The sequence below is a fragment of the Apus apus genome, chromosome 10 (assembly GCF_020740795.1).
Source record: "Apus apus isolate bApuApu2 chromosome 10, bApuApu2.pri.cur, whole genome shotgun sequence".
Lineage (NCBI taxonomy): Eukaryota > Metazoa > Chordata > Aves > Apodiformes > Apodidae > Apus > Apus apus.
In genome coordinates, this window is record NC_067291.1 from 13,090,147 (window position 1) to 13,234,325 (window position 144,179).

The following is a 144,179-nucleotide window of genomic DNA, read 5'->3' on the forward strand; positions in this document are numbered from 1 at the left end:
ATGACCTTCAATTTGAAGGCCCAGGGTGCAAAGTGGCCACAGCTGCCCCAGCAGAGGTGGAACACTCAGGAGGAGCCCAGAACACCTGGGTGCTTCCCAGTTATTTTGGGGCAGCCTGTACATTGCAGTATTGATTTGCCCTTCATTTTCCCTTCGGCACAGGGCACCTTGGCAGGGGTGGGGATCAGGAGTGCTGGTGGCTCCGAGCTTGCTGCCCCCAGCTACTTGCCTCTGTTCTCCCCAGCACCCACTCGAATGAAACCCACTGCCTTCTCCTGGAGGTGAAAAGAAAGTGGCCTTGGACGTTAAAAAAAGTTTCTCTCCTTTTTTAACATCTCCTGCCTTTTTGGCCTCCATCCATGCAGCAGGCAGCAGATGTCTCCAAGCTCTGTCCTGAGAGAGGTTTTGGACTTTCTCCAGCTCACTTCTGAAACCTGCTCTCAGAGCTTTATCTGAGCTGCTTTCCAAAATATCTTTCTGAGAACCAGGGAATTCTCCAGATATCCCCAGGCTTTGTCCTCTGTGGTGTCACAGGGAGTACCTTACCACCTCCCACCAATCCTCAGCATGGTGCAGGGCTGGTTGGCCAGACACTGGGATTTGTGGCCCTGGGATGGAAGGTGTGGCCACAGCAGATGCAAAGCCACCCTGCTCCCTCAGAGCTGGGTCTGCAGGCAGCAGCCTTGCTCTGGGCTGGGAGCCAGCTAAGGGGGATTTGTGACTATCCTGCTTTATCAGGGGGGTCGGACTAGAGGATCTCCAGACGTGTCTTCCAACTCCAGTGATTCTGTGATGATTCTGTGGCTCTGTGATGGTTTGCCACCATCCTGCCAAGGCTTGGATTGTAGCAGGGCTCTCAGCACCACACACCCTCTTGCTGATCCAAGCAAGGAGCCCAATTTCCACTTGTCAGCAGCAATTGCAGTGTCAGGTTGACATTTTGGAGAAGGAATTCCTTGCCCATGTACAGGACTCACCTTTGCCTTGTACAAAGCTAGGGAAGAGCACAATGGATTTACCAGTTTCCAAGAAGTGTTCTTGCACCCAGAAGCATCTACACCGTGGTCCTTCCCAGCTGAAAAATGTCTTGCATCAAGGTCAAATGCCATGACCAACAACACACTGCCCTGACATCAGCTCTTGTCTCTCTGTGGGATCACCCCTCTCCTCAGACACTGCATTGCAACACATTAGATATAGCAAGGTGCAACGTGGGCGTTGCTTCTGTGGAGAAATACATCTACTGGAGAAATGCTTTCTGTGTCCTCCTGCTGCTGTCAGGAGTAAAGCCAAAGTCTGCTCAGAGGAACTGCACGAGCTATTTCTAAATCCAAGAGGGAAGATGTCAACTTGTGGTTGTCCTCTGAGGTCAAAAGAGAGCACAAAGCATCCTATAAATTGACAACCAAGTCAGAGTTCATTCAATAAACATCTGCTTATTAGTTCAACTCCAAGTTTTCACAAGACCCTGCAGGGGAAATAGCTTTTCCTTGATAAACAACGATGCACCACTGCTTTCCTGGCCAGGTCATCCCTCATGGCACTAGTGGAATGTCTTAGGCTAAAACTTTAAATTGGTTTGGTGATGATCCCTAATGTATCATTCTTTAAAGGGACTGTTATTATTGCACACTGGAAGAGAGCCTGTTTCAGTGAACGTGCCCTGTGATTTATCTGCACTGCCACATTTTTTTTCATTAATCTCCATTTCAAAATTGTTTTTCTCTCCTGCGTGGTCAAAGGTTCACATTCCTGATGAGCACTGAGTGCTTCCCAGGATGGCATCAAATACCCACAGGTCCCAGCCCAGTAAAGCCACCCTGCAGACCCTGGGAGAGTCAACAAGGCAGGCAGGGAAAAGCAGCACCCCACGCTCATCCTGCTGTCACTGCACGAAACCAGCAGCCTCATCAGGCTCTTCACTTTGAGGACCGAGCAAATATTTAACAAGTTCCCCCTGCATAGTACCAGAGTTCATTATCTGGTCTCCTGAGCTCCTCCAGTCAGTAATATCCTCTAATTGATGTGATTTGGCACTTGGCCATAGAGTTAAATTGATTTGTAGGCCAGCGGGAGATGGCAGATGCCCTTTACACTTGAGAAAAGTGGCATGTGGCTTTGTTTACTGCCTGCTGCAAGGGGATGCCGTGGCAAGAGATGCCTTCCAGGAGCACAGGAAGGGGGTCTGCCTCCTCAGCATCCTCCTACTGCAGCCCCTGTTCCGTGACAAGGTGTGACTGCCACTGGCAAGCAGCTGGGGGTCACTCCAGCCGTGAAGCTTCCTTTCCCTCCCTGCCCCCAGGGGAGCTGGTGCACAGGGTGAGAGAAATGAGGAGTTCTTCTCCAAAACCAGGGCAAGATGCATGAGGTATCTCCATGCTCATCTTTGAGGGGTGCTCCAACACAGTCTCCCAGCTCAGGGCTGGGACATGGAGAGTTGGTTCTGCTGGTGCAAAGGCAGGAACCCTCCTGGTCCCGGGGCCAGGGGAGGGCAGCAGCTGCAGCTGCTGGGGTTTGACTCCACTTACTCAGTGTGAGGGTTGGCCTCCAAAGCCTGCACAGATTTTGTTTCTACAATGCAACAGTTTAGTGCTGAGCCTTGCTCATCATTGATTTTTTTTCATACTGTACAATTTCTGTTTTCGCTATTTTGAAAGGTTATGACTTTGCTTAGGACTATCTTGGTTCACTTTCCTGCAGCTTTACTTTATATTGATTACCAAATTTGCAAATTTCTTTGTTACAAATTAGTGTAGGGCATAGCTGTGTAACTCTGGTTTACTTGGGATGGTTTACAAGTTTTTAGCATTCATATGCAACCTGCCTTTGGGATTTTACCTCTAGCACAAGAACACTGGAAAAAAAGAAGCTAGCATTCAATCTCTGCTGTTACCATCAACATAGTACTCAGAATACTTTTTACTTGAAAGTCTCTTTTTATAGTTATGAAAAAACAATTAATATAGTAGAAGAGTTAAGAATCTCACTTTCCATTTCAATCATCCTGAGAATTTTTAGCTAGGACTTCAATCCTTTCCTTATCGAACCAGAGAGACACACTCATCATGAAGATATTTATTGATAATTAAAAATAATAAGATTCCAATCACTCATATAAAAATATTAAATCTTAATAGAGCAGCACAGCTGGTAGAGACATGGAGAGAGATCCTCCTCCTGGGGTGTCACCTTAGTCCAGTAATCATGGATTCGACAGGGCTGGAAGGATTTTTCCCGAGCACTGGCCAAATCCCACACGGAAGCCGTTGCCCTGACAGTACCCTAGGGCCAGAAAACAGCAGACAGTTTGTTCTGTGAAGGCAGCAGGATTCTACCAGGAATCAAAGTGAATAAAGGTATAAAAAGAACAAAACTAAGCGGAAACATTTCAGAAATGTGGGGTAAAAAAACCCAAACAAACCAAACCTGGAAGAGTCTGAGCAGCCCAGGAATATGAAAAAAAAGAGAAAGAAAAAGGAAGAAGAAAAAAGGAAAAGGGGAAAAAAGAAACACAAAATGTTAAACACAGCAATATGCAAGTTCAGTGAATGGATCAAAGAGCAAACAAGATGTGGAATATTTCTGTTTTCAAAACCAACCTGCAGCATCATCACTCTATCTTGCTGCCTGGTCCAGCCTTGCAATTAATCAAATAAATATGGATTCTCTTCCTGCAGCACTAGGACAGCTCTTGGGACATAAGGATGCTTATAACCAGAAAGAAGATCACTAAACCCCCACAAACAGCAGGACCTGCCCTTGCAGAATCTGTTTCACTCATTCAAATAATCTATTTCCATGAGAAACTGAACATCTGACTGAAAATATTCATTTATCCTCCATTATATAAACAGACATTGAAGGTCTTCTGACTGCTGGTGAAGTAACCAGTCTGTGACAACATCTCCAGCTACAGGATGATTCAATCTCTCACAGCTCCTGCATGAGGGGAGAGATGACATTAGGATGGAGATGCCGCAGCGCCTCTCACTGCCATGGGCCAGCTGAGCTGCTCCAGAAACAGCATTCCTTAGCAAAGCTGCAGGTGAAGGAGAGCAGGGGACACAGCCAGGGGCTTCTAGCCCATCTGGGAAGACTATTCTGGGAAGAAACAGCTGAAGAGACCTACTGTAGCTCTCCACTAACACCAGCTGATCAAAGGAAAGACACGAGTGGCATATGCTTTATTTCATGGACTGTTTTCATCATTAGAGATGGATTTTCTGAAAATAATGGAATACATCATCTTCCCTGCATGTGATAAAAAAAACAGCTACCTTTGGGAAGCCAAGAGGAAGCTGAACAGAGCAGACCTTAATCCTAATTCCCACCCTTAGCATGGATGAGTGGAAACCTCCTTCTGGAAGAGGAGGATGGGTGGGCGCAGGCTGCAGGGCAGCCAAAGTTATTGCAGCATGAGGCCAGCCCCTGCCAGCTCTATCCCATGGTGCAGCTCTCACAGCCAGCCTGGAAGGAGGTTTTTCCAAGGACAGCAGTGTCTGTAAATGCTTGTGTAACAGCCTGCCCACAGACACCATCCCACCATCTGCCAGGTAATCCTCATTCGTAAGCAATACTTGAGTAAGACACTCGCTTTAAGGCTCAGGTCCATTTCCATTAGGCTTCACTGCCAGCTTTCCTTTGAGCACTGGCTTATTATTTCAGTCCAGTTTAGTTATCCCTGCTGTCAACTACAATTTAGAGCAGTACCGAGGAGCAGCACATTTAACAAAGCAAGCTGTGTGCTGCCAGCAGCAACGGCCTGAGCTGAGTGCCAAGGAGCTACAGAGAGGTTTGTGCAGCTGGCTGCAGCACACCAGCAGCAAACCCTCCCTCCCAAGGCTCCCTCCCTGAGACACACCTCTTGGGAAAAATATATTTCTCTCATTTTATGTGCTCGGGCTCTGAAATAGCTCCCACATGGGGAGTGAGAACAAAAAGTTGAAACTGGAGAGTAGAAATCATGGGTCAGGCACTTGGCAAGAGCTAACGGCACTGCCTTGGGAGAGGATGCAGTAGCACTGGCTCTGCCTCAAAGGTGCCCTAAGGCACTGGCTCTGCTATCCATTACTAAACAGGAGCAAATCCCAAACTGTCCTAGCAGACAACTCCAGCAGCACCTGGCTCTGCTATCCATCACTAAACAGGAGCAAATCCCAAGCTGTCCCAGCAGCCAGCCCCAGCAGCACCTGGCTCTCATGAATGGTGCAATGCCCTGATCACTACAACCACAAACTGTTCCTGGTGTAAAATATCACAGCAGACAGATGAACATGAGACTGCCCCACTAGGGCAAAAGGGCCTTCATCCAGGTTAACAACAGTGCCATCATGCCATTTTTGAAGTATTTTTATATCTTTATAGGATTTAAAAGCCTACATATTGAAATGATTTAAAGTATTTATTCAAAGGCAGTTTGTTCTAGGCATGAAGAACAATCTGGGTCATGGTCTGGTACCATTTGTCCCTCAGCTGGCCACCCTGTGCCTGCAGCTCCCACACTGCAAGGTGCTCATTGCCATTAAGGATGTCAGCACCTAACTCCAAAGGCACATTCATCATGCCTAACTGTACCCTAATTTAGGGCTTCTGCCATAGGTGCTGGAGAGACGTCTGCACGTCTGGAGGCCAATTTGACACTCTGAATTGCTGGAGGAGTGGACTTCTGCACTGAGCAAACAGGGAGCCTGTGGAGAGCAGAGTTAGGGACTCCTCAGTTTCATCATCCACAGCTCTCTCCGTTACATCTCAATCTCCAGTTGTGTCAGCACCTTTCTCTGCAACACTGGCAGCACCTCACAGAAACACGAGTTTCACAGCTCTTGCGTAGGCAGCCAGACGGGAGACACTGGGGCTCTGGCTGGAGCACTGCTAAAACTGCTTGTAGAGCTATCACAGAGAGAATGGAATACATCATGTCTTCATTTTTTATTTTTATCACAGGGAAGTTCTTGGGTTTTGTTAAAAAGCTTTCTGAAAAGCCCTGGTTTGATTAAGTGGGCACAGATCTGTGAACACACACTAGCATCACACCTTCATGTCCTTCAGGTTGCTGCACAGACATTCGTCACATGATCTCTGCCCTGAATCAGAATTGTGTTTTCTCTCATTGCTTGAGCTGTTTTGTTCTCTGTGCAGACAATCCCTGATCACATCAGCATGATAGAGCTGCTCAGAGCCAGGTGTGGCACTGGCGGGGGCTCATCTGCTGATGCACCACATCCCACAAGATGTTCTCTAAAAATTCAGTAGTGGACATAGCAAAGACATACTCAGGCTTGAATCAAAAGTTTTGCAGGGCTGTTTTGTCAAATACTTGCCACCTCAAAGTCATTAAAAGGATTAAAATATGAGAGGAAAGAAAAAAAAATTGATTTTTTTGCACTAGTCTTCAGATTCAAAAGAAGTAGGAGTGGGATTTGGATCACTAACCACCATGGCAGATTTTAATTCATAAAATCCTTAGTTTCTCCAGATGAAAATTAAAACCACGGCCCAGCAGGGAGAAAGCTCTCAAGCACAGTCTTTTTCAGAGCAGAGCTGGTCAGCTGTTCTAGCAGGCTTCGTGCTGTTTCCCACATACTTGCTTTGTAACACACTTCATTGAATATGCATCCCTCACAAATGACACACTAACTTTTTCCAGCATTTGCCAAGCACTGCTGCATATGCAAACTTGGACTGTGGTGGCATTAACACATCAACAACTTTTAGTCCCAGGATATTTTTGCCCGTAAAGGCAGAGGCCCCACCATCCCCTTAGCCCTCAAGCACAGGCTTAACAAGGTCATTAACAACTTAGCAAAGCAAATAATCTAATCCAGAAATTTTTATCCCCCTGCTTTTGTCTTCTGACAGGTAGGACACACAACTGTGCTTGGGGGCAAGTATGCAGAGAACAGCCCATCTTCCCACCAGGTACTTTCACTACTGGGATCAATCACTGGAAACGTGTCCTTGCTGCAGAGCAAGAGCAATTGTTCAGCCATTACCTGTCAAAATTATTTCATCTCCATCCTGTAGGAATTTACGAGACTGCCCACTGCCAAGAGGGATTTCTTTTGTTCCATTCCAGGACAGCTCCAGCATGGAGCCAAAGCTCTCCGGCTCCTGCAGCAAGAGTTCATAAACAAGTAAACAACTTTTTAGTATCTGACCTGCTGTTAAGCTGCTTGCTGCTGGAAGTAGAGACAGAAGTACACTATCTCTCTAGAGCAGAGTTTTGCTGCTGATTTAATTCATTGGCTTGTTGTCCTGCCCTTGCATTTTAATTGCTTGCTCACTAAGAGCAGTCAGTCTTACAACCATTATCTGGTGTGTTTGGCATGGTGCTAAACCCTGTAAAAGCAGCTTGGGTGTGCTACAGAAAGAATGGAAAAAAGTTGAGGGCATTTCCACAGATCCAGTGCTTTTATGTAGTCACGTTTCAGAGTTTTATTTACATTGTGTTCTTCACAAGAGCAAAGCTGGCAAAGGTTTGTAAATCTTCAATGTCAACCTGCAGTACAATAGTTTGGGGAAAACAAAAAGAGCTTAAAAATGCTCAAAATAGAAGTATATATATCCCAACTTGGAAACATCTTATCCTGAAGCTGTCTTTCAGAACAGGATTTATATCTGATGCTTCAGGAACTGCCAGTACCTCACCCGTCTATTGCAACAGCTACACATGTGGGAGTACAAGCAGAATAAGAGCTGGTGAAGTCAGCTCCAAACATGTACAATTAGAGAAACTAGAAGTTATACCCCCGCACCTTTTACATTCCACTCAGAAATTTAAAAACTGTCTTTCATAGAGTATAAATAGTATAAGAGGCTTGTGAAAAAAAACTGATTTGCATCCGTAGTAAAATAGTTCTTAGGGAAAGAACACAGGAGAGATTAAAAACCAAAAAACATTAACAACGAAACCCCCTCCACTTCTCAGTGTAATTTTGGGGCTACCAAAGCATTAGCCCTAAGTGCCTCAAAAAGAACTGCAGATATTTTCATGGCTGCTCAAATCACACAGGACTTAGACCCAAAGCCCTGCTCATTCTGCTTGGCATTGCTGAGCAGTTCTTTGGCAGTATCGTTATTTAAAGACTCACGGGTCCACTGATGGTGCCAGAGGCCAGGAGATCTCCAGGTCTGAGGTTGCACCCATTGATGGAATGATGAGCCAGCTGCTGTTTCATGGTCCAGTACATGTGCTGGAGGAAGGAGGAAGAAGAGGCTAAAGAAGTGAAGGATAAACCTCTCTGGCATGCCATTGGTCTACACAGAACCTGTTACATTCTCAGGATGCTGCTGGCAAGACTGTCACTACAGCAAAATTTCTTATTTAATCGAGAACCTTCAGCAGCCTAAAAGCAACCTACACAGTTGCTTAGTGCTGCATTCTCAGGAGTTCCTGTGACCTGGCTGGTTGCTTTCTGAATGATGACCAGGAGCTGTTCTGTGCATATAAAACACATACTTTAACATGTAATTTAGTCATATAAAATTACTTGTCTTTCAGCTGGGTGTCATTTCTAATCTTTCCTCTTCCTCTCTAGGGCCAGCACTGCTGACTCAGGATCCATTATTAAGTCCTGCATTTTAATCAATTTGAAGAAAAATCTCCTTGTTACTGATTTGCTGACCACTGATTTACTGATTGAGGTAATTACTATGCAAAGAACAAAATGTGAATTGAAAATTGATTGAGAAATCCTGCAGCTGGTACATATACTTCCTGGCTTCAATCAGCCTGTGGGGACAGAGCCACTGTGCTACCCACAGAGTGGCTGGGGCAGACCTGGAGGGATGTTGCAGAAATGAGTCTGTAGCTAAATTCCCAGCTGCAGCCCCAAATCTGTGTTGCACTTCTGGCCAGGGAGAGGCAATTCCCTCTGCCTGCCAGTCCTCTGCTGTCCCTGCCAAATGAGCACACAACTTACAGTGCTCTGAGCATCCAAAGCTGAGCAGCAGAAAGATCTGCCCCCTTCTTTAGGGCCTCCAGGCGTTTCCATCTTAGTAGGGCTGAACTATCACCACTCTGTCTTCTTCTCCCTCTGTCCCCTGCACACACACACACCCACCCCAGGTCTGATCTTGAGCTAATGCAAAAGCCAGGGTTTAAAACTGCCTAAGGCTGGAGCTGGTGACATCAGCAAGATTTCAAACATAAAAGATACGGGAATCTTACCTTGAAATTGGATCTGCATATAGTAGCTGGCGTGCTCATTCCTTCTCCTGCAGAAAGTAAAAAATAAGAAACAGGGAAACAGTTTGTTTCTGTTAAATGAGTGATGTTGGAGTCTTTTGATTTTACAGAAGGATGGAGACTTCCTTTATCATTGCAATCCCTAGCAGGAGACAAGTACTGACATCCTCTACTCTGATATAAAGGCCAGCATTTCATAGAAAACAGATGTGTGGATGGCACTGGGGTAGTGTCAAGGTGCCCATTTCCTAAAGGAGCAACACTTGGATCTACCAGTCAGCAGGACGATGAGCTGGGGTCTGAGCTGGGTTACCATCTGAATATCACATATATCTGCTCTTCCCATGCCCTGCTTATGCCTGCCCATGCAGGCAGACTCCCCAGGGACCCTCCTTGTTGTAAGATGATCATCTGAGAGATATTCCTTCCTTGACATGCTCCTCATATGGGAAACATGAAGAGTTTTGCCTCTTTCTTTAACAGAGATCATATGGACAAAAATGGAAAAGGAGAGCCACAGAGCCTAGAGCAAGATGTCTGAAATATGTGGTGGTTCCGCATCCCTTAATTGACAATTTCAGCTTTATAACCCACTCAAAATCACTGCACCTTTAATAGCAACGAAGAGCTTGATGTCGAAAGTGTAGGGTTCTTTATCTTGAAGGTAGGGAAGTGGCTTGGGCTCCTAAAAGCATATAAAAAGCACCACAGTCTAAACAAACAGAGAGGAAAAATTCCAGGAGCCATCCCAGTGACTTTTTGTTTAACCAGGCTATGCCACACAACCCATTTACTCCAATCTTGCTATTATTTAGATTATTGCTTTGCTTGCTCTCATGCACACACTTTTAAAGGTCTTTCTGAACAGATGTGATATCCCTTTGTTAGGTTATTTTTCCTGCACGTGGGCTCCAAAAGCCCCCTCCATCGCTATGCTGTGGATGTTAAGCCAAACCAGCTACAGTGCTAGCAACACCTTTGCTCTGTGCTTGCACAAAGAAGCTGGTGAATTGTCTTCAAGACTCTTTATTATCTTTTTGCATTTTCACTAAACCTCTACATAACACAGACAACTGGAAATGCTTGAACACAGTGTTTTGGCTTGAGACCACTGTCTCCACCACTTGCTGGATGCTAAGTGCTACCAAATTCTACCGAGAAGCTCTCTGATCAGTTTATTTTCCAGTCATTTTGAAGGAGATGGTGTTCCTGCCCTGCTCAAGCAGACACGGTTACAGCTCAGGTCACCATGTGCCAGCACCAGTGACATCAGTGAGAATTTGAACTCAGAGAGCCCAAGTTGTCTTCACAGGTTTGGAAGCAGGACCACACTTGTAAATTCCATGAAGGAAGTGTTTGGCACTGGTATAGCTCAATGATTTCTGGGGTGGGCCCTGCCAGTTCTACCAAGATTTTTCTAGCACTGCTTTCCCTCTTTTTCAACCTCTTCTCTTGCTAACCTGGACAGGGTTTGGCAACACGAATGGCATGAGAGCTTCCATGGTAACAACCCAAGGAGAGATGGTTGTGCCAAAGCTCTTGCTCAGGAATGGACCCAGAGGAACGTATTCCCATTTCTGGATGTCACGGGCTAGGAGGAGAAAATTCAAAGTGATGTTAAAAATGTTCCAGGAGTTGCACAGCCATCATGCCTGTGAAAGAGTAACATGGATTGGAAATGTTATCACCACCCTTTTCTAGACATTGTTTCCAAATCCTGATTTAAATCCATCCCTTTCAGACCCCCAAACCAATTTTCTTAGACCAACTAGATTAGGAAAAAAAGTCAGCAATAATTAAAACAAGTCAGGCCATCCCCATATAACTAGTGTTTTTATCCCCAGTTCAGTTAATGCTTTTACAACCAGCTAGTGGTCTGTGCCAGTCATAGGGCTGATTTCAACTAGTTAACTATGCTTTTTTTTTTCTGCTTAAATCTATGCAGAAAGTGAGAGGTTTGTGATTGCCCAATCTCTTTCCTCCTTCTGACAGAGGAATCAATCCTCTGTTGAAACCACCATCATTAGGGCTGCTCCATCCCTGCCTGGAAGGGACTGGACTGACCTCAGCTCTTTCAGAAGTAAATAAATCTTCATTAAGCAGCAATTTCTGCCTCTACTGATTGATCAAAGGCAGATTGAGATACAGCCTGAGAAATGCAGACAGCAGTTCATTTTCATCCCTTTCAAACGGATCCAGTGGTTTCAGTGATCACTATTCTACTATTGAAATGCATGATTTGTCCCTCTCTAAGGTTTCCAGGGACACTGGAACCCGCTCTCCAGGCAGGTTCCCGCAGCACCGATTACCGCTCCAGTCATTCATAAGGACCATCCCAAAAATGTGCTCCTGGGCTCTGCTGACAGGAATTGGCTCCCCATACTTGTTTCCAGGACCTACAAAGAATGCCTGAAATAGAAAAGCAAAATATTGGTTAAGGAATTATTATCTTTTTTTTTGCTAAAATTCTTTCCTGCATAGAGGTTTATGGGCATGAGCAACAGGAGCTGGGCAGGATGGGATTCTGCATCATTTCCCATACACAGTTAGACAAAACCCATGGCCTACTCCCACTTTCTTCCTCCCCATGAAGCTGGCAGGCTTGAAATACTTAAGAGCTCTGTGTTGCTAAGAGACAATCATTAAACAAGTGCATGACAGTGTCAAAACACAGGAACAAAAATGGTCACTCCTCATCACAATCCAGATGCAGAACAGGTTTGCCTATCACTGAAGTGACTCTGTTTGCTTCAGGCAGTGAACAGGGAAGAGTTTAAAGTCATCCCAGGGGATGCTGAGCCCGTGGTGACAGAGGGGAAGAAGAGAGAGGTGGAGAAATGAGCCCACTAATTAAAATGGGTCATGAACTGGGTGCCTGCACTTGCTTCCTTAGGAAATATACAGCCTGAGCACATAGCAGAGAAATCTACAGGGAATCTCAGTTGTGTCTTCAAAAGCCTTCATCAGTCTAAATCCACTGTTGCAGCAGTGTTTTACTGCTGGCAGTAAAACTCAGGCTGCAAAGCAGAGGTATGGCAGCACTTCATGTACTCTATTTTATGGGACTGCTTCCTACTTTATAACATTGATCTGCAAAGCATACAGCATTAAAGACTTTTCATTCGTTTTTAGCACTATTTCCCTTAATATTGGACTTCTTCCACTTTTTTTTTTTTTTTAAAAAAGGGGAAAATATGGGGAATAAATAATATTAAAATGCTACAAATCACATACATCATAATGAACACTATAAAACTCTCCCTTCTGGATGGCACTAATCCATGGGAACATGCATCTTCCGAGGATGTTTTGATACAACATCCACAGCACAGGTTTCCATCCAGAAGGATGAGGAATTGGAATTGCACCCCAAGAACTCATGGCTTCCTCCTCTCTAGACTCAAGACACTGACAGTTTGTGCTTCCAGAATCCCCAACATCCATTAAAAGATCCTGGCTGCAGTGCAGAGGTAGCTGCTACCCAGACAATAGGCTGTGGTGTCTGATAAAAAAGATGTCTGAGTGACTCCAGACTGAGCTGCATGGGTGCTCAGATAACACACCTTGCAACTTGTCAGCAGGGAAGGTTTCCTCCACAGAAAACTTTGTTGCCTGCTTCAGAGACTGCTCAGAGGGAAACACAGGAACAGACTTTATGAGACATCCCTTTTAGAAGTTACTCATACCTTTTATTCGCCAGTTCTATTTTAATGTCTTTCAAGTGGTGGGGGAAAAAAGCCCCATCTTACCATTTCTAACTCGATATCCAGACGCTTACAAGCACCAAACACTGGAGGTTTATCTGTGGGAAGAAGGAGGAGTATTTTATAACAGGGAGGCAGTTAGGGCAACAAAAGTAACAGCAGAAAAAACAGAACAGCTGATGCTGTCTGGCCTGCAAACAGAAGTTTGGACTTAACTCAGGGCTTTCTCTTGCTCTCACCCTAAAATGGGCTTTAGACAAGGCTTCCCAGGTCCTTCCTTTTGCAGGAAAAATAAAAAGAAGCCACATTAAAAGCCTACAATAGACTCACCATTATCAGGTTTCATTTGCCCCACAGGTCTCCTTATGGGCGTTCCAGACACCACAACGGACGATGCCCGGCCGTGATATCCAACAGGTAAGTGCAGCCTTGTGAAAGAGCATCACATGGTTAGCTGTGTAGCCATCACCATCCAGAGCAGACTTTTGTGGTGGTGGAAGCACCAGAGGGGTGTGAGGTATGAGGAGAAAGCTCTGCATAGATTGGCATGGACATTTGCACCTTAATGATGTGAGAGAGCTGTAATCCAAAGCCATGTAGCTCTCTTACTGCACTCCTGTGCCACTGCTCCACTTAATTCCTTGGAGCCTAAGCCCTGCATTCTTTTCACTCAGCAAAAAACAACTCTTAAGTAAATCTGTCTTTGAACCAGAGGGCTGCATTGTAATTGGTGCGGCTGCTGCAAAAAAAATGCAGGGCAGGCTCAGCAACGACTGGGGAAATGTGGTTTTCAGTTCTGTTATCGAACTCCTGACAGTACAGATTCTCATCTGCCATGATCTGAAATCAATATTTTCCTGAAAGACTACTCAGATCTTTAAAAATTACATATATGTACAGCTAAGCATGCACAATAATGCTGTGCCAGGGGAAAACCTCAACCACCCACCAGTTAGGCATCAAAGCGTTCTCCTTCCCCCTGAACATGATCCCAACGTTTGTGGCGTGTTGGCGTGAGGAATAGAAGTCAGTGTAATCTCCTGTGTGGGAAAAAAAACAACACAAAATAGGGATAAATGGTGTGAAAGTGCCTCATGTGCTGATGCTAGAGCACGTAGTATACTGCTGGCAATGGAAAGAGCAAAAGAGGAGGCAGCAAGAGCACTAAGCAGAGGTGTGTAGTAACATTTAACTTTATTAGCGCGGGGATGTAATGAATAGTGGAAGGATGGTGATCAGCCTATAAACCACGCATACAAAACTGGCCTTTTTGTTATTATTTTTTAAGCCTCCGGTAGAAAAGAGGGGAAGAAGAGCCCAAGGACAGAAAGCAGCAGTCAGGCTTCCCGGGGCAAGCCAGGTCCCACTGCTCGTTCTGCCTTGCCGGTGGTACCAGGCTGATGCTCAGGACATCTGCTGCCCTCTGCTGCCATCCATGGAAACAGCTCCCTCCGCCCAGGTGAATGGGAGATCAGAGGGGTTTGGGGAAAAAACCTCCACTTCGGAGGGGGCATTTACAAGACCTTAAGTTGTTTTGCAAGCTCAATAACTTATCCTTCAGCCTCAGCAGAGGATACAGCCAGTGCTTACTCTAGGGATGGGCATAAATCATGCACAGGACAGAGCTGAAGGTAAGTGTAGTGGAAACCTAAATCACTTGTAGCTGTGAGACACAACCAACATACCCACAGCACTCACGAGTGCTATGAGCCATCAGTTTTTTGACATATTGAACCTGAAAGTATTTGCAGGGAGGTGTCACATTTATGGGAACTCATGACAGTCCCTCAGGGCTGAGCTAAATTTTGTCCTGAACCAGGGCTATGTCCCATGGGAGCCCAAAGCCCAGAGGAAGCAGGACTTGGCCAGGAAATAGACATGTTCACATCCCTGCTCCAGTGAAGGTCACACCTGTTGAGTGATTTTGGTCAATGTCTGTATATCTATATGGATACACTAACTCCAAAGCAGTCCATGGACTCATGGGAGAGGAGGTAAGGTTTGGGGTGCAGAGTAATAGCCTGGCAGCAGAGACTCATGCTTATTTGCAAAGCTATGCTGGAGTATCTGCATTGGAAAACTTTGAAATATCTGATTAATTTTCTAATGGCAAATGGGGGAAATGTTGGAAATTGAACAAGTTTTACTTCCCCGGCTCTAGTCACAAAGGTCTTTGGTGATGCCAATCTGATGACAGGAGTTTCAATACACCAGACAAACCTGATTTATTTGAAAATTGCATCCAGGAATTTTCTGGCTGCAATTGAGCTTCCCCAGGCTTTTATTTATGTGCCACAGACAGCACCTACTGTTCATTACATACAATTATCTACTTCTGGCTCCTGCAAAACCCACTCCCTGTTGCAGCTAAGATCTATTTGTCTGGGAAAGCTGGAAATACAGCAATTTGTCTGGGTGGGAGCACAGGGCAGAGACTCACCAATGTGGGCTGGCAAGTGCATCGTCGCAGAAGCCTGAGGTACAAATGCTCTGAAATGAAAAATGACAACTTCATCTCTCAGAAACCTTGCAACTCTCACCCTTAAGTAGTTCATAAGCATGTAAGGGGATGACTGTCTCCTGGATCTTTCCTGAATTTATTTTACAAAGCCTTGCAGCAAAAAACCTTGCAGGAAAACTAAGGGAACTGTGCAGGCTGCTGTTACTTAGCCCAAGAGCGGGAAAGAGGGCATGTTGGGCATGAGCTGCCTGGTTTCCCAAGGGCCACAGAGAGAGGCCTGATGCCCATGGACACAGCTGGGCACGTCACTCTTGCCTCTGCTAAATGGAAAGGATTATTTTATGGGATGTAGTTCTTGAGGTGTCTGAGCCAAACTGCTGCATCTGCTCAGGGAAGATCCCAGTGTCATGTGGTGGTTCAACCTCTCCCCTGCACCGTTGTGCCTAAATCAGCCTGGTAAGACAGGAAGGAACAGCTCCTGCTTGCTGCCAGGGCAGGTCATTGTAGCATTTAAAGCATCACTCTGAATAAACAAGGCTTGTGATTCATGGATACAATTATTAATGTCTATCACTTAATTATTAATGCCTCCCACTCCCACGCCAGTGTCCTGCCCCATATCTGAAGCCGATTTATCACAACAGGGTTGGTTTTAGCTGTGTGAGCAGAGGCATGCAGGGGACAGGGGGATGTACCTGTGTGTCCCTGTGCCAGGGCTGGCAGCCCCAGCAGCTGCTCACTGTGACACCTGGAAAGCTGTGACCAGCTTCATCCTGCACAGCCCAGCACTCCATGTCCAGCTTGCTTTGCATCCAGGGACAGTGTCTGTCCTGCTGTGGCCTTGCAGTGCTGTGGGGCCATCCCAGGCATGTGGTGGACATGTGGCAGAGCAGGGTCCCAGCCTGGCTGCAGGTCCCACTGAAACAGCCCCTCTGAGCAACCTGATCTAGTGGAAGGTGTCCCTGCCAATACAGGGGGCTAGGATCTACATGATCTTTAAGGTCCCTTCCAACCCACACCATTCTGTGATTCTGTGATTAATCAGAGACACAATTAAGAGAAGAAACTCCAGTTAATGCCTGTGTGGATGAAAGGTGGCCACATCCAGACCTCTTGCTCCCTCACCTCCTCCGCAGCTCCACGTTGTCCCTCAGGGTGGGCTCCCCAGCTGACAGCAGCTTCTGGAGAAAAGCTCTTGCCTCCATCCACGCCGCCCGGCCCAGCCCCATGAAGGCGTTTAGGGTAGGCTGGCACATGACAGACAGGCAGAAAAAGAGACCACGTTTTGCTTCCCCTTCACATCCATGGAATACGTCCTGCACTTTCATTCCAGGTTTAAATGCCCACAGACAGGAGTTGTGATAGCTACCCAGATGGCCTGTTCTCTCTGTTCTTACTTGCCTGCACTCCTACCCTCCCACCACAAGACTTCTGAAGCAGGACCTGCTGCACGTTTGCCAGTCCTAACACACTACTCCAGGCCTTAGAGGCTTTCCTATCTCATCTACCTGTAACCAGATGTCATTTGCATTTGCCCTCAACATAGCCCCCATCATCAAAATCCCATCCGATTCCTTGCCTTGAAGGCACAAGCAGGAATGAAGTAATGTTTAGGCTTTGTGTTAGACCCCGTATTGCCAAAGTCTGATGAAACTTCCAGCAAAAATGTCCTTTGGACCCCCAATGCCACTGCTCTCCTTGCTATTGCAGGTGTGATGAATTTTGCCCATAAGCAGAGCCTGCCTCATGACATGTATCCAGTTCACGTTCATTATCTCACCCCAAAATTCTAAAAATTCTTATGGATATTGCTAAAATGTGTATGGAAATTAGAACAACAGACTCAATGATAAATACCTGGTCAAAGACATGCTGATGTTTGGCAAGAGCTGGTCCATTGAACAGATGTTTAATGACACTGAGATCCAAAATCTGGTCTCCAATTGCTACCCCGAGCCTGTGCCGAGGCTGCAAAGCAGCAAGAGGAGGGGGAGAAGAGAAGAAGAGTTCATGCTTATCCCAAAAAATCCTCCAAAGAGGGCATGGGGAGGACAGTGACCACAGTGAGTTTAATCGACCAGGGATAAGGAACTGATACCACAGCAATTTGCCATTAAGAGCTAGTCAATGAGGCTGGGTGCTGAAAAATGTTAAGACCTAGAGGAAAAGCATCACTGCAGACTCCCCACAGACTCCGAGAGGTGGGAGAGAGCCTACCCCTCATCCCTGTCATTTGGAGGAAGGATAGGACAACAAGTAGTGGGGTTTTTTCTCCTGCTCCCTTCCCCCTAGAAGTATTTGCCCACTTCCCATTCAGGACAATTTAAGAATAAGCTCATGTATCTGCAATACCCTGTGAAGTAGGAGAACGCCGTTCCTCCTTTTACAGGCAGAGAACTGAAGCATAAACGTGCTACAGGCAGGATTGATTTCAACCTGCCTAACCATGTCACTGGAGGGAGAAACAGGCACTTCCGCACCACAGTTCCTCCCCAGGAGATGAGGGGTGCTCTGGACTCCACTGACAATACCAGGAACACAACCAGGAACATGTTATTTCTGTATCAGGTTGAATGAGGCTGCCCTATGGAACCCACCCTCACACCAGGCAAGGAGCCCACGACCTCCACACAAACCCCAGCCTGGATCCTTGCTACAGGCCCAGCTACCCGCAGGCATGGGAAACCGTGGCTGTATTTGCTGAACAGATGGATCCTGAGGCACAAAGACCCTGTTCATCCACCACAGCTCTCGCAGGGCCGGCACCAAGCGCGTGCGGAGCCGGCGGGGACGGTGCGGGAACAGCACGGACAGTCCCACTGCAGCTCTGCCACAGCTGTACGGGGGGTTAGAAAAATGCTGTTCCTTTCAAAGACAAACTTCAATTCTTCGTGTCTTTAGGCAAATAAAAACAAACTAGTTACAGTCCTTATGAAAACCAGCTGACCAAAGGGAATAAGCATCTATGAAAATCCACAGTATTAAAACTATTTTTCAACCTTTAATTTCCAAACAAGATTCCAAATGTGGTAAGTATTTATTCAGCAAACATTCCTGCAGAAAAAACTAAAGGTCACATCAGGTTAATTTGTAACTGAGATAGTCAGGAATGACACCAACTGCTTGAGCTTGAAATCATTAAAACATTGGGCTACTTTTAGAACATTATTTTCCTACATAGTTTCCATGAATCCTTGCCTGTCTTTTCATAGGGTTTGAGAGATGTTTTCTTCAGAGAACAGTTACTAGAGAAGGTGGAAAAATAATCCAGACTCGCTAGATAACACACACATCCAGGAAGAGATTAAATGAACCATTTCAGTTTTATCTTTGGAAAACACCAGATCAGAAAACACAATCTTCTGGTTTCAATTTTTTTTTTTTTTTTTTTTTTTTCCCAACCTGCATGGATAAGCCAAGACAGCAGAAACCAGGAGATAATCATGAAGTCTCTGTGAGCAATGATAAAAAAAAATCCTCAACTTTTCCCTTTTAAGATGCAGCTCTTGGCTCCTTTCTCTTTCTCCAGGAGGCCACACCTATGGGGCTCCATCTCACCAGGCACCCAGAGGTGCGAGGCTCAGCCTAGCTGGGCTTACTTCTCATTAAATAGGAATTGGGAGCTACCCCTTTGGAAGAAGGGCCAAACAGTGAGGTTTTTTTCCTGTGATCATAAATTAAAAGGTGCAAATCTGGCTCAACCTGTAGCATTTGGGCACAGCTTTAAATGCAACACACGTTTACATATCTAATGCATGCTGAATAAAACACAATGGGCCAGCTGCAGATAGAACTGCAAGACACATTGTGGGTCCTGGTTTAACACTTTCCAGCCAGCCCTGCCATCTCACCAAGAGTGGGCACCTGGCAGCGCAGATGACACTCCCTTGCAAATACAGCCTTTTCCCTTACATCAGTTCACTACAGGATTAACTGTAGATGACTTCATGTGGCTTCTTAATGGTGACAGTGTGATTGCACTCAGTCACAAATGGGGGACTGAGCTAAAGAAATATCAGTGCAAACTGTGCTATGTCTGTTTAGAGAGGGGAAGGATCAAACACAGATCGAATGACTTCACAAAAACAGCCAAAACCACACAAAAATGACTCTGTACTGGCCGAAGTAGTTCTTGTAAGCATGAACAGTTTTAATTTCTTTTGTGCAATTTTAAGAAAGCTGTCATCACAATAACCACAGTTAGAAAAAAAGATAACGTGGCAGATACAGCTCTGGTGTCAAACCAGGAGGCCTGGGTAAGTGTCTCAGGCTGGGAAGTTTTCCTATATCCCAGGTTGCTGGATATTTCTGCTCTTATTCATAGCCTCTGAGCAACTACAACGCCCCAAGGACAAAGTTTGTTGTTACTCACCTCCTCCTTAGTGGAGAACACCCCATAGGGGAGATTTTGGAGAGGAAAATCCGAGTCCTTGTCTACCTGGATGAATGACATGCTGAATGCTGAGCAGTGCCTGCTTGAGATCCTTCGCCTCCCAGGCTGCTACACACCCTCCTGGGAGGAAGATCCTCTCCAGATGTTGTAACCCAGAGCACAGAAGCAACAAATCCCACCCTCTGTCCTCAGCCCCAAACCAATCACTGCTTCTTCTGCATCCCACCCCTCTGCCAGCAGTTAATTAGTGCCAGAGGTTTGCGTGACTCAGCAGCTCTTAACTGTTCCCAGCAAGGTAGGGACTGGGGGAGAAACAGGCTCTTCCTGCCCAATAAACATGAAACTGGGCCCTTCTTTTAACAGATACATCACTGTGGTGGATCTGAGAAGACAGTTTGAAGATCAGAGGTAACTCGGCTCCTGCGCTTTGCAGGGGTCACTTACCTGCCAGAGCAATGGTGACATGATCATGCCCACACTGAGAAGATCTTCCACCAGGAGCTCAACAACCCTTGGGAAGCTGCACAGCTCACACCTGAACCTGCACTTGGGTGTGCTTTTCAGTTTTGTAATGTGCATGACTGAGTCCTTCAATTTTCTCTGTAGTCCCAGCAGCTTAAAACAGAGGAACCAACCACAAAAGGAACCAACCACAAAAGGCAGGGAGACTGTTTTTTCTGCTCCCAGCCCCAGCTTTCCCTTACCTGTAGGAGAAAATTGACCCATATTCAGGAAAAGTAGAAAGCAATGAGGGAATATCCTTGAAATTAGAACAGCAAAGTCCATCCCTTTTAAATAAAAGGTATTAGATGATGTGACAGCAAAGCACAGCTTTCCTGCTAAGCTTTTTCCTTTTGGCAGAGAAGACTCACTGGAAGAAATTTAGCAAGCTGGAGAGCCAGATATTCAGTGTTAGATGACACACCACTGCTGACAACAGCCCATCTGTGACAGCTCTTCACTAGCAGAGACCCCAGCTCACACGGTGCTATTTGAAAGGGGTTATTTAAATAATGCAACACCCAGCACAAATTTCTGTAGAATTCCTGTACCTAAGGTACAACTCCATTATACTGATTGTTGGAAGTATTTTTATTGGAGTTCAGTGGTTTGACACCAGGGTTATAGGATTTGGGAAAACATCCTGGTTTGCGTCATGACTGTGAAGAACTTGCTTATTAAAAAAAATCCTGAAAACATGTTTCAAATACACACTGCGCATCTTGAGACAAACAGATTTATTCCAGTGTTTTGTACTGCTGTGAATGTGCTGGTATTAAAATGTTCATCTGCTCATCTCAAACAGATAACACAAAACAAATCTTCACTGGTTATCCAGATCCACCACCATGATAACACAGAGCAAAGGCCAAAGCAAACAAAGATGATACACAATTCTTAAGTGTCAGGGAAAGATGGACTTCCAGTCTAAATGCAAGCTTATAGATCAGGACCATATACTCTTTCAATACTCTGATAAATATGCACAAGCCAAAGGAAGTTTATTAGCTCTCTGAGAGCGGCACATGTGGATGCAGAACTGCCCAATGCTGACCTGCCTGGATATCAGGACTGCAGAGCATTGGGAGGCAGTTTCCTCTTGCCAGAGTCACGTTTCCTACCATATAATCGAGGGCCAGAAAAGTTGGTAAAGGGAGTATGTGAATTCCAAAGGCAGTTGCTGTTCTTGCACCTCTTCTTTCAGTCTCTCAGACACCAGAAGATACAAACCAGATTGGTTCCCCCGCCATTGTGAAATCTACAATTTCTGCTTGGCCCAGAAGCATCACTGTCAGATGAAAGGCAGATTGGAGGGGAGGGCATACGGGGGAGAGAAACAACCACTTTTAGGAAAAGGAAGACCAAATACAAGGAAGAGGGAAGAGTCAAACAGGGAAGGATGAAAGTGAAGTAGCAAAGAGGAAAGCAAACGGAGAACTACCCACAAGAGAGAAGACACTGCTTCTCTTTCATGCTCTGTGCTGCACAAGAGGAAGTTTAGCAAATGCTCTGAGGAAATACAGTATCTTTGACTCATAAAAAGGCAGACCATTACCAAAACTTGCTGGAAAGTGTTATTTATTCCCTTTTTTTACTATAAGAGCTCTGTGCTTCACAGATTGTGGTTAAGCCATTTTTGCAAGCACAAGATACTTCATTTATTATTGGGTCTTGCAGATTACTTTCATAGCTTTCTGAAAGCTCCTTCTGCTGTGGTACTGCTTACATGCTAAATGTAGTTAGTGCTTTATCTTCTAATTGCCAGCCAGAGCTTTTAAAGAGCATTCAGAATTTTAAAGGATGTAGCCAGCTTTGATTAAAAATGTAACGTCTTAAATAAAGCCTCAAAATCTCATTTCTTTCACAAATGCTTGAAAGCAGCAGCAAGTCACCAAGTGAAACTTCAACTGCAGATCAGCACCATCTGGAGAAGAATTAGTTCTACTTCAGGGTTCTGTTAAGTCTGGTGATAAGCAGCACTAGCTAAAGTTACCATGGTACTACATAAACCATTCAGCCCTTAAGTTACATGAGGGTGGCTGATTCCTTGAGGCAGAGATTCTGATCTAACAAGACAGGTAATCTTAACTAAAAGTTTCTGAGCACTCTTACAAGACAATGAAAGCATAATTCCTCCTACCCCAACTGGGGATCACCAACAAGCTGACAGATCCACTAAGGAGCATGTGGAGGGCAGGTGCAGCAGTGCTCAACATTGAATTTTATGGATTTCAAACCACAGCAGTAAAGACATCTCCCTGGAGAAACTGTCTCAAGAACCGTCCTCCCACCTAACTTCAAAGAAGTCTGTGCAGTGCTGTCAGACCACAATCCTCCCAGCTGTACTTCTCAGCAGCAGAATCACACACATGGATCCACAGCTGTTCTGGCTGTAGTCTGCCCCAAATGACCCCAACTCCTGCACAGGAAGCACAGATAACTGCCTGTGCAGATCAACACACAAGGTAGAAGACTTCTGGAAACTGTAATCTGACAGTTACAGGTGAAAAGGTAAAAAACCAGCCCAAAACAACAATCAGAAGTTACCTGGCATTGGGTTATAGACAATCTCTGTGGATAAATACACTGTAACTAAAGGAATCACCAACAGAAGTTCTTCATTAAAATAAAGCAAGAGAAATCCAAATTACAGATGCCAGAGACAGGGAATCTGATTTTTTTTTTTAATTTTATTTAATCAAAGTTAAGACGTGGATAAACATAAATACAGCATGGGTACTTCAGATCATTCTTCATATTTGTGTACAGACTGATGGATGTAATCCCAATGAAACCTGCAGTCAATGAAGTGCATACAGCCTTCCCCCCACACACACACAAAAACAAAACCCAATTAAAAACAAAACAAAAACAAAAAACAACAAACCAAACCACGCAGACAATCTCAGCACACACTCTCATTACAAATGATTCATACATAAATAGGTAGAGGGTGCAAACAAGCTAATATGCAAACACGTATAACCTCTCGTTAATGGGAAAAAAAACAGAAGCAGCCATAATGATTAAAATACATTCAGTTACTGATAACTAGTTGTGCCATACAAGGCATTATCAAAAAAAAAAAAGGAAATTGTGCTGCAGAGAAAAGCTATATACAACAAGAAAATAAACTGCAAAGTTAACGCATGCATGTTTTATCCTGGAAAAGCACAGCCCTCCAATATTTTCTCCACATTTGTTATAAAAGCCCTCTGCACTCAACTAAAATGAAAATGATCTTAAAGGATAATACTTGTAAAGTTTACTTAAGTCTTCAGCCACAGAAAACTGCAATGAAAATAAATGTTCAGTCATTTTCAAAACAAAAAAACAAAAACAAAATCTATTCATCTGATGACATGCATGATTAAAAGGTCTAGGCAAGATACACTGCTCTACATTCCTGATGACTAAGGAAAAAAGCTCAAGTCAATTTCATTTGCAGATGGTCAGAGGATTTTGTATTCCAGCAGAAGCAGCAGTTCAGATCTTCTGGATCTTTTCCCCAACAACTACAGGATTCTCTTTTCTGATTTTCTCAGCAGCATCAGCTTTGTAATTGTAAGAGCAACTGTGTACATCTGAATAACGGTGCATACCACAGTAAACATTTCCACACCGACACTCAAACCCTGTGGACAGAAATATTAGCTTAGACATTTCAACATTCTTAATTATACCAGTCTGTTTTAAATCCTGAATGTGTTCACTCACTAGCAATAAATCTCAGTCACCAGTGTCAATCAGTCAAAGAGCCTCTGCTGCAGAAAGCATAAGAATCACAAATCATCATTTTTAAGCGATTACAGAAAGGTTTGACATGGCCATTCCTTCCTGCCACATGACACACTAGCACAGAACACCTTCCTAGAGACCTCCTGCTCTTTTTCTTTATGAATCTTCACCCCACAGAACTCAAGTTTTCTTAGGGCCTTTCACTGAACCACTGCAAAGCTGGTTAGTGAACAGCAGCAAACTATCATCCAATTCCTCAGCTAAGCAGACTTCCAAAGGGAAGTATGTGGAATTAGGAATTTCACTTAAAGACAGGAAGCTGAAAAACAAAATAATACATCAGTGACGAAACCTGGTAAGAGCCAAGCTGAAAGCACCTTTAGCCAAGTCTGATTTTGAACCAACAAGATGACCAGGCCTTTTTTCCCCTTAAGAGAACCTCTGAAAGGTCCAAAGCCTAAACCAGTCTCTCTAAGAAAAGTAAAATCAGAATTTCTTACCAGTAAGTCCAACCTTCTTCCTGCACATGAAACAACGATTCTTTTTCTGTTTTGGTTTGTCAAGTGACTTGTCTTGTTCTTCAGGTGTAGGCTCTGCATTCTCTGACACTGAAGCTAACATTAAAAAAAAAAATAATAAGAACAATGGGGGGAACAAAAGCCTGTTTCTCTCCCCTTCCTCTGTTTAAGTCATACAATAATCTAAAGTGCTCATTGTAAATTTAGGTTCTGGAGTTAGCCCTTCTTCTGCAGTTTCCATGTCTGCAGTGTAATGGACTCTCAACAGTGGTACTGGAATGACTTTCGAGAATTCACTGAATGCTCAAAGTTCACAGTACAAAAAATCCCACAGAAACAGCATAATTAAAAATTAGGTTTAAGAGTAACATTCAGTGCTGTCAGATTTGGGAAGAAAACCTAACACCATGTGTTCCCACAAGGGTTACTAGTCTGGTTCCTAAAGTCTGCTTGTAAGAAGCAATGTATTTTTTAGGATTAGTTGAGTAGAATACTACCTTTCAAATACTGAATCAACACTATTTTTGCTGAATGCTGCAGTATTGAGGCCACACAAAACACAGCATTTCAGAACAATCTCTACCACTGTGACACTGCTGCTCTTGTACACCTGGAAAAAGCCTAAGCAGAGGCTAGTGACCACCTGGGGTGAGACACCATTAGCTAGATACAGACTTACAGAGAAGTATGTTATGCTGAAACCCAGAAGGAAGCAGGCAAACACTTCATTTTAAATACACTTTTGCTAAGACAGCTTCCAACCTATTTTAACATTCTTCCACATCTGCAAGAGACAGGTTACCAGTTGTCTGGGAGAATGTAAACAAGTAATGGTAGTATTCGCCTGACCCTGGTAAAAATAGAAATTGGCTGGTTTTCCTCTAGTATTTGCACATTCCTTACATTACAAACAGAAATAGAAACCAGAAAACCCAACTTCACTTCGAGGAAGGCTAAGAGGCAATCTCTGCCTACCAGTCATTGCTAGATCACAGTAGGACAAGTCTCCAGTGACAAAGGTACAGGGAGGATAGGAGCATTTGCAGAAAAGACAAAGAACAAAATCAGGCTCCAGCTGGGAGGACTGTCAATGGAAGCAGAGCTAGAACCAACGTTGTAAAGAAGGGAATAAAACAGCAAGCTCAGACATTTTTCAGGGAAAAATCTGCAGGCACCTCTGTGCAGCTGGGCTCTTGTTAGGCTGAGCCTGTCAGATGCAGTTCTGTGCTAGTTCTAGGCCAGCCAACTGCTACTGTGCATGACAATTCCAGAGGGGCTTTTTCCTGTGCTGCTATTCTGATTTTTTTTTTTTTAAGAGTAAAGGGCACTTTCCACTTCTGCAATGTATCAAAACATGTTACTCTGTTCCAAGCAACATCAATGGGTAGCACTATATCCAACTACCAGCAAAAGGTATTGCCCAAGTGGACAGTATATTCCAAAGGTTAATCTAGCAAAGATACTGTAACACGTGGTTTAATAAATCCTTTAAAAATCACCATCTATGTTACAAGCAGAGCTCTTCTTTGTGCTTAAATCTATAAAAATTGATAGGTTGCCAAAAAAAAAGTTCAACAGCTTTAAATGGCTGTTAAAGGGCACATTTCTGAGTGGACAGATTTGCTAGATAAGAAAAATACTTTGAAAGCAGTAAGGATTAAAAGATGCAAGGTAAGTATCAGAAGTGGTAAGACTCACTCAAATGAACTCTTGCAGTGTTATAGGAAACAGATATTGCAGTGTTTATTAATTAGGCAAGCTTCATGCCATGAATTAGCAGTGAGCAGCTAACATTCTTAAGTTTGCATTTCCTGTTATAGCAAAATCCAGTTACCTCAGTAGAAGTTTCACTGATAGCTTCTGTAACTATGTGCTAAATCTACAAAAAAACCTGGCACTGTTCCCTGCATAACAAGGCTCTCTAATACATACATACTTACATTTTCTTTGTGCGTATGGTGCTCACATTAAAAAGGATTAAAATATTTAAGGACTGCTGCTCACTGTAGAATTGAGCGGGAAGATGCTGCTGCTGCCACAAGTCACTTCTTATCTACTGTAGTAACCATAAATTTTACATCTCAATTAGCTTGTGCATAGAAGCCAGAGATTTGACTCAAAATCCTCAATGATGATCATGAATATCCCAACTGCTAAGCCACGTTTAGATGGCCAAGTGCCAGTGTGAGGTGCCCCATCTATAAGGTGGCTGTGATGAATGCAATAGAGAAAAGCCAGGTAAAGGCAATACCACCCAGTTTGGAGCTCACAGGAAACACGTTGCAGCCACTCCCAGCTTCTGTACTTTGTCTGGATTCCATGATGCTGCTGCCTGCTGTGTTTGAACCACTTCCCTCCCTTTGCCCCAGCCCCAGCTCTCCCTTTAGCTGGAGAACAGAAGCACTGGCAGCACCAGAACCAGCTGCCAACTAAAAGGAATGAAGCATGAATGCATTTTTCTGGAGCTGGTAAGTTGTGTTGCCTGCTAGATGTTCCCTGTTTTACAGAGCATGCTCTTAGCTTATGAAAACAAGCAGAGCCTGAATTTTCTCCTAAAGGCAGAAGCTTTTGCTACTGCTTTGCTTGTGCCAACCCCGCTTGAACTTCAGTGTACTCTGACTGAAAACCAGCCATGAGCTAAAAGCACACAGAGCTCTGTGCAACTGCTGCAAGACTCCCAACACCTCATCTGCTCTCTCCTCTCTCCCTGCTCTGGATCTTTTATGTTTATCACCCCTGCATTACCAGATACAGATTTTCAAATAAAAAGGTTCCTCATTCCCACATGAAGAGTATTAGCAGCTACACTTACCTCTTAAGTGCACCTGACCAGACTTAGAAAGAAGAACACCCACTCCTCCAGAAGAATGAAATACAAAGTTAATCCTAAGAAGAAGATCACTACTTCCTCATATTTTAACAGAAAGCTGAAGCAATCAGCTAAAATACAGTTCCAGTGTTAGGAAGAGGCAAATTAAATAAAATAAACCCACACTTATCTACAAAATTTAGTTTTAAATCTCTCATTAAAGTTCTCTCTCCCTGAAGCATTCATCCAGTAATAGGATATCCTGCATTATTTTCTACACTTGTATCATAATTATACTCTCGACCTCTGAGCCGCTGATACCATCACAAAACACTGAAGTATCCATCAATTCCTTTCCAATTATGTCTACTGAGTTAACCCTGCCCTGATAAGGTCCCCTGGAGTTGATGCCATTAGTTCAACAGCATTCATACTAGGTCCAGGCTATCTCCATGTAAAATTCTGTTGCAATTTAATTATTTTAATAGCAATTTTTAAAAACTTAGTCTGCAATGGCTACATTTTAAATTCTTTTACCTCACCAAAAAAATCATAGATGAGCACAAAAAACATGTGACTTCATTGAAAAGAACAGCTATGCACCTTTTATCTAGATAGCTAATCTTAAGTATTTTGATTTTTCAAAATACTAACCACACCATATTACATGATAGATTGCATTTTGCCATGCTAATATATGGAGCTCTCCATTTTAGCAATGGGGTTGAAAATCAGAGCAGCTGTTTTCGTGCTCTGAAATTTTCAGTCTCAAAGAGGCTAAAAGCTCACCCATGAATGACTTATACTTTTAGCCCTATGTACTCGAGTTTTAAGAACTCCAGAACGTATGTGGCAGCGTGCTCCTGATTTCACAAGTTTAATTTACCTTTAAAAACCTCCCTGAAATATGAAGCATGAATCCTAAACCTGGATGGTTTTAAACTCAGAGAAGTGCAGCACCTCTTTACTGCTTGCAGGACTGCTGGGAGGCAGCCCTGTTAATCCCCTGGCTGACAAATAAGCAACCCTGACAGGGCTGCAATATTGACCAAAAGGTACAACAGCCCATGAGGCAATCTAAAGTGAGCTGGAGAAATGCTCAGAGAAAAAGCTGCTACAAAAGCTGGATTGTACCTTAATGCATTTCATTTTAGGTCATCCTCAATGATATGCTCATGATATTTAAGAACATTAAATTACATTTATTGGTCATTATCTAGTGTCTGGGTTTTTTTGCAGTGTTCAGTACCTATTAGCATTGTTACTCAATCACTAAAAGCAAACCCTAGATTTAACTTATTCTACAGTTTTCCTCTATTTCTTTTCTCTCTATTCCTCTTTTGCAATGCATAAAACCAATGAAGACAAACAAACCTGGACTGCTCTTTGGGATTTTTACTCCTTTGTGGTTTAGCTTGTCTGCAAACAGCAAGGACTATGTGCACACAGCTCAAGTCCCATTTAGCTGTCTGCTTTAAAAAATAATCATAGTAATCTAAGAAAGCTTAACTATTCACCTAATCTTTCATTCATTGTTATTGTAGCCTAGTAAATCTTGTTAAGGAGCAAGTTAAGGGGACTTCAGCTACATACAACTACAATAGACTAACTTATTATACAAGGAGCATGAGGCAATTTGCTCCAGAACAGACATTCCAATGAAGCAAGATTTTTATCAGTATAAGTACTGAACAAGTTATCAAAGCAGACATCATTTCTTCTTTTCCTCCCCTACATCAACAGAAGTAGCATTACAAGCTCTTCAGTCTGGGACCAACTCCCACAGTTCTGAGACTTTTCTTTTTTAAATGCTAAAAAGCTAGACAATACTAAAGAACGTTGATTCACACGTTTCTATTACATTCTTGTCAGTAGCCTAAAGCTCAAATTCTGAAATGATATGGGGGGAAAACAAACACTTTAAGATGCACAATAGCTACAACTCAATGAACTCCACTTGACAGCCGTTATAAGCTGCTTTATCTACAAACTTACACTTTGAAAGCAGAAGAATTTAAAACTGGAAACACTAAATTTCCTACAAGTTTTAGTTAAGGGTTAGCACAGAAGCAACTCTTCAGAAAATGAGGTTGACTCTGCCACAGTGAGTTATAAATAGGGATTGTAATTTAGAACTGCAATTACACAGTGGTGGTGTTCTTAGTTTAGAAATCACTATGGTACAAAGAAAAGGACACAGCCGAGTCTTCTAAACACCTAATATAGGTTGATCCTTGAAACACATTCTGTAAATGCAAATATGCTCCCAAAAATCAAAGCTTCTAGTTGAGAAACCTATCTTATCTTCTCATAGAATTTTCTGTAGAGGTGGAGAATGAGAAGTAGCATAAGTTTATCCAAATAGGTAAGGAGACATTCCTCTGAAACTTGCTGAGAAAGTCTTTTCACAGGCCCAAGCCAACCCACAGTAGAAACATCAAAGATGATTTTAAAATAAAGCACTTCCTCCACTCACTCCCCAACCCCCTGGCCTCCCAAAGAAAAAAGACAGTAGATGCTGCAAACCAGGAGTTTTAATGTACAGCTAAGCCAGGCAAGTAAGACACGGCATAAACAGCCTCTTTCAGGCACTGTATGGAAGATAAAGAATCATGAGACTAACAGGAAGAAAAAAGAACAACAGGGTAGTAGGAAGATCAGCTTATAGAGGTTGCCTTTATATTCCTTGATGTGCCACATCCATATCAGCATAGATCTACAGTGCCTGACTGAGGTGTTCTACTTCTGAGGTTCCCAGGAAGGGAAGCTGTAACCTGCACAGGAGCTGGGTTACAGCTGGCATGCAGCACATCCCAGGCTCCCCATACTGGTGAACATGGATGTAGAACCATTTGTTTAATATTCAAAGATATATCAACTAAAAGTCTATCTTCCAAACCTCCCTCTGCTGTGCAAATATATGGAACTTAGGAAGCATAAGCCTTTTTCACCAATTGCTCTTCTCCTGAGCCTGGGTGAGGAGAGACATCATTGATTGTTAAGTGCATGCCTGGTGTGCACTGTCCAAACTGAGGTAAGAAGAGCTCTCAGCTCCATAAAACAAACTAAATAGCAGGTATTAAAACATATGTCTAGAATACAACTTTGTAAGAGTAAACAAGTTTCTAACAATTGTCATCTCAAAGGCTAATCCAAAACAGCAGTAGCATTAAAACCTTTTTTCTGAGTCTTACAGCTACCATTTGTGTGACCAAGAAGGTGGCTTTGCTCAGTGCAGCAGCTGAATAAGGACTCTTCTGTTCCACCCTCAGGTTTAGAAATGTATTTGAAAAGCACAACTTTTGACACCAGAGGTACAATAAAAGAACTTATATTTACCATCTTTAAGTAGAATTACATGTCACATCTGTGGAAAACCCTAACTCCTATGTTTAGATGAGTCTACAGAAACATAATTCTACCCACTAAAGCCTTAGCTGTGTCAGCAGAAGGCAGACTACTTACTGACTTACCTTAAAACACCTTTTATAATGTCTATGGATGACAAGTCTGAACAAGGCTGGTACACTATCTGGCATTTTTCTATTTTCCTAAGAAATACTATTAAAAACTTTAGTTTTAAGCTCTGCAAGCCTGCACATAAAAAGGAAAAAAATATTGGAGAAAAAACCTGTATATTGTACCAGCAATATGGATTTTAGTCCAATAGAGTAAAAAAATCACCCACTCAGACATTTTCCTTCAAGCAACTAGAATTTGTGGTTTGGTAATTTTATTTCTGATAAACTGTATTTCAGTGAATCAAAATATTCTACCACTACAGTTTATAAGTGTTTCATGTTCATACACAATACTAACACTGTTCTTATAGTAGCTACATTGTAACACTCTGTCACAAATATGCTTATAAAATGCTGTGATATTTGCTGCAAATGGCTACTCTGAGAAGTAACATATTCAAAACTCTATTTAGATGTAATAGCTGTGGCATAAAGACAGAACTGCAGATTGATTTATGATGTGCATTGCTAACCCAAATTAACCCACTTACTACAGTAGATACTGAAATTACTAGTTAAACATACATGTTTTCAGTTTAAGACTTGCTTTTTGAGAGGAAAGTTTATCCGTATTTTCTCTTCTGATTTCACAGAATATTTGGGTTTGAGATAAGCATTCTCTTGAACAGAAGCATATTAAGTACAAAGTTTCTAAAATATTATTCACAAGTTCTGCCTCTGAAAACTAGGCACCAACCTTGCAAATCTTCTGTCTCAGGTACTGTTTTGTCCACAGCTGAACTATCCGGTTGGGATGATGCTACAGATTCTGTTAAAAGTGACTGACTTGACACAGGGCTGGGAGGGCAAACAAAAAAGTTATTATTTTTGAGGCATGTCCATGTTGCACTGAGCATTCCTGAAAAAAATACATTAGGGTACATCTTGATCAAAGAGAATACCAAAACTTCTCCCTCTGGAGTTGTTTCTGTAACCATTTAAAAACAACACGGTGCCTAAGAACACAATCTAAATTGATGAAAAAGAAACTTTTTTTTGTACTCATACTGAATGCAATAAACCAGTTCATCTATAAAAAGAGAAAGAAATATTTTGGGGTAGTTTGGCACACCATCCTTCCACACAGAAGCAACAATGCAACATTCAATATGCAAGGACTTTTATAGCATAAGTCACCAAGATAATTGTAGAGGAGCTACTTTTTGGCTTTCTAGTGATTAGGAACAAGAAAATTGCAGCATGTCAATGTTTCCAGTAACAAGGCATTTGCAGCTGTACACAGAACTCCCTAGATTTTCACAGCGTAAAGTGGTGCTGGCCAAACTTACCCTGTCAACTGTACTGCTAAAATCACAAATTAATACCCTGGTAGTTATGGGAGAGAGATCTGGTACCATCAGTCACTTGCAGCCAAAGTGCTCATCTAGCAGCTCTACTGTGGAGCAAGATAGAGCTGAAGACCCAAGTGAGAGGTAGCATTTGCCCAATTTGTTTCTCTCTTTCCACTTAGGGATTCACTCTGAATGCAAGAAACTGGATTATCCAGCAGCCAGTGAACTAGGAAAGCCCTACCAGTAGTCCCTGACACCACCAGGACATTGGAACTGCAATGTGAATTGCCAGAAACTGCATGTAGGTCTTCTAAGTTAGCTTCTGCAGTACAACACACTAACATCTTCCACTCAAAAATTCGCAATGCACTGCAGTTGTTGTTGGTTGTGTCATTCTAAACTGAAATGCAGCCACTAAACAAACAAATGTTTAGCTTCTACAAATGGAGAGCACTTAGTAAGTCTGAGTGATTTACAAGAGGACATTATGTCTCCTTGAATAATCCAGTTGGAAATTATTTGTTTAATAAGACATCAGTTCCATAGCACAACCTGTACTAAGACTCATATCTTTCCCCTGCTCTAGTATGCTCCACTTTTCACAAAGCAACTGTTTTGTTAACACATTATCATACATTTATTTACAAGTGCTCTAGTCATCAGCTTTCTGCCACTGAACAAAATCCTCAAATTTCTGAGATGGAAAGAGTTCTCCTTTCGTAAACATACAACCAGTCCCACATTTTGTGGGGTCAGAAGACTAGCCAGACAAATCTCTGTAGAGGAGCATGAACCTGGCAATGCTCCTACTTGAGGCTAAATTCTAAAGATGAATTTGCATTTGAATGCCAGATGTAGCTAACAGACCAGCTACTGTTTACTGTGAGATCCCGTGCTTTACAGTTAGTTAAATCTTACTTATTCCTAACCCAGGCATTTAATGATGTAGCAACAGTACACTTCATTTCATCATCCTGATACAGACTTTAAGGTAAAAACACAGAATAGCAGACAGAAACAGTTTACCTTGGCTGCATAGATGAAGTCAATGTAGAATCTAAAGTTGACTGGGTTTCCTGGGCACTGCCTTCTGTGCACTGAACCGGTAAGGACTCAGTTATACTACTGACAGAAGCTGCTGGAAGGAAGGCACTAATGTAAAATGCGTTACACTACTTCCCAGGATTATCAAAGTTATACAATTCTTTTTCAACCCTCACGACATCACCCAGGAAAGTAACTGAATCTCAGCCCATATCACAACGAAACAATTTTACAAAAAGTAATTACATTTGGCCCCATTTCGATCACGTTCCAGCCCCAGGCTTCCAGAAGTTAGAGAACACTGAAGTTTGAAGCTGGAGTTTTAAAATTATTACTATTTTCTGCTAATTAAAGTATTTACAAACAGCTTTCTCAGCATAAATGGCAACATTCTGAAATTTTAAGCTCAGGTTTTGTTAGAAAACCCCAAGATGGACCTGTGAAATTGTACTCTAGGATCCTAATTACAACTTTGGATCAACTTTGAAGTTGTAAAACCTAGATAGCCAGATTTCAATGGAAGCTATTGCTTCATTTTTAGAAGTCAAGTTACTATTAAAGTCAAGGAGGGAAGTCCGCAAGAGTATGCCATGAGATTCCTTGTTGTTAGAATCCAGCCTCAAAGCTCCAGGGAAGCACTCCCTAATCCTCTCTTCCCTTGGCAGAACCTGCTGAAGATGCAAACATCAGGGTGAACAGAGCAGAAAAAAAGCTCCTCCACAGCACGATTACATTATGAGTATTCTCATCCAAGTGCATCCCACAAGGTAAGATATTTGAATAAAATGGTTTGCACTGATGCTCCTATACTTTCAGTATTTGGACATGATCAGGAGAAGTTGCTGTCTACAATATTGTTTTTAGTTGTGCAAACAGAAGTGTGTTAGTGTTACTTACCAGGAGGGCTAATTCTACCATTACTGTTCTGCCTTTGAAGATGTTCTTTGTAGCACACTGAACACATGCCATTTGTACGAGGATTCCCATAAAATCCGCAACCAGTGGAACAAAGCATAGGCACTTGGCTACGGTTGGTTTCTTGAGCCATTTTCGCTTCTTCTATAAACCTGAAATTGATACATACAACACACTATTTAGAAGCCTGAGAATTTTACAGTTGACATTTGAAAATCTGGAGTTTCCTACAGCTCAGCAAAGAGGTATTTTTAAAAAGATGCTTTGCAGGAAACTCAGTGACCTTTCCTAAAGAAAGGATTTATCCATGAAGCCTGTTCAGTAACACAAACACAGCCACACGTATGCTTCGTGTGACCCACACATACAGAGCCATTTTATGGTCACTAACAGAGAAGAGTAGTTTTAGGAAATACTGGAAGTATTACTGCTTCTAGCTGTAAGTTAAGGGGAGGCAGGAGAGGGGGACACCTACACTTAACTGCTCTTGAAATTTGAACACCTGCTGCTGTGAATGAGAACTGTAAAAGGCAAGCATGGTAACATGTCTACTTACTGCATCATAACTAACAACAGTCACCCAAATTTGCAAGTTACTACTGACCAGCGGGTTATTAGTGAAAGACAACACAACTACTTACCACAAAACCTGTATTATGATTTTTCACACGGCAAAAAGAAAATTGCCCTCTCAGTTAAAAGGACTACCTCCAATATACCAGTTGTGGGAAAATATACTAAAAGTGAGAAATAAGAAGATCAATATCCAGGCAACTCATGTAACATCCTTAGATTCAGTTTTCATAAGCGCTGTACCATTTGTGTTTCTGTCCCTGGCTTGCCAAGATTTACAAATCATCTTAAAACAAGAAAATTACAGCCAATGACCATTTTCAATGATGTTCTGAGTCTCTCAATAATTCTCAAATGGTCACTTGTAAATCAGTTACTGTTACCAAGAAAATTAATTTTTCATTTTTTGCCATCCTCCATAAATACTTTTTTGGCTTTTTTGTGTCAGTTTGTTTGAAAGAAAGAAAAAAGTTTCTCATTAAGAAATTAAGTATATTAAGGTACCAATTATTTGATTTTAGATTAAAAATTAGGCTAGTTTTAACTGTTGCAAGTCAAATCAAAGATAAACAATATTACTGAAAAAAAATAAAATCAATCTTTCACATAATATCAACATCTATTTCAAAAGCAGATAAAATAAAATCTAGAGGGGAAGGAGTTGCAAGATATTTGAATACTTCACCAGCTGCCAAGTCATAAAACTAGATTAAACCACAGTAAGAAGTGCACCAGGGTACAAAAATTTCCTTTTATGTAAAATGCATTTGAACCCAATACAAACAAATTTCTTATTATTTTGTTTTTGACAAATATGTTCATTGCCTCTTACACCCACACCCACTGCATTTTGTTTTTATTTCCCCAAAGCATACAAAATTGATACCTCAAAAGTGAAACTTTTAGTTGCAAAGCTAACAGCTACCAAACAACTGTCAAGTCTTCTGTTCACAGGAATAAGCTACCCTACTCCAAGGATGAGAAAGTGTTCAAGATACAAGACAAGGAAGACACACAGGAAGATGAAATCATTATCTCTGTTAGCATCTTACTCAGCTTCAACCTGCAACTAAGCTTATTTCAGCTGTTTGACTGTACTCCCCCACCCCAATACAGAAGCATTTGCTTTCTACATACAAAGCCCCCATTGACCTCAGACGACAGCTAAATTTGATTTTGCTGAAGTACTGTACTTGTAGCTGAAAGAGCACTTTCATCCCTGCCTTTCTCCAGACAGCCCTTTAGAATGGAGCTGCAAGCAGGGCGTGTGGGAATTCAGTTCTTAGGCTGGGCCCAACTTTCAGTGAAGCCATTCCAGGGGAGTGCAAATGAGCACAAGTTTTGTGCTTTGGTAACTCAGACCAATTTAAAGATGAAATGTTACGCAAGTCACTCTTGGCACAGAATGTTTACAATTGAAACACTAATTAAAAAACCACTCCAGACATAGTATTTCAAGGGCTAAGAGATTCAATTTCACAAAACAAATACTAATCTTTTTGATTTTAGACAACAGGACATTAAAAAAACTCTACCACATTAACTTTCAAAGTTTGCTGTGATTACCCTCCTGTTCAATAGTTGGCTTCAAGCAGCACACAGGAACTCAGCAGTAGCACCAGTTACTGCTAATTTTCTTAATCCCCAATACAACCAGGTGCTAATGCAATCACAGCATAACAATTTCTAACATAGATGTAAAAAAAAAAAGTATGCTTCAATTCAATAAACAAGTTGTGAAAGGTGCACAAAGATGCCCAGAAGATAAACAAGAAAAGCTGGACTGAGTTCCAGCTAAGCCAGTTTCAGAGCTCATTAACCAGTGGATCCTGCCACCAGCCAAAGCACAAGCCACTGGCATGAGGTTCCAGAACACTCAAATCTCCAAGGGGAAGTGCCAGGGATTCTTCTGAAGAGTTTTATTAAAAGCCACAGGAAGTGGAAGATCCCTCATTGGTTGCTAATATTCAGGGAACAAAATGGAGAAGAGATAGGATCAAACTGATGCAATGTTATGAAGTAAAATGAGAAAGAAGTTGAACCAATTAAAGAGCTTGCTGCAATCAGAAGGGGCAATTGCATACACTACCCCCCAATTAGTGTCCTAAGCCACCAAAAAGAAACCCACCAGGAAAAAAAAGGGCCATCACCACCATAGAAAGTTTTTTGACAGTTCAGTGAGCTCAATCAGGTCACACGGGTGGGGGGGGAAGAAAGAAAAATGCACCACACAGAGAGGAAAAACTCTGGAACTGCTGCGAGGGATGACATGTGACCAGGAGGGACAACACACATAGGACCACCTCTTTCAGCAGCCTGTAAGCTCCCAGATGAGATGGCTGAACTGATCTATCTGAACCCTGAAGCCAGAGAATGTAAAACCAGTATAATCAGCTTCCACTCCCCAGCTTCTCACTCCTCCCCATGCTCTTCCCTCCCTCTCAGTGCTTATGTGCACAGAAATCAATCAAGGAAGAGATCAAACCTGGAAAACCAACTGCTTATTCTTTTGCCAACTAGTTTTAGCACAGATTGGTTTCCAAGACTGTGTTTGCCACGTGTGCTGTTTGGGCATGAGAGAGGGTCGTGCTGAAGACATGTGTGGAACCACTTGTTTCAGGAGCACAGCAAGCATAAGGCAATAGGAGAACTGTTAGCCAAAAACAGGCATTGAAAATGTAAGAGAGCAGAGATCCAAGTATGATGGTTCCTGCCACTGCACTTCAGACATGCCTCTCCTGTACACATCTACCAGTGCAGGAGGACAAAGGCCAAGATGACACAGCACTGTGCCTCAGGGATTTTTCTTCCTCACCACTGCATGGTAGGAATCAAACATCCACAAGCAGAGCAGCCTGACTGTCCCCATCTCAGCAAGCATGAACAGCAAGAGATTACTGAACAGATGTTTTAAGGGGAAGGAAGACCTCCCCTCACCCTAGTTCTTGGCTCAGCTTCAGATTTTGTTTCAAAACTGTGCATAGTTCCTTGTGTAGGAAGACCCATAGTATTGCTGAGCCTGACCACCACATAAGTCAGTAAAGGAGGGCTGTCCCTGGAACTGCACCCTTGGAAATGCTGCAAGAGGGGTGAGCTGCTCCTGTACCCCAACCCTGCTGAGCAGCCCCAGCCCTCCAAGTCAGATCAGCTCATCCATCTGATGGAAAAAACAAGAATATTGGATTGGAGAGCTTGCTGATCTGACAGAAGATCAGCCCTAGAGAGCTGACATACAGTGCAAAGGAAGTGACAAAGCTAAAAATAGGATCACCCTCTTCAGGGGCAGCTAGCCCTTGATGAGCACCAAGCCTACTGTAAAATACATCCTCAGTGCCTCTATCCATAATTTCAAAACCGGTCTCCCAGCTTTGCTCCAATACAAAACCTGAAACTTCATAGCTGAAGTGTCAACAAGGTCTTGGGATCAATATGGATACATGTATGTCCTGCTCAGTTTAAGGTGTCAAAAAACAAACGTGAAGCTTGTAAAGCTGCTGGAAATACCTCTGGGCTCTGCCTGTTCCCCCGAGCTGTGCTTGCACATTCATAGGGTCATCCTGTTACTCTGAATACAGAATTGGTCCATTTTAAAAGACAAACAACCAAACTCTTTACAATATTTTAAGCATGTTCCCTGCTTTGCTTTACAGTTGAGTTGTATAACCAGTTGCACGAGCACTAATGAGAAGGAAGTGCACTAGAGGGAAGGGCAAGAGCCTTATACAACCCCTCAGCGCAGCCCCAGAACACCCACTGTGTTGAAGATTAAGGAATAAATGGCCTCTTTTTGTATTAGCTAAAAATTGCTAAGCTTAAGATAAAATTACCTCTGATAATTTTTCTTCTCAAAAATATTTACTGCCACAAGAAACATCAGAGCACACAGCTTTGCAGGCTAAGTCCTTTTCTACCCCTTCCCTGTTACTCCTGCCATACACAAATTCATGCATCCATAAGATGTGCCAACTGCTGCTGCTGCTACAGGTCCTACCATTCATTCACCCCTCATTAGTGCACGTCCTCAGAGTACACCATTCTCTGTACCAAGCAAAAACCACAATAAATCATATTAAGGACATTCCTGATTATAAAATGTATAGAACTGAAGCTGCAGAAACACTAAAGTAGGGTAAGTCTTTGGGATACCAGGTTCTCTGGGAAAAGAGCTGCCTCTTTCAATACTCCACAAATCAAGTAACAAAATACTTGTGTATGTTGCACACTTCCCCACAGAGGCACTATGATACTGGTCTTTCTTCCTACTTTTTTTTCCTTTTAATTAAAATGTTTACAGGCTACTAGTTCCAAAAAACTGATACCCTAGCTTTATAGGCTTCAAATGTTAATCAGTAAGATCAGAGAGAGCAGCATTTAGCAGGATTAAACACACAAGGTTTAGAAATAATCTCTTTTCCCCCTCCCCCTCTCAACAAGACAAAAAAAAAATTCCACACAGAGGACAGCCTTCCCTTCATCTGTCTTCCCCAAAGAAAATGGTCTCTTGAATTCTAGTTGTCCCCTACTTGAAGCTGTGACAGGAAAAGTGAGCAGATCTTCACATTTGCTACTCCAGCTCAAGTACAGTCTCATGTTTGGCAAACACGCCTAAAAATCCTGACTGCTATGGGAAGGATCCCTCCCAAATGCTAACGCTGAAGCAGAAGAGACCACCCAAACAGCATTCTGCTTCAGCTGCAATACCAAACCAGTCTGAACCATACCTCGAAAATGCTTCTCAAAAAACAAAGCAGAACACTTAGTGTAAGCTACTCTCTTCACTGTCAAAGATGAATGCATTGAGAGATTTCAGCTGACAATCACCTCGAAGGATAAATCCCATTTTTAACAAGTGATTAAAAAACTCCCCTCTTTTATCATAATCACCTTTACAAGGAAGTAGTTCAGCACTGACTAAAGTAGCACCAGTACTAATGGCCATTTTCCCTTTGTGCTAATTAAGCAAGGAAGAAACTGCAAAAATAATGATTTCTGCTGCTTAAACATAAAAAACTTCATCCCAGGCACAAATAAAAGCCAGGTATGAAGTTGTGCAGACAAAAATGCATTCCATTTTAGAGCACGTAGTGGTATAGATGTGATACCACCTCTATCACCATTTGAAAAGGCATGTTGGTACAAAAAAACAACAAATAGGAAATTAATTCCTCTACAGGCTTATGAAAGCAAATGGCAAATAAAGGCCTAAGAGCAGAGCTCTGTTAAATCTTGCTGTAGACCTTACCAAAGCACAATTTGCAGAGACACAGCTGCTCAGGTGAAGCAGGACACTACTAGGGGTATAAAGCACTAGATTCACAAATTAATAGCAACTTACAGAACAGTCTTGTTTTCTTTTTACTCTGTTGTTCTCTCCCAAAAGGCCCCAATTTACATTCACTGAGCAGTCATTTGTAGCTGCTTTAAGGCATTACCATGTCCCAGCAACTTGCTATGGAGCCAAAAAGAACTGGCAGATTTGAATAGGGGCCTCAGTCATTACAGTTCAGCCCAGTTTGCTGGTTGCAGTCAGACATGTCATTTCATCCACAGCTCACCCTGGCTAAAACACTACAGCTGGTTCAGATTTGCCAGCATAGCTACATGTGTAGTTACACTCTGACCCAGTTTCATCAGAATGCTTTGAGTTAAAAAAAGTGAATATGGTTAAGGACAACTATGCAAGCAGATCTGTAAGGGCAGTGACCTCTTTGTTCTTGTAGCAGCAGAACACACAGCTGCTGCATTTTTCAAAACACAGGAGTTATCCAACTTCCTCAGCACCAAGAGAATCCATGCATTTTAAAGCTTTCAATTCATTCCAGTAGGCCTCCAGTTTTCTTCCTGCTCACAACTGAACAGTTTTAAGTTGCAATTTGAACTACTGAAGCAGAACTTACAAAATTACTTAATATCAAAACCAAAGTGTTTGAACTAGCGACCAGAGACTTAAATATGTTCTCTCAACTCACTTGACAAGTTACCAATATCTAATTGTGTTCCAGTTTATTCCTGTTGGAACAGCTTTTTATTTTTGTTTCATGCATAGGCTTATTTTAGGCTAAAATCAAGCACTTTTATTAGACACTCTCAGCAGAAACTTTACAAAAACATGGAAAGAGTTACTGAAGTCTTTTTCTTCACTTCTAGTCAGCAAGTTCAAATCCTTCAGTACAAGACTTCATATATAAGAAAAATCTGGACCCTCAAGAAAGCTACATTCCCTGTACAGCATAAATCCCAGATTTGAGATAGAAGACAGACTGTGGAGAGTCATGTTGAGGGGAAAAAAGAGCCACAAATATGAGAGAAAGTTCAGAAAAGAGAATGTTCAGGTCTTAGGAAGAAGGAACATCAGCAACTTTCATAATTAATCTGAGCCAGAATATCATACTACCAATGTTACATCATTATACAAGCCAGGAACACTTGGTATAGACAAAGCCTCCAGTGTATATTGCAAACTACAGCTGTCTGCTCTTGTACTCAAGGTTAGAAGGGAACAAGAGAACATTTCACTATAACCTCTTCACTCTTACTAGGCAAGAACAAAGACACACAGATTGTATGCTGGTATCAAGAAGATCACTAATAATAAGGATTCAGCTTTCTATGCTTGTCTGCATACACTATTAATAGATGTCACTTTGAAAGCATAATTACTATTTGTGGCCATGCTCAACCTTTGCAAAGCACGAATGACTAGAACCAAAGATTAACTGCTGTAAAACAGACTATCTTAGAAACTCTCATTAACTCATGTAAATGCATCAAAGTACTTGCAGTGACCACTTCAAGTCTACAAACAAAATCAAGAAGTATAAGCAACTTATTTAATTTCCAGACATTCTAGTACAGTGACCATACCAAATAAAGGGTTAATTCCATGAAGTTCACTAGCAGGAGTAATCACTTTTTGTTTACATGGGATTTCAAAGAGGCAAAGTACAGACAAAAAGAGTTTCATGAAAGTGTTGGAATTCCAGAAAGCTGCCACACAGAGCTACCAGCTTTCACTATCTGATGGTGGGGCTTTTGGGGGAATGACCACTATTTTATGCTGAAGCATCTAGTAACTGCTGTGGGATCCAAGATACTTAGTGCAGCACTCTTCATAAAGCCTTGAAGAATTTTCCTCCTATTTATCATGTATTTCAATTTGAGCCTAAAAAAGTAGCAAACCACAACTCAAGATATCAAGGATTATCACTGTTGGTACATTGAAGCATGTATATTTGGGACCCTTAGTTGTTCAAGACTAACACTGCAACACCACTAGAATTAGGGCCTTGCATATGACAGCATCCAAACTTTGTGAAATTCAAAGAAACACCATTTTTCCTCTTAGAAAACTTAACAGCCTCTTATTTACTTCTTATTCCCCAATAGGGCAATACACTTGTGAGCAACCCCAGTTAATCCTGGAAACTCCAGTCCAGAGAAGTGTGGAGATACCTTCCAGAAATAGCACCATTAGCTTCTGTCTCTTCAGTGATGACTATCAGAAAATCTAAGCTGACAAAGCCTCCTTTTTGGAGAGGTCAACCTGAATGCAACTGAAAAAAACCCCACCAAACCAAAACCCAAACACACCACAGAAGTCACTTCTCCTGTTCAAAAGGAGAACCAGCAAATAACCACTGGAGCTGGATATGCTTGTTTACAGCAAGACAAAACAGGGACCTTCAATAAACACTGAAAGCACTGAGAGCAACACAGTAACTATAGCTGTTCTGTACAAAGTAGAGACAATTTCTGAGAGAATTACAGACCAACAAAAGTGAGCATGAGAAAACAGCATACCACATGTTTTGGGAAGCTGTTTTTGTACTGGTATCTCTGGGAGAATCATTGTGAGAGAAGTCCAAGAAGCATACCTGAGGAATGCAGAGAAGACAGTGGCCAGCCACTCCACTGTCCATGCTGTCCTACCCAAAGCATTGCATGTCCATACACAAGCCACAGGGGAGACCAAAGCATTTTTCTCCCAAAATGTAAGGCTGTACTTACTCTTGTTAGGCTACTCAGATCACCCAAGATTTAAGGCTAGAGACAGACAGGCTAAGCAGGTCCATTTTTGGAAGATGGCTGTCTCCATGACAAGAACGTCAGACAAACCTTACATAAAGTTACATTAGGAGTTGTAGGTTCCATCACAAATAACTGAGCATGCTTTTAGGTAGGGTTTGCTCTGGCATCTCTGCTCTAGAGGAGTAGGAATTCAGGAGCTACACCCATTAGAAAAAAATCAAACCATCTCAGTAATCTCTTGTCAGCCAGCAGTCTGCTGTGTCAGCTCTCACAAACCACAGTTTTCATCAAGTGTGGGTGAACCGGTGTCAGGCTGCACTAGTTGCGGACACTGTGAGAGGAGTCCTTTTCTTTCCCCTAGAATTTGTTCTCTCTCATAGCCGTATTTTGTCATTAAGGTGCCTAAACCAAAGACTGCAGGAATCCTCAAGCTGCTCTCCCTATTTCTACAAAGCCCTACAAATGTAGAGTTTACTTGAAATCTGTCAAATTACAAAAATGCCTTATTTTAAAATGCTCTATAGAAGAGAAGAAAGCTACTCTGAAACAGATAGAACAAGATTCTGCTTTCTTTGGCATCATGTACTGAAGCTGACCATCTCAGAAATCAAAGGTTTTGTAAAACTAGAATCAGGAGATTCTAAAGTTCTCTACATTCCTTTAAGATACCAGACCAAAGTTCAAGGGACGCAAGAGGGCGAAAGATAAACCATATTTGATGCTGTAATTTAAAAACAGGTTTGGCTTTACAAACTGATGAAAAATAATATGTAAGAAGGATTCAAACACTTAAAAGATTACCCACATAATTACTGAAAGAACAGATACAGATTCAGTAATCACTTCTTTTCAGCTTCAGTGAATAATCTTCTCTCAATACAGCCTAAGTTTCACTTATTTTAAGCATATCAAACCCAGAAGAGATAAAAGCCGCTCTAACACGAGTTCCCAAAATAGACAGCTTCTTGTTAACAAAACACCTGTTGCTGAGAACTGACAGTAAGCACAAAACACATTATAATTTGTTTTTGTAAACAGCACTATGTAGAATTTTAATTAGCTTATAATGCTACAGTTCTACACGGGTCTAATGTTAAGGGAGGTGCTGCTCTAATATCAGGGTTCCTAGCTGTTAATAAATAAAACCATCATCATCATCATTTCTGGTAGGGCATCTTGAATTCAACTTAACTTCCAAGAACACTGTGATTATCATACATGATGTGTTGCTCTATTTAAAATTATGCACTATGTCTAATTTAAGTGTTCAAAATTATACAATACCCTTACTGTGGTTTGATGGGGAACTCAACCTAAAGCTAAAGCCTGACCAAACAAGGGTATTTAAGGACAAGTTCTCAGCAGAAGAGGTATGATGTTCCCTGTGGCAAAGCTACATTCCTCATCTTTTGCAGTGTACTTAAATTTAGCCAAGGGACTCAAAGGTGCTACTTTGTTTTAACCCTAATGCTATTCTAGGGATTTTGGTTGTTGGGTTTTTTTGCTCCTTAATTATTATTTCAATCACTGGGGAAGCTACATGATCCCAAACAAGTTACTGCATGTCATAATACTAAAAGCTATCACCCTGCACAAAGCATAGGAAAATACACAGCTGATCAGCAGCCACCATGCTGGGTAACTGATATTTATCCATCACTTTAATAAATTGTCAAGTTTCACTGAAGATACAAATATAGCAACTGGTCTCAATATGTTTTGTATCTTTCCTTAGTCTCCTCTCAGCTGTCACCTTATACTGCCTGAAACGCCACAACATGTACACATCCAAGTGCAACCGATACACATTTTCATGCAACCAGCGCAGTTGTTTCATGACACAGGTAACTTCAAGCTTTAGGTACTTCTGCAAGTGTTGCTGGGCCAGAAATTGATTTACCTTTAAGACTTCATTCTTCAAAAATTGGGGTTGGTTCCTCATCTATGGCACAGCTCCACAGCTTTGTGCCAGAAGAGTCAAGGTCAGTGTGCTGCAAGCAGGTGAAACTAGCTAGCTAGTATCAGAACTCAATTCTAAAGCCACACTCACAGTATAAGCCAAGGAAAAAATACACGGATCACCAGGAGGTCAGAGTTAAAATCAAGTAAGAGTTGTCTTGTGTCAGCTTTAACAATCCAAGATAGTGTCAGATTCACAGGAAAGGGGCTAAGGAATGATCAGGAATTTGCCATGTGAGACACTCTCTTTTCTGAAGGTTTCCAAAACTACACCACATGCTCAGATGGAGAGGTCATTACACTGTTTAGGAAAAGCCTAAAAATGATTGGAAGAAACTTGATCGAGGACAACTGGCATTTTTCCCGCTGCCATCACGGCACATAAAATAGGGTTGTTTTTTTATACTTCTCTCCTAAGCTCATAGAGAACAGACTGCATGTATTTCATTTTTTCTCAACTGACAAGAAAGCAGAGCTGACAGCTTTCGAGTAGAAGCCTGCATTGCAAACATTGTGCTTCAATGTGCAATCAAAGATGCCTACTAATACACCAGGTATAAACCTCTAAACTGCCTTTCTGATGATCAAGTTTGATATTCATTCTGTTTTCAGACAAGAAGCAGCTATGTGAGCATGCACTTCTAGTACAATGTCTCCCCCACTTACTGTCCAGAACACTTAGATCAGCAAGTTAAGAGCACAATAGCCTAAAAATAGCATGGCTGGATGCCACTGTCTCCTCATTTATTACGATGGTACCTTTGTACAGAGTTCTTTCTACAATTCTACATAGAAAAATAAAGCCAAAAATGGCTTTAAGGGAGGAACTTGGATCCAAAAGGGCAAAGTTGTTAAGTAGTGCCATGGGATTCCCTCCTTTTCCTCAAGCCACAAAATGAAATTTACATTTTTAGAAACATTTTGAACCATAACTGACTTATCTTTTTACCCTCTTGCAATAGTGATTGTATTCTGCCAGAGAACAGATCAACACGTGACAGAGCAACAACAGCACTTTCTAGAGAAAGAAAAATTCACGACATGAAGAAGTAGGCAAACATTGAAAACACAAGCCAGATCTCTCTCTTCAATCATTTTCCTTGGCATACTAGAGCCTGTATCACACTTTAGCATGGATGAAGAGGGAACAAAATCTGCTCACAAGATAGTGGAACCTCAGCTGCCAGCAAGGTGTGGTTTTCTATCATGATGTTTATTCCCTTCCATACACAAACACCTGCCAATGGAGCTTCTATCAGTAAACAATGGAAAAAGGGCACAATATATTCCCTTTTGTTATGAAATAAGGTCAGAAACAAGAGGGCAATCAGCAAGACCAGTGTCCTTCAGCTTGGCCTCAAGATGCATTCATAGGCACAGCAACTTCAGCTAACTGGCCTAATTTCACAAGTACCATGGTCTTGCTTTGGCTTGAAAAAAACAAAATCCCCATGCCCTAACACTGTCTCCCAGAAAAAACTCTTCTGTCCTACACTTCTTTCCTGAAGACAAAAAAAAAATTCCAGAGTACTGTTGAAGAATATCTGCATCTCTAATTTTAACCCATAACCCTGAGTTTCAAGAGAAGACATTCCCATTTTAAAAAGTAACTTGACACTGCTTAAGTAAACCCAGCAACATTGCAACGAGCATTTTACACTTCATGTGCCACCTTGTGTAAGTTTCCCAGATAGAGCTATCAGGCCACACAAAGAAGTTTCAATAAATGGTTCATCTCAGGCCTTGACAGTCTGAGAAATTAAAGCGTCAGAGCTGCAGCAAGGACAGAGGTATTCCTCAACAGGGCAGACTGATATTTCAAGGATTCTGATTGTGCAGTGGGCAATCTGAGGTAGAAGATAGGAAGCTAAGTAGGCAGCAACTAATCAGGGATTTATTTAAATGCAGAATGACTAGGTATAAACTTAAGACCATGGGTCAGTAACATTATGACTTTGCAGAATAATAGGCTAAATCCTGCCATAAGAAAGACCCCAGGTAGCAATCAGAAGTTTCAAAGATACCAAGTTAGTTAGAAGCAAATGCAAGAAGGTGACACAATCAACTAAGTGACTAAAGTGTGAAATTACTTCGTTGTTGTTTACAAAAAAAATGTTTACAGCCAGTCTATTACTCCACTGCTACACACAGACTTTTAAATCACAATCAAAGTGCTAAGTCAAGTTTGACTAGACTTATGAGGAAGGCAAAAAACCCCCTTGTACGACTGCCAGGCCCATGCACAACAAATCAAATACTCCTTGATCTCAGCCTCAGCCCCTGCACAGTTTGTCACACTCAGCTGACAATTTGTTTGTTATGCAACTAATAATACACTTACCTTGACCTATTGTTACTAATGCCACCTTCCTCCTCTCCCAGGATACTTTAAACAAACCCCATGAAAATACACTGATATTCAAAACAATCCTATTGAGCAATTCTGAAGTCTCTTCCCTACAAAGCATTCCAGCCAAGTCCTTCCAGATTACTAACTTGCAAAAAAAAAAAGTGGTAATCAAATGTTTTTGATACAATAAAAACCTAAAATATTTACTTTTCTAGTTACTGTTCACTTGGACAAGAACATGTGTTTGATAACTAATTCTAATTAATACCTACAAAATCGCTTTACTCTTGGACTTAACACCAATACCCAACAGCATGTCATACTAGCATGATATCTGGATAACATAATCCTAAGATCATAAGAAGTCTGGTGACGTTCACTTAGAAAACTCTCCTGTATTTGCAACAAAAGCTACCTTGTAAGCTTCTTACCTGATTCTGAAGGGCTAGGAGGAAGAACAATCTCCAAATGTTTAAATTTATCACTCAAAAGAGCACCACTTCTTTTGCCCCTACCTTGACAATGGTGCAGATTCCAAGGCAAGGTGCTTCTGTCACACAGAAAACATTCTGCCAGCTGGTAACGCTCTATTGCATTAAGGCCTCAATTTGATATATGATTTTAGAAAAGTATCTGAAATTCTTTGTAGATAATCACATCCTTCTCTGTAGTCTCTTATGTCCCCTGCCACCCCATCTTCAAAAATAGCATGATCAACAACTTGTTAAGTGTTTCCTTCTGACAATCTAACTCAAACATGGCCTCTTGTGTGAAAAGGCATTAGTATGTCTAACTTAGGTACAGAAATTGTATGTTTTGCCTGCAGAATCAGTGGTTCTCTCTCGGTTCTCACCTCCAAGTGTAATTTAAAACCTTAAGTGGAAAATATCTGCCTTCCCCATGCAATATTCTGCTTTCATCAGCCCAATTACATTCAATGGCACACACACAAGAACTGTCTAGCCTCCTGCCTTGTTCAAGCTAAGGGTGAAAACTTCAGTCTGTGTTTCAAAAAAACATATCTAATGGAAAACGTTTAAGCAAGCCAAAAGCACCTCACTTGTTCTCAAAACTACTGCTATTAAGCTCCCCCTCTAATTTGATTAAATTTGTACGTTTCCCTAGTCCTTTCACAAAAATAAAAATACATTAGCATCAAAAATCACATGCCACACCAGTGTGGTGTTGTCTTCAACCCTGGACTCGTTAAACTGTTCAGGTGGTTGCCAGGGCCTGCCAAGGCAGCCACACTGTTTATAGTTTAGTTCTCCAGATACAGGATTCTGCACTTCAGACTGACAAATACCATATCCTGAAGGTTAGAGTCCTGTGATACAAATACATCCTAACAGGACAGAATGGCTGAGCAGGGGTGGTCTTCAGTGTGGAGACAGTTTCAGCTTCTGCAAGATTACTGAACCATTATGTGAAAGGAAAAGCTGTGCATTTAGTAAAACTGCTGCTTAAGATGGAGTTATTTTTAGGAAATACTCCAACATGAGTGTTCATCTGTCTAAGTAATACTCAAAAGATTGTCTTCTAAACAGAGCAGAAGATGAATCAAGTTAGGATTTAACTCAGTTTCTCTCTTAATGGATAATAGCCAAAAAAGTTACTTCTCAAAAGAAAAAATCCTCAGTTTCTGTCAACAACTGGAGAAAGAGCAAGAAAACAACTTCATTGAGGAGAAATTATTTTTGCACTGTCAAAGCTTTGTTTTTGCTAATCTCTATTTAGTTCAAAAGCCCTATAAACACAGTTGGAAGAAGGGATCTGTTAAAAATATATCACCCCACCCCTTCAATTAAGGGCTGAGAAGCTTATGACACATCTGAGACACCCAACAAGAACAGAGAAGAAGGACTTAATGTTCCTGATTTTTCTAAAGATGAAGAAAAAAAAAAGGCAGGTTTAAAATTCTTAAACTTTTCATGCCTCTGTTAAATGGATTTTAAAGCAAGGACAAATCCAAGCTATTTTTATTCCTTTGTAGGTCATGTGTAATTAACTGCTTATTTTCACAAAACCTTATTACAGTGTAAACATCACTGGCCAAATCATCTGCCCCACCCAGAGTGAGCTCCACACCACAGGAGGCCAACTATCTCCAGGAGGAGCCCTTGTATCTGCACCAGAGGGCTGTCCCTCCAGTACCAACCTTCCCTGCACCAGAACCACAGCCATGATCAACAGCTCCAGAATTCCCCTTCACCACATCTGTCCTAGAAACTGCAAGCAAACTAGTTAACAGGCCTAACCCCAGGTCTACAACTATGGGCAGATGTTCCTTCTTAGATATAGGTGAAACTCTCCAAGATGACACTGTTCCTCCCCCTCATTCTCTTCTGCCTTGGGCACACAGCAATTAGCAGAAATTATCACTAAACCACTTGGGAAATAGGGGAAGGCAGGGGAGGGGAAAGAGCCAGTTGGGTTGGCTCGAGCCACTAATTTAAAACAATTTAAGCTGCCTAGTTGACTTTGCCTTCAGTGCTCACACCACCCACTCTGCTGTGTCTAGCAGAGGGCACTCAACAAGCAGGGATCTGGAGCTCACGTCACTGCAGGATGGACGTCTGCCCTCCCCAGGGCAGCCAGCGTGTTTTACAGAGATCATCCCATCCCAGGATGCAGCCTTCTCTAAATAGTATTAAACACAACCAGAGCACAGGGTTAGCATCCCAGCACGTGGTGGGCCACTCGTTTCACAACACTAGGAAGTGCCACCAGTAGCTGGTGAATTGTAGAGCACAGATCCCCTTTGCCTCAAACAGTGGAGATAAAATTCAGTCCTGCATTTTGTACACAATTTTACAATCACTTTAGGAGTCTCTTATTCACAGAGATATATATTCCATCCTGGCACAAGAAGCAAGACACATAAACCCCACAGCACACACACAACACATTCACAGTGTTTAAGGTCTGCAGATGGAGCATGTGCAGGAAAAGGTTTTATGAACAAGAAGTGCTGGAACAACCAATGGTTGTGTGGGGACCACACGGGTCCTGCCAGCGACGGCTTTGTATGCAGGCAAGAAACATTTGCTGTAGCCTGAATACAGAAGTTGTACAGCTGTGCCAGCAAAGTGGTGTGTTTATCCTTAAGGGCAGATTTGCTTTCTGCAAACAGCCTGCATTAGAATACATACATGTGGCAAGAGAGTTGAGCATCTCACTTCTGTGCAGGATAAATCAGGAAATTTGTCCCAGAAAATTAACTCTTTTCTAACTAAGCTGGGGGCCAGAGGGGACCTGAGAAGAACAGCTACTCAGACATCAAGCACCAAGTTGCCTCATGTTTTCAGCTTTTTTCCTATTCTAAGCAAAGCCAATTTTTGGCTAAACATAGTATTTAACACCACACAATACTTTAGTTTGCTACCTTGTACTTAAGCAAGTCTGATACACATACTCATAATACAACTTTATAGAAATTATAGCAAACTATACTATTATTCTTGCTCTCACCTCAGACATCTGATCTAGCCACTCAGTCTAGGCCCAGCATCACTTGTAAATCAAGAAACTTAAAATCCAGGCATTTACACACTTACATATCCCAGTCTTGGATATCTCCTCCAATACCCAAGATCTGGCCCACCTCTCAGTGAGGAAACCATATTTAGTCACAGCTCATTCTACAGTAGTATTTCCATGGTTTAAATACAAACTAGAATGTTAAAAACATTGCTATAAAAGATAAAAAACAGATAGCAAGGGTGAAGTAGTAATTCAGACCTACAAGCCACTGAAGCATGGCAAGATGCCAGCATGTCAAGACACTCAGACATACATAAAAATAATCCATACCCAGCATTTTGGGAGAAAACAAAACTCAATGGAAAACTGAAAGAATGAGGTATACTTTAATCATCATACTTGCTAACATTCAGTAAAGGTCTAAACAATTGCTTTCCACTAGCACTTTGAAAATTTTCCTGTTTTCACATCCATTCTTCTATCATCTTGACTAATCATACAACCCCCAAACTCCTTAGACTCAACAAGTATTAAGACCATGAGTATTTCTTCCCAATTCCCAGCAGCAGCTGTACACAGACAAGTATTTTTTTAAAAAAACAGGAGGCATTCAGGGAAGAAAATACATTCACCATTCTGAAAGCATTATTCTGAATGTGACCTCACTAAGACACTTCTCAAAGACACAAAGAATGACAATTAAAAGAAAGTCTCCATCCTCATTAGAAACCCCCCCCACCCCGCTTCCTGACTCGCCACTTCCTGCTCTCCTCCCTCTCACCCTATCCCATGCCACCCACGGCAAATCGTACTTTTCCTGTTCCTGAAGACCTCTCAGATGCAGAAAGTGTCACTAAAAATACCACTTAAGATAAATCTGGTACAGAAACTGAAAATAATCCCCCCTCAGAGAAAACACCTGCTATCTTCAGGCAATACAGGATTCAAAAGAGCTGCTGACCAATTCTGAAGGCAGAAATCTGGCCCCATTTATGGTTTTTCTTTTGGTTCCAAGGTAGTAGCTGCAACACAGGGCAATAACACTTAATTTTCCTGCCTGTGTTTATAGTCAGAGCTCTCACAGACCCAGATAACTCTGCAATACTGATTTTTAAAAAGAGAAAAATTGCAGTGCTTTACATAATTTTTTACATATCTTTGTTCCACAGGCTAAAGACTTGCGAGACATTCATCTCAACAAGAACAAATACACAGACAACAGCACAGCAGTCTTCAGTGATGCAACAAAAGACAATTTAAGACAAATGACTTCGAGCAAATGCTATCACTGAATAATCCCACAGCAGCTGTCATAATTAGTTAGCCCAAATCTCATCAGAATCAGAGAAGTTAAGAGTTAAAATCGAGCTCCCTTCCTGTAACATTGTGTAACTCCAAAGCAGCAGCAGCATTATCCTCGTTATTTTAGAATTAACATTTCTCCGCAAGATACGGTGGAACGACTCAATCCTTCCACGCAAAACCACCCCGGTGCAAGCCAACAGATGACAAAAGAAACTCGGTCAAGTTTGAGCCTCTCAACACCTTATTTCCTGTCTAAAGAGCCCTTTTGTTCTGCTTCCCTGCATAAATGTTAATATCCTGCCATCATTAGAAAACGAAACAAGGAAAAAAAAAAAAAGCCCCACGCACATGAACTTCACTGCCCCGGAGGGCGAAATAACGCCACACGACGCGATTAGAACCGGAAAATTCCTACCAACAGAATCTTCCCAATTTTCTGTTTGCTTCACCCCAGATTAACTTCACTTGGAGCTGTACTTCGGCGCAACCCAGCCTGGACGCGCAGCCCCGCCTCCTGCGCTCCTATTGGTCGCGCCGAGGAAGCCCCGCCCCTCCAGCCAGGCTCCGCTCCCCGATTGGCTGAGCGGCGGATCCATTATTTAAAGAACTTTTCCTTGCTAGCAGGTTAGGCTGGGCGGGTTAGAGCACCCCGAGCGAGCTGGCTCTTAAAGGGACAGGACCCCGCTCCCGGCACTGACAAACTACCACCTTCGGCGACGCGTGGCCCCGAGCCAGCTCCAGCGAGTGCCCCTGCGAGCGGCTGCGGCCGGCCAGGCCCCTCGGAGGCCCCGCCGAGCCTCTCGCCAGCCCCGGTCCCCGCGGGGCAGCCGCCCCTGCCCCGCACGCCGCTCCCAGGCCGGGTGGGTTGAGGGTGGAGGGGAGGGGAGAGCTCGGGGCGGGCTGGAAACGCTGCTTCTCCCGCTGCGATGGCACGACTGCCGCTTGCTCTACGTATGGGACAAAACGAGGCGTGGGTTTGGAGCCCCTCCACTCTTAAAGAGTGCCTGGAGTTGCCCTGGGAGGCCGGACACACGCTACAAGTTAGTAACCCCGGCTAAAAATACCTGGGGTTGCCAGCGCCAGAGAGTCCTCTCCCCGTGCAAAGCGTGAGTCAGCAGAAGAGGAGCTCCGCAGGAAGTGACTGGCTCCATCTCACAAGGTACCATGGTTTCTGCCAGAAACTTTTCGTGCTTATTCAGGCTTCCCTTGACTGCACACATCTGCAAGATCCGGTTCACGTTCTGACCACCGATCGCCTTTCTCACGGCGCAGCTCCCCCTCAACCCTGGACACAACCTCCTGTCCTTTTAAAGTGTTTCTTTTTCCTCAGCGTCAATACTGATGCGGTTTCCCTACCCATCTATCAAGGGACAAACCCGGAACGTGGAAGGAGAGTAAAAACAAAACAAGGCTTAATAAGTATTTCACAAGCGCAGCGATGACACCTCGTTTGAGACAAACCTTGCCCCATTCCAAACAAGCAACACGGGGAAGAGCCAGAGCACGGTCAGTGCCCCCTCCTGCACCCAGGAAGTATCATCAGAGTTACACAAGATTTATCTGGTTAGCAAGGCTGCCTTATGCAAAACATTTTCACGGGTTTAATGTAAAACAACTAAAAGTATTAAGCTAGAGGAAGATACAGCACTTGTCAGTCTAAGCACGTTTTGGGTTGGTTTTGTACCGTGCAGGGGCAGAGAGGAAAAAAATCCCTTGTTTCTGGTTCTTCCCACCTTCCCTCCAGCCCCGGCTGGAGCTGCCTGCCTTCCCTTTCTGCACCTACTGCCTATGCCACAGCACAGGTGACTCTTACCTTTCTTAATGCAGATTAATCAAGTACAAGGTTTAGCACAGTGCTTTACTGCAAATACCACCCAACATCAGGAAAATATTTACACTCAAGTACTCCCTTGAGCTGATACAGACACCAAAAAGATCATTAAAAACACCTTCAGGAAGGACCTTTAATTCCTCTAAAACAGTCAAACTTTGTGTTACCTTCATTTTAGAGCAGCCTATCACAACACAGACACCATTTGGGACTGAAAAGCAGCAATTTGTAGAGTTGCAGGTTAGTATGTATAAAATATTACAAGAATGCAATTAACAAAATTCAAGCAACTTCTACTACAGAACCTAAAACACAAGCAGAAAGAACCAGATCCAAGCCCTTGCACCTGAATTCAGTTCCCTGCAAGAGTCAGTCCTGCTGGAAGTTAATTAAGCCCCCTGAGAATAACTGTGAGGCCACACTTAAATGACACTTTTTTGACCAAATATTATCTAAGCAGTCAAATACAGAACATAGTGCATGCAAATAAAACACACCAGTAAAGCATCCTCTAAGTATCTCAGGAATCTTGGAAAGCTTCAGTTTAAAGCACATTAATTTTAGGCCTATAAAAACAAGAGCAGAAGTCACAAATCTTATCAACCAAACTGCCTAGTGCTAGAAGAGGACGTAACAACCCCAAAGTCGGTGCTATTTTTTGGGTGAGGGGGAAAAAAAAAAAAGGAAACACATTACCCTAAAACTCTTCAGCTCTGTACACTGCCATAGAAGTCTAGCCACCTTGCAACTGCAGTGGTGATGAAAAATAATTTTTATCATCAAACACCCCACACATCAGCTTATGCTTCTCACACAGGCAACTAGCAGCTCCTTATCACTACCAGGAAGAAGTTTCATCCCTTTTTCTCACCACCTTTCCCCTCCCAGTTACACAGTCTGGCCCACTCCCTTAGCCCAGCTCTGGTGCTCATCAGAGTCTTCCACCTGCCTCTGAGTCACTGATCCAGCAGAAGTTTGGCCAGCTTCTGATAAGCAAGAGCATGGCTTATCCAAAGGGCAATAGCAAAGCAAATTCTCCTCCATTCAGCACTGTGACCTCCTAGATTTGCTTACCTCATCTCATAAAAAAACCCTCACAAAAAAAGCCCATAGAACACAAAACCATCTTGTTAAGAAGGTCCCAAGAATAATTTGCTATCCTTGCAGAAGTAAATGATTCCCCCATAAATTTGTGAAGTAGAGTATTTAAACTAGGTTAACAGCTGACCCTACCTCACTGAACAAAAAAATCACAGGTAAACACACCTGTATCTAGATGTTGGGAACTCAGACATGAAAAAAATTGATATTCAAGTTATTATCCCATGCTGAAGGAGACCTAATAAAACTAAACATTAAAAAGCCTCATTTATAAGTTAAATTTTTGCATCTAAGCCCCATATTTCTCCTGTAAGCACACACTTCAGAGAAAAGGCAGAGGCACCACTTTGAGGTCCAGGCTCCAGTAGTGCTTTTGCTACTCATACAGTAACTGTAGCAATGCAAGAAAAACAAAACAGCAGATTGCAGTCCAAGTACATTAAACAGGGAAGCTTTGACAGCAGTGTAAAAAACATCCAGCTTGCTGCCACTGAACTTTGCACTGAGGACGGTAACAAGAGAAAGCACCTGACTCTCATTTGACTATTGTAATCATGGAACAGCTAAAAGGCCATTTGTTCTGTAATCTTACACATACAGAAGACAGCAAGTTTGGAGAACTTGACAGCTCAAGAGATCAAGAACAGAGCCTTTCATCTTTAAGTCACCAGTTCAAACAGAGACCAGAATAGTAGCGATCAAACACTACATGTGATGGCTGGTCAAGGATTAGATGAAGAGATGGTTACTCCCTGGCCAGTTCCTAACAGGTCAGTGTGAATCCCAAGAATTTTCTTCACAATTTTGCACCTGTTTTTCAGTCTTGAATACATTATACCTCCTGGATTCTGTACATGTTAATAAGTAGCAAAGCAACCGAACTCCTGCATACACATACTGAACTTGCACTGTAGAAAAGGACCTTACCCTCTGGTTGTCAATTACATCAGAACTACAGCACGTACTCAATTTTTTATTTATACTTTTTAAGCAATTATAGCTGTGTCTTAGCTTTCTTTATTATTAGGTACAGCTTTAAAAGTAACATTTAGCTTCCCATTCCTTTCTCACCCTCAGATGCTGCAAGTCTGTTTATAAACAACAGTTCTCACAACCTTGCTGAACAAGGTATTTTTGCAAACATCAATTTTAAAAGTACATCAGTACAGGAAATTCATAACTTTGGCATTTGAGAAATATTTGAAACATTAGTAATCATTTTTTATCAAACCTAAACACCACAAACTTCACAAGGATCAGGTCTACACAAGGACAGGGTGAAATAAACTCCCTGTGTGCTCAAAAAAACAGTCCTTCTCATATTCTTATACATTCTTCAATACATTCATGTGCAGTCTCCAGGAAGTAAATTAGCAATAGCTCCTTTCCAACCTGACTTTAGTTTTAAAAGTCTGCAAAAGTACCTGGAATTTCCAGGCAGGATAGGCAGGATGAAAACAAGTTCAGAGTGTATGTTGACTGAAGGTCCTGAAGCACAGGTTCATTGTCCTGCGATGAACACCACTACCAAAAACAATCTTCTACACAACCCCAGCAATACATAGTTATATAGTTCTTAGTAGCATATTACTTCCTGAGAATGAAGTTGCTGTTCAAAAGCCAAGGTGCTAGAAACTTCAGTGTCCTTAGGAGTAACTAAGGAGGCCCTTGCACACAAAGAATTCAACTCGCTATTCCAGGAGCCTAGAGAGAACAACATACCAGACCGGTGAGATTTCAGTAATCTTGAGGAACACTGAGATTTCTTTTGCTGCTTTCAATCCAAGATGTATTGGAATCAAATCTGGAAACAACAAAAAGGGGCATGCAGTAAATACTGGGTCTTGATTGGAGAGGACTGGTTAGTTGTCTGCAGTACAGATGCACCAGACACACATATTCCCCTGAAATTTTAATAGCTCTCTCAAAGCTTAGCTATGCTAAGAATGTTTTCAAGTTAAATTACAACTGCTTCCTTCTACATAGGAAATAAGGAATTAAGAGACTTGCCTTTCCCCCCCATCCCTCTTATCTCCTAGCTATAAAGCAGCACATACGTAACAGGTCTCAGTAACTCTCAGCAGCTGCCATGTTGGTTTGGGGGGGGTTGTTGTTTGGTATTTTTGTTGGTTGGTTATTGTTTTTTTTTTTTAAACCAGGACACAGAATTTTATTTTCTACAGCTATGCCACTGAGAACTCCAGTGATAGATGGCCATATCACATGCTTCAGCCAGAGTCCTTGAGGAAGGATCCAAATATTTTAAAAGACTTTTCCTTGACATCAGACATCTCTTGGGTGAAAAAAAAAGGTGTACTAGCTTCCATTTAATTCAGCATGCTCCAAGTACATCTATATGTAATCTATAATACTCTTTGTAGCTTAAATCAAGTAACTTGACTATAAGTCATGGCCCATTCAGTACTTAACTAAAAAATAATTTTAAAAAGCTGCATAGCTATTAGCTGCCAAGAAAATGGAGACAGAAGTTTGTACACTTACAATTTTCTCTGAAATCAGACTGATTAATATAGCTGTTAGGAAAGGACACACTTTCACAGAAAGAGGGATTACCTTTATCTGTAACCATAGCAACTTTTCAGTAGTTTGTGTTAATGCTACTTTCCTGACAACTTGCCACTATCTCTTTCAAGCTATTTGTATAAGGTTTTGAATGTGCCATCTGAGACCATAAAGTAGCAAGTTGAAATCTATACTTACATCACACTGTTAAGTGTATTATGTAACACAAAGTTGTTAATTTTTGCCATCAATTCATAATTAGTCGAGCAGTAAATTAATTTGAATTTGTTATTATTTTGATATGATTCATAGTTTTGTAAGACAAGAAATATTTTAAGAGGTATCCTATGAAAAACATGCAGGATATAGTTCCTTCACTACTGAAGAATTTCCTCTCCTATACCTGGAAAGTGGTAAACCCAAGGAATTATGCCACTGATTTGTCACTGACTTTGATATTCAGTATCATAACAAAAATCCTCCCAACACACAGTTATTTTGGCCTGGCCAAACACGTGACAGACCAGAAAAGAGCCAGTTCCCTTTTTCTAGGGTAGGTGATAATTAAATTAATATAAAGAACAGGTGCAGATACCTCAGCACTAGATAAATGAATCAGGCAGAATTTAAAGAGCAAAGGTTTAAAAGTTAAAGGAGAGGCAGGAAAGAAACTAACGAAGAAATTGACAAAATTGCTTTCTCAGTTGTTGAGTTACCATCAACAATTCAGAAGAGGATTTGCACTGAGTGAAAAGAAACATTTAAGATTACATCAAACCACTAAAATAATTTGCTTGGAAGAAGTAGGAGGAAGAGAACAGATTATTCTGTGTTGGTTTTTTTTCCCCTAAAGTTCACAGGGCAGCTTACCAAGCTGCACCCTTCTCCCTTCAGCGTACAGAGACAGTTTGGCACACTTAACATGAGATCCTGGTCCCTTGGAAGACTGAAACTCAGCAGCCCTTTACTCCCAGTAACTCTTATGCAATGACACCTATTGTAGGACAAGCCTGGACAAACAGCCAGGGAATGGACTTCAGAACACAACGGTGCACTTTAAGTCTATCCATGCAGGGGCAGAACTAACTACCATCGGTTCTGCCAAACTGCATTAACACATTCGGTGAAAGCTTCTGTGTTTTGTTGTTATTGTCATTAGCACTAAAATTACTAGTGCAGTTTTTAAGATTCCCCTGCTCCACCAACGTACAGAAACAAGACTGGATGTTCACACCCCTTATCTATTACTCTAGAATTTTTCCCAGAGCCGAGGAGATAAGTTTTGTTCCGTTCCACAGGATTCCTCGGGGGACTCAAGGACAACAACAACATAAACTTTTCCTAGAATAAAACGCAAAAGGGTGTCAGGCGGGGTGGACTTAAACCCTTGGTTTCATTGGGAGGCTGCCACCACACAAACCGAACGCCGCTTTCTGAAGACTCCTGTCCACAGACCAGCTCCAACAGCTGCACCCAACTTCTCCGAGGGGCACAGGGGCTGCAGCGGCCGCCGCCAGCCCCGGCCCGGGGGCAGGCCCGGCACAGAGCGGCCGGGGAAGCCCTCCCAGCAGCTGCGAGACCCGCCGGCCGGCCTGGGAGGCCCGACCCCCGCCGGCTCTCTCCGGGGGCCTCTCCCAGCCCAACTAGAAGAACCGCGGGGCCGAGGAGGGAGGGGAGCGGCGGCGGGGCCGAGCGGCCGCCCGGCGCAGGGCTGGCACGGCGCCGCGGGCCGGCGGGCTGCCGCTCCCCTTCCAGCCAAGGACACGAGTACAAACACCTCTGCCCTGGGATGGCTCCTGCGCACGCAGCGAGGAGGGGTGGGGGGAAGGGGGTGAGGGGAGGAGGAAGGAACGACCAAAAAAGGGAGAAAAAAAGAGCCCCAAGGCCCTGGGCCCGGCTCCGCCGCCGCCCCGCAGCCCCGCGCCCGCCGGGTGTGCGGGGGGTCGAGGAGGCGGCGGGAGGGAACCCTCCCCTCAGAGCCCCCGCCGCTCCCCGAGGCAGGCAGGGAGGGAGGGAGGGAGGGCGAGCGGCCGCCGCCCCACCTGCCCCACCGCGGAGAGGGGCCGCCAGCCCCCGGCGGGCACGACCGCCCGCCCAGCACCGCCCGGCCCCGCCGCGCTGCCCTCACCTGCCGCCGGGCCCGCCGCGTCCCGCCCGGCCCCGCCCGCCCCGCTCGCTCCTCACCAAACTTTTTTTTTCCCCTTTTCTCCGTGTTTCGCTGCCCTCACCGTGACGCGGGCGGGCGCTGATTGGCGGAGCCGGCGAAGGGAGGCCGCGCGGAGGAGGAGGCGGGGCTACGGCCCACGGCGGAGTGTGACAAGGAGACGGCGGAGACACCAACCACATAATGCGATTTAAAGGGACAGCGGCCCGTCCCGTGCTTTCCCCCCCCCGCCTCCCCTCAGGAGTGACCCGAGGCGAACGCGGGGCGGGGGGCGGCACCGGGAGGGCCGGGTGGGCGAGCCCGGAGGCGGGCGGGGGGCTGGTCCGGCGCCGGGGGAGCTGCTCCCCTCGGGCTGGGGCCTGCGGGAGGTTTTGCGGAGCAGCCCGTGAGGAGATCGCCCCCCGCGAGGAGATCGCCCCCCGCCACGATCGCCCCTTCGCACCGCGCGGTCTCGGCACGGCGGGGTCCACTCTTTTTCCCTTCCACAAAAAACATTCTTCTGCTGTCAAAATCCCGTGGAGCTGCCCACTGCCGCCCCCTCTTTCCGTGAAGGAAAAGGTTTGGCTCGGGTGGGCTCCGGGCGGCTCCGTGGAGGTCTTTTCATCACCTACTTTATTATCCCCTGTAAAAAGTCAGCCGCGGGTTTTGAATCTCTTCTGTTACATACAATACGTCACATGACTTGTTTGTGTTGGTGTTTTTCTTCATTGTGGGGCCCCGAGACAATATACTGCAGCTTATTTGTATACAGAACGATTTCACATCACACCCGCTAGACACAGTCTCGCCTAATGTCACAGGCGTCTGTAAACTTTGCCACGAGGAAGGCTCTAAAGGTGAGATGGAAGGATGATGAGTGACTTGGCAGCTCAAAGCAGCTAGGAAGGGAGGACAGGACTCCAGAGAGATGAAACAAACCGAATAAAAGGGGAATTTTATCTGTGAATAGCAGAGATGAGCAGGCCAAGACTGGAGAAGCTGCCAGGTGAGCTGAGTTTGTAGAGAGTTTTGGAGGAGGAAAAAAAAAAAAAACTGAGCAGTTGTGAAGCTCGAGGGAAGCCAGAGAAGCTGAGGATGGGTAAAACATGCTTGCAGTGAACAGATTTTAAAAGTTTTGGTCTTTTTTGGGCAGAGAAACTTGAGCCTATCCTAAGGAAGGCACTGCAAAAGGACACATAAAGATTTCAGCAAAGATAAAAGTCCAAGCAGAGATTTATTGGCAAGAGCCCACTATCACCAATGTTGTGAGCCAAGTAGGCAGATCTGTAAGCCTGGCAAAAGCACTTAATGCGAGGAAGGCCCCTAATTTTTTTTTTTTTTTATGCTGAATATCTGATCTTGGATCAATATCAGAAAATGCTGGTGCAACCAGCATGGAAGCTATTTTGGTAGAGATTATTCACTCTTGGCTGTCTTCACTGATGCAATGTCTTCCAAATGCCAGGTTGCATGAACAGGAGATGACCTGCATTGCATGTGGGTATCACAGCATTCCCCACAACATTATTTGGAGCACTTTCATGGTCTTGGCACTAATCATAAGGAGCTGTGGGGAGTGATGATCACATTCCACCAAGCCTCTCTGCGATAATATGTATTTTTTTTCTAAACCTTAAATTCCCTTTGGTTCATCAAGGACTGCTTTCTTTGTATCAGGTTTCATCTCGTCATTAGACATACAGATGCAGAGTAGTAAGGGGGAACATTCACAGCGTCTGTTTAGAAAAAAGGCCAACTGATTATTTTGCAGTTGTGAGCAACCAGCACAACAGCTGGCAGTACAGCAGTGGGAGTAAAAAGGGAAATGTAAACAGTGAACAAGATGGACACGTCCTGCCAGGAGTTATTGACCAGCAACACATGGTGGAACAAATGTTCAAGTTATGGCATCAAATGTCAAGTGAAAGGGAGGGGGGAGGCAGAATGCTCAGATGTAATCTTCCTCAAGTTGTGTATGAAGCTTATCTCTTTTCTCATGTGCCAAATCAGAAAACTCAAGTTACAGTAATGCTGGGTCTCAAAGCATTCAGAAGCAGTATGTTTGGTGCTGGTAGGAGCTGCCACAAGTCACAAGAGGCAAACAACTGGGAAATAAGGAACACAAAGTTTAGTGTCATCTGCAAAAACACAGCCAGTAGACAAACTGTCTCGGAGAAAATTCATAAATGAGATGGCCAGGCTTGTTCTTGGGTTAGAATAAAGGATGTAGTTAAACTTTGTGTATCCAACTATGAATGGAAGATACAATATTGAAGAAATAGCATTGAATTTTGTCATCTGAGGACCTCAAGACTGATAAGCAGAAAAACCTTGCTCAACTCAAGTGGGATAAGGGAAGAGGGAGGTGTATAATCAAAGAAATGTCTAGGCTGTTAACCACACAGAGAAGGGCAGCCTTGACTCTGAGAATGGTCAGAAGTCAGCTAAAGAATATGGGCAATCAAAAGTGACCCTGAGCCAGCAGATGAAAACAGAAGACAGTTTTCTGTAGACCACTAAAGAGGAGTTAGAGGCTATTAATTCACCTTACACTGACAAGAATAGCTTTGATTTTTAAGAGCACACAATGTTCAGCAGGACATAGGACTGCCAGAAGCATGTGGAGCTTGATACGGGATGTTCGCCTCTGTGGAACAATTTCATTCTATCAGGCACGATTTTGCTTCAACAGCACAGTCAAAAGAAGCTCCAGACAATTAAGTAGGGGATCATGGTACAACCTGGAGGGAGCTGAAAGGTTTCCCAGCTCTGCTGGTGGTTTGATGGTATATGACAAAACAGAACAACCAGTGAACATAACTTCCTCGTTGATAACGTCACAATTGAGACACTGTTTAATCTCCTTGACCTGCATTATTTAGATCTGCCTGTCAAATTTTAAGGCTCCCATCACCTTGACACCTCAGTACAATTTATTTTCTTTTTTTTAAGGGCCATCTATTCATATAAATCTTTACAAAATGTTGAAAAAATCGTCAGAAAAGAGTTTCTTCTCATTTTTGCTCCCTTCTCCCAAATCCATTTAATCTATTTGCTAACACAGAGGACCTTTTTCTTTGGTTCCTTTTATGTTTGCTTCTGCTATAGTGGCTTGTTATTTCTTTTGCTAAAGCTTTAGAAATCACTTGAGGAATCTTAGTAATATATTCACTTTAAGGTAGATTTATCTTCAGAGCTGGTAAATAAAAAAATTTCTTCACTTCAGTGGGTTTTGGATCAGGTGTGTAGTGCTAACATAATTTCGGTTCTTCTAACCTCATTGTTTGGGGCCCAGCATGCAGCCCCTGAGACTGCAGAGATATTCACTATAGGCTTTAATGAGAGCAGAATCAGCCCCTACTTGCATAGAGACAGCCAATAAAAAATAATAATAAAAAATAAGCACATGAATTTCTTGAAGCACTGAGTCTTACATTTTATTTGAGTCTGAACCTCACTGGGTTTTTTTTTCCACAGCCACTTTGGCCTCTGTTCTATGTCTTTTCCTAACAGGACGAGCTGGAGTTTCAGTTACCCAGGCCTTCTGGAAATTGGGCCAGCAGTCACTTGGCAGTGGCCTTCAAGAGCAGCAATGCCAGCTCTCTACTACAATGCCCATAAGCAAAGATCTGTAGAATTCGAGTCCAAATTCTGCTTGTATTTAGGAGCTCAAAACACCACGGATTTCAAGGGGATTGTAGGATTTTAGTCAAGAGCAGAAATTGGCCCAGAATCTTTTCAGATTCCCTCAGAGTTCTTTATGATAACATCATATAAACAGAAGCAACAGCATGCTTCATGCTGCATTTTACTTTTAAATTATGTAAAAGATATTTACTGTGCTGATGCTACATAGTTTGGATGCACATATGGAAATGAAAAAACACTGATTAACAATTAGGATTTCCAGCTTTCAGAATTCATTTTCCAAAACAACCCAGGGACTGCTTCTTATCAAAAAACGCACAAATGAAAATCCCATTTATTGGCATTTGTGTGTGCCATTCTGGAATCTTACTCTTCAAGTATATTACTATCAGAATAAAAAAGCCTCATAACATACAAAAAGTTCAATACTCTGCTTTTGTTTTCTTTATTCTGGTTTCCCAGTCAGAGAGATGAGTCCGTACCTAAAAATAATGTTTTTAATGTGATGGCACCCGATTCAGAGCCAGCAGCTAATGGATACTCTGGGAGCTGCAAAAAGGACCTGAGAGCAAACTAGCTGCTGAGTGTCTTTCTTGAGCAGCATAGGATGGAGGTTCTCCACAGAGCAGATCTCCAGCCTGGTTCTAGTCAGAGCTGCTGGGCTGCTCAACAGCTTTCAAAATGAGGCAGACTGTTTTGCCACACGGTTACAAATCTGGGAGCTTCCTTCTAGATAGCCTTGTTTAGAAATCTGGGCTGAGGCCTGTTAAAGCCTTAACAACTCCCTACTTAAGCACTTAATATCCATGTTGAATAGTTCATTGAGCGTGGCCTAGTATTCAGGAGAACAGTGTGCCACTGTCAGCCAATCAGTAACTTTAGTACCTCTGTGCTTTTTCTTCTCCTGCCTCTGCTTTGTGTGTGTAGATAGTGCAGTCTCTTTCAGGGAAGCAGTGGCTCCAGCTGTATGCATCTAGTCATGAACACAGTGAGCTCCAGTCCCACTGAGAGCTCCTCTGTCCCCCCAGAACAGCAGCATCTTACATGTCAGCCTGTGTATGTGCTTGCCTTTCACCCTACTGTAAACACAGGGTTTTAGCACTAATTTATATTTAAAACTAAAATCTGGAGCCCTAAATTCTGTAACATTAAAGTGTCCATGTATAAGCCCTTGCACAAGTGGGTCACTGTAAAGAAAGCCCAGAGGCTACCAGTGCTCTGGCTACCAAGTGCTAAATTGTGAATATAAAGGGGCCAGAGATGCTCTAACAGGACAGCAATATTCCTTCAACCACTGGGAAGTCTCCAGGCACACAGGAAAGCTGGTCCTAGCTGACTGTGCTGTAGTCTTTGCAATTTAACAGGAGCAAAGATCCTGCCGTCAGGGCAGCTCTGTTTGGTGATCCCTTAAATAGCAGCACTCCTTCTGAAGCCTTTAAAAGCCAGCAGAATTTATTGCATCCCTGAGGGTGCTCTGGGCCATTTTTTGCTTTTGCAGCTTTCTGTTGCCTCCACTGCATGCAGCAGAACATTTAGCTCATACTGTGTCACTGGATTCTTAGAGGGCTGGCCTGTGTAGATAATCTTGGTACCTGGGCATATCTTGGTGTCTAGAAAGCAAACTGCATGCTTGAAGCATCTGTCAAGGATCTAGATACAAATGTTCCAAATGACAAAAATGTCTGTTCATCCATCTACCTGCCTGCTCAGGAATGCCGACAGCACTGGACTGCTATGGGTTTGATGCTCTTGTTTGTTCTGTTGCTGTCCATCTGACCTTGCTATTTCAGATGAGCTATTTGTCAGTGCCAGAGAAATCTGCTGCAACAACAGAGGGAATATCTGGTGTCAGTATCCTCTAGCTCCTTGGGGGAACTACCTCATTAGAGAAGCTAAAATGTTGCGTTGATTGCTTAGAAGCAAGCCACTTGTTTTGCAAGAATCTCCAAGCAGTTATTCACCTCTTGTAACTTTGTAATGCCTGAAGTCTTTTTTTCTAAAGTAGTCTTGGATACCAGAATGACTTGAAATTCATAGTCAATACAGTTTTACAGCAAAGCAGATCTGATTAGTGTTTCCTTAAGTGAGACAATTCATTTTCTCTGACAAAATGTCATCACATTTCGCTGGATTTAAAAAAAATTGAATGTTTTAGTGGAGAAAGTAATAAAACAGGACATTCCTATAGCTTCACAGATGTTCATAATGCATTTGAGATTTTGTACACTTTCCTTAGCAAATTTGGAGCTGAGATTTTTAATATACCTAGAACAAATATTTTTGTCCCATAAGATCCAAGTATTTTCTCACAATGAGCTTTAAGCTTTCTCATAAATTTTGGCAGGGGACATTAGGCTGAAATGGGATGACTGCTGTCCTGGTACTCTACCTTAGGAGAGAAGCCTATTGGAAGACTCATAGCTGTGTCTGCCTTTGGGTAGTACCTTTCATGCTAAGATCCTCAGGCAATCACAGAAATCCCTAAGTCTTCCCAGCCAGCAATATGACACAGCCTGACTGCTTTTCTCAAGTCTACTTTACTTGTATCACACCAGGAAGGACAAAGTATATCCACCTCTCACCTCCATGCTGGCAATTTCCCAGGAAATTGGTAGTGAACACAGGTTACGGACCACACTCCTGGCACTCTCTACATAAGGAGAAGGGTGGGCCAGAGAAAGAGAGGAATCGTGTTCCTGTTCCCCTGTAACAGCTGGAAGTCCCCTGTGTATCATCACACATGAGCAGCTCTGGTGCAGCTGTAGCAGAGTGAGGACCACAATGACAGATAATCAGGGAACAGCAGAGGTCATCTTCATTCCCACCCCATCCCTACTACATTTTATAAAACCAGATCTAGTCCAGCTGACATATGTTTTAATTTAATCTGAAAAACGTCTGGTGCCCGATTCCCTATACTATCTTTTCACATCTTGTGCACTGTACAGGACATATTAAACCACAAAACAATATTTACACACACCACACCAAGCTCACTAGCTCTTACACAGAATGGTTTTTAATATACTGCTGTTAATTTGCTGACATACCTAATTATATAGCTGAATATGACAACACTAAGTTACATCTGCATGGCAGGCATTGATGTGGCTGTTACATACTCAAAGCACCTTAAAAAAAAAGTTCAGACACTGCTCCCAGTGTAGCCATTGCTGAGACATGTGGTCTGCAAAACCAATCAGAATAATATTTATTAAGAGTCACTTGCCTGGTTTTAGCAACTAGAACACTACTGGTGATCAAGCCAGCTCACGAGGACCTTGCTCAGTGTGTCTACCTACACAGCAGCGACCACAGACTTGAGTCACAGATCTGGCAGATGAGCACTGGTGGGCTTAGCTGTAGAAGGATAAGGTTTATCATCCCCCTTCTGTCTGCATCTGTCTTCTCCATAAGAAGTTTCCACCTTCATGTCAGGGATGGGAGAAAGAGATGGTAACATAGCTTGTAATTCAGCTGGCCCAGTTCACAGCTTAAACAGTGGTGGAAACGCATTGGTGCCGAGATGCTAGACCATGAACTGTGGTATAGACACACAACCCTTTGTGCTACTTTTATGCTGGTGTCAATAACATCCACTGGTGTGCACTGGTAATTTACAACACTACTACTAAATGTGCTGGAGCTGGTTCTGCCAGATCCCTTGCTCTTGGAAGAGAGGAACTGGGAGAAATACAAACCATAAAAAAGAAGCTTATCTACTAACAAAATCCCAGTGAAGTTCAAAATCAATATTAAATCATGAGTAAATCAAATAAAGTACAGCAGTGAAAACAATGAACACGGAAGACCTATGTATCAGTATTACCTAACACAAAAAAGCTACTTCTGTAGGATTTTTTTTTCTCCAGATCTATAACAGATTTTCTGCCTGATCTTGGGCAAGATGCACAATTTCTGCTGTGGTGTTAGATAATTCTTCCCTACCTTATAATAGTTTGTGTTGCAAGTTACTAAGTGTCAAAGAGTACTCACTAGATAGTATTATGTCAGGTCCTGAAGAAGGGAGAGGGCTTGCAAAAGGCAGATAAAAATGGGATGAGGTAACTTGTCCTTGGAGTCAGTGGGGGCATGACAGACACTCAGGCATTCTCAGGCTCAGTCTCTTGATCAGGAAGCATTTCCCTAACCAGCACATGGGGAAGCAGGTTTAGCACATGGACAAGTATTTACACTCTTAACACTCAGTGGACAAATGGATTAATTGCAAAAAAATGTTGTTCCTCATTGATACCACTTGTAGAAAATATTTCAGTGGCATCAGGACAGATTCTTCTCCTGAGGTATGAGCTCCTGCTAAGGTCAGGGGAAATGCTTGAGTAAAATTTCTAATGGGTCAACTCCCGTGACAGAGGGGTGACAAAGGGGTGACAGAGAACAGTCATGCACAAGCTTTGCTTGTTGAGCAAAGAAGTTACAAGATGTGCAGGGGCTGTAGCAGCATAGGAGTCCTTGGGGGTGAAGAGTGTAAGTACACCTGACAAAGATGGAAGGCAGGGGTGAGCATCAGCAGATGGCTGGGCATGTTAGTCCTCACAGCAATATGTATATTAAACTGAATAAGGCATGATGGAAACACTGGAGAGTGCTAGCATTTGGGAAGACACCAGTATTTTGAATTAATTTGGTGGCTAAATCAAGGGATGTTTTTTTCATGAGTGGGGTTTACACCCTTTAAAGTTATTTCCATCTGTTAGCAGGATAATAACTATGGACAGATCAGAACATCATCATCACTGGCCATCACTGTGCACAGACAGGAATCTCCCACCTGCAGCTGAGTTCCCTTCCCTAGCTATTACCTTTACTGCCTTATGCATACCAGACAATCAACGCTTCAGCTTTGCAGCACTCTGTCATGTCCAGGTAATCAAAAAAATGCCACTGCACATGGCAGAACTATAAAATGTCCTTATAAAAGTCTCGGCAGCATTTACTGTTTTATTCATTGCTATGTTGTTGTGTTTTGCCTGCAGTAAAACAGCCTCGTGGAAGTGAGACACTACCACTGAGGGCTAACAAACATTCTCCCTTCAACACATTACTTCAGCTCAGTACTTTTTGTCTTTCCTGTTTTGGATCCTTGTTTTTAACAATCTTTCTGCTTTCAAGAAAGAAAAACAGAAAAAACACTTAATTTTGTTAGAAGCAGGGAACTAGAACAGGCAGTGTTGAAGTTTTCATCCTTTTTACATGTGTGGAAAAGACTGTCTGAAAACTTTCTTTCCCAGGGAAATGTATTCCATGTTTTAATCTTGTAATGCCTGAATAATTGCCTTGCTTATAACATTATCTCTCCTGTTACTGACTCAGGAACTACAAAGAAAAATAAAACAAAAGTTTTATATATACAAAATAACATTGATAGTTTTATTACAGAAGGTGAACGAAGCCAAACCACACAAGCACAGACATAGCTATTAAAGGAAAATTAGAAAGTTGCTGACACAAGCTGTTCAGAATAAATTTTCAGGTCCCCCAAAAGCCATGTGATTGGCTTACAGACTTTTGGTTTTCAAAATACAGGCTGTGTTCTTATTTGTCTTTACTTTTTGATACACTGAGGAGCAACACGAAACCAGCTCTGCTTTACAAATATGGAGGCTGAAAGTTTAACAGGTATTCTTGTGTGCTAGCATGAATTCTCCAGAACTGAGAGATTTCAGAGAAATCACCACCATGGCCACATGGCCAGCAGCAGCAGCATTTTAAGATATACCAGCATTAGGCTATCCAGTTCTAGCAAAATCCTTGGTGTTCCCACACATGCAGTTCCCTGTAGGCATGACATGTTTTGTTTTTCCATCCAGCAACCTTGTCTCAGAAAAAAAGGACTCTGTCTAGGATTTACAGACATCTTGTTGCACAAAAGGAAGCAAAAGCAAGTTGGGACATCATGAAATTCCCATTATGTTCTCTGTATGCTCAGATCATCCGTAAGTACATATGCAGTATGTCTGACTCATTCCCAAATCCTGGATGTGAGTATAGGAGCCCCAGGTGGAGATGGTGCCAACAGTGCAATAAGCAACATGACTAATATCTCTCATATGTAGTTTGTTTTTTCCTCCCCTTTTCAAGGAAAGGACCACATATCTTGGTGGGTACTATTAGTGCTCTCTTTGTATCCAAGAATGCAAGCTCTAGGAATTGCATCTTGCACAGGAAGCAGAAGATGATGTTTGTGAGGGGCATGAGCCCCTGAGGGAATTCATTACTTACTTTGGGATGGAGCCTGTCCCCTGCCCAGACAAGCTGCACTGCCATTTTGCAGAATCTCATGTATCTGAGGGATGCAGCTGCCAGCTAGGTGTTTAGTCTGCAGGTCTGGGTGGTGGGGTATGCCAAGTCCAGCCATTTAAGCACCTTGCTGCAATCTCAAAATCTATGTCAAGAACAGAAAAAAGGAGAGTAGTCTTGGAAGAACAAAATTCAGAATGATATTCAGTCTAACTGTACCAGGCTGTGTGAAGGTGAAGAGATGAAATGAATATGCCAAGCCCAAGTCAAATCAATGGCACAGACAGCCACAGGCTGCAAGTGCACTGTGAGGACAGTCCACCCTACTGTGACTTTTATCCAACACCAACCCACTGAAAAGTCTCAGCAAAAGCAATCTGTACTTTCTCAAGCAGTTTGATGTATCCAAACACTAAGTGATTGTGGTGATGTGAAAAGCAAAATGCTCATTCTGGACGTAAAAGGAAAAAAAATTAATAATAAAAATCACGTATTTAGTTCCACTAAGTACATTCAGTGACAGCATCAGGGTGGCCAGTTCTGGCCATTTGATCTTTACAATATTCCCCGTTTTTCTGAAAACAAGAAATTATGTGTAGCTCATGCAAAATGAATGCTATGAATTTCTAGCCTTAATGGCTGCAATAAAGATCTTGAAGACCTGAAATGGGTGTGCCTCACAGCCCTAGAAAACCCAAGGGCAGACTGAAAATATGCATTTTATTATTTTTTATCATCCTTGTGATTTTAAGTCATGCATTGCTTTTCTTGGAGGCCTGACTCACAGCTTTTACATGTTCATATGGAGCTGCGTGCAGTGTCCCACAAAGAATGAAATGCAGCTAGAAGAGCTGTATGCAGGTGACAGGTATGGAGCAACCAAGCAAACACGAAGCATTTTGTATTTGCCAGCAATTTTTGTTTCATGTTCACAAATATGAGAAGTCTGGTGTTTTATGAGAGCAGAGAAAGCTGATGTAGAGCAAGGTGAAATGAGGAACAATTCCTGCCTAACTTGAAAATAGGTGAAAGTTGATCCTGAGGGGGGGGAAAAAAAAGAAGAAGAAAAAAAAAAAAGAAGAAACTGAATCTAAATGCTACCGCTGTGCTAATGAACAGTTGGGAAGACAGTGAGGGAAGGCATGTGTTCATATCGCAGAGCTGGTAATAAGGGATTCTTGTTCTCAACCTGATTCTGCCACTGACTCATCCAGCAGGGTTAGGCCTACTGCAGTTCTCACTTTGGAGCAGATTAGACTCAACTACAGACCCAGCTGCTGTCACATTTGCTTGTGTGAAGTAACACTTTCTTCCCTGGTGACACTATTAGTGAAGGAAGAAACTCCATGGGTCACAGAAGGTGAATGACTGAGCCCCACTGTAGAAACAGAAAAGCATCCGCAGCAACAGAGGGTAAGGAATTCACAGCATCTTTACAGAGATGCTTCTAAAAGTCCTTTTACTTAAATTTAAGATGCTCTGCTCCAGAAGTGAGTGGTTCTCCATCCCGTGTGCAGAAGTTCTGCCAGCCCTGAGCGCATGGAATGTACCAACACTCAAACTCGTTAGCAACCACTGACAGCACCAGAGTGCTATTTGGGAAACCATTCCAGGGAGGGTTTTTTCATGCTTAACCAAATGTTTGAGTGAAAAATAAAGTTTTAAAATTCAATCAGTTGCATAGATCCCTGGACATTGTTTGTTAAAGAAATAATTTGGTTAGTACTGATGAGTATTATCAACATTAAGATATATTATTTAGAGGTGCCAATTGATGTGATACCTCCACTTTAGTTAATGGCTGCACTGTGCCATGCCTGCATTCCCAATTGGAGGCATCCTTTGTAAAGTGGCTGCAGATCCGTTACTAAGCACTAGATTAGAAATTAAATCTCATAGAAACTACATCTGTTATGATTGTATTATTATGGCTATGTTGTTAAAATATAAAAAGTGAACTTATCTTGATAACCCCTCAGATTTCCAATAATCTCCATGTGGAGTGAATTCAGGTTAAGGCCTCACTTGCGCTCTTACAGAGGCCCTTAAATTTTGACTCTGGATTAGAAACTTTTTGCATTGTCTTCCTTTGCTCAGTGATCTCAAAGAAAAAATTGCCTCGCTACACTTCCCAACCTCTAAATTATTTAGTTCACATTTACTGTCATCACCTTGGTACAAAAAAAATCAGGCTGGAAAGCTAAAGACCATCCGCTATTAAATGTGCGCTTCAGGACTTACAGCTGCCATAAACCCCTCACCTTTATGCTTACTAGCTCAAGAACTTCATGTCCCCCTTTTATTACACATCCATAACTTACAGCAACATAAAAACACAACATGGGTTTTCCTGATAATTTTGCCATCCTGCTATTTTATGAGCCAGTTGGTTGGTCTGCAAGTCCATGCACCAGGTACTGGATCTTGGCAAAGGAATTGGATCATGGCCAAATAGAACAGTCAGACTATTATTATGGCTGATATGCTAGAAGTGTTTGCAATGGGTTTTTAAATAATCCTCAATGTTATATTGCACCATTCATCCTGCAGAGAACCAAGGTGCTGTGGAGGCTGATAATGAGTCTTTTTGCTCACTGCTAAAATAGAACTGCTGCTAAGCTGGAGAAATAGTGACCATCCTACACAAACAGCATTACGCCAGTGCAGCAGGTAATGAAGCAAACAATAATATTGCCATTTGAAATTGCAAGCTAATTACTTGATTTGGAATTTGATGAGGACATAAGAGCTGATACACTGCTGCTTGTAAAAATACGCCCCAAAGTATTTTAGAGTCTTTTAATCACTTGTGAGTGATGGCACTTCCCCCAGCATTAGATTCCCTGTCATTGCACTTGGTGTGCTATTTCCACCTGAGCTCAGGGTCAAGACTGAGTTGAGCAGCAAAAGCTTCATTTATAGCAGTGCACAAGTTCCTCTAAAATATTTCCCAAGCAGTCCAGTGACTTCTGAAGCCCACTTTGCTTTGGCTTAGGAGAACCTGAGCATACATAGCTTTACTCACTACAGCCCCAACACGACTGGCGTGGGAAGGTGCCTGACAGGCAGCCTCCAGCCAGGAATGTGTAGGTGCTTTGCTGATGTCTGAGCTGTAATGCAGATAATACCACACTATTTAACATACAGTGAATCTTTCCTAAATGTGGTAGGAGGATATGTGGCATTCTAATGGACTTAAGAGAGATGCATCATTAATGCATTCTCAGAGTCTGCTCTAACTTCTGCTTTGTGTCTGGCTCTGTCACACAAACTTGAAGGAGAGGAAGATCAGAGCTGGATATGGGGAAAGTGAGAAATTATTCTATTACTTGTTTTAATTATTATTATTTGCTGTGTTGCTATATGTAATTATTAAAGGACTTAAGGTATACAGGCAACATGATATAGACAGTCTATCAGGAATTATCTGCTATTTCAGATAACTATCATTATATGAATGGAACTGTACTGCAAGTGAAGACAACTGATCAGACATTGCCTTTAAAAATTATTGCCAAAGGCAGATGGAAATACCAAAACAGCACACACCAAAGCTGAAATCCTGCTTACAGGGAAGAAACAGCAAAAAAAAAAAAAAATCACTATAGAAGTAGTGGTTTGTGTCCAAGTTGGATCCCACACCAAATTTATGCAAATTAAAGATTACCTAGACCCTACCAATGAGCATCATTTTTGATGCTAGGAGCCCAGCTTGGTCAAGAGTTGCCCAACTAGACCATTGATAGCTGGAGTAAGAAAGGTGCATTCCTAGCAGCAGGATAAAAGCTGGATTCATTCAGGCTTTGGGATCCATTACAGTGAGCACTGGTGTCCCAAGACATTTTAATGCCAGTCTCCTCCCCTCACTTACAGCACTGGCAGCATTACAGTGCTGTATTTTCTCTCTGGCTCCCATTCATCAAGCAAAGTATGTCAAACTCTTTCAGATGGTGCTTGTTTTCTGTGCTTAACCAAAATCATTAGGCAAATTATTTAGCAGGGTGCACAGGGATTTAGCAGTAGGATTCCCAGTAATATGACCAGACATCCAAGGCTAAATCTCTGCACTAAAATTTCCCTTCACAGTATTGCTTTAATAATCTTTTTAACTTTAATAGTTTGTTCTGTCTATAGAGAGATGCTATAGACAAACTGAAGGTAAGGCTTCCCAGACTTTAATCACTCAAAAGTCAATATTCTCTTTCTTCAGGTTCCTCAAGCCAGAAGAAACCCTGTGATGTTGGATGACAAAAGGACAATGTGCCAAATTAAAAGCACTGTAATGGCTGAAACCAATTGCTATTCATCAGTCCGTTGTAGGTTGATAACTCAAATGCTTTTTGGAAATAAATTTCTATGAATTCCTGAGGAGTCAACATTAACTGATGCAATCATTACCCACAATAACAGCCTGTGCTGCCTCAGCATTCTTCCTAATTTAAGTATGTCAGAAAGTACCAAAATCCTAAAATTTAATAAAGGGGGGATCAGGACTAGAGATGTCAACATCAGTTTGGGTCATATTAAAGATGACAGCATCTCATCACCATACCCTAACTCAAATAAGTTGAAAAACATATAGAAACATGGGCAGAAAGCCACCACCATGAAGGTATTCAGCTTTAATGGTGAACTTCTTTATAGTTTTTGTTGTTTAACCACTGAACCTGCTGCAAAACATAGCAGTGTACAGAATAAACTTGACATCAAACAGGTACCTCAGATAGTTTACAACATTATTGCACCACCATTCAGATGTCTCCAGAGTCACATGCAAGAATCATCTCTTGAAGGCTCTGTTGAATAAGTGGGATTGATTTACAGTAAGGCAGCAAGACAGATTTGCCTCTGCCATAAGGATGGCTCAGCTCTCACATCACAGCTGCTGCATTTATCCAAGCTGAGACCCAGAGAATTGAAGAACAATTGAAACTAGTTGTTTGTTCACCTTTATCCACTGAGCTCCAGGTTGCAGCAGTTCAGATTCTGCCCGATGGCCAATCAAGCTGTCTCTGCAGGGCAGGGGAGTGGGGGGAAGGTGGGAGGGAACAGCTTCTGGGAGAAGAAACCACAACGGTTGCTTGCAAGGCAAGTCATCAGCATATGTGAATCAGAGCACCCATTCTGGATTGTTAGATCTCTGCAAAACCATTAAAAGGAAGGAAAGAAGAAATTTGTGGGGGATTCATCTCCTAGCAAAGCCTGTCTTAGCTGGGAGTCACAAGCTACATACAAGAAGGTGCTCATTTAAATACTATGGCTTATGTTATCAAAGAGAACTAACTAGATGATCTGATTCAAAAAGGATCAGAAGGAACCCAATAAACCTTTATTCATATCCAGTTGCAATCTGGCTAGTGTAAGTATAAAGCAGAGGTAAAACACTCCCAAGCCAGGACTGCACCATATACCTGGGAAAATGACTACCTAGGGTATAGGGAAACTGACCTAGAGCACAACCCCTTCTGGCAGCTAAGAAACAAATAGTGTATTTTTGCTTGTAAACTGAGCACATTTGGTCTGGACTCAGTGAAAGCCAATAATCCTACAGCTTGGAAGCAACATTTTTACTGAGTCACTTTGCACAGCAGAACCCAACTTTCAGTGTATTATTTGGGTTGTAAATGTCTCTCTCAGCACTCCTGTCTTGTAAATATCACCAGGAATCAGGGAATATGTTTGCTAAAACTGAATCCTATTCCTTAGTGTGAGCTTCTGGATCACACTTTGTTATCTAGCCATGCTTCCTCAGAATGTGATAGAAGTGTTCATGACTCTGGAATTGAGAGAGAAGCACTGCAGGTTGGATCCTGCAGCTGTGTTGCTACCTCCCTCCATGCAAGGGGATGCACCATCAGTAAAACTTTCACATGTGCATGTGGGGCTGCAGGACAGGGCTTTAAATCTGCAGAAAAGGAAGAAAGAGGATTGGATTGCATGGATGTTTTAGGATGAAAATATTAATGTCTCAGACAGACAATAACTAGACCTCCCCAGCGCACGTGCTACACTTCCTGATTTCACAAGAGGCCATGGTTAATGTAGACAGAGTTGTTTGGCTAGGAATTAATACAAGAAAATCTCAGTTATTTTCTTTGTTGAATATCCAGCTGGACACCATGAACAGAAAACCTGACTACATCATGCAAGTGTGTTGTGCTTTTACCTTCTAAGGTAGATCAGTTTCTATTAGATTACAAATTAATTAACTATAAATGTGATTTATTGCTATTATAATTCTTTCCAATTTTCCATTTGCAAAACATGACATTCAGACAAAACTATGTCTTTATTTTAAAATGTGATTTTTACCCTTCTATGAAATTCATAATTATAAACTATTTTGGAGAACTACGTAACAAATTAATTTAGTATACTAAACACTAAAGAATCTTTTCATGACCGAGCAGGAATCCCCTCACAAATTGACTATCCAGAAAAAGTGATTAGCAAATAACAAACGACAGGCTACCAAGGCAATGTTGTTCTACACCAATTTCCAAATTATGCAAGAGTAACTTCTATTAGGGATTAAAAAGGAAGAATGGTTTCAGGAGCAAGTACCTTGGATCAAAGATCAAGGCACAAGAGAATGAATTGCCTCAGAGTGTGGCAACACAATTTAATAGAATAATTTTACAGCTTGCAAGCCATACTGTGAAAGAAAAGTGATTTGAAAGATGAACTTGATAAAACTGTCATTCAGATTTCCTCACAAGCACTCAGTCTTAGGTGACTTAACTAAACATAAGTCCAAAGAATTGTGAGTTCTACATCCTTGGCATCTCTAAGGCAAGACCTATCTGCTATCTACAGCAGCATGTGGGAGAAAAATAGGAGCCAAGAGACACAAACACACACACTCACATATATATATATGCCCAAACCAGCATCTCAATCTATAACATGCTGCACTAGACTATGTATTAAAAGTAGCACTTAGACCTGACTGAGCTCCAGGTCCCAGCGTGCTAACTGCTACACAAATAAACAGCTCCATGGACTTCCAACAAAGAATAGAAGAAAACAAACATTAGGGCTCTGACTCACACACAGATGGCAAATGACTGGAGTGATGTGCCTTTGAGTCAGCTCTTACCTGCTTCAGCTCTGGTTGGCTTGTGGCCACAGACTTGTTGTCATCCATTACCTGGACTAAGGCATCCCAGTGTGACCCAGAACAGCTGAGACACACACACACAAACCACCCTTAATGTGCCTCCTGGGGAAGGCTGCTAAATATAGGCAAAAGACACACACCTGAATAGAATTCTCTAATTTCCTCTATTTTAGAAATGGGGAACTGTGTCATAGAGACACTTCAATTTTTTTCAAGGTCATGTAGGAAAGCTGTAGAACTGGTAGAAAATGAACCTGTATTTGCAGAAGCAATTTTTTTGAGAAGTCCATCCCATGGATGGGGAAATCAAAACTCAGAGTTAAAGGGATCTGCCAGGCCACAGGAACACCAAGCTTTATACAGAATATAATTACTCCAGATTTTGTGGCTTGCCACCTTTTGTAGAGAGCACTGGACCCTGCCAAAACATCCAGCTAACAACTGAGTTGTACTCTAGTAAGACAACAGCTCCCAATCCCCTGTAGGCAGCCAGGAAAATGAGATCCCTCTAGAACTGCAGCAGTCATTTATTAGCTCAGAAATATAAAGGTGTGTAAAGCAAACTAATTGTGTTTGATGGGGGCTTTTTGGATCTGCATTCTGAGTTGCGAAATAAATTGGGAATAGCTGTTTATTGTCAAACCTCCAAAAGGAGATTAAGAGCAAAGGAGAAACAAGGATTTTGCTGTTATTTACATGTCTTGAGCACTGGTCATTGGAAATGCATTTCTCATTGACTGATTAACAGTTATCCAGAACAAAGAGCAAATAAAAACCCTGTCTAACTCAGTCAATCCCATTCTCTCTGGTCCTACTGCATTAAATCATGTGAAACTGGCTGCTTTGTGTACTGGTGTTTCTTAACATCGTTAGTCTGCTGTGATGTCATGTTTCAAAATCAGGTATAGTTAATAAAACATATGAGATCTTTAGTTAAAGTTCTTTCTCTTGAAAATCAATAACTTTAGGCTTCATGTAGCTCCCTGTAGATAGTCACATCCCTGCACAGATGAAGTTACCAAAATCAATAGAGCTTTGCTGAGGCACAGCGGGTCAGTCTGTGCAGAGCTCCTCTGATTTCATGACCAAAGCACTCACTGCTGGGGTCGAGCTTCCCTCTGCATTTGGGTTTAAAAAGGTTTCTCAGCTCTAGGATACACTATGAAAGCCCTTGATTAAGTCATTATGATGCATAATTCCTTGGCATGCCAAGAATCTAGTCCCAAATTGATACAAAGGCATGTCTGCTAAGGACGAATGGGTATTGTGGGGTTTTATTGTGAAAATTGGAAATTACATCCACGGAGCTGCTGATATGGAGGTTGCTTGCTCTTGCTACCAACAGCCATTAAAATGCCTCACAGATTAAATGCAATCTTCCTTGCTGTGGCCTAATGAAAGACCATCACAGCCCCACTCCTGCTGCTTTGTGAAGCTAGTGGGCTTTGTGTCAGCTGAGCACTTCCCCCACCCTCTGTGAGCTGATGCAGGAAACTCCTCCGGGCTTTAATGGGTGCAACACCCAGCACAAGACAACCCTTACTCCCAACTGGGGCATTTAGGTACCACTATATTGCCTATAACAGTCAGCACAAATAAGGAAATGCTTTGCACTGAGATTATTTGAAAGGGTCTAAAAGGACTTGGCTTTCTGAAAGACAAGAGCTCTTTAGGGCCTGAGCAGGCACTGCTATTAGCATCATTCCTAACACACTTGTAGTGTCCATGTAGGCTTAATTTACTGGATGAACAGAGGCTCTATACACAGCCATGGCAATGAATTGATGGGCAAATGAAATTCAAAGCACATAGCACTGTAAAGTGATACGATTTAAAAATGAGCTGAAAAGCAAATTACTTTCTGCCTTGGTTAAAGAATGGCAGCAGGTTTGGATAACTAGTCACGGCAGCATCAGCTTCCTTCACACTTATTTAACAGGACGTCATTTCACTTAAAAAGATTGAGAGGCTGGTATTACATGCTCAGACAGCACAGCGATGGATGTGGTATAAATACCTGGGGAGACAGATTAGTTAGCTATTTCTGCTCACAGCCTTCTCCTAGGAGCACAGAAATGCCATCTCAGCAGGCCTTTTTGGAGGATCAGAAAATCATAATAAACACAAGGATAAAAATATACCATGGGAGTTACAGCTAATTTCTTGCTATAATTTGCAGCAATTTACACATCATCATCGTGGGTCTGAAAATACTGCACAGTGCCAACAGCAGAGTGTCTGCTGAAATGGTGCAAATCAGAAGAATAAGAAATGCAGTTTGGATTAAAAAATTCCCTAGAAGGGTTGTTTGGGATATTGGGTGCACAAGTTCTTCCTTGTAGTTGACTTCTGCAGGACATTTTATTCTACTATATGCAGTTAGTAGCCTTACTGAATAGCTACAATTTTTTTTAAAGCACCTAAAGGAATTTGGCACCTATATCCCATTCATGCTCAGTGGAAACTCTATACCTAAATCTTGTTCATATTTTTAAACTCTCATCCAGTGGGACTCTGTATGCACAGTAAGGCTCAGATATGTTACTGAAATGCTCTCTCACCCCATTTTGAGTATCACCCCCATTTAAAGTAGCTTTAAATCTACTGATGCAGCTGATGCTGAATGCCCATCTCTCCTGATGGCATTTTGTCTTCAGAAGACACAGGTCTGACCCAGAGCTGCAGATCAATATACAAATACTTTGCTCATAGTCACCTTGCACCTGCCACAGCAGAATGAATGAGAAGTGAAAACCATCCTTGATTTGGAGGTACAAGGAGCACACAGAGTTTTAGTTATCCTACTGAGGTACGAGCTCTTGACTTGCTATTTCATGAATATTCACAAGCAGACCTTTTTTCTCCTCTTCTGGGAGCAAGTATTTTCGCAATGAAGGTGGCTTCAGTAGACTGTTTTTGCTGGCATCTGCAAGATCTTACTGAGCTTCTACCAAGACCTGTTCATGCTCCATTGTCTGGGAAGCTTAGGGAGTCTTACATTTCTGTGGCTCACTGCTGACAACTGTGACTATTTGTTCAAATTCTCTAAACCCTAGAAAAAACTTTGGGACAGGCTTATGAGAATGTAAAACATGTGTCTACACACATGCGTATGATGACACATGGCACATCCATAGCAGAGCAGTGTATTTGGCTGCTTCCTTGACTCATGACGATGAGAGAAGCTGGAATCCAGAAGAGGCCAAGTTGAGATGAGTTACCAGAGGAAGTGACGAGGCAGCAGCTGAGCCCTGAGTAACGCAGCCAAAGCTGGTCCTTGCTAGAGTCCCCTCACATCACTGGAGTGCTATAGAGGAGTCATAAGAGGAGGGGAATGACCTCTCAGAGAATTCTCATGCTTGAGAGCCACAGTGTGCATCTTCATATGATCCAACCTCCCAGCCATTGCTGTGTGGTATTCTGGGAGCGGGAGAGAGCTTAAGCCGTATTGCTCAGCCCTCAGTCATTCTGGACTTCACCACAGCTTAACAGTAAGCTGGAGTAGCTATGTGTTGCAGTTTACATTGGCTTTAGTTTATGTTTGGCTTTCTAATGGGCCCAGAACATCTCAGTTGGCCCACAAGATGCAAACCCAGCAACAACCTCCTTTCTTCCCTGGAGCTTGTCTCTTGTACATCTCTGAGATACACAGAACGTAAGCTGGCTCTAAGTCTCCATTTCAATTGCCACAGAATTTGAGATCTAGGATCCCGCTGGTTTTTCTCCATCCTAGAAACACTAGGAAATGGGCTGAAGTGTTTTAGAATTAACTGCTCCCAAAACTTCTTTACAGAGATGACCTTTCCAAGCTTTGGACGGGAGACTTCAGCGCTTCACAGCTGAAGGAATTCTTCAGGAAACACAATATCGTTTATGAATTTAGATCATTACCGGGGCTGAGTCCCAATCCCATTGCATTTTAGTTTTTTGATGCATACAGAACCTAGAAGCACCTAAGACTGGAAAGTGGATTGGAGATCCAGGAAAGCAAGAGGGATTTCTCCTGTGCTGGGCTCCTTCCTCCACCTGCAGCCGGGCCGGCCGCGACTAGGTGGCAGCACTCCACTGGGCAAACGAAGCCTCTGCCTGTGATAGCACCCACCGTCCCAGCTCCCGGGAAAGACTGCTTGCATATTCCAATGTATAGGAAAATGGAGGGTAAATAAAAGTCACTAAAACCTCCTAAAGTCTTAAATCAGTGCTGTACAGGACATCGGGAAATCTACAAGTGAACTCAGTCATTCTTTTGCGATAAAGTCCAATACTACACAAAAAAACACCCATGTTTGGACATCAAATAGGGAAGAAAACCAGAAGTAGTTCTGGAATAATTTTCTCAAGGCCTCAGACCATTCCTCCAGACAAAGCTTAAACTCACCTGGAACTGGAACAACTCTGGCAAAGCAGATGCAGCACAAATAGCTCAATGAAGCTTTTGCCATTTTGGCTTAGTTTTGTCTCGAACATGATGAGATAACATCGTCTCTCACAAGTCAATTTTATGAGGATCTGTCAGCTCAGTTCCCATCTGTTCTGGAAAATAAGCCTTTTCAGATTAGGGGAGGATGTGAAATCAAATCCACAGAGCACAGATTTAAATTAAAGTATTTGAAGCCCCTTGATATTGTCAGGTAGCAAGAGAGTCTGCATTCGACCTTCCATGTCAAGCTGATTTCTGTTTCAAACCTTTTATTAACACTTATTTTTAAAAGACAAAGTATATACAGCAAAGAAGAAAAGAAGGAAGAAGCAATGCAGTGTCTGAGAATGCAGTCTGTGCAGCCCTGGAGAGACAGAGCAGGTAGGAAGAAAAGTAGAGATTCATTAAGTTCAAGGTATTCACTTACAACTAAAAAATGTGAATAAAGTCTGATAGGAGAAAGGAAGACACCACCTAAGGTAGAAAAAGAATGCAAGTGCTAGAGTGGCATGATATTGCAAGAGATCCCAAAGCTGATTTCTTACAGTGCCCAGTGTTGACCATTAGCTTGGGAAGATTGGACTATGCACTCTGCTCTGACTCTCTGCATGTATATAGATGTGGTAAAAAAACCCTGTTGTTGCTACTGAACAGCCAGCACTTGGAATCGCACCCTCTGCTACGTGCTATTGAAAAGCAAATGTGTCCAGCATTGAAGTCGATCGACCTGGGGCAGCTTCAACAGCCATATCCTGAGCTCTGGTCACCATGTCACGGTTTGCTCTTAGAGATGTGTGCTCAGAGCTGCCACCCCGTTCTGGGAGCTGAGCACTGAGCTTCACCTTACAGCTCTTTAAGAGAGCAAGAGCCTGTAAGTGGCAGCATTTGCACCAAAACTGCCAAGGTATTAACATCGATTTCTTTCCATAATGGTGACATATCCATCACCTTCTGTCATCGCTCTCCTCAGAATCCTAAACTCTCCACTAATGAAGAAATATCTACTTCTGCCTGTGCTCTGCAACTGTCGATGCTGAGAAAACAGAACTTGTCTCCCTAGGTATTGTTCACTGTTCTTATATTCTACTATTACTTGTATTCACATAGCATACAAAAAGGTTTTCATTAATCAATTATTAAGATAGTCAGGAGTGATCTATAACTTCAGATTGTGCTACAGAGGAAAAGGATTCTCATTATTTTAACTCGAGTACCTCTCAGCCCTGTTTGCAGCAAGCATCTGACAGGAGGGAAGCTGGCTGGGTAGAGCAATGCCTTCCCCTGTCCCAGATTCCTCTCAGTTGGGAAGAGTTAAGGACTGCCACCTCATTTTTTCTTTTTCTTTTTTTTTCATTTGCACTCCTCTCAAAATGTTGGGAGGTTGCTGAAATCACTGAACATAACAAAGGCAAAGCCAGCCCAACAGCTCTGCGAAAGCAGCAGCTGCAGGTATTGGATAGAGGACACCTCTGAACTTTCAAAATAAGCTTTGGTAAGAACGTGCCTGTGTATGGAGGAGGGAAGGGCTCACTTCCCACCCCCAGCCCACTCCCAGTCCAGCATCGCATCCTTCCCTAGGGGCAACATCTAACATGAGAATTTTTCCAGCTCACTGCCCTCCTAAACCTGTTCACAGCACAGAGCCACTTCTTACTTCCACGAGAACATGAGGGAAGTGTTTTCCTGAATCACTGAAGTGATTGATGTCTGTGCTATGCTGGTGATAGTTTGAGATTTCAAATCCTGCTGTGCATGGAAGATTACTGTGCCGTTCTGCGCCAGACTCATCACACAGAAAACAAAAAAAAAAATGAGGAGGAACTGGAAACTACCCTGGTCTAATGGGTTTCAGCGAAACTGTGATGTCAGAGCAGCAGCATTAGACATTTTGGGGGTGCTAGCTAGGTTTAGCACTATACTCATAGAGGGCTGTACCACAGTCTAGATGTGCTTTGCTCCAGTATGATTAGGTGCCAGTGATATCCAGACATCTGAGACTCGAACCCTGCACTGGCCACTAGGCAGGCAGCTTTGCTCATCTTCCATAGACCTAAGCATCAAGGAGTGCCCTGGAAATAGGCTCACAACCATCCCTGGAGCAAAGCACTTGTAGCTTTGAGAGGAGGAGGATGGATGAAAGCGAGGTGTGTAAGAAGCAGAGGGATAAAGACAGGAGCATGGAGAAAGAGAGGAGTCTCCAAACATCAAATTGCTTGCTGCTCTGAAGCCTTTGCAGTGTGGTGAAGCTCTCTACAGACACATCCTGACTCTCTAGCTAGGTCAAGTTGCCTAGGGAGTAGAGGTTTGTAAGGAAAGAATAGCTAGACACCTCTGCCCCTTTTCCCCAAAATAACTGCTTGACCGAAAATCTGAGTCTAAGAACAGTTCCTGTAGGTATCAGGGTACTCCTTTGTCACCTGTTATGAAAGATTCAGATGGTATCACACACTGCTAGCTTGGCTCTCTGTCTTCCATCCCATGCTCTGACATGCTGACTGCATTAGCGTTGGCTTCTATATTAATAATGTCTTTTACAGCAGAACTCCCTGTGGGGGAAATAAGTCTTTGAAGTTACCCGTTCAAATATTCAAAGGACCTTGAAGAGCACTCACAGGGAGACTGTGGGAAAGTCTGGAACAGGGGATAATGCTATAAAGATGGCTTTCCCCTTTTTCCATCCCAATTTGTACCACAGTTGTGTTCCCACTCTTTGCAGTTATGTAAAGCTCCCTGAGTGCTGGAGGGAGTTTATCCCTTCTTCCATCCTATTGGAAATGTCTACTAGTTACTCAAAAAAATTGTGAACCAGAAATAAACTGGCAGTGAAGAAACTGGGGTGGGGGAAGATGAGGGCAGTAGGGAGGGCTACATGCTCCTGGAGCATACACTTCTTAGACATGCTTTTTCAAGCCAAATACTTAACCTTTGCTAGCATACACCATTCTCAGAATTTTGCAAGCCAAATGCCAAACCTTTGCTAGTGTTACACAGCAAAAGTCCCTAGGAAATGCCACTTTGTACTGCTAAAGAATGTGGTAAAAGCTGGTAGATTTAGCTGTGGAACCATACCATTTAGAGCAATAATAAATCACTCAGGAAGACAGGTTTTCTCCCCGTGAACAGACGCTTTTTCTTTCATTTCCGCTGAGACATATTCCACAGCCCACACAACCATTAAGTCACTAAGTTTTTACAGGAACTTCTGCGGTAAAGCAAAAAAAATTCCATCAAAACCAGACGATACAAAGCTGTGTGCATGTCTTGTGGCTGCTCACTACTGACCCTGATAAAGAGCAGAGCACTGCTCTCTGTGCCTTGTCCTAAATGGAAACTGCCGAGTTCTACTACGTTTATTACTTAGCACAAGATTATCTGCAATATGTTCTTCAGGAATCACATCTTGGACCAGCCCAGACCAGGGTTGCCCAGGTCTTGCGAAACATTGCATCTTCACTGCAAGACCAAACGGAGGAGGCTCTCAGACCATTCTTGGACAGGATTGATATTACCTCTGTAGATGTTGCCAAGAGGATTTTCAATGGTGTCATGGAAGAAAAATTTGCTGATGGAAATACTAACTGGGGACGAATTATGACCATATTTACATTTGGAGGTCTTCTCACTAAGAAGCTTCAAGAGCATGGAGTTCAGCTCACTGGAGAGGAGAAGGAGCAGATTTCTTATTTCATCACAGAGTACATAATAAACAACAAAGCAGAATGGATAGATGCGAATGGTGGCTGGGTAAGTTTCAGTTCAGCATCTTCTCATTTTCCCCAAAGTGTAGATTAGGAGATTTTGTTCAGTTAAAGAAAACTGTTGTTTTGGACACTGTCAAAATAATTTTGTTCGATGTTTTATTTGGTGGTTTAATATTTGATGTCTGGAATGTCTCATTGAGACTTAGAGTGAAAGCTCTGCTTCTGCTTTAAATAGACAATGCTAAAAGACAACTTTCATTTTAAAAAGGCACTTTTTGTACCTTTAACAGATGAAACACTGGAGTTAAGCTTGAATCATAGGATCATACAATAATTCTGACTGAAGAGGGACCTTAGGAAATCATCTGGTCCAGCCTCCTGCTCAAAGCAGGTTAAACTATGCATGCCATTAAGTTTTCCATTATTAAATTTAAAATTAAGTGGCATCCTAAGGTTAGTGCAGTAATTTTCCTTCTATAGAGGAGCTGGTCCATAAATACTGAAGATAAGGGAAGAATACACAGGTGTGATCATCACAGCTGAAGTCAGTACTTTTGCTGTGAATTTCATCAAAGCCATTATTTAATCCCCCAAATCAGTTTTACTTAAACAAATTTACATATAAGAGCAATTTGGGTTAAATCTTTTCTGTTTGGACTGAGAATATCCTTAACTTCCATCTAGCAAAGGCCAGTGCTGGGAAGAGCATTTGTCAATATGTGGACTATTTTGCCATGCTACTGAAATTCCCTTCTGCCAGTGGAGGGGAGGCTCCTTTTGTTTTGCAGAGTTTCATCAGACCAATAACTTTTTCTTCTGTAGTTTGGGGAAGCTGAGAGTCAATGACATGAGAGCCAGTTATTTCCCTGGTGCTTTTTTGCTTTACCTATATGTAAATGTTACTTTCTCTTTCCACCCCTTCTTGTCCCACTTCTACTTCGTATTTGCTGTTACTTTTTTCCCTCACTTGTTCCCAGTGTCTTTCTTTTATCTCTTTTTGCTTGTTTTGATCCTTCTCTGTCATGTAATAGTAAAAAAAGATGACAGTGAGTCATGGACCATTGGTGCATCAGACTTACTGTACAGGCTTCTCTCTCCATCTCTTTCAAACAGGTATCAGCTCCTGGCAACATTCTGGCATAATATGTGGCTCACCACAGTAGAATAAGGAGGCTTAAAGCAAGATATTTAGAAGCATATTGCTACATCAGAAACACAGTATTTGTACCTTCCTTTAAGATCTGGGCTTAGCTGATACAGTTCACGTTCATTTTCTGTTTACACAGAGAGTCTTGACTTAGAGATTAAACATTCAGCAAGGTGCAGCTATTTTTCAGCTACTGTTTGAAAGCCCTGTTCATCTGCTGGAAGGAGAACTCTGAAAACCTGTCCCTCTCTGCACAATGGTGTAGCACTTTTGTTAAGCTGATCCTAGCACAGAGTGCTCCTTTTTGCCTACACTCATTATTTTTAAGCATTCCCTAACTGTGCACATTCTTTTCCACAGGAAAATGGCTTCCTAACGAAGTTTGAAAGAAGGTCACTACTGTCTTTCTCCAAAATTACAGCCATGTTCATAGCAGCTTTTTCCCTGTTCAGAGAGTACTACTGAAATAAATGGACCTGCCATCCACGTATAATCTAGATATTGCCACAAGCTTCATTGCTAAGCTTTCCTCCAAGCAATATCAATGAGAAAACAATTTTCTTCCAAAATTTGTCTTAATTTATTCTATTTATTTTTACTAAATACAATGTTTCACATGATACCCTAATTGCCAAACCTGAAGATGAGATTCCTCCAAAGAGGAATTGATGCAGCATCAAGCAGCAACTCAAGTCACCCTTTCCAGGCAGGACTGCTTAGAGGGAGAAATCACTCTCTACATCCAGACAGCTCTTGGAATGTCTATTGCACCTCCATGAAAGGACATTGTTTTACTGAAATACAATCCAATGGGTTAAGAAACAAGTTTTAAAGTCATTTGTTTTGTAAATGAAATACTATTGTAATGCATTTTATTGCAACCTTTGTATAAGCAAAAAATGGGTGGTGGGTTCTGTGAAGAAAAAGAAAATGCAAATTCCAAGGAAAAATTTGGTACGAGCTACTGACACAGACTAAGCAATTTTTATGGGAAGAACAATTTTAAAATGTGCACTCACTTACTATTAGTGTAATGGTATGTGTTTCCTTGTTGTATTTTTTAATTGCTCATATCTACACTGAATGTTCTTTCAAGTTTGTGTAATGTAGTCATCTGGCTGAACTTTTTAAAAATTAGATGTTTTAAAACAGGCAAGGACAAAATATTTTTACAGTTAGAAATCTGTGTAAATACACTAATATTTTTTAAAAAGACATTAAAATGTGTATTTTAAAGTGGTATGATTGGTCTAGTTTCTTTCAGAAAAACTGGAAGATGGGAAAAGGCCTACCTGAGTAAGGTAACTCCTAGAAAAGCTATTACAGTGCTACTGGAGAATCCAAGTAGCTTATGGGTTTGACCTGAACCCTATGGATGTCAAGACTTTAATTTCCTGTAGTACTTCTTAGGTATTATCTGGTAGCTTCTATAAGAAGGAGACAGATTGTGGCAAAATAAATTAACTGGATCAGCTCTGATGACAGCAATTAGCCTCTCAGGATACTCTACTGTAAACTCATGAGTAGGACATAACAGACTTCCAGGCTTTTCTAGTCTGGGGCAACTGTATTTTTTTTACTCAAATTCCATCTGCTTTCAAAGGTGAAACTGCAGTTCTTCAAGAATTCATTCCAGAAAGATTTTCTGAGGCAGCAGTGGTCTGTGGCACCCAACAGCACTATTCTTTGAGACAAATCTTCTAGACAATCAAGGCTTTATGATACCAGGAGAATGAACAGTCTCCTTCTGGTAATGGAATCCCCATCTTTCATCCTTCCGGTAATGGATTCTCCATCCTTTATCTCAAGAAATTTTATAGAGTAAGAGCAATCGCTTACTGGAACAACCTCCCAAGACACGTGGTAGAGACCCTGTTATTGGAGGTGTTCAAGATGTGATTGACCAGAGTGCTAGATAATCTCATCTAGGTTCCCTTTACCACAAAAGCTGGACCAGACAATCTCTCGAGGTCCCTTTCAACCTGGTCTGTTCTGTGCTTCTATGGTCTAACTTGATGGGTTCAGCTACAGAATGTAGCTGATGTTAACAGATATTAACATTTGCTAAATTCTGTACTGCTCCTTCTTCCTCCCCAGTGAAAACAAGAAAGATAATTTAGCATGTATAGCAGGACTTCTGACATAAACTCTGTTGCTGCTGAAGATGGCAGCATCCTGAGGGCAAACGGCAGCTAAAGGAAAACACACACCTCCAGAACACCTACAGAAGTTCCTGTCAGAAATGACATTTTAAAACATATTTTGACATACATTTATTTATTTGCAGTCTAAGACTTCATGACAAGAACAGTAATTCTTAGTCAGTTCCTTTCCATGCACTATTGCAAGCACACATTGTAGTGGCTAACACCAGTCTATTAATACCACATTCACTTCCTTTTACACTAATCTAGTAGCCTATTTTATGCTGGGGAGCACAATTTTTAAATTCAATATAAAAGGCTAACTTAAGTCCTTTCACAGTTAGGTGATGCAATAATTTTAGAGCTTGCCTTTGTGGTTTAAAGGAAGCCTGGACCATTAGTGGTCCAGTGTGTTCCAGGTAATCTTCATCGGGACAAAACCTCCATTTGGTCTGCATTTAAGAGCAAGAAAAGCAGTGGTGAGATACAACACCTAGATTCTAAACATAATTAAATGTCTGAAAAACAATAGGGCTCTTAGCTAAGTCTTCTAAAATAGCATAGATAGGCTTTGTTAACTCTCACAAAGCTATCCATACACGCCACTGCTGTTTCAGGGACCCTTCCAGCTGCCAGTCAGCATACAGAACACAACGCTGCTTCTAGAGCAAAAGATGAGGGCAAAGAGCTGCCGAGCGGGGCAGCTGATGCTGCATCAACGCGCACAGAGATGTCACCGAATGCCACGTAGAACGGATCTACAAAAACAACTGTTCTCCTACAGAAGCATCCCTTTCTGCACTTAAAAAGATGTGAGCTGGACCATTAACTGTGCAAGCAGCAGCCTGCAGCGAGTCCCTTGGGACATCCCTTCCCAGCCCAGGGGAGCCGCAGGCCCGGGCTGCCAGGCCCACGGTCCCGAGTGTTCCAGTGCCACGGGTGCCGCAGGGACACAAAACCGTTCGGCGGAGGGTGGTAAAATACCCCGGCGAAATGTAATTTCCCTTTCTGCAACAACATGAGGCGAGGGGAAACTCCTTGCGTTCTATACCTGACAAAAACACCAAAGGCGAGCCTGGCCGAGGGGTCGGCAGGGCACAGCCCGGCCCTCCCGGGGCCAAGCGGCGGCCAGCCAGGCCTCACGGCGCCGGAGCGGCCCCGGGAGCGGGCCCTGCCGGCGGGCGGTCCCGGGAGCCCTGCCCGGCCGCGCTGCCGCCGCCCCCGGGGCCCGGCGGGGCGAGGCCGGCGCTGCGGCCCAGCGCGCATGGAGCCGGGCGAGGGCGGCGCGATGGCGGCGCTGCGGGAGGCCAAGCGGGCGCTGCGAGGGGAGCTGCGGCGGCGGCTGCGGGCGCTGGGCGAGGCGGAGAAGCAGCGCCAGTCCCGCCTGCTGAGTCGCAAGGTGGGTCACGGGAAGAGCGGCCCGCGGGGAGGGCCGAGGAGCCGGGCCCGGCCCCGCGCGGGGAAGCCCGCCGGGGACTTCCCGGGCCCTGCTGGGGAGCGGAGCTGACTCGGGGCGGCCGCCGGCCCGGCCTGCCCGCGCTGCGGGGCCGGGAGCTCCGCCCGCGCCCCCGCCTTCCTGCCTCGTGGCTGCTGATGAGCGCGGGGAGCGCGGCTGTGCGCGGTGTGTGCGGGGTGTGCGGGTGTGTGCGGGTGTGTGCGGGGTGTGCGGGTGTGTGCGGTGTGTGCGGGGTGTGCGAGTGTGTGCGCGGGGTGTGCGGGGTGTGCGGGTGTGTGCGGTGTGTGCGGGGTGTGCGAGTGTGTGTGCGGTGTGTGCGGGGTGTGCGGGTGTGTGCGGTGTGTGCGGGGTGTGCGGTGTGTGCGAGTGTGTGCGAGTGTGTGCGGTGTGTGCGGTGTGTGCGAGTGTGTGCGAGTGTGTGCGGTGTGTGCGGGTGTGTGCGGTGTGTGCGGGTGTGTGGGGTGTGTGCGAGTGTGTGCGGGTGTGTGCGGTGTGTGCGGATGTGCGGGGTGTGCGGGTGTGTGCGGGGTGTGCGGGGTGTGCGGCTGTGTGCGGTGTGTGCGGGTGTGTGCGGTGTGTGCGGTGTGTGCGCTGTGTGCGGGTGTGTGCGGTGTGTGCGCTGTGTGCGGTGTGTGCGGGTGTGTGCGGTGTGTGCGGTGTGTGCGATGTGTGCGGCTGTGTGCGGTGTGTGCGGGTGTGTGCGGTGTGTGCGCTGTGTGCGGGTGTGTGCGGTGTGTGCGCTGTGTGCGGTGTGTGCGGCTGTGTGCGGATGTGTGCGCTGTGTGCGGGTGTGTGCGGTGTGTGCGCTGTGTGCGGTGTGTGCGAGTGTGTGCGGGTGTGTGCGGTGTGTGTGCGGTGCGTGCGGTGTGTGCGGCTGTGTGCGGGGTGTGCGGCTGTGTGCGGTGTGTGCGGGGGTGTGCGGCTGTGTGCGGGGTGTGCGGCTGTGTGCGGTGCGTGCGAGTGTGTGCGGTGTGCGCAGGTGTGTGCGGGTGTGTGCGGGTGTGTGCGCTGTGTGCGGGTGTGTGCGGATGTGTGCGGGGTGTGCGGGTGTGTGCGGGGTGTGCGGTGTGTGCAGGTGTGTGCGGGTGTGTGCGGGTGTGTGCGGGGCCGGCGGGCAGGGCGGGTGTGTGCGGGTGTGTGCGGGGCCGGCGGGCAGGGCGGGTTGTGAAACCGGCGGCAAAACCGTCGGGAAGCCCCGAGCAGCGCGGCCTTGGGGCTGCTGTGCCGCGGGTGCTCCCCATCCCGCCGGCTTTAGGGACAGCTCCCAGCGGCCTCCGTGTGGCCTCTCGTCTAACTGGCGGTTGTTTCTCCTCTGGACCTCCCCGTGGTGTTTCTTCCCTGCAGTTTTATTTCCAATGTAATTTTTATACACTGCAAGATACCAAGCAGGGTTTACCAAACCGCTTCCCTAGCACAGCCCGGCACCAGCGTGTACTTCTGAAATGGCCTGTTTGCGTTTGGATTACAACCTTTTTATATACATGTATTTTATCATTTTAATAAACACAATAAAATTTTATTTTGCAGTCGCTGCATGTAATAGAGTACAGGCCTCCTTTTCTTGCAGTACCAGTGGGTACTTCTACATGATCTACATTTATATTGTTATTTTCCTGCCAGAGCATCTCAAATCATTTTATAGACTTTGCTTGAATGTGTAGCCACTTCATGGATGGGATGTGGCAGCACAGAAACTTCAGGACATAGCAAGTTTAACTGGAACTGACAGAACTTTTTTTTTTTTTTTTTATGGGAATGCCTTTTTTAAAAAAAAAATACATCATGTATGTCACGTCCTACTCTCATGATAATGCATTTTAGTAATCACACAACCTAGACTTGAATATCTCAAATTTTAGAAAATACTGGCATGAATCCTCTTCAAAAATCCAGAGTCCTCTGCCAACTTGATAAGCACCCAGCCCATGTAGTACCACATTTTTAGGAGCCCTCGGCCTTTGTCTAATTGCAGCTGAAAAAACTCTGCAACAGAGCACTCAGTTTCTAGTGAGAGCACACTGAAAGATAAAAGTTTTTGTTTTGCTTAAAAGAAGGCATCGGGAAATATGACACATAAATTGATGTTATCCTGCCATTTTAATAATCTGTCACAAATTGAAAATCATGAGCTTGCTTGAGACAGAGTGGCATTACACGAGTGGCAGAAAGTAGACTCAGCTTCTTTATAGGAGGGTAAGGCAGCAGACATGAAGAAATTTCTGAAAACACTGGGAAAAAATTTGAACAGTAGAAGGCCAAGAATGTAGCTTTAGAACATACCTCAGTGCTTGCAGCTAATAAAAGTGAGCAGGTTATTTAATAAAACCTGAACAATATTTTTAGTTGTAAAACCATCTCAAAAAGATCTTTAAATTCAAAGTGAAGGTGCTTCATCGGCTAACCTAGCCACTAATCTCTAATTAGCTTCTGGATCATTTTAGTTTTTTATGGTTATGTTCATGATTAAAGTCATGCTGTTTGGCTGCTCTGATTCTGCAAGAATCACCATCAGCTGATAAACAAAGAACAGATAATATTTATTAAGTGTGGAAATTTTTTTCATTCTGCTTAGAAACTGCTCCACGTCATAGAAGCTTCATCTTCCTGCTAGCATGTGGTTTTACACCTTCAAACTCATTTTTTTTCTATATGGCATAATCAGTGTGCTACTGGACCCGTTGGAGCAGATTGGGAGCTGTGTGGTGCTCACAGCACCACTTTGAAAGAGGAGAGTTTTCTGTCTTGGTTTCGCTCTTCTCCAAACACATGAGAAAGTTGAGCACTGGAGGACCTCAATAACATGAGTCACAGGCATTGTTTGGAGTCTGCAATTTCACTAAATAGCCTGTTTTTTCAAACAAAAGCTGCCATGGAAATCCTGTTGTTTAAGAGCTTGATTGCTTAGTTGGAAAAATCCATGTGTAAGGTTAGACAAATAAAGAAGGAAGTAAAACATGGTTTTGAATTCTTAAGACATTTCTATGGCCAACCAACATACCACCATAATTTGGTCCAGAGTGGTTAAATTTTATTTTTTTTTTGCCTTACAGAAAGATATCCATCTTCTGAATAATTCACATGGGCTTTTAACTGCTGTGCTGGAAAGAAAGGAAAAAAAAAAGAGTGAGAACCATACCTCAGCTCAGACAGGGGCATTTATCTCTCAAAACAGGGCCAGGGCAAAGGCTAAAGCTCAGAAGAGCAAGTTACCCTGCAGCTGTGCAAGCACAAAGCAAAGAATATGGTGTTCTCTGTCCATAGATAAATACGGTTTCTCAATTGTCTGATACTTTTGACAGATTGTTGCAAGTGTATTGAATAAGAACAGTGCACATTTAAATGAGAAATTATACATTTGTATTTCTTTTGTCCAGATGTAAGTAATAAAATACGTAAGGGACTAGAGAATGAGAAGACAAATCCTAAAAAAACCTCCTCTCAAATTTTAATGTGGAATTCAATCTGGAATAGGGCAGACATGAATCTGTTAACACTTTTTCACTACCTAAGTGTTTTCTATTTTCCTTACTATATTCAGTCTTTTACAAGCCCAGCACAGAGAACCTCATGAAAATCAGGAGATGGCAAGGCTGTCAATCTTCTTACAAACTTTTCATCAACTGATAACTTCAATTTCCCATGTAGGTGATTGGCCATCCCAAGTACCAAGGATCCAAAAGAATTGCAATTTTTCTGAGCATGCCAGATGAAATCCAGACAGAGGAAATAATTAAGGACATTTTTAAGCAAGGCAAAGAGTGTTTCATCCCACGTTATAAGCCTCACAGCAATCAAATGGACATGCTGAAGTTATCATCAGCTGAAGACATTTCTTCACTTACTTTGACATCCTGGAATATTCTCCAGCCTAGTGATGATGATAGTGCAAGAGAGGAGGCTCTTGCTGGTGGTGAGTGTTCCTTCCTGCATTATGGTTTGGTTTCATCTGTTGTAGAGGTGCTTAAGTTGACATAAGCAGATGCTACTTTCTCTTGCCCGTTTTTCCCTACCCTGTGTCACCCCTGTGATAGGCTGGCAGGGCAGGAACAAGACTGCTCAGTTCATCCAGCTGAAGGAAACCCACCCCTCCAGATAAATCAGCTTCTTGGTCTGGTTTGTGGACATCCTCAGAGCAGTCTGGCAAGCATTATGTAGAGAGGCTCGTTAAGGACACAGGGGCTTGCCCAGATTGGCTTAGGCTACCACTTAAAGTCACAGGGGATTCACAGTTCTAGGATGCACTCTGAGAACTGTAGTTTCCACTGCCTGAAAGCTAGGGAAATTTTCAGATGATGCCTGTAGGCTGACATGAAAATTTTCTGACATCTTTGATCCTGCAACTTGTATTGCATGGATGAATCACAGTGCTGATACAGAGCCTGCTCATGCAGAACAGCTCTCAGCACTAAGACCTTAGGCTGAAAATAAAAGGGCTTTCTTGAAGATTAGGATGCGTACTGCAAAGTCTTTTCTGTCATTATTCTCTCACATTTTTTTTTTTTTGCCATCTCAGGCACTGGATTCTTCATAGAAAAGTTAAAAGTTCATTTTGATCTAGCTAGTGGCATGTGTGTTTTGGTCCCAAAATAACTTCTCTTTCTTAAAAGTCCTCAAATTCTACGAAACTGTAGAATTTTCTGTGTCTGCATTCATTATTTTCATTCATTTTGTAGACACATTCCTATCTTCCTGAAACATCTGCAAAAATGTTTAAAATTACTGATGGAAAACTCAGGTTGAACTCATGCTTGAAAATTCCTTTTGCTATATTTTTTGTGTCAGTTATATTTTTTGAACTTTGGAACCTTTAACAGGAATGCAAATTGCCTTGCTGCTACATCCATCCTCCATTGTTGGATGAAGCATTTACCTCTGTGATGTTATCAAATACTGTGGTGATCTGAGGCATTTACATTGTTATAAGGAGATAACATGGTGTTATATTAGTAATGTTCTCACTGCTGCCATAACTTGCTATGCAATTTCCAAGAAACACCCTGCAGGTACGTAAACAAGTCATGTCACTTCAGAGTGTATTCATTTTGCATGACAAAAAGCTTAAATTCACACTGTCCTTAAAACTTCAGGCATGGCTATTTTGAAGAACAGCTCAAATAGAAGACTAGGTGTAATTTTTGCATAGGATTTCTCAGTATTTGGTAGTACTCACAAGCTATGTTGAATAGACATGAACCTCTCCTTTCAGAGATGATCCTTTTTCTGTTGGATCAGGGTTTACCTATTTTTATCTTGGCAGTATACCACATTACACCTTGTTGGTATAAACAGATCACTTCAATTTCTGTCTGTCATCTTCTCTGCCATGCATAGGTGACAGTAATTGTCAGATGAAAAGTTGATTTCCTTAGGCTCCATCGATACAGTAACAGAAAGAATAAAGGTGGAGTAAGTTCTGATATTTTGTTTGGAGCAGGGGTGCCAGTAAGTGGATGACTTGGTTAATTTCCAGCTATACTGCTGTAAGATTTAGACCACTTTTGCAGCAAGCCAGTGGTACATTTTCTTAATAGGTACCAATTCCCATTTGTATCCTTGCCCATCAGAAGCATAAATGCACTGGCATCAGGTTTTGCCCAAGGTAATACTTTCGGTGAAAGTTCAGGCAGGTTGCAGTAATTGTTTGCAGGAGTGTAAATACATTGCACAACTCTGGAAGGAGTAAATCAGATAAAACCATGCTCCCTGTTTGCTTTGTATCACAACTCCTACAGAAATTTAAAGGACACTTCCCCAGCAGCTCTAATTTCAATGTGGTTTGGGGAGGCGGTGTGATTCAGCGGGCTGGACATGGGTTTCCTCATTTATGATGTTATTTATTATTACTTAAGCCTGCTCTGAGAACTATGGGTGAAAAGCTAAGTTATTCCTCTGAAAAATACATTCTTCTTACTGGGACTCAAAAAATTGATTGGGTTGAGTATCTCACATAGGGGTAAAATTCTTGGAGGTGGCTTCTTTGAAGGGAGGCAGGTGGCCAACTTTGGCTTGAGGGAGCTCAGCTGGAAGTCTTGAACCTGAGAAAATATTGTGCTCCAATGTTCATAACTGAACTACTGACCAGTAGTTGAAGATGTGCAATAAATTACAAACTTTTAAAACATTCACTTGGGTGATGAGGAGAGGGAGTTTGGCCTAGGTATTTTACTTCGCCCAAAAAACTAAAGTTATTACAGCTCAGAATATGTTTACTCTAATGGACTGTGAGGTGCTCTCCTAAGAAATTACAGAAACATAATTATTTGTACAAACTTAATTCTTCCTCTTTATCTGTGTAAATTCTGCCCTGGTCTTTAAGTACATTATTACATAATCCTTGCCTGTTGGATCTGGACTTGTTCAAAGATTAACCCAGATGCAATGAACTGCGCTCTTTCAAAGATGCAAAAGATGAGCACTGCTTGCTGTTAGTGAGTGCTGCTAAGAAGTATGTGCTTTCTCTTTGTTTAAGTTAGAGCTGCAGCCTTTTTTACCGTGCTTTGTTCTAACCTTGTTGTGGAGATGGGTTATTCATCACTACAGTGTTCAATGTCTTAAAGGTATTGACTGGTATTTGCTGATGGAGGAGCAGCAGAGGCTCAGGATCCTGGACTGTGCAGGGGAGCAGCTCCCAATGGGCACAGATGCTTTGGCTTGCTTTTCCAAACATGATGGTATCTTCTCCATGTCCTCTGAAATTATGATTTCCCAAGCTTGTCTCGCCATTGGGCTAGATTCCCTTTCCAAGCTTTTATTTCTCTGCCACCACAGTGCTCCTCTCTGTCCTTCTGCTTTTTGCCCAGCTGATCTATCTCCCTTTCCAAGTGTCCTTCTCTGGCCTTTCTGACCATGTTCCCCACTTCCTCTGCTCTCAGTCCTAGCCTGTCATTTGAGGGGCAGCTGGACCAACATAAATAGCTTGCCCCTGCCAAAAGGGAGGAGATCATGTGCTCTGTCTTCTTTCACTTGTCTGCTTTCAGACATACTAATTTTCTTCCTCACTGGTGGCTTCTTTCTCCTTTTCATGGGATTAGAAAAACTCCTCTGTTAAATATTACTTCTTGTACTAAACGTACAAAAGACACAGTTCATGGATGTTTTGTTCAGTAAGGACTGCCCTCTCTCCTGCTCTTGGTCCCCACTTCTCCTCTTGCCAGCACAGATGCCCCTGCAGCCACATTAGGAGCTAAAGTGGGAAACCAGTCTTGGTTAGAAGTAGCCCAGCACCAGTAAGAGACTCTTCTTCTCTCAGACAGCCCCACCACACCGATTTGGACTGATGCAGCTGAAGGGCTGGCACAGAGCAGGTGATGAGTGGTTGCGTAAGCTGGTGGCATGCCAAAAAAGTCTAAGTAAAACCTCAGTCCTCATTTCCTTCCATGTTTCAGTTCCTATTCCTGCCCCAGGCAGAGGGACTAGGAGCAGCCACTGAAATGAAACTCAGGCTTCTGAGTCCTCTCATTTGGGAGCGGGGCTGGCAGGAGGAGCTGAGCCTGCAGTCCACGTGCTCTGCCTTTGTGGCAATACTTGCTTAAGGAGTTTTCCCTCCTCGTGTTTTCAGCCTATCCCTGCCCCTCCATGGTAAACTGTATCAGCTGCTCTGGACGAAGGGTATTTTCCTCCTCTCTTCCACCTTGTTTTGGTTGGGATTTTTTTAACCAAGATGAATGGGTCCAGTTTACTGTGCAGCCGTATCAGTGCAAGATGTGCAGCGTGGGGATGAAGAGCCAGGATGGAGGGAACATACCCTGTAAATTGGCATTGGTTCCTAGAGAGCTGCCACCTATGCTGCTGTGACTCCAGCAGTGGTATGGAGAGGGTGGCATCTGCAGAGAAGCCCAGCATTCACCCTGACACATCTTCCCTAAGCCTGTGGAAACAGCAGGTTTTCAAATATTTAGAAGACTGTATAAGCCCAGCTCAAATGGATTTGAATGGGGCTAAAGCCACATAATTGGCACAGGTGGTACTACAAGCAAGACTGCAAGTTCTTGCTTCAAAGCATGGAGCTATAGAGCTTTTCCCATCATTTTTTACTAGCTTTGTTCTTGGAAACCAGTGAACCATTTTGCCTGAAATAAAAGAAACATAACCCCCTCAGTGTGGCATAAATACCCAAACTGAAAAATGTCAACACCTGAAAATACAGCATCTTATACGCAATGGGGAATGCTGAATAATCTGCTGCTTCTCTACCAAAGCATAATGTAATTTTGCTCCCAGAAATGAAGGTATTGGGGGCTAAACTTGTATTTTGTAATTTTGTTTGGAGACTTCCAGCACTTTCAGTACTGAAAACTTCGGTGGCCTGCCAATCACAATATTTGTGTTGTATCTTCAAGATAATTAGTGAAATACTATCTAGATAATCTATGCCTTAAATAACAGTATATTTGTTATTAATAATAAGCACAGATCCAAATTTCTAAAGAGGGAACACTAACATATATCTAACAGCAACTTCTTGCAGCTTGATTTTCACGTAACCTTTTGTATGTTGGCTTTTAACGTTAGGGTAGTTGTATCTTTCTGCCCTTATAACTTCCAGAACACTTTGAACCTTGTTATAAGTGCTCTTCATGCCATGAAGTGTGACCCTTTTGCAAGGAAAATGCTGCCTACCTCTAGGCTATGGTGCCAAGCAACCTCAAGTACTTTGAAATTATTCTCAAGTGACCATTAGCCATATTTTATGGCATATTTTATGGGATCTGCCCTGCAGAAACATTTTAGTCCACAGAAGCTCTTTTTCACCGGTCTTTAAACTCCTGCAATTTATTAACAAATTGAAAGAGGCTGCAATAGCAGCTGGGACTGATGGTCCTGTGATGCCATCAGTATTCTTAGTCATTCCAAATTTTAGCAAAGTTCTTTAGAAGTGTGACTGATGTGGTGGCAACATAGTTTTAATTGGAATAGAATCACAGACTCATAGAATGCCAGGTTGGAAGGGACCTCAAGGATCATCTGGCCCAACCTTTCTAGGTACTACTATAGTTTATATGAGATGGCTCAGCACCCTGGAATCTACCACTTCCCTTGGGAGACCATTCCAATGTTTGATTGTCCTCATGGTGAAAAATTTACCTCTTGTGTCCAACCAGAATCTCCCCTGGAGCAACCTGTGCCCATTACCCTGTCTTTTCCTTGTAAATAGGGAGTCTCCATCTTCTTGGGAGCCACCCTTTTAAGTACTGGAACATGGTAATAAAGTCTCCCCAAAGCCTTCTTTTTTCAAGGCCTTCTTTTCTCAGCCTGTCCTCATATGGCATATTTAGGAATAAAAACCTGTGAGGACAAAATGCGACGTCTTGAAGCACAGAGAAGGTCTAATATGCTACTTAAGCTCCATTAGATGGTGTATAGCTGTACATGAAGGCATAATGGGACTCTACAAAATTACACTAATCATTCTGAAAAAATCTGTGTAGTAAATAATGCTCAGTGGTAACTGTGAATATTTAAATGAGATGTATGCAGATTGGAATGTATCTGGAATAAATGAAATATGGGTATGTGAAAAGCAGAGATATTAAGTATTACTGCTTAGGAAAAAAACCTAAAAAAATATCCCAAACAAAATTGTACAGCCATTGAAGGTCCTATTAGATTTTCTCTTCCTCTGAGAGACTTGATTAAAACTTACAGTGCAATATATGTCAAGGGATAGACTATAATTTAAAATCTTTTTACATTGGTCATAAAAAAGAAAACCTGAGAGCATGGCACAAAACAAAATTGAAAATGGAGGCTGAGCTCTTAGTGTCATTTATTTTTAAATGAAATTATTTAAAGTTTGGAATGAAATTCTGCTTGGAGACAATGAGCCATAGTATTTTGATATGCATATGGAGGACAAACTCAGTGCAAGTGAGGCATTAAGATTCTGGTAATGAGTCATACTGGGGAGAGAGGATGCTTCCACTCATGCAGTGTGGGATCAGAGCACTGGACATAAAATCCAGCATCATGTGTTTTACAAGATTCAGGAAATCTCACAACTTGTAGCTGTGTTACAATAACTGAAATTTCTTCCTACCTCTGTAGCTGCCTTCCCTGGCTTTCTCCCTTACAAACAGGTTCTGTTTTTCTTTACCTGTGAACATTCAGAGTGTTCCTCTAAGCATCTAATTTTATTTGTATTAAGCCCTTGGCTCCTCTGCCTTCTGACAGCTGTGAGTTGTGCTAGTTAGTTAGTTATGATGTGAAATATTATGTTATTATGTTAATATTATATTATGATCCTATGCTGTGTAAAGTGTTATGTTCCTTGAATTAATTTTAAAACTGTTGCTTTTTGTTCAAGTGATACCTCATTCACCTATGATGAGAAATAAATAAAGATTTTTTTATTTAGTTTCTTTTTATTGTTAATTGTTTAGTTAAACCTATATTATATAAATTGTATTTTTTCTCTCAGACTTTGTCTATTTTCTTATTTTCATACAGAAGCTGGTGTAGATATGTAAGAGTTCCAGCCATTGCTCTTTCAATCTTTGCAGCCTCTCTGATGTTATTTTGCAGAAATAATACCTGCTGTAAAATTTTATGTCCAGGTGAAGAAATATTAGGAAATATATGTAATGGTGATGTACTGGTACTGTCAAAGTTATTTTTTCCTATATATACCATAATACTGCTTTTCAAATCTGGCCTGATCTTTTCTACTGGTTTCCACACAGATATCCCACAGTGATATGTCAGTACAAAAATACTTGTTCCAGTGTTAAAGATCCATAAAATAATTTTATATTATTCTGTGTAGAATGTTAACAGGTAGAGCTAGGAAGATACTTGCTTGGAAATAAAATATTGCAGGTGTTGAACCCAGCTGTGATAGTAACTGTTTCCCTCAGGGTTTTTCTGCATCCAGCCTTCAGTTGAAAGAGGTGAGATCCCATCCCTGGCACTGGGATTGCTCTTCCCTGCAGCTGGTGTCTGCCCTTGCCCTTCATGTCTGCACCAGCTTCCACAACTCTCTGAAACAGCTTAATAAAAATCAGCACCTGATTTGCTAGGTGAATGCAGACACTTTTAGCTGAGCTTCTCCTGGTGCTTCTGTTCAGAAACAGGTACAGCTTCATTACAAAGAGCCTCTTTCTTTGAAAGGCTTTGGAAAAAATGCTCTGATGTATTTATGTGGCATCACTCTGTAATGTCCCTTGATGTCCTTATGTCCTGGCTTTCCTTGGTACAGACCAAGCCATGAGCACTGTGTGGTTTAATTTTAATACCGTCTGTGCCAGGGTATCCTGCAGTGAACCCGGAGGGCTGAGAGCTCTAGAGCACTACAGCTTTTTGTTTTCATGAAGTTCATTAAGGCTTTAAAAGAGTGCTTTTCCTTGTAATAATCTAAAGTGTCACATCTATGTTTGCCTTCTTGCAGAAAATATTCTCCTCGCACTCAGCAAAACAACTAAAAAGATTACTTCTGCTGTAATCAATTAAAGTTTAAAGAGAAGTGAAGGCAACATAAGCAAGGGCTTGAAATTCACTGCAAGTGACTCTCTAGTGTTTTATTTCAAAGAGGCCTAATTTTGCTACAGTGAATGTGAAGAGTAGCATTGTCATTTTCTTCACACTGTTTCCTAGAGACAAGAGTCTCAAAAGCAAACAAGAGGTGAGGTTCATTCCTGGTGTGTGGCATGAGTCTGTACAACAAACTCACACAGGGCAATGCAAACATGCAAGTGTCTCTGGCTGTGGTAATTGATCCAGACATCATTGCCTCCCTTTATATTAATTTTTGGAAAGGAAGAAGCAGCACCAAGCTCATCTCATTGCCTTCATGCACATAATCTGGACAATCCGGAGAACAGGAGAGTAAACTTTTTCCTGCTGCACACCTGTGCAGGTAAAGTGGATTGAGGATGTGGTTTGGTGAGACAGCTGAGCCCTGCCAGCAGCTGGCTGGTGCCAGAATGGGCAGCCCTGCTGCCTTTTTCTTGCTTCCAGCTCTGTGCTCCCCTTGTCCTCCCAGCCACAGTGCCATCCCTGGCACTCACTGCTGAGCAGATTCGGCTCATGAATCTGGCAAAAAAAATTACTTTTTTTTTTTTCTTTTTCCTAGGATTGGTTTTCTGCCAGCTTAGTTGGCTGTTAAATCAGGTCAGTGCTTTTCCGGCTACAAAAGGTTTGTCTTCCTGGCACAGTTAATGCCTGCTGTCTTTGCTAAGATTCAAAGTACACCGTCATTTTCCCTGTATAGTGGGAATTTCCTTGGACCTAGCTGAGACCCACTGGCTTTCAGGGAGCAGGAGACTCAGGGTGCTGTTTCATGCTGTAAGGATAGGTCTTAGTCTTTATGTTTGGCATTGTAACTGGACTCAGTTCCTGCTTGTGCTGGCTTTTGTGCATATGAGCTGGGAATCAGTTTTGGGGTGTAGATGGAGGGCAAATTCCTGTCCAGGACTGACATGAAGCCTTTTGCCGGCAGGTGTCAGCATTCCATACAGTTACTATGGAGCCTTGGTGTTATTTAAGCTGTTTTCCTATAATTAAAATCTCATCCAGGCATTGTAGTCACACATCTAAGAGAACAAGTGCTCCAGCCTAATGTTTCCAAAAAAAATATAGGGTTGGAGTGAGAGAGGTGGAGGATTCCAGGAAGAATCAGGGTTGTAAAACTGTGCAAACTTAAAAAGATAAAATATAGCGATGGAAGAAGCAGGTGTTGTGATGTTAAAAAATTTGACACTAACAGGGAAGGTGCCATCACGTCCAAACCAGCTGACTTTACATGTTCAACAAACGCTGTCTGTAAGCATGCCCAATGTTCCCATCAAGTGGTGTTAACTCCTTTCAGGAGTCAAGTTTATGCACTGATGAAGAAGTTGCTGTCTTGACAGTTACTCACAAGCAATTCTGTGTGTTTTACAACACGCTGTCTGCTGAGTGAGCCAAAGGGAGTTGGAAATATCAATAGAGATGCATGATGTGTTGAAAAAAATCCCCAAATGATTCACTTCTGTCATATTTTGATTTAAAAACACCCAGACAGCAGCATGCAAAAGAGGTCCAAGAGTGAAGAAATACAGTAGTGCACGTGTATGTATCGAGTAGAGGTATTTAAATAAGTACTCAGATAAACACTGGGGGAAGAGTAGCTGGTAAGATCTTAAAGAATTTCATGTAAAAACAAAAAGATACACAAAGATCCTTGTATTTTAGACTGCAGCAGTGTTAAAACAATCCCGACAATTCAAGCACCAATGAATGCTTTGTCAGTTTCTCTAAGGGAGCAGATTTTCACTCAGCATTTGGTGATTTAACAAGATGTGTTGATGTGCTGTAAAGTGGCTCTAATGCTATTTGTGGTCTCTTTGGAATTGTTCCTAGGTACAGCTTCTTTAAGGGTATTTTGCTGGTTTAAAATCACAGAACCCAAGTGCAAGCCTTTGAACCAAACATTTTTCATTGCCCATGTTTTCCCAATCAAACTGTTCTAACTCTGTTCCCGTATCTGAATATGAGGAGTAGGTAAGTCATTTTTCACAGACTGATAGCTGAAGCATTTCTAAGTAATCATTTCCTTTACCCAGAATTGACAAAACCAGACATTTTTGTAGGTGGCATGGAGTGATTATGGTTTATTTATGGGGCTTACACAGACTTGATGAATAATAGTGAAAACGAAAAGTACTTGTTCAAATTTCCTTTTAGGTAGACATTTGGCAAATTCTGAAAATGAGACACTAGACCTCAGCTGAGTGTGAATTAAACCTCATGGGAAATGAGTGTGATGGTTATAGCCTCACATAGTCTCCTCACATTGTGAAACCAACTAGAATTTGAGCATGTCTTAGCCCGATACAGTAGTTTCCCTGACGGCACGTGAAAGGTAGCACCACATCTGTGGAGCAGGATAGGTTTGTTTGTGCAGGGCTGAGGTACCACAGCTGATGCTGTGTGACGCATTTGACCTTTCAAATGCAGTGGCACTAAATTTGTAACGTTTTAAATGAATTAAAAATAGGAGAGTGATCACAACACAGCAGCACAGGAGCTGATCAAATGCCTGTGTTAGTGTGTTTTGCAGGTTTAATAACAGGAGGGTGGCTGCCACTCCATTGTTTTAAACCTGTGTGACTGATGGCTATCACGTAGCTTCTCAGGGAGAAGTATAAGTATTTTATTATGCTGTAGTTTAGAGGGGCAAGTGTGAACTGTGGAGACCAATGTTTCATGCTGACACAAAGCACTGACATGGATGAGTAGATGGATAAACGCTGAGTTGCTTGGTGCTTGTTTGTTGATTCTGCTGATGGTTCTATTTTCTGCAAAATATTTTATTGAAGTAATAACAGAAGCTGTCTCAGTCATGCTCGTGGACCAATTACCTGGGGTGTGTGGACTGCAGAGAAGTCTGCTTGGCATCTCTATGTATGTATAAAACAGTGGGTTATGGGTGTGCATGGATGTGGATAAGAAGTTTTTTAGAAGACAAAAGGACACAGAACCTTGCTGGTGCCTGCAATTCCAATACACAAATAGGAATAAAAACATAGCAGGTTGACTGCCTCTAGTGTTAAAAGCATTTCTCCCTGGATGAAGTGAGCATTAGTCTTGAGGACATCACGGTGTGTTCCATAGCAGGAGACCATGGATGGAGCCTGTGGGATTTGAATGTGGTACTTTGATTTTTGATTCCTGTGCCTGGTTAGTTAGTGTGTGCTGGATATAAAGCAAGCATCTCTCTGGCTTTCCTACTAAAGCAGCAGATGTCTACGAATAGTTAGAAAACAGTGAGTCCTGCTGAAGTGCTGTGGAACTGCACAATTAAAGGTGTTCACACAGCAGAAACACCTGAAGGAAAAGCTCCTGACTGCGGTTCAAAATTAGCTGGTTTTTCAATCTAATATGAAACACAACTTCTAGTCCTGTTAGGTAAATGTTTGGGATAAGAAGACTACAGAGAGAGTGCTATTGAAAAGCTCTAGAGGAGAGCTGTTTATGGACAACCAACAGCAAGAGAAAAGAATTTGTTTTTCTGAAACTTGTCAATAACTCAGGGTATTTTCCATGGCATTCCCAAGGGTGGTGCAAGGGGAGTCAGTGGGGCAATGCTGATTTACAGTAACTGAGAATCTGACCCTTTGCATTGTAACTTAGGTTTCCAAGGAGATAAGGATTCATGCTGAGCTTCTGATACTGATGTTCAAAGGCTGTATCATGTGAGCAAATAGGAATTATCGGTGAAGAGTTTCCTTTCTGTTTAAAAGACTCTATTTACATTTTTGCAGACCGGCTGGGGCAAAGTTGAGCCATGTAACTGTTTATGTCTGCAATCCCCTGTGTTACTGGAAGTCAGCATCATTGGGTTTGGATGAATGACTTTTTTTTCAAATGCTTATCAATTGCAGCAAGGGGCAATTATTTTTGTCTCCTTGCTCATTTGAGTGGCGATATAAGAGCGTCTGGCTTTTTCAAGGCTTAGCAGGATAAGGAGTTGGTTTCCTCTGGAAGCAATCCCAGCCCTTCCAGGAACCATGCATCACAGCAGGGTCTGAATTAGGCCTGTAGCGAGCAGATCTGGCAGTTTGCTTTTTGACCAAATACCAAGGCAGGAGCGTAACAGCAGAGATCCCGTGCTTGAAACCAAGTGCAAGTTTTTTCCAAAGAGCAAAAAACATAAGTCATAAAGGGGAAGGGATTTGTTTTGAAGCATTATCATTGAAATGTTTACTTCCGTGGAGTTGTTTTCCCCGAGATCGGGTGCTTAACCCAGACCACAGTGTTAGGTGCTGTGTAAAAAGATGATGATCTGTACCCTACAGAGTGTATGTTGAGAAGCTAACACCTACCCAAAAAGTCTAACTATGCTGATAATGAAAATAATTAAAGTTATAGAAAAGACTCTGTGATTAGAACTTTGAGTTATTCCAACTCATTGGCTCATACACTGCATGTCACAAAGACTAATACTTTCAATGATAGGATTAAGTGGCAGTTAATTTTTATTTCTGTGACAAGCTAGCAGATACATAGGCAGCAGATGGCTACTGTACCCTTTTCATTCTGAAAAGTAAGGTTTTCCTGCAATAGGGTTTGTTTTTTTCTCCATTGCGGTCCTTGCTAGATCAGAAAAGGACCAAAGTAACCTTTAATTCATTGTAAATGAACAGCCTTCAAATATTTGTCAGCTCTGCAGAGATTGTGCATAGATTGATCTGACATTGTTTATGGCATACATAACACCACAAACACTCCTTTCCTTTAAACAGAGTTGTTCTTGTCCTGGTTCTTCTGGTCCTGCACCTCATGCTATCATTTACATCTGAGCAAAGCAGGGGGAGCCCCTAGCTACCACCACCGCAGAGTGAGCTGTGCGTGGAAAAAACCCAGCTGCTGAAGAGCACGTTCTTGCTCAAGGTATCAAGCTGGGAGGATCAAGCCATCCTCATGGGGACATCGTAAAGGATGCACAAACTTCTGTGCCTCAGGGCAAAGCTCAAACTGCCCAGCTGCTGCTGTGAGAAGCAGCAGTGGTGGCCTACAGAGCCTATTGCTGTCCACCTCTTGAAGGCTTGAGCTCAGAAGGCATGTGTTCTGCAAGCATGGTTTTATACAAGCAGGCTGCTGTCCTTTACACAGAGTTCCTGCAGCTCAACCTCTGCCCTGTCCTCTTCTAAGTACTTTGGAGGTGAGGACTGAAAGAGTCCTTGCTCCCACTCGGATGAGTCCTGGGCTCTTTGCTTTGTCCACAAAGCAAGTGATGGCAAGGGGTGAGGACGTGGGATAACACAGTAGTTCAATTTCATCTTCTGTTAGGACCATCTAGCTGTGCAGGAGGAGATGAATGACCCCACACAGGGGGTGGCAGCAGCTGTTGGAGCCCCTTCAAACCTGGGAGGAAAGAAGCCATGCTGACTGCTCCTTCTGAGAACAGGACAAGTCCCCAGCAGTTTTTACATAACCTGTATTGGTGCAGTTTGATGGACTCTTCTATAATTAACCATTGTCAAGAACAGTTCTGAAAATGCCGGCTGGCATTTCAAATAGCAACATCAAATTAAGGAGAAGAGAGGTAATGAGGTGCAAGGATAAAATCCTTCCCTAGGGAACAAATCAAACCCGGTATCATCATGAAGGGTAATGAGAAATGCAGTGCTGAACTGAGGAGATTCACTGCAGCTGCCTCGAGGAAGCGAAACCCTGTATTCCTATTTAAAACACCAGCAAGGGGCTGCTAGTGTTTTGGTCTGCTGCTTAAGTCAGGGGACACAGCTTGCACACCTGCCTTGTGCATGTAGTTTTGCCACACGTTTCCTGAGTCATTTCACTTCTCGGTGACATAAGGTATGTCTGCATACACACATGCAAGTCAGTGCAGAGAGTGTGTCTGTACACCCACGTGGCAGGTTCTGAAGCTATGACTGTCTCTACACAGTTAAGTAACAGACTAGTCCTGTCCACACTACATAAAAATTGGCCCGTCTCTTCTTGTTTGGTCTCACGTGGTGCCTCTGTGACCCTGAGGCAGTACCAGGGTTTGGTTTTTTTAAATCTTCTCCCCAGTTTATATTATCTTTGGTAATATGAGGCCTTGTGGCAGATCATCACAGCAGTATTTTTGTAACATCACTCTCAAGATTTGTGTTGCGTATTCCAGCATGTGGCAGGGAAGTCTGTATCTGTGTCTGGAGGAGTTTTGTTGGTGTAGGAGGACTGCACAGGGTAGAAGGAGCCAGACCTGTACTCTCCTGTCTTCACTTCCCATGGGAATCCTGTCCCCTGGACCAGGCATGGGTGTCATTTGTACCAGCAGTGCCAGACAGTGTGCTGACAATTAAAAGAGTATTGACCACTTGGGATCCTGTAAATCAATTTGCTTTCTGGCCCTGCTGTGTTTAGCAATATAAATGAAACCTGTGTGGCCACGTCAGCATGGCTGTGTGCACACACTGAGAGGGAACTCAGGGTATATTATTTCACACACAGTGCTACACAGCTGAAAGAGCTGTAGCCACAAGCTCATCTCATAGATACAGCAAGTACTGGTGACCATCATCATAATTGCCAACCTTACTGGGATACCCAGTAGCTTCATTAAAGTTTGTAACGAGCATTGGTATTCTCTACATAGAAGCTCCAAGCTGGAGTTGCTTGAGGCAGTGTTTTCAGCCTTTAGCAATTTGTAGACCACATGCAAGTATTCCAGGAGAAGCACAGATTATGGCAGAAGCCCTCTCAGCTGGGGTAGTGCTTTTCTTAGTTTTCTTTCCTAGGTTTTTGGTTTCTCAGGGATCCCAGAGCCAACAGTTTATAACTACAGACACATGGGGGACAGTGGACATTACAAGGAAATGGACAGAAATAGGTGGAGATCAAGAGACCTCTCTTAGACTGTTATACGAGGCACTAAAAGCTGATGTGCTGTTTGATGCCCAAATACCTGCTCTGTTGTCTCAGAAACAAGGATGCCATTTCACACGGCAGTCTGTGGGAGGAAGAAGAGTAGGATGCAAGAATGTAGCAAGCCAGTAGAGCATCCCGAGTAGCAACTAATGGTCCTGCAGGGCTGGAAGGGCCTGGGAGCATGAGAGCCCTGTGCCAAGAGGGGTAAGATGTTCTTATCCTCAACTGCCATCTTGCTGATGTACTGTCATTGCTGATAGTAATTTTATGTGTCTGCATTGCATTCTTGATCTCATCTGTGTCGGCAATCTTGGTCTCATCTGTGTGTCACCTCTCATCCTGTGACAGCTTTTCCCCAGTGTTGCCGCAGGCACCACAAAAGGTTTTGTTGCTCCCCAAGTTATGTGGCAGGAACCATTTTCTCCACGTAGCTCTCTGCCATTCATTCTAGATCCTGGGGCAGGATGTGGAGCTAATGCTACTTGAACTGCCTTCAGGCTCCTTGCAGGATAGCTGTGTCATTTTTCTGCTGGAAGTCTTGCTTGGCATTCTACTTAAATCTTGTGCAGTGTGAGTTGCATTGATATCAGAGAGCGTGTTGTGAGTCAGAGCAAAGCATTTGGTGGAACTGCTCCAGTGGAAGAAAAATATAAGGGTAACTATTACAGTATTTACAGCATCATTTTTCATACTGAGATTTCCACAAGCTTGTATGAGTTATTCAGCACCAAAAAAAAAAAAATCCATGATTATAGGAACTGGCTCATTAAAACAGGCTGTTTCTCCAGAGTACATAGAAGAAAACACAGTGCTTTACTACATCTAAATTCAGTCGAGTGTGCCTGTGTTATCAGTTAAACTGCATAGAAAATATCTTTTTTCCCCTGCACTGTTCCTGCCGATTCCCTCTTTCCTTAGTGCTTCTCCTGACTTGTCTTTTTCCTGCCTGCAGTGCAGATGGAAGGAGAAACAGCACCTTTTTACTCTGCAGATGTGGCCCTTGTGTGCATTCTTACCTGCAAACAGTAGTGACTGCAAGTGTTTCCTTTTTGCCACGAGAGTCACACAAAGTGAAAACGGCCTACAAAAGTGTAAGGCGGAGAGTGTCTCTCTCTGTGCCTCATTAGTGTTTGGTGTATAGTAGTTTCTGAGCCACCTGAATGCTTATGCAAAGCCACAGAGAAGCAAATCATGGAGAGGATAAGTAGAGAGGACAGAAGTAACTTGGGGAGTGTTTATGCAGAATTTATGACTGATCATGTATACAAAGAGAAGATCAGTTGTTAGGTCCTAGTCCCTAGGCCTGACAACTGGCAAATACGTATTTTTACTTGCAAACTAAGGAGATGTGGCATGGTACATCTAACATCCTGTACCTGGTGATAACCATGAAAATGGCATTTCTTTTCAGGTGAGACCATACTTCTGCCCTCATGCCTCTTTCCCTCTTTGCCATTTGCCTTTTGTCTGTCCTACGAGTCAAAAAGTGGAATGCAGCATGGTCAAACACTCAGACTCCCTTTTATTTCAACCAGTAATGTTCTGTGGTCTGTCCTCTGGCTAATTCCCTCCTCATACTCCCCTGACCTCTTTAAAAATCTCTGTATGATGCTGTATTTGCAAGATTGATCTTCTCTAAGCATCTCACACTGTGCTGCCTTGCATATTTTATATCTCTATTCTAATTAAGTCATTGCATCGTGATGGATGGGTGTTGTGTTTGGCCCAAAACCACACTGGACACCAATTATTCTGTCCTGGTTTAAATACTGAAAGTGAACCCCAAAAGCCAGAGAACAGAATTGGTCTCTATTACCCCCACTCCACCCTCCCAAGGGAAGACAAAAGGGGAATAAAGAAGAGAGACTTAAACTTTGTACATTGAAACTAGAAACAAATTCACTATAATACAAGGTACAAGGGTAAACCGTGGGGGAAGAACAGGAAAGTATTTTTATACAAAACTGACCTCAGTGATCGCAGGGATACGGGAAAGGCGGGGCCGCTCCAGGGGTGAGGTCCATGGCTCCGCAGCACCCGATGCTGTTGGATTCTGGAGCGAGCACGTGGGAAACCGAAGGAACCAGCAGCATCCCCGCAAGGAAAAGGGAGAAGGCAGGGAGAAGGGCGCGGCTTCCGGCTCGCCTGGCTTTTATGGATTGTGAGAGGGAGTGGGCGGGAACACTGACCCTTCCCGTCTGGCAGGGTCCTAAGGACCCTCTCGCTCTACAGGTGTGTAACACGGGGCCAGGGTCTCCCAAACCCTAACAGGTGTGCACATCAGTGACTCTTCTCTGACCAATGAAAAGTGGAGGGAAATCTCCAGGATCCTGGGAAGTGTGTGCAAATGAGTTGATCTTACGTGAACTTTTGACACGCTCTTGCAGGCGGAGTTCAGAGTTGTTACCTGATCTCAGATGGGATTCCCTGGAAAACTCAAAACTCTGCTTAGCTCTGGTCCTTCCAGTCCATGCTCCCACACATCTTCTTGAATGTTGGGCATCATTCCCCAGCAAGATGTAGTGAGAACAGCTCAGTCCAAAAAGGCAGGAGAGAGTAGCTTTGGACATAAGAAAAGCAGAAAAGTACCTGACACATCCTAACCCTGGTGAAGGAGCAGAAGCTAGTTACAGAAATGCTGCTCATAGCTAGGTACAATTCCTGTAAGAAGGAAGAAGCAGTGGACTGAGATGCAGTGTTTGCTTTCTTTCCAGACTCATGTGGTTTAGTTTTCACTGGCTTTCTGCTACCCTTCCTGCTCTCTGTCCTAAAGTGTCTGCTACGGCAACTTATTAAAGACTTCCTTTGCATTGTGAAAGTAATTGGGATGTTCCTGGGTTCAGCAGTCAGTACCAGGCCAGCCAAGCTCATTTGTTTAGAGGATGTCCTTGCAAGGCTTCTCACACTAAAGGACAAACCTTGCATGAGTAATGGGAACCTGCACACTGGCTGCCTCCATGCCTGGCAGTTGCTCAGTGTGGCAGCCAGTTTGCTTTGCCTACCTGGCAGCAATGTGAATCAACTCTTGAAACAACTGGGCGGCCAAGTGTAAATTGTAGCTGGCTACCTGGCATGATGGCAACCCACCTCCATTTACAGAGCATGAGCAAAGCAAGAAAAAGGGCTTAGCTGACCTTGCCTTTTATCAGCAGCTGGTTGGTAGGGTCTTTTGTCAGGGTTTCACCAGCCAGTCCAGGTGATTGGCAGCTTATGCTGCTTGTTTCAGTTTTTTAACTGATTTTGAGTTCCAGTCAAGTGCAATCTCAGAAGAGTTTTGGGGCTCCATATATGGGCAAGCAGAATGTCTGTGTGTGCTGCTGGAGCAACAGTGAAAATCGCTGGAGGCTCAGGAATAAAGTCATTTAGGAGAAGCGGAACCTGACATCATGAAGAGAGAAGCCTTCAAATCTTGGTCTTGTTGTAAGAGGAAAATTACCCAATACAATATGTTGCATTTGAGGCTCTTTGGTTACGGGAGGTTGAGTGAAGGTTCATGTCATCTTACAGTTGTATTGAGAAGATGCTCTTTCTCTCTCTTAGATGTCTTCTTTTCATTCTTTTTGCCTTCTCTGTTTTTCTGTCTGATGTTGCAGTTAATTAGATTTTCAGATTCCTCCTGCATTTCATTTCCCTGAGTTCAATCTCTGCCTGGATTTAGAGTCATAATCACTAGTGCTTGGAGGTGTGGGGTTAAAATGATAAAATAAGTTTGTTAGAAGGTAAGTTGTTTTTTTTTTCCTTCTAGCTTTTCAAAGCCTAATTATTTTGCAACTGATCTCGTATGCAATTGATAAGATGAAAATGCAAATGTACAGGTTTAGTATTCAAAGTATTTTTCATCTGATCAAAGAGAGGGAAGCATTTTGCAAAACACAAAGCTTGCATTTTTGCAAATGTCTGAAGTTACATGGATGTAGTCAAGCCATCAGGAAATCCACAGTGCATGCACTAATGTTTATTTCATTTTTCTGCAGGGGGTCTTGACCTTATCTTCATGCCAGGCCTTGGATTTGACAAAAAAGGCAACAGATTGGGAAGAGGGAAAGGATATTATGATACCTATCTTGAAAGATGTATGAAACATCCCAGTGGAAAGCCTTACACGATTGCCTTGGCTTTTAGGGAACAGATTTGTGCATCAGTGCCTGTGGCGGAAAATGATGTCCAAGTAGATGAAATCCTTTATGAAGACTCCTGAAAGTATCTTGATGCCAACCTGCCTTCAGAGTGCCCAACCAAGGACGTCAGATCCATCAATCATGACCTTTAATAGTCATAATGACTTTGGGAGCAATAAAATACAATATTTATGTTTCAACAAAAAAAACCCCAACAATTTGGTGTAAATGTGGTATTAGTAGTGAGGATTACATTGATTGGCTTCTAATTAGCATATATCTGTTGTGAAATCTTATTCTAGAATCAATAGAAAAAAGAATATGTGACTGTTACAGTAAAGACCATTTCTTATTCTGTATGTTTAACTGTACCCTCAATCAATAAATCAGTGCATTTATTTTCACCAAACTCGGTGTGATCATTAAAAAATCCATGAATTTTCCAGGACCAGCTGTGGAACAGAATGACTGTAAGGCTTCCTCAACAAGAACTGGTTTTGTGAAGAAATCCATGCCTACAATACGTGTGCAACTTTTCATCTCAGAATGCTTGTATTCAGTTTTATTTCCAGTTTGCCAATACAGTAACTAATGAAACCCTCTTGTTCTGGGGTGAGCATAAGCTTAGTGGCTCAAGTCTCTCAGGCCTGTGCTCTGAGGTACTTCTCCGTCCTGTGTTAACAAAGGTCCATCTGGCACTGGTGGAAGATCTCTTCAGAACTGGCCTGCTGGGCTTCCCGCCAGCATGTACAGAAAAGCTGCAGCCTGAACAGGACAGCTGGTAGCAATATGAGCTATTCAGTAAAGTGATGGTGATCAGACTTGGCCTTCCATCCGTTCTTTATCAAACTATTTATTGCCACCAAAGGAAAGATGCAGAGTAAGATGTGTTCATGTATCAGACAGGGTTGTGCAAGCACTTGAGAAGACAGTGCTGGCGCCTGTGGCGGGGCGTCCTCCAGCTCCTCTGAGCTCTGCAGTGCTACCAGCTGTCCTGCTGCATGGGAGGGAGACAGACTCTTATGATTCAAGACGATTGTTTGGGGAATAAATATGGTGAGAAAACCGGGCCTTTTTTTTTTTTTTTTTTTCTTCACAATGTCTGTTCTCCTGGCAGTATTTTAATCCCTTTGTTTCTCAGCTTCTGTTGCCATGTGGAGAGCAACAACAACAACAAAAAGAAGAGGCCAGCGTTGCAAGTGGCAAACCTGTTTCCAGGTTTGTCTGCAAGGCTGTTGGAGTTCACCAGTCACATTAGGCTCAGCACTATGCCATATGGCACAGCCTGCCATGGACATCAACAAAGCCATGCTGAAGCCAGTATTTTTCACAGTGGAAACCTGGATCACAAATCTGATAGCTGTTTTAAATGTATACATGAAATCCAGCCCAACAAGCTACCTGCTTCCACCCCACCAAAACCAGTGTGTGCTGTAGTGGTGTCCTGCCTCAAGGTTTAACCATGGTGCTTTACCTGGGATCCTGAGAGATGTTTACATTGTTTTGGTAAGCATGACACCAAGTGTGACTGCATGAGTGTTGCTCCGGTTCTACTTAAGGCACAAAATTAAGAGGCCATGTCAGCATAACAGAGCAGAATCAGAGGCTAATGACCTCTTGCTGCTACATTCAAGCTGAGGGGCAGCCATGATGTTTGGTTTTAAAGATAAATAGAATTTTTTGAGCTGTGTTTCATTAGAAGGCTGTGTGCCACATGAATTAGGTGGCTACCATGAAAGCAAACTTTATCCAAAAGCTCTGCACCGTGTGCCTTTGCTTTTCTGAGACATTCTACAGAGGGTTTTTTTAATTATTATTATTATTCTTTGCCCAGTTAGATATGAGTTTATTCCAAAACTTTATGGCCCTTTGGATTAGCTGTTGATCTTGCTGTTTGAGCTGTGATTTATTCACTAAAATAAGGACTAGCTTGTCTTGTAAGTATTTCACTGCAGGTGATAGCAGGTGAACAACTGAGTACAAAAAAAACAGCATTTGCTGAAGAGAATTCCAGGCCAGCACTAATAACTGTACAGAAACAAAGTGCTTAGAGAGAAATGAAGACTTGGTCAAACATTTTGTTGGTGACATTTTTAAACTCCCATGAGTTCAAAATGGGGGAAAAAGTAAAAAGCAAAAGTTTGGATGTAAAACACAGGCCCCCATCTAGCACAGGCACAGATAGGTGCCAAACTTTGTCCTTGGAGTTGCTGGAACTAATTTGGGAAAGCGAGAGAGCTTTGAAGGTTTTTGGGGCTTGAGGCAATGCACATCCCTGAACTTCATATCTTGCAGATCACATTTCAGTACCTGGTGGAGCCGTTCTCTGCTGCTTTCACTCCAAGCTGCCCAATTGGCTACAGCTGCAGGGGGAAAGGATGAGGGAACTACTTAATGTACTGTATCATGGGGATCAAGACGAGCTGGTGCTTTGTTTCTTGCCAGCCCCTGCTGGGTCAGGAGGAGATCATCACAGGCTCATTGGCCAGGCTGGGGGAGCAGTAGGACCCTGGCTGATGCAGATAGCTCTTAACATTTGGCTGGTTGGGGATAGTAAAATTATATTTATGGATATTGTCTTGAGAACCACAGAGCTAAATAAATGTGACAGCTTTCCTTTGACTTCCCCAACCTTGCTGCTGTCACTCAGGGTTTTTCTTTTTGCCACATAACAAGAAATCACTGTCAGTTTGATAGTATATAGCAGTGTTTCTGAAGCACAAAGGTTAGGGGGTTGGTAGGTGCATCAGAATTATTTACGTTTGCTATGCAGAAAATGGCACTTGGGGAGAAAGGCAGGCTGCCAAGGAAAGGAACTGGGGCTGTCTGGTTGCTCTTGTATATCTCTCCATACTGGATTGTCAGGATAGGATTTATAAAAATTGCTTCAAAACGGTATCATCTTCCCTCACATGGCCATGCCCCCGTCTGTTGCAGTGAATGCCATTATTGCTATTCTCATGACAAAGCATCTATCAGTCTCTGCTTTGTTTATAAACAAATCTGCCTGCCCTGCATAAGAAATGAATAAGCTAAGGAAAAATACCATTACCAAAGGAATAAGTTAATTATATTTCAGGATCTCAGCAGGGAATGCTATCTCAGAGTATTCAGTAAGATCTGGCCAGTGCAGTTATAATTAAAAAATGTCCCCAGGGAGGAACTTGTAAATTATTTACTGTAAGGGGTTTTTCCAGGCTCTTTTAGTTTAATTACACACTGAAAGAAAAAGGCCTCGGAAACAAATTAACTAAGAGGTTGAAATGGCTTTGTTAAAAAGCCATGTTAAAATCATGTTCACAGCTAAGCAAGTGGAAAACTGTGAGCGGGGTTCAAATATAGGACAAGTCTGGCATTGTTCAAAAGACATATGGAAAGCACCAAAATGTCCATGCACAGAAAATGCAATCACTGGTTTTCTCCAGTATTCCCCACTGGCCCCAGAAGAGGTTGCATGTAGTATCTGCCAGTGCCTCGTGTCCTCACGGCTGTTTGTTCTGTGGGGAGAAGAACTGACTTTTGTGGGCTTTTTGTTAGGGTACAGATGAAATCCTAGCAGAGGGGGACAAAAGATTAGATGGAGAGGCAGAATAAGAAGATGCTGGGATGGTATGAATTTTCCATTACTCATACAACTTTTGGCATTTTTGCTCAAAACAGCTTGGTTAATCCTCAGTGGCAGGTGGGCTGGATGTAGCCCTTGGTACCAAGAGACAGGCACCCCTGCAGTTAGCAGTTGTGTCCTTTTCAAACACACGGATGAAACTTGACTTGCCTACCCTCCCATGTCAAATGTGGCTTTAGCATTTGTTACCAAAGTTGCCCCACAGAAGTGGGAGGCAGCTGGCGTGATCCCTGCTCAGATGTGGAGAATGAAAGTCAAGAGGCCACAGCAGTCCCCTCATCTCAACAACTGACTCATTGCTTGGTAGAGAGGGAGGCATTATCTAGTATCTGTTTGCTAAGGAGTAAGGCAGCCAGTAATACTGTATTTGCCCACCTGTTGATGCCAAATTTTATGTATGTAATGGCCTTACAGCTGCCTTTATTCTTACATTTCTTTCTTTCTGAAAAACCCCACATCTGCTGTGGCACCTTTACCAAAGAGCCAACTGGCTGAGCAGAGCAGCCAGCCAGGCACGACTGCTGGTGCATACATGCTTGTTAGCCCATACCCATGATACAGCATTCATCTTCTCCTCATCTCCTTTTTCTTTCAAATTTATTGCACTTACGTGTCTTGCTTAGATGGAAGCTGCCCCAGAGTTAACAGTCTCTCTACCCCCTGCGTGTGCACAGTCTTCAACACATGGCACTTGATTGTAGCCTGAGGGTACCACCATCAAGTCCTAAACAATAAGTTCTCCACCTTCAGGCAAACAAGCTGAAAATCTGCAGATGAAAGCTGCTTCAGTCATTCATCAAGCAGATGAGATCTCTGCTTTTATTTTGTTCCAGTGTAAATCTGCTGCTTAGTTCTCTAGTCTCTCCAAAAACTACTGAATCATAACAATGCTTGTAGCAAATGCCAGGTAGTCTGTCACCAGAATAATTCATCAAATGGCTTATCAGCTCCAAGAGAAGAGTACAACACTTTTGAGATTATTTGGATGTATAGTTGGGGAACCAAATATGCTGACAGCTTTAGAATTGTCTTGATCAGATTTTATTTTGTATTTTACTGTAGCGCATCCAGTAATACTTGGGGAGGAGAGAGAAGACGTTCCTAAATTTCTGCAAATGTAGCTTATTGATGGGGAAAACCACAGAAGAAGTAGAACATAAATGTCGAATGAAAGAATGTTCTTGAAAGGGCAGAACTGTAAGGTTTGAATAGTCTCAGCAGAGGTATTGCCATTTCATTATTAGGAGTGGTGAGTCCGTATTAACCTTTATGGAAAAGTACTATAGACTATAATGAAGCTGAACACTCTCCTATAGCCTTTTGTTAACACCTTGTCAAATTTAATAAAAAATTACTAATAAATTCTATTAGAATGGCTAAAAAATAATACTAGAAAGGATCATTTACTATTAAATAGTTTAGATTCATAGAGTGATTGTTACTAAACCATACTAAAATGTGTATGACTTTTTCATTCTGGATACAGCTGGGAAATGTAATTACAGATAAACTATGAAGGGCCTTGGCTGTTGTTGCCTTGCCTGTGAGAGAGCTTCCCTGGATGCTTTTCTATCACTGCCATCCTGCATGCCCAGGGCAAGTCCCACTGGAGCCAGGGACTGCTTGAGACTGACCCGGTGGGACAGGGCAGGGATGAGGTGGTCTCACATACTTACTTCAGCTGGAGTGAGATAACAAAGGGTGCAACAAGGGTAGGGGAGGCAGGTACCATCTCTGACCATGCTGGTTGAGAGAATCAGTCCAAAAGTCTTCTCTGACAGAGCAAATTACCTTCAAGTGATGCTGGGTGATGGCAAACTCGTGTGTCAGGTGCAGCGATGGTGAAGAATGAGGCTGCCAGCTCTTAGCAGCTGTGATGGCTTTGCTTCTCCTGACCTGGCCCTGGAGAGCAGCTCACTCTCTCCAGCCCTCCAGGAGACTGGTGGGAATCTCTTCTCCTGGAGGCCCCTAAGGCTCATTCAGCTCTGCATTCGAGGTGGCATGTTGGGCAGGGATGCCAAGAGAGGAAGAAATGGCTCTTTTCTCTTTAGGGTCTGTAGTAGGATCAGGCTGTGCAGAGGCTTTTAAAGATACAGAGGCCAGACATTGCACTCTTGGAGTTTTCACTTCCTTTCTGGGTGTGGGGATGGTCTGAGATCCCCTGGGAACATCCCTGTTGGAGCCAACCCTGTTGATGTGAGAGTAAAATAATCTCAAGATAAAGCAGTCAACTTTAACAGGAAGCAGGAGCTGAGGTGGGCATTTGGGAGGTTTAGATACAATCAAATCATGCTGCAAAAAGGCAAAAAGAGATGACCCTCTGCGAGCTGAATTGCTGTGACTTGGTGGGAGGCAAAAGGGCTTAGCTCAGACTGCAGCAAAAGAGAGCATTTTGCAGACACCCTTCTGGGGACACCTCACAGGAGTCAGTAGCCAGGTGAAAACTGTAGTTTTATGACTGAGATAAACACTTTGCAAAGGCTAAAAAAGCAACTTCCACTTGACAAGGTCTAAAAAAAGCAACTTTGCAGCTTGTTAGCTGGGAGAGACTCACTTCCCAGTGACTTTGGCTGCCTAAACTGATGGGGCTTTAATAGGCTTCATCTGCTGGGATGCTACTCACATGCTGCTGTTGTCCTAACATGAAACACTCATGCATGAACACTGTTGTTATAATAAATTAATAATGGGAAAGGCCCTGGAAGTTGGCCATAAATCTATTGGTAAGTGCCAGTAAGCAGCAGGGGCTGGGCTGTACATCATTGATAAAGACACTGACGAGGTGCAAGGCAGCACCTTGCTATGGATGTTGCTGCTCAGGTCTCCACCACAGCAGAGCTGAGGCTTGATATGCACAGGACAATCAATCAAAAACTCTGCTGTTGTAAAAATCATGCAGGTTACTGCTGGTAAAAGCTGGTTTTGGCCTTGAGGTTATTGTTTTGCTTTTACTTAGGAAAAGGAAAAGATTCCAACTCCATTTTTCAACATAATAAGAATTCCTGAAGAAATTCCTCAGCTTGCTGAACAGTCCTGCAAACACTTTGTTTTACATAATTTGCACAAAAATTAAAGTAAGGTTTAAAGCTCTTTAGGGCACTGGTCTTGGCTTTGTATGCACAGTCTCCAGCACAACAGGCCTCAGGCTGGGATTAGTACCAGCACACTGCAGATTATTAGAGAGGGAGAATAAACAGGCAAGAGGAGGATATTTTAGTGCAAGAGGCTTAAATCTAGTTTTGAGTGAGGGATGTGGAGCAGCAGCAGGACCAGTCATGCTATTTTCTCACCACTTGAATAGTTCAAATACAGCCTGGGTATGTAATTTTATGGGTTTGCCTCTGTTTTCCCTGATGGGTATCCACATTTTTTAAATAGCAGTGTACTCCGTCAGCATTTGTAGGGTGCTCTCTGGTGCTTGGACAGAAGCTGTGAGAGCTGTCTTGCTTAGTGTGGTACCCAGAAATTAGATGGGTTGTTTTCTGGAGACAGCAGGAAGAGGACTCTAGCCATCTGGGCATCATGGCTGGGGAACAAGGAACTTAATGGGTGAATGGCTAGGAAGGAGGAAAGGGACCAGCTCTGCAGCAGGGGCTGTCACAGACTCATCATCCATCAGTCTGGGGACTTTATATACAGAGCCACGGGCAACATAAGTATTTGTGGATTTTAGGGGAGGAAATAGAATGAAAAATAGATTTTAAAGCAAGCATTTGGCTAAAATTAGAAACCATGGGCCTGATATGCTGTAGGCTGTGACAGGAGAAGTGGCTAATTGCAAGCAAGTTCCTACCCCACTTGATTATTGTTGTGACACACAGATCATTAACATGATGGTCTAAACATGAAACAAATTCTTTAAACTGTCAAATCCTTCCTCTGATCTCTAAATCACTACTTAAAGTAGGGGGGATGCGTGTGTTAAAAATGAGTTTTGGGCTCTGCCACTGTCTGATACTGTCAGGGTGGCACCTGCTGCCAGGAAGCTGCAAGATGGCATTTTCAGTCATCTGCTTTGTTTGTGGATGTACTTAGTACCTGATCACACAGGCTCTGCTGCAAGCTCTCACATGGGCATGGAGGCTGCTGCCTTCCGTGTGCTGCTCTCTCCTCCTAGTCTCCAGCATGGTTGTCTCTGCCCAGAGATTTGGGGCATGTGCAGCATGGGAGATGAGGAAGGAGACAGGCCATTTGTCAAACTACTGCTCCAGCCTCTTCTGCTGCAGCAGATCCAAGTGGGATCTGCTCAACAGTGAGCATCAACAGTGTCCGACTGTCAATCCTGCACAACATGAGTGGCCAGCAAGGAGCTCCTCATGTTGCAGCAGGTCATGCAGGAGCTGGTTGTCCTGGCAAGAGCCTTTGGAGCAGCTGCAGATAGTTTCTGTTCTTCCAGGTGCTGTCTTCTTTCCTTCTGGATCTGCAAGATCCACGGGTTTGGAAAGATGCCCTAACTGCCAGTTCATGCACTTTCAAACAGTTGCCTTCAGGAGGAGGCCATAGCAGACAGCCCTCCTGATACAGCAGGAGTGTTGGGAGAATGAGCAAAGTCTATACCACTTCCCAATTTTCTTAGCCCATGGAACAGCACAAATACCCCCTTGGTGCTCAGAATACTGTTATGCACTTCCCAAAGAGGAAGAATTTGGCTGTAGATGAGGACCCCGCTTCTTTGCAAGGTCTCCACAAGGATTTTGCTCTGTGAAATGATCTCTATTCAGTGTCATCTTAAAGATGGGACAAGAGAGGTGTAAGCACAGTGAACTCCCATCATTTACAGTTCTGCCCTGTTGAATTTTATCTCAAATAGCTGTAGTGCCACCATAAAAGCCCTGGTATGGCAACTGTTTCGCAAGATAACAGTGATGTTGGGAGAAAAATCCACACATAGTAATGACACTCAACCAAGGAATTATTAAAGGCAATGAGACCAGGGCACTTATTTAGGAAACTGTTTTTTCAAGGAGGAGACTCTAACAGCTTTGACTTCATGGTTTCCTTCCTGTGCAATGCAGAAGAGCACAGGAAGCCAACTCTTGAATCCATGGGTCACAACCCCATCTGCTGAAGAGCTCGAGGAGGTTTGATTTAAAATTAGTCCTAGCACTGTTCTGCTTTTCCCCAAGAGCACAGCAAAATTAATCCACCACTAATGTTTCTCTCTATCTCAAGCTGGAAAATACAAAGTGAAATTTGTGCTGATAATTACTTTGACAGCTATCACATGTGCATGTTGTAAAGGATCAGCGCAGACACAGCTTCCAATATGACAATAGCCTGTGGTAATAGCAATGATTAAGAGGAAGCTAATTAGAATGCATTACACATTCAGTCCCCACACTTCACTGTTCTTTAAGCAAATTTGCATTTGGGAAAAGAGCCTTATTTTTAATATATATGGATAGTGTTGCCTGCAGACTTGCATTGATTTACACCACAGCCACTTGTACCAAATCATCTTCTTCGGTAGCTCACCAAATGTAACTGCTTTCTTTAACACAGCAACATAAGTCAGAAAAACACTTGTCCTACTTCTCCCTACAGACAAGCACATATAAAAATACCAAACAGTACTTAGCAGGAAGAAAGATTTTAAAGGTTACCTATGGAATTTTGTTCAAGACTGTTTTTTTTCAGAGTTGCCTCAAACCCTACCTGCTGTCAATGTAATATGTAGAATAATGAAGAAAAGTAGATCTGCTTCTCACGTACACATTCCAAAATCACACTGGGAAGAGACAGAAGCTTTTGAATAGTACTTTGATTTCTAAGTCACGTAAATGTTTGCAGTTTTACCAAGTATCCAGTTGCACATGCAAACAGACTAGTTTCAAGCAGCATGAACATATTCAAATTCTTTTGTGCTGGAGATATTAATCCACATATGGGTATTCAATTACGATCAGAACAAACTGTGCAACTGCACTAGAATCAGATAAAAATATGCAAAGCAGGTAGCTTGAGGCTCATTTATACTAAAATTCCTCTGGCTGTTTAAAGAGACTTTGTAATGTCAGAATACTCCCACCTGAGTATATTCTATATTGTGAGCATTTTAAAGCAGCCTTCCTGGATGCAAAAGGTGGATCTGAATATATTTGCTTCAAGTGTGCAAGTTTAAGGTTTTTTGTCTCAAGTAAGAAATTACCAAAGAGGAAAGTAACCTAATTATTCTCTCTCTCTCTCTCATTCTCTCTTTTTCTCTTTTTTTCTCTCTCTTTTTTCCTTTCTAATAATTATGCAATTTATAGAGTGAGAATTTGTGAAAAATAAATTAAAACCTGAATTATCCCTCTCTTACTTGCTCCAGCTCATCTTTTATCCTTTCTTGTCCTCATCATTCCCCCCTCTCCCCCAAATATGTTATCATACTTGCTGTCCTTATCAGCATTATTACTTTTGTTGGCATCCAATTCAAAAGCCTGCCATCCCATCACAGGTTTGTATTTTCAGATGCAGGGAAGAGGTTTTGGATAGAATCCCACCTTTTGGGGACCCATGGAGATGCATGGAAAAAAAAGCAGATAAGAACAGTAAGTCTATAAATCTGCAAGTCTATAAATCTTAAAATGGATTACTGATGACAGTGACTTTTTAATGGAAAGAGTGACAGCCCATGTAGATGAAAGGCAGAGTAATTCATGGAGGCTATTAAATTTGAGAGGCCTTTTCATTCTGTTTCAATGTTATGTGTCGATTTCTGGGAGATTATTCTCTGGGGAGAGATGTGCCCTACTCATCAGGGCCTGGAAAGTGCCTGTGTTTATTTGTCTGGCATTTGCCATGGAGGGTAATGTATTTGCTCCTCCTGCACCAGGGAGGAAAACCTGCAGCTCTGGTAGGGTCTGGAGAAAAGGGCACCCAGCTGCTGCCCAGCTCACTATGTGTGAGAGCCTCCTGGTTACACCCACAGTGGGTTTTTTTGGGTTAAAAGTGTCCAGAAACCCAACATGGGGCAGTAGGACACCCATAGACAAGTTCTCCACATCTCTTGATCAGCTGGGACATGGCTGTACCCAGGCAACCCCTTCACAGCCTGGCACGGCTATCACAGGACAGGGATCACCTTCACTGCATGGGACATGATGGGGGGGCTCTTTCTGGGAGCTCCTCTGCTGCAGCTTTGCAACAGGACTGAGGTCTTGGCTGAGAGGTCAAGCCACTACAGAAATACATTCCCAGCAAAAGCACCTTGTGGTTTATAAATACAAATGCAGCAGAATAAGTGTGCAGAGCAGTGACCAGGCACCAGGGGAATTTACATCTAAAAGTACTCACTTTGCCAAGGTTGCCTTCCTTCAGTTTGAGAGTCAGTTATGAAGGAGCTGCGCAACACGTTCCCACGGGAAGGTAAAGGCCAGCTGAGCTTCATCAGGAAACGCATTGGTTCTTTGACTCCAAAGAGGCCGGGAACAGGATGGTTTCACTCCACGGAGCAGGAGGATTTACTGTAATGCACTCATTTCATGCAGGTGATTGACTGTTACTGCTACCTGCGACAGCCTGAAGTCTGTTGCCTTTGCGTCCTTGCTGTTAGTACAATTGTTCATTCGGGGAGCGAGGCTCTGGCGGCGCATCCAATTCCTCCCTGTGCAAGTGGGGGCCATTCCCATCAAAATCAATTGACTGAAGTTAGACCCTGCATCTTCAGTTGCTAAAGAAAGAAAAATCAGTGTTGCTCATGAGAAGACCACTGGTGCAGAAAGTCACTTAGCACTAGCAGCTGCTTTATGGCAGCAGAGCCTGGTAGAGGAGATTCAGATATGAGCAGAGGCTAGAGCAGGATTCTGTAGTATGTAGGAGTCCTGGGGGCATGGATGGGAGGAAGCTTTGAGTGGAGCACTGCTCCTTGACTGTGCGTGGAAAATTCCCATTAATTTCCGAAGCAAAGTGTGTGTGTAATTTACATGTTTACTTACTTATGTAGCTAAAAAGATCAAGGGCATTGCTGTCAATCTACGGAGATCTGGCTCTGGACCCTCTCACTGCAGCCAGGAGCTCACAGGGGCTCCAGTGCTCTAAATTACTTATTAGCTAATTAGCAAATTACTATTAGTTATTGGTTTGTTAGTATTAGCTAATTAGGCCCTAGTTGGCAATTGCAGCAGCCCCATTTGCCCATACCCTGATGAGGTGAAGACCTCCTCGCTCCCACACCTGCTCAGCCCAGGTCAGTAGTGGCAACCTAAAATTGCTGCCCTTTCCTACAGGGAGTGGGTGGGTTGGTCTGATCACTGATGGATGCGTTTTGGCAGCCTTGCTGTTTGTTTTGGGGATGAGTCACAGGAGACTGTGCTATCTGGTCTGGTTGGGTCTAGGAGAGGCTCGGTTTCGGTGCTGAGTCACTGGCAAGGCGGTGTGGGCAGCCTGGGGATGCGTTTGTGTTGTGCCTCCTGCTTTGCAGAGGACTTTTATTTTTGCCCATCTAAAAGGTCACACATCCCTACACATCCCTTTGTTGATGTCTCTCCAGCACATCCACCCAAGGATGGCTTAGATGGTTCTTGGTCCTTGCTGTGTAACAGGAGGGTTTTGTCACAGTGCATGACACTCATCTGCATTGTGGCTGCTCCAGCCTGGCTCTGACACCAAGACAGATTCCCTGTTTTCCAAACAAACCTAATATTCTTATTGTTATGTATTATTTATACTGTGAAAAATATCAAGAGGAAGTAGAGGGAAAAATTAGCTCATTCTTTCTACAACCTGCAAGCAGCTGAAAGACAAAGAATATAGAATTTAAAAAAACACAACCCTCCTCAGCTAATTTTGGTGCATGTTTCATCTTCTCAAGAGACACTAATTTTGTAGCTAATTCTTTGTAAACTTTTATTCCTTTTGTTGCAAGTTTGGAATAATTGTACATTATAGAAAGTTCAATGGAAGAAAAAAAGGAGCAATGGTTTGAATTATTCCGCATCTCCCCATTCCGTAAGAGAACCTGAGTTCAAAGATCACTTTTTAATATTCAAGGATCCAGCCAAGGACACCCTTGCTAATGTTTCAAAGCACAACACTGTGCTCCTTCAAAGTATTAGAAGCTGCTTGGATTTTGACTGGATGTGGAACCCTGTATTAAACTTCTAATGGCTAACGAGACAGAACTTGGTTATGAAGACTAAAATATAGGAAATATAAATCAGCAGCCTGGAATGAGCACTCATCCTCTTTTACTTTCATTAAATCCATTTTAAACTAACTTTACCATTTATCTTTCATGAGATTTTCATTACTTTCCCTTCCACTGAGGACAAGATGGAACAGTCAGTTTTATTGTTCATTTGTCTAATCTTCTCTTCACTGTGGGTTATTCAGGCATTTGAATGGATATTTTACTGCCAGCCCAAGCTAGTGGTTTAGGCCATTATGTCCCTTCTTTTTCTTCTATACAGCTGGAAGGACAAAATATACAACTTTTAAAAATAAATAAATAAATCCCTTGCAGTGCTGTTTCAAGCTGGAGCAAATAATGAAAATGGCAAAAATGGTTTTGTCAGCCTTATTTCCCCCTAGACATTTGCATCCTCAGTCCATATAGATTTTTCCTGGTTTGGAGTGATCTACTAGTTCTCCTGCCCAAAGATGCAAAGCTACTGATCTGGGTCTCCCTTAGGTTACCGTTTATGCATAACCCATAAGAAAGCTGAAGCTTTCTGTATACTTCCAGTGGTGATTCCCTGGCTAAATCCTTCTTACCTCATCTGGGCTAAAAGTTACATGAGTTACGTGGGCTTCACCTTGTGTGAACAGAGTAGCAAGGTCTGATTCAGAAATGCCAGTGAAGTTTCTGACTTTGGCTAAACTATAAATCTTAAATGTTTTAATGCATACCTGTGAAATCCCTCGCAGTGATGGCTCCTGTTGTCTAGAAAATATCTGAAGGACAATAACAGAGTTTATGTATGTCAATTGTATAGTTATTTGTGGGGACTGCACTGTAGCTCTGCTGGAAATAATGGTAATTCTGCATTTATTCATGTCACCAAGGTGATGTTATTCCCTGGTTGCTCTGCAATTAATTTGTGCCACTGCCACAGCCCAGAGTGGGGTAGGGTACCCAACATCATTCAAGAAAATGGTGGTTTTGAGGGGGTTCTCTTACAGCCACTTACCTCAGATAGCAAATCTGCTTAAGCTGGCATTAGCAGTGAGGAGCCATGGCTGTTTTTTCAAAACAAAGCTCTGAGTTACTGATGGGGTCACAAAAGAGGAAGACTCACACCAAACAGAAGAGTAATGGCGTCAAGAGGGAAAGGCAAATTGACTGGGTGAGAAATTACCTGTGTTCAGCCCTGCTGCATGGAGTCCTCGTGGCTGGGTAACCCCTTCCTGCTCAGGGCTGGCTGGAAGGGTAAGGCACAGCAAGCAGCCCCCCTGGAAAAATACAGAAAAGCCATTTTTAGTTAAAACAAATACCAATATTAGTTTAAAAAGACAAGTCAAGAGGCATAGACAGTTCCCGGTGAGGCAGAGTTTGTTTGAAGGTCTGTGAGGCAGAACTGGTTTGAAGGTTTGTTCTTTGCATCTTGAAGGGGTTTTATTGGTTTTATTGGGGAACAGGTGGCAGTGGTGGAAGCACTAAGAGGAGAAAAGCACACAGGGCTTGGGAGGACTCTTCAACCTGAGGACTAGGGAGAATTCACAGGTCATCTGTCCCTTCATATGGAGCAGGTGTGGTTAAAACAAAGCATGGCAAGAAGGCTAGATTTGCTGCAGGCATTATTATCAGCAGTACTTCCCTCACCTTCACTCCTGTCAGCTCCCTGCACAATAATCAGCTGCTGGAACAGGGTGGAGGAGAAGATGTTGAATGGTGACATGTAGCAGGGACAGCATGTCAGGTCATGGACCTGGGGAACAGAAACAGGGGTAAGCAGATCCTGGCAGGAGTCTTGGTGGCTTCTTAAAGCCATTTCTGAGCACTGGAACAGACAAAAATAGGGTCACATGGCTGCAATGATGATACTGTTTCTATGAAAACAGATGTGTGTCCCTGATGTGTGCTGCTGTTTCTGTCTCAGCAGCTGGATTGCATCCTCATTCTTATTTTTTGATGTTGCACATTTCATTTGAGGGGTTTAATTCTTTTCATGGAAAGTCATACCCAGTTATAGATTTGCATGTGTTGGTGTTGGGCTGCTTTCTGTACAGAGACTTGGTGCTAGATGCTGATGAAGAAACCTGAGGTGAGGGGCTTATTCCCTGTGGGCACACCACACATCTAAATGGGGTGCAGTCTTCTCAGTCCAGTGAACGAAGAATAAGTCACTATATTTTCAAGCCTGGCAGCTTTTTTCTCATAATTCCTTGAGTGATAGTGATTAAATATCATCACATTATAACCAATATATCCCAAGTAGAGAACAAACTCATAACTATGTAGGCATCACATTAAACAAACAAGCTGCTCATTAAAAATAGATGCAAAAGATTCAATTAGATCTAATGCTGTATTAAGGATTTGATGACAGGCTGGCTTTATTTCCATTAGTTCTAGGCAATAATGAAACAGCTTTTCATAGTGACCCTAGAGGAATATGTTTCTTTTTTAAACACCTGTTTCCTTCTTAATCTTAAAACTGCTATTAAGCACCTTTTTCTTTAAGTCAAACGAGGGGGGGAAAAAAAGAAAGAGGAGTGTTATTGTCCTCTAGCATTCCAGCTGGGTTTAGAGGCACAAAAGAATGAGGGAGCCCAATCTTTATTCTGTGTGCTACCTCTAATACAATTCAGAACAACGTAATAGGGAATCAAATGCCTGTAAGCATCATTATTGACTGTACAGAAAAGGATGTTTGTTGCATGAACAGAATTTCTTCTGACCATTATCTGCCTCGCCTGTATGTGCACATCATAGGAGCAGAAGAGCTGTGTGATGGTCACTTCAATCCTGATGAAACCGTTGCCTTTGGTCTGTCCTCCCCACCCAGCTGGGCACTGGCTGCAGCTTCAACTTAAACTTAGCAGCAGATCTTTCTCTCACCAACTGGTTTTATTTAAACTCTTGTCTGTGGCCCTGTCCCTGGTGTTTTGGAAACACAGCACATTTTGCCAAGCGATCAGGATTATGCTTGTTCCATCACTGCCCTCCTTTCTCTGGAAAGGCTGCCCAGGGAACAGAGCTGTAAATTGCATCCCAGCTCTGTCTTAATCCATCACCTGGACCAAGCAGCAGAGTCCTAGCAAAGGCTGAAACAAAATCAACTTTGCTTTTCCCCCTGAATCTCTTGCCTAGCTCACAATACAGACACTGTCAACTTTAAATTATGTGTGGGCAGATTATCCAGTTGTGAGTGAACTGTGTTACACCAAAATCAAAATATTTCTATCCCCATCAGTGACCTATTCTACATGGTCACTCCACTTTTCACTAAGATAAACGTTTTATTTTCTGTATTATTTTTCACAGTTTGATACATACCAGTTTTGTTCAACTGTGCTTTACTTTATTTGGGTTAGTTCAGCTCCCTCTGTGTGTCTGGGTAATCACAAGTTGACGAACTATAGTGAGGAAAGACATATTAAAATTTATACTTATAAAATATCCTGATGCAGCGTCTGCTGCAAATGGCAAAATAGATTGGATTGATTGGGCATTTGTCTCTGAAACAGAGGGTGGTTTTGATGTATGTGCATAATTTGTAAGTGAATTTGCTTCTTCCTTGGACTGCTGCAGTTGACGCTGCATAATTAAGAATTTCATCACCAATCTGAAAAGTGCCCTTCATTTTAGAGTGTGGTTTGATTTCACAGAGAAATTGCCTTCAGGGCACAATGTATTTGGAAACCTCAAGATTCCCAGTTGCTCTGGGATACTTCCTATGATGGAAATTTAAGAGCTGTGTGGTTATGAGTGATATCATAATAGTGACTGATTTCTCAAACCTGCCTTGCAAATCAGTACATTCTAGCAAAGGGCACAAACCTGAGAAGTTGTCCACATAGTATGTTAATCTACCAGAGACATGAAAAAGGGAGTATTTTATGTAGAATTTCAGTTCATCTTCAGCTCCTGCTAATGTGTCCAGTCTCATCTCTCATGCTTTCCAAAGTGTACTGTAATGTGGGAAACAACTTGGCAACGCCACTAGTGCAGACCAGGAGATGGTGGTGGTGAGGTGGGATTGCTTTGCCAGCCTGGTGCTTGCTGTGATTTTACCTTCTGTGGGAGATACAGACTCCTTCAGAAGTGTAACAGATGCTGATTTGGTCTGTAGCACATGGAAACTTCTGTTCAGGTGGAGAAATGCAGACTGAAAAGATGAAGACTGTCAGTCCCTGCTGAAACTTCAACGTATTTTTTTCCACTTTTGCCCACGTTCTTTTCCCTAGCCAGCTCATTTCCCTTTTAAAAGCTTTTCTTTTTTTCTTCACCCCCCCCCAGATAAGTAACAATTCTTTATGGTCCCTTTTACTGTCAGCTCCAGGAAGGAGCTGCCATGAAAGGAGTGGAAGAAATCTATCTGAGCATTTATTTGGGTAAGGGGAAAATTGTGACTGTCCTCAGCCAAGCCACAGTTGGCATTTCCCTTCACACCACTCTCTGTTCCAAAAGCTCTTGACTGGAGAGAAAAAAAACCCCATACAAAACATTTTATTTTCTTTACACTTAAAGAGCTTTTCATCCCCCAATGACTGAGTTTCATCCATAAAACAAGAGTCTTGAAAGATCCCACCCTCCTGTACATAGGGTGGGTTGATTTGTATTCTGCTGCTGTTTTCTGGAAGATAACAAATACAGGAAGAGAACATCAATCCTGATTTCTTTCTTTATCTCCCCTCTTGTTCTCTGTTGTGCCACAACTGCTAATAGCATTCTGGTTTAGTGGTGGATGTAATAAGGTATGGATTCTGGATATTGTCTTTTTATACCTGTTGCACCTATATGAATGCTGACACTAAGCTTCCCTCCTCCTCTCCTTCTTCCCTCTGAATTGAATTCATTTACCTCAAAATTACAGAGCTGTATTCACAAATCCACTGGGTCAGAGATACTTAGAAGAAAGATGTAGTCCACTCACCCCTCCCATATGCTCTTATGTTTTAATGGCTCCCTTGCCTCTCTTTTTTTTTCTGAAAAAGAGGGAAAAATACTCAAATTTTTTCACTTCAATTTCAGATCATTCGTGAGTGTCATTGTGTGTAACCAACTTTGTAAATAATTAAAGGTGAGACTTTTTGCACTAGTAATAAATTTCTGTAGTCATAAAAAGCTCGGGATTCATAGCACTCAGAACTGAATTATTTATCAGTCAGACAGATGGATGGATCTACAGTACAGGGTTTTTCTAAGGACCTCAGTGGACCAGAAGGGTCATCTCCTTCAGGCTGAGAAGGGATTTGTCTTTTCTGTTTTTGTGCCCTAGAGTCTTCCTGGCAGAGGAAAGCAGTGGGCATTATTCAAGCTCAGATTAGGCCTTGAAAATTATACATTTACTAGGAAAAATACAGTATGGAGATAGGATGTGAAAGTTAGGAACTGGCTGTCTGTCCCTCACCCATCAAATGGGAAGCACAAAGGTGACCATCAAAGCCACTCAAGACTGGTGATGAAGGGCAACACCTGCTGCTCATGTTGTGCCCAAACCCACAGCCTTTAGGGGTGCTGGGTGGGTGTGGAAGGACCAGCCCAGGGCCCCTGGATGTGGGCTGGAGAGTGTGGTTTTGGAGAGGGAGGCGGTGCAGATTGGTCCCTGCAGTCAACAAACTGTTGTGCCCAGTAGGCCAGGCTCCTCGCCCACCCCCAGTCTCAGCCAGTGGCTCCACTGTGGCCTATTCCTGCTAACACTTCATGATCCCAAATGTTTTTTTAACCCATCATGTACTCCAACCCATGGCACATCAGCCTTCAAGCAGCGATATTGCCTGGTGCTCAGACCAAAGTCTTAGCCCATGCAAAACCTGTTCTTTTCATTCTATTGTCAAAATTGCAAAGTAAGATTTTCCATCTGTGCCAGGAAAGCCAAATTGAGAAGAAAAAAAAAACAAAAAAAAAACACGAAACCAAAACAAAAAACCCACAAACCTACAAAAAAAAAAAGCCAAAACAAAAGGAGAGGAAAAACAGGCAGAAAAAGAAAAAAATTCCACTTACCAAAGCTGTTAGAGGAACCTTGTCACACATTCATAACTGCCTTTCACCAGCAGCAGGGCTTCAAGAAAAAAATCTGCACAGCAGACAGCAGCACAGGTGATCTAGTGCAGAGAATCAAGGGCAGGAAGTTTTCCCCAGATTTGTGTTTTTATGAGGAACTGAGATTTTCAGTTTATTTTCATGATGAAAGAAGTGAGTAGGAAAGCAAAAAAATCCCAGATCCTTCCATCATGAAATACATATTGTGGCAGAATGCTTCATGCCTTGTGTCAAAGGATCCATAGTATTGATTTCTTGAAATGAGAAATAAGTTTAAGGTGGAGTGCTTGGAAAAAAGAAAAAAATCAATAAAATTTCAAGTGACTGAATAGAACTATCAATTGTAATGACAGCAGTCAAAAAGCCTTATCCAGTTCCATAACATTTTGGTGTCTGGACCTTTATTTTCATTAAATTTGTCATTGACAGAATGCTGACCTTACCTTCCCAACCTGTCTGAAATTGGATTAAAATTAGTGCAACTGAAAAATGCTTGTTTTCATTCCACAAAATGTTTGTAAGGAAAAGATGCAAAGCACAGAGCAGAAGTATAAATGTCTGCAATGCAAATTGGGATGCTACAACCCAGCCAACTGGGAAGAATACTTGAAAATATCTCCTGAGATTTAAGAAGCAGCCCCAGCCTCCAGCAGCAATCCCCAGAACCATCTCCCAGGCTGTTAGCAGGAAGGTCAGAACATGAAAAGATGGGGCTCTTCCAAACCCCTCTCTTGTTAATGTTTTTCACCTTTCAGTGACTCAAGAATTGAATTGTCAGCAGTCAATGAGCAATCACCCCTCGTGGGACTGAGGGCTGCAGCTCCCTGTTCATCTGACTCATGGTGTGGGACATGCATTTGAGCCATGCCCATCACCAGTATCATGGGGCTCCTGGGAGAACAGCAAGGACTCAAGGTTCATGCCATCCCCAAGGCCCTCAACATCCCATGGGATGGATGAAAGGCCACTTCTGGAAGCAGTTTGCTCTACCTGACGTTCCCAGGTACCTCCTGCTGGCTTCACCCTATCCAGCTGAGTGACTTGAGAGCAGAATCAAAATAATTTTGATCCCTCTGCAGGCCTGAGCCCATTGCCAACATTCAGTAAATAAAAAGAACATTATATCTGCAGGAAGGCAGCTGCTGGGGTGTTTGCAGGCCTGACAAAGCAAATGCAGAAGACAGCTGAGGTGCATGAGACAGGAGGGAAAGCTCACTAGGTCTCAAGGGCTGCTGGAGCCCTCCGGGAACACTGGCTGCCCTGAGCTCCTGCTACCAGGGGCTGCATAAATATTAAATGGGAATGAAGGTGCTACCAGGGCAACACTGGGGCAGGGTGTACGTGGGGAGCCAGGGTGGAAGCAAGCACTTTGCTCGTAGGGAGTGTCAGGTTTGTGCTGCTGCTCCTGTTAACATGTGTAGGAATTCATTATTCATTATTATACATCATCTCATCTCACTGTAAACCATGTAAACAGCACCACCCTTTCCCACAGAGGATGCTCCCTGCATGGCACCTCCCTGTAACCCCTGGGTGACTGAGGTGGTGGCTTTTCTGGGTGCCCCAGGGAAGAGCTAAGGTCTCCCTGCTCATTGCTTCAGACTCTCTCACCCTCCTTCCTGCATCTCCCTCCTTGGCTGCTTTCCCAGCCTTTCCCCCTTTGTTCAGTGAAATGCAGCTGGCCTGTGCTGCAGGCTCAGCAGCTCCCAGGGGACACTCATGGCAGGTCCCCACAGCAAGGAGAGCAACCACGGGTCCCTCCCCACTGCGAGTCTCCCCAGGTGCTCATTCCCTGGCCACTCTCTTGCTGCCCCACTGCCCTTCCTTCCAAAGAGAGTGGGGACAGAGGGAGCCCATGCTTTATTCTCATAGTCTACACCCTTTCTATTTTCTGTCTTTTTTTTCAGATTTCTTTATCTATTTTTTTTCTCGCTCCCTACTTCTTTTCATTTTTTGCAAGTAAAGTTTCTCAAAGCCTCACAGGGGCCACCTTGTCCTCTGCAGCATCTTCCTCAGAGCATCCCCCTGCAGCCTGGTACACCCGTCGCCATCCAGTTTTCAAGCAGCTGTAGCTGGATTCCTGCCTTAAGCTTGAGAAAGCACCTTTCCCACCTCAAATTTCCCTGCTCTGCAGTGAGCTAAGCAGCAAACACTATCAACTAATCCCAGTGTCATCAGAGCAATGCTCATCTCTGCCCTCCAGGTAGCCCACATTGGCCAACCTGTTTAGGATTTGCTTGGCCAGCCCCAAACACCTCCTTACTGCTCACAGCCCAAGGGGCCATGAAAATGTGGTTTCTGGCTGACCTTCTGGAGGCTGCAGGGACTCTGTTGTTTAGAAAGTGCCTTGCACACCTACAGCAGCCTGAAATGGTTTGATAACCAGGGTGTTGACATTGCTGTTTTGCACTCTTACCAAATCCCTGTGTTACTTCTTGCAGTTTTCCTTCCTGTCTGTCCACACTGACCTGCTGTCACTTGTCTTCTCCTGGGGCAGAAGTGTGGGAGTTTTTTTGTGTTGTTTTCTAGCAGTAAGTAGGAGAGGAAGCCATACTGGGAGGTCTGAGCCTGTTGTGTCCCCTGAGTCATTCCCAGCAGTGAGAGACAGCAGCATCAGCAAACCTGGCATAGTCCTATCTTGTCCTTGCATTTCTTGGCAAAGAGCTATTCCTTAAGTCTCCCTGAAGCCCAGGGTCTGCATCTTGCAGCTGCTGGCCAACAGAAGATGGACCTGCATGTATCTTTCAGGGTAAAGCATCTTGGTCACCCTGAGTCATGCCACTGCATGGCACAGTGGGGTCCAAGCCCACTGCTCAGCCCTGTGCCAGCAACACAAAAGAGAGAAAAAGAAGTTTGTTCAAAGCTCTTTTTTGGATTTGTTGGTCCAGGCTGGATTTTGATATAACTGCACAAATGGGTTGAATGCAAAACACTTGGCTTTACTTTGCATTGTTTCAAGACTGTTCTTATAAGATATAACCACAAGAAGATGCTTCTCAGTGTGCCTCTGATATGGGATGCATCAAATGCTCTCATCTTAGCTGTCATCAAAGGCTTCATGCCCTTCAGTATCTAGAAGTTCAGTTGTCCTCTCAGATGGAGGATTTTGGCTTTCTCTTGGTCCAAACAATGACGCTGAATTGGTAGCAGCTTCCAGAAAATATTTCTTTGTATTAAAAAAATAATAATAAAATAATAGTAATAAAAATCAAGACTCTAAATGAGAAGCTCAGTGGCAAGTGATTTTATCTTTCTTAAAACCTTTTGAACTTTTCAAAGCTCCAAGTGTTTGATTTACTTTGCAGTTCAGATGCCAGCTCAGACCAATTATTTTCAAGACTTGTTCTCCTGTCCCGGGTCATTGAGTTTTGCACTTGATCTTCAAGAGCACCTTGGCTTCAACTAGGGGGTTCCTTTGGGAGTACACAGGCTTGCACTCAGCTGCAAGGAAAGAAGTACAACCTACCCCAAAGTACTGGAGTTGATTTACAGGAAAAGGGCCAATTTTTCCCTTTATCGCTTCTACTTTTGCAGAGAGATGAATTCTCCATGGCATAATAGTAGCACAGAAATAGATTGCTTCTGTAATACACTACACAACAGGCTGGAATCCATCAGCCTTTTTCCTCAACAGCTCTTTGACAAATGAAACTTTATCTAACTAAGTTCACCATATCATTCGCCTTCTCTTTTTTGCTCCCTTTTCCCAAACTCCTGCAAGTGCCAAAAAGGTGCTTCTGCAGTAATACAATTGTTATTGCCTATACTGCTGCAATGGGGCCACCAGGGATGGGCAATGAGAGAGAAACATGTAGTTGTTTGCTGGATGGACAGAGGTTTCCATTCATGATATTGCAGATGAGCAGTAGTGGTTGGGCACTTGGTTTCTGGGTCAGCTACTGGCCACATTTTCCCTTATTTTGGGCTGTATTGGTTGTCATGGATAACTCTCAGTAAGTTTTGCACTAATTTCCCATTCTGTTCAGTCCTGACACAGAAAAAGTATGAGGGAAATGCCCTTGTCTGTAGAAAACCTTCTAATTAAAACAACTGCTTGGCTCTGCACTATTGAAAGCAAACAACTCTGAGGGGAGCATTTGCTTTATCTGTACGTGAATAAAAAGCAATAAATGCTCACATTCTGGCTAAAAATGGATGTCAAAGTGAAATCTCTATTTTCAGGTCTACAAGAAGCAAAACTGTTCTTAAAAAGGATGCTATTTGTCAAACATGTTTCAGACTTTGGAGGAAAGACATTTTCAAGCCAGGTGAAATGTACCCCTTGCCTTCCCATGCCTTGAAGTGCGTTAAAATATTCCCTGCATTCCTTCATTGTCATCCCTGGGAGTGTTCAAAACACATCCTCAAGAATTTTGTGGACAAACCAAAATACACCTGCCCAGCCCCATCTGCATTCCCAGAGCACCAGCAACAGCCCAACTCTTTCCCTGTTACACACCAGGGTGACCATCCTCATGGTGGCAGGTGGGGTTTTGCCATGGCTCAGGAGCCACATTTTCCCAACCAGGGACAGATGTGCACAGCTGCTTGTGGGAAACTGGTCATTATGTTCAACATTGACAAGCTGCAAAAGGGTAAATGATGGGTTTTGGCCCCACTACAGGGTGAGACCCCTGCCCCCCCAACTCTTTCTGCCCAGCACCTCAATGCCCTGCACATTGAGCAATGGTCTCCTCAGGCACTTTGAGTGGGGGCTGCCAGATTTTGGGAGAGGGTGGGTGGAGGGCAGATGGCAGGCACAGTTTGTGAGCTTACTTTTCCACCCCAGGGCCTGCTGGGCAGGATTGATTATGCTGCTCAAAAAGTAGCATTAGCAGATGTTATTGATGCAGGACTGGCATTATCCACTGCACATGCTGTCGATGTAGAGAAGTACCACAGATGGTATCATTTTTTAAAACCCCTCTGCCAAAGTCTTTTGAAACAGAACTTGCCATTTCTGTTAACATTGATCATCCTTTTCCTGCTATTGATTTTTGCTCCTTGCCATTGCTGAGGCAAGGAACAGGGAGCAGCCCTTGTTGCACTGGCACAAGGCTGGAAGGAAATAATTTTCAGAAATCCTGTTAGCAGTGGGGAAACCTTGTTTCGTTTGGGTTTTCATTTTTTTTTTTTTTTTTCCTCTACTCTTACTGCTCTATTTAATGTCAAAATAACAGGGCTGTTAGACTGGCTACCAAGTCCCCAGATGGCCATAAGGCCAACTTGGTGCAGTATTTATGTGATGGCTGTACCATAAAAATGGATCAGTAAATGCTTTGAGCAGAGAGTTTGGCTTCAGCCCAGTCCCATGACCTGACACAAGCTGGAGCTGAGGAGAGGTTTCCAAAGCTGAATTATGTATTTCCATGAGGGCAAGGAGGGATAACGCAAAAGAAAAGCCGAGACCTGCAAGGTATCAGGAACAAAGTTAATTTCAAGCTTTCCACCCTGAAAGGGCCCAAGGCAAGTTTAAAATGCCACAGTGGTTTGGAGCTTGCTTTTCATTTGCATGTTGCAACTTCAGTCCTCTGCTGGTCTCAGTCTTACTAATAACACACTGCAGAAAATAGGACATGGGTTGGCCTTACTGTTTCCAAGAAAAGAGTTAGCCCTGAAGGGGTATTCCTGAGATATGGGTCTGCACATAGAGCCCTTCAACAGCAGAGCTGGTCTGAGCCCACCTTCTTCACTTGAACTAACTCATTGCCTTGTCTCTATGTCCCAGTGCAACCAAGGAGGCAGTGACCTTCCAAGGGGCAAGTTTCTGGGAGTAAAGAGGAGTGGGAGTCCCACTGATGGAAATGATGGAATGTAGATGGGGTGTGTTTCTCACTGAGTTGTTCTGGTGCAAACAGGGTCTGCTTTGAGGAAGACCTGCAGATTGTGCAGGGTTCCTTCTACTCTGGTCCTTGTAGCAAAAACCATGCACAGACACAAGGAGATCCATGTCTCACCTGCCTGGTTGTGATCAGCCCAGGAGAGCTGGGGAACACTGAAGACAATCAGTCTGGTTTTATTCTTACTGGCTGAATTAATTCACATTTATGAGTAAGAAAACAGTTCAGGTCACCTAGGATGTAGATCCCATCCTTCCAAACATAGGGACAACAGAGCAAGCTGCTAAAATACCACAGCAGTAACTGCACCAGAACAACAATTTGGCTGAGGGTTCCCGTATTTCCACCCTCAGCTACCTGGACACTGGCATCTGGAATCGGGGCCAAAAGGCCAAATTCTCTTTTTCTCCCTTGGAAAAAGTTTCAGAATTGAAAAACAGGACAACGCAGGAAATGCAGATTCCCAGGAGCCCCAGCATTAAATGCAGAGTGTAAGGATTGTGTATGTTTTCAGCTCTATTACAATTGTAAGAATAGACCTTTTCTTGCAATGTATTCACGTGAAGTTTTGTGTCAAACAGCAGATAATGAAAATCATCCTGGTTCCCATTACTTTGGTGGCAGCCTGCCTTGAATGCAGCATTCAGTTCTGGGCCACCTCATTATCAGGAAAAAAACAAGCAGAAAAATTGGAGACAATTCAAAGAATAGCTAAAATGATTTGAGGATTGAAAAGATGGATTTATGAGAAAAGGTGATGAACTAAACATACATAGCTTCATCAGTAATGACTGGGTTATGGTTACTATGTTCAGGCAGACAGAAAAGAATTACTTTGTGTGTACAAAAATGTGATGCTAAGAGGAGAACTATAAAAATGACAGAAGGGAAAGTCTGAGCTCAGAAACAGGGCAAAATATCTGTGAAATAAGTCTCCTAAAAGGCATGGAAAAAACTCCCATCTTATTGGTATTTTAAAGGCAACGTGGAAAAATACAGACGATACATCCAATTTATCCAATTGCTTTTTTATCAGTCTATAAACCCCAAAATAATAATAATAATAATTGATTCGTTTCTCCTATCCTCAGTATTCCTTAGAAATACCAACTAAAAGTTTCTTGGTAAAACTGTGATGGAAGAGAAATTTGTGCAGACTGTAACTCCCTGTGGGAGATCTGGATTTTGTAACCTCGGCAGTTCTAGGAACCCAACAAATACTCCCTCACACCAGGGACAACATTTCTAGCCTAATTAGTCTGTGGGCTTGGGGGGTTATTTTGTTTACTGCAAACTACAGGACCCAGAGTCCGTGGGTGACATGTCCCTGTTCCAGCTCCCACACCCTCAGCAGTGCACAGAGCTGAGCCAGTGCTGGAGCTGCCACCAGCCAACTTCTCATCAGGTTGAATTCCCTTGCAAGGGAATAGCCATAAAGAAACTCAAGTCCTGCCTCAAACCTGCTGTCTTGACATTCACCTGCTGAGCCAGACACCTCTGGAGATTTGCCAGGGGTGCAGAGTTGCTTGCCCAGCCCAGTGGACATGGGACATTTAGACAGAAATGAGACTGATAACTGGGTGATGTGGAGAAAATGGGCAAAAGCCTTTTATCTGCTGTCCATGGGGTCTGTCTGAAGCTGTGGAGGAAACATGTGGTGGGCGAGTTAGGGGACTGACTTTTTTCTGTACAGAAATAGTCTAGTTTGAGAAAAACTACTTTGGTCTGGTAGTTACTGGTAACCTTGGAGGTCATGGTCATGAGCCTGGAGCTGCACAAAAGACTGTTGGTGCTGTGTCCAGCTGAGAATTTCATGAAGAAAACCTGCACTTTTAAAACTAGCTAATCAGCAGAATTGCTAAGGAAGTGGTTATTTCATTTGGATTGCAACAATGCCAGCACTTTGCACAGCAGTGCCTGTAAAAGAAGTAACATGCAACATTAAGTGATGTAAGTGGATGTGCCATTAAAGAACCAAAGGGCTATTTTTTTCTGAATATGACATTAGGAAAAAAACAACCCATCTTATTTAAACTTATTTAAACCAATTTAACACACTGCTGTTTACATCTGAAAGATGTCGAGAGCTTATCTTATCTCCTCCTACCAATATTGGAGGCTAATCAGAATATATTCATGCATATGCAGTATGAAAAACTCCTTTCCATTCCAACAAACCAGTATAATGAACTTAGAGATTCTACATCCTTTGGTTACCAAAGACTGTTCTTTTTCTTGTTTGAAGCACAGAAAGATTGGAAGTGATGAAGGCACAGAGAAGCACTGGATGACACAGGCTCCTATTCATGGACATGATCTACAAAAAAAAGCTAAATGGGAAAACTGTGGGAACTAAAAAATGCTGAAAATTACTCAGGTTGTTCCAATTAGAGAGGCTTTCCAAAATCTAGCCACCCGTAGGCTAAGGAAAAATTTGCTCCTGCTGCCTAAAATCAATCTCATTTGCCAAAGGGGAAAAATATCAGCCCAGCAATAAAAGCATCAGCTTTCTGCTACCAGTGCAGCAACCTAGGGTTACCTCCTCCTGCAGTGCTCTGAATCAAGGGCAGTGCATGATACAGGCAGTGAATCAACACACACTGATGAAATGCTTTGATGACAGCACCCAAAAGGACTTTGCTTTCTTTTGTTTGCTCTCCCTGCTTAGAGCAGGACAAGTAAACCAAGTGTTTCCACCCATGGTTTTCCTTATGCAAGAGGCTAGGAAGAAGGAAATTTAGGAAAGGGCAGGAGAGACTGTAGAATGCTTTGGGAGAGAAAAACAAATGGGGAACAGTGAAAGGAGGAGACAACATAGTGCAGAGGATCTGGAAATTTGCTTGATGTATATGGTTGGAAAATTGCTTTCTTTTTCTCAGCACTGAAAAGATCCATATTCCCTCCCTTACAAAAAAAAAAAAAAAGAAAAAAAGAAAAAAGAAAAAGAGAGAATAAAGAAAAAGTATGGTTTACCAAGGGTCAGCAAATTTATGGCTAGCTTTAAATCAGTTCAACTTCACCTGGGAGCTTTAGTTTTGGATGTATTCAGGATGGGGAATAAACATATGAATTATTCTGGTGCAGAGGTAGTAAATAGTCTGGCAGTCTCAGACCAATTTCTGTGGTGCCATATCTCATAAAGCCTGATAAATCCAGCATGTGCAGCTGCTGAAGACTTTTGGCAGAAGGAAAAAACCTACATACCAGTGGATGTCTGTATACCAGAGACTCACTCACTGTGTACCAGTCCTGGCAACTTGCTTTTGTGATGCTGAAATTTAGTCATGGCCTCAGTCTCCTCTGGTTTGGGTGAGGGATAGTGGGTAAGAGTCAAGATGGGATGTGCAGAACAGCCACAGGTGAACTTGCTGGGCTGTGTCATGCTGAATTCCCTGGATTGACAAGAAAATGTTGTGTGTCTGGAGCACTCGTTTAAAACTTCATCATATTTGTAGCAGGTCCAGAGATTTTGGGGGTTGTTGCTAACTGACCTCTCAAAGTCCTCTTTCGTATTCAGATGCAGTGAATTGAATTCCCTGAGGTCTACTTAAGAGGAAAATTATCTCCTATTCACTAAATCTGAGGAATTTTAGAGATCCCACACACATCTCTTCCCAGCCAAAGTCCTTTCCACTCCATCACTACCAAACACTGGTGTAAACTTCTTAGCTAAAAACTCTTTTTATTCCTTACTATTTGTAAATGAGATTCAGCTTTACATGCAAGACACCCCACAACAAACACAAATATGATCCTTCTAATATAAACTTTATCTCAGGATAAAAAAAACACAATACAAATTCCCAATCATCAGCTTAATATTGGAAAAAACACCTACCATGTTAGATAATGAGAAAAGCTATCTATACAGATGAAAGATTGACTCTTGTGCCCACTACTAGAAATTAAAAACAGAATTATAAAAATACTGTTGTGGATAATTTTAGTCCATAAATACTGAGCAGCTCTTGTGAATGTTTTCACTAATGCTTCCTGGCAGATCTGCATCCTTATTCATTCAGCTACTCACCAGAAGAGGGTGGTTTAACGTGTTTAGGAGGCTTGAAGAGCTATCTGAAAGCAGTCAATCAGTCTGCACTCTGATAGTCTGGTTCCGACTGCATTTTGTTTAAATAGCAGAGGTAAACGTTGCCTGAGGAAATAAAAATATTTTAGAGGAAAATGTGAGTATGAAGGGCCAGCTGTCAGTTCTCCAAACTGTATTAAATCCTGGCAAACAAGTCTCCAAAATCACCTCCAACCAATTTTTTCCTTATTTTCTTTTCCTCCAGCCACACACAATCTTTAGTCCATCAGGGCACCTACAGATTGCTAAAGGTCTCAGTTCCCTGAACACCACCACCACAAAGCTGGAGAGACCAGCCTGGATATCAAACAAAAGCCCTCTAGTCTCACATCTTGTGTGGGACACATCAGTGCTGAAGGCTTGGTGCCTTGGGTAGCACTGAATACTGCACCAGGCTGCAGCAAAGCAAAGATACAAAACATTCAGAAAACCAACCCCGGAGACCTTCCTCTCGGTTACCTTGAATCATCCTGGGCACTGGGGAGGTGTGAAACCTGCACCACTGTTAACCACTTGCCTTTGAATTTATAAGGTGGAAAATTGCCTGACTTTCCTCAGGTGGGTAAAATAGCAGGAGTGTCCTGTCTGCAACATCTTATACAGCTGAGGCTTCACTTGCTAAACGTGTTTCTGATGTGCTCTCTTCTTCAGAGTTGCAGGTTGCTGTATGTATGTATGTATGTGGTGGTGGCTTTTTGCCAGTGCATTTTGGTTTCAGCAGCAGAGACTGTCAGTTCAGCATTTGCTTGATATCACTCTTTGCTCAGGAGAACTCCTCTGTCTCCTGGTTTCCCTCACAGCTATCACTGTGCCTCTCCACAGTGCTCTTAGCACCATTTAAACTGTGCCAGCAGGTCCTCTTTTTATACACTGAGAAACAGCAGATAATGCAATATGGGCAAGAAGGAGAGCAGTACAATAGGTGGTGCATGATGTTCACCGTGCAGATGAGTATATAAAGCAGCTCTGTGTGTAACATCCCTGAGCTCTGCTGTATTTTGACAGCCTATTTCCTTCTGGTTACAATGCAAGCAGTAGTGCAGTCTGTAGAGGTTTTAATGGATGTGCTTTGGGGGTTGCTTGTCTCAAATACATGCCTCTGCATCTCTAGCCTTTCAGAGCAGTCAACATCAGATGGGATTTTTTTAGGCATCTGATTTGGGAGCGAGCTCTGCAGGGCTGTTGTTGCTGTACTCCACTTGATATAGATGCTTATTTCTCTGGCAGTCAGTCCTAGTCAGTGTTTGATATGGAAAAGTTCTTTTTTTCAAGCTGTGGACTTGATGAAGGCAATGGCCAAAGACCAGAGGGCTCCTGGCCCCAGCCAGGGAAAATGGTCCTCCTGCATGGAGAATTGTGTTGGAAGAGAAATATGAGATTCCTGATTGCCTGCTGATGTGCTTCGTGCAGGTCCCTCTGAAATTATTGCATGTCAGACATCAGAGGCAATGAGGAACCATCTAAAATTCATGTGCAAGCAGGGATCTGACTGAGGATATTCAGGCTGACATTTGTGAGGCCCCTGCTAGCTTGCACCAGGCAGGCAAAGGGCCTCTGATGAAATAATGGGATTAGCCAGCACTATTTGGCTGCTTCCATAGTGTTACTGCCACGTGGCAGGTGGGAAAGTTGGGGTATATTCCTCCATCCATCCCTACATATGCCCTCATAGGTTGTGGTACATCTGCTGTGCACCCAGAGAGGTGTAGTCCTGGGACATCTGGGAGTGATGGCATTGCAAGGAGAATCACACTCCTGCTTTTGCAACCAGGAGGCAGAGAAGCAGAGCTCCCAATGCCTTTCCCCACTTCCAGCCTACAGCTGCTAAGTGATCAGGAGCAGATCTCTTGGGCCAGTTTTTGGTCACAGCCATCTTCCATATACCAGAATTTAAGGCTGCCCAGCTGGAGGTGCCAAGGCCAGGTCCCAGCACAAACCTGTGGCTACCACATCCCAGTGACCCCAGGGCCAGCAGCAGCATGAAACCCTGAATGAAACGAGCCAACCATGGCCAGGTCTGGCCAAAGTCAGTAGGAGAACCTATGGAGGCACAGTGCCTGCCTAGGTCAGCCCCAGCTCCAGCCAGAATAACAAAGGCAATTTTTCTTAATTTTTTCCCCTTCCCTGCCTGATGATGGGAACAGGCAACAGTGAAGGCTCCTGTAATTTTCAGCTTGAAATGTTTGCAAAACGTTCTCTGACCTGGGCAGAGCAGCAGAGACCTGAGCACAAAGTGCAGTTCACGTTTCTGCTTTTATGACCCAGATTTGCCCACCCCAGAGGCTGGACCTTGTGCCAGGTTGGGGCTGCCTTTGCCTTTCCTCATCAGTGCTCAGCAGGCTGTGAAGAGGAAAGGCTTTGTTTCCGAGGGAGCAGGTGTTTGATTACCTCCCCTCCCCACATTCAACATCTCCCAGTTCACCTCTCTGAGGGTTAAGCTCGTGTTTGTGAAAGCAGTGAGGGAAATCACTTGAAAGGCGACGTGGGCAGCGGGCATGAGGCTTGATGAAACAAAAGAGCCAGCGGATGAAAGAAAAGCCTTTAAAGTCTTTCCTGCCTGAGGAGCAGGGCTCAGAGCAGTGCTGCAGGCCAGCCTGTCTCCTGGCAGGGCTGCCCACCTCTCTGCCAGGCCCTTTCCTGGGGCTGCCTTGGGCTGTTCCTAGAGAAGGGGAGAGTTTTAAGATGAAAGAAGGTAGATTTAGGTTAGATGTTAGGAAGAAATTCTTTCCTGTGAGACACTGGCACGGGTTGCCCAGGGAAGTTGTGGAAGTCCCATCCCTGGAAGTATTCAAGGCCAGGTTGGATGGGGCTTGGAGCAACGTGGTCTAGAGGGAGGTGTCCCTGTCCATGCAGGGGGTTGGAACTAGATGAGCTTTAAGGTCCCTTCCAAACCAAACCATTCTGTGATTCAGTCCTCTGCCCCATCCGTGCTGCTGCCTCCCTGCTCAAAGGCTGTGCCAGTGGTGAGTGCTCTCCTATCCTGCAGAAAAGAACTGTGGCATCCCCTTGCAGGGCAGCATCCAAGGACAATAAAGGTGTCCCCGATGGGGACATCAGATCCATTACTGCCAGTGCCAGACTGCAACCACACAGCAGTGCTATGCCCAGGCACAGCTGCTGAGGACTTGGCACCTGAGTGCTGGGTTCAAGGTGCCAGCACCAGAAGGGATGGTGGGTTTGAAACAGAGAGTAACTCAGGGGTTGGACACATGGACCAACATTTTTGAATGTAGAGGGAGAGCCAGTGGGAACCCTGCCTGATTTCAGTGTACCCATCCACACCCTTGACTTGGGCCCTATTAAGTGAACAAGCAGAGAACTGTTATCCAGGTTACATCTGTTTCAAACCGAAAAAGAAGGTGGCCATGCATCAGTGAATAAAAGCCCGTTGCTTCACTCTAACCATCTGTTAGGCTCCCTGCCACAGTGTCTGTTTGCTCAGGCATTGACAGGGAATTACCCACCTTATATCATGGCAGATTGTCTTTTGCCTTCTCACTACTCCATTCCCCTTGTGAATACTTTGGATCTTTGCCTCCAGTGGCTCAAATGCAGGTTTTGGACAATAGCCATAGAGAGCCAGAGACAGAGAATAAAGAAATTCTTGGATGTCTTTGGATAAAGATGGAGTTGGAAAGAATTTGAGTTGGCTTTCCTAGAGTTTACAGATACCAGGGTAGCACTGGGATCAAAAGAACCATTATTCCCCTTGGCACAATACTGGAGGATGTTATCTAGAGACTGGT

General features: G+C 43.0%; 4 protein-coding genes across 11 annotated transcripts; 2 read left to right on the plus strand and 2 right to left on the minus strand.

Annotated features, from left to right (window-relative positions):
* Nucleotides 1–3,060: 3,060 nt before the first annotated feature.
* Nucleotides 3,061–19,901, minus strand: FAH (fumarylacetoacetate hydrolase). Its single transcript, XM_051628071.1, has 14 exons — nucleotides 19,725–19,901; nucleotides 17,210–17,320; nucleotides 16,478–16,599; nucleotides 15,332–15,381; nucleotides 13,841–13,931; nucleotides 13,222–13,319; nucleotides 12,937–12,989; nucleotides 11,497–11,596; nucleotides 10,648–10,778; nucleotides 9,797–9,872; nucleotides 9,170–9,216; nucleotides 8,091–8,192; nucleotides 6,993–7,110; nucleotides 3,061–3,282 (listed from the first exon to the last, which is right to left on the minus strand). Exons 1-14 carry the CDS (start codon nucleotides 19,803–19,805, stop codon nucleotides 3,203–3,205), a joined length of 1,260 nt encoding a protein of 419 aa, XP_051484031.1. The 5' UTR covers nucleotides 19,806–19,901; the 3' UTR covers nucleotides 3,061–3,202.
* A 3,015-nt stretch (nucleotides 19,902–22,916) lies between these two features.
* ZFAND6 (zinc finger AN1-type containing 6) lies at nucleotides 22,917–59,443 on the minus strand. 8 transcript variants are annotated; one of them, XM_051628130.1, is made up of 7 exons: nucleotides 59,365–59,443; nucleotides 56,436–56,517; nucleotides 34,066–34,235; nucleotides 33,151–33,262; nucleotides 31,530–31,630; nucleotides 24,485–24,598; nucleotides 22,917–23,881 (listed from the first exon to the last, which is right to left on the minus strand). In XM_051628130.1, the coding sequence occupies exons 3-7, from the start codon at nucleotides 34,214–34,216 to the stop codon at nucleotides 23,733–23,735; spliced, it is 627 nt and encodes a 208-aa protein (XP_051484090.1). In that variant the 5' UTR covers nucleotides 34,217–34,235; nucleotides 56,436–56,517; nucleotides 59,365–59,443; the 3' UTR covers nucleotides 22,917–23,732. The 8 variants fall into 8 exon arrangements, with proteins under 8 accessions (XP_051484090.1, XP_051484091.1, XP_051484096.1 ...); XM_051628131.1 differs by having other exon boundaries at nucleotides 59,421–59,439; XM_051628136.1 differs by lacking the exon at nucleotides 56,436–56,517 and having other exon boundaries at nucleotides 59,365–59,383.
* A 24,701-nt stretch (nucleotides 59,444–84,144) lies between these two features.
* On the plus strand, nucleotides 84,145–86,896 carry BCL2A1 (BCL2 related protein A1). The gene is made up of 2 exons (XM_051628337.1): nucleotides 84,145–84,572; nucleotides 86,037–86,896. Exons 1-2 carry the CDS (start codon nucleotides 84,153–84,155, stop codon nucleotides 86,139–86,141), a joined length of 525 nt encoding a protein of 174 aa, XP_051484297.1. The 5' UTR covers nucleotides 84,145–84,152; the 3' UTR covers nucleotides 86,142–86,896.
* Nucleotides 86,897–89,004: 2,108 nt separating this feature from the next.
* MTHFS (methenyltetrahydrofolate synthetase) lies at nucleotides 89,005–112,157 on the plus strand. Its single transcript, XM_051628563.1, has 3 exons — nucleotides 89,005–89,219; nucleotides 92,922–93,186; nucleotides 111,605–112,157. Exons 1-3 carry the CDS (start codon nucleotides 89,085–89,087, stop codon nucleotides 111,826–111,828), a joined length of 624 nt encoding a protein of 207 aa, XP_051484523.1. The 5' UTR covers nucleotides 89,005–89,084; the 3' UTR covers nucleotides 111,829–112,157.
* The last annotated feature ends 32,022 nt before the right edge of the window (nucleotides 112,158–144,179 follow it).

Coding starts and splice junctions, on each gene's coding strand:
- FAH (XM_051628071.1), bottom strand. CDS start 19,805: ATGTCATTCATCCAGGTAGACAAGGACTCGGATTTTCCTCTCCAAAAT. Junction 13,320..13,840: donor AACGCTTTGATGCCTAACTG/GTGGGTGGTTGA, acceptor CTCTTTCACAAG/GCTGCACTTACCTGTTGGAT. Junction 9,873..10,647: donor TGTTGCCAAACCCTGTCCAG/GTTAGCAAGAGA, acceptor ATATGCTTTTAG/GAGCCCAAGCCACTTCCCTA.
- ZFAND6 (XM_051628128.1), bottom strand. Junction 33,263..34,065: donor TGGTAGAATTAGCCCTCCTG/GTAAGTAACACT, acceptor CCTTCCTTCCAG/CAGCTTCTGTCAGTAGTATA. Junction 31,631..33,150: donor ACTTCATCTATGCAGCCAAG/GTAAACTGTTTC, acceptor TTGCCCTCCCAG/CCCTGTGTCAAGTCAGTCAC.
- BCL2A1 (XM_051628337.1), top strand. CDS start 84,153: ATGGAAACTGCCGAGTTCTACTACGTTTATTACTTAGCACAAGATTAT. Junction 84,573..86,036: donor TAGATGCGAATGGTGGCTGG/GTAAGTTTCAGT, acceptor TCTTTTCCACAG/GAAAATGGCTTCCTAACGAA.
- MTHFS (XM_051628563.1), top strand. CDS start 89,085: ATGGAGCCGGGCGAGGGCGGCGCGATGGCGGCGCTGCGGGAGGCCAAG. Junction 89,220..92,921: donor CCCGCCTGCTGAGTCGCAAG/GTGGGTCACGGG, acceptor TTTCCCATGTAG/GTGATTGGCCATCCCAAGTA. Junction 93,187..111,604: donor AGAGGAGGCTCTTGCTGGTG/GTGAGTGTTCCT, acceptor ATTTTTCTGCAG/GGGGTCTTGACCTTATCTTC.